Source organism: Amphiprion ocellaris, chromosome 23, assembly GCF_022539595.1.
Source record: "Amphiprion ocellaris isolate individual 3 ecotype Okinawa chromosome 23, ASM2253959v1, whole genome shotgun sequence".
Classification (NCBI taxonomy): Eukaryota; Metazoa; Chordata; class Actinopteri; family Pomacentridae; genus Amphiprion; species Amphiprion ocellaris.
Window position 1 is genome coordinate 19802461 of NC_072788.1, and position 144179 is coordinate 19946639.

Sequence of the window (144179 nt, forward strand, 5' to 3'; positions counted from 1 at the left end):
TAATAGACTACATTCCTATCAGTACAACCAGGGTACACTGACAGGAATGTAGTGTAATTAGAGCAGATATTTATGAAAAAGTTGTGCATTTTAAAGTGTGATGTTTATGTGGTTTGATGTCACACTTGGTTATCTTATCCCCTTGTGCTCTCATAATCTTGCTATCTGTGACGTTTCCCTACACTTTGACACTGGGAGGACTCATTTAGACAGAGCAAGTCTACTGAGGTCAGTCAATTCACAGCCTACTTGGTGGACTTCAATAGACACGTATTTGGCATTTTCACTGTCGTCTGGTTATGGCATTTTCTTCATATTTCCCGATTATCTGTGCTTTACTCATCAGCTCATGTTCTGCTAATGGTAAGATTCATTCAAATTTTCCACTCACATAAACCTTACCAGTCATCTGTGTAGGCATGTGGCTGAAGTGACATTTTTATGTTAAGTCATGTCTTTGTTATTTATGTTTTCTGTAGATTATGCCACCGACAGCCTAAAATCTCTTTAATGTCTTTATTATGGATTATCCCAGGAGTAGCTGTTTCAGCCTAATATGTGTTATTAGGTAGACAAGCTTTGTTGGTTTTGCGTAAATTTAGTTGCTTTAAAGTAAGGGAACAGTAGGCTTTTGGGAGTCTAATGAGGGATGTAGAAGAGGTTAGACAATGTGTACCTCTGAAATTGTGATGAGTAGAAATGAAAGAAGCTGTTTCTAAGCGTTGGGGAGAACTCTGTACACACTTTATTCTCCAGCTGAACTGTTTATGGTTGAGTTGCATTGTAGATAATGAAGGCAGTCTAACAATGAAAAATGACAACATGTATGGTTCTAATGTATCTTTTTTTTTTTAAAACTGGCTGTCACAATTCCAGCAATGGTACGGAATGCAAGTAAGGTGCAGTGGCTTCATACATAATTTGTTATCATTTATGATCACAACAACCAGCTTATTGATTCTGCAGCTTCTTTTCAGACATGCATTCCTGTCCGTTAATCTGACAGTATCTGAATGTGCGCACTGGCCACTTTTCTGTGCAATCTGAACAGTGCACTTGGGAATTGTAAGTGGCTATAGAATCTCTGTTTTGGCTTGAAGCAGGTAACAAAAGCAACTAACAAGGAAACAGTGAAGGCTACATGACTAAAGGAGAAGGGGCAAAAGTAGTAAAAATGCAAAAGAGCAAAAAGTGAAATTAAGGGCAAAACACAATTGAAATCCATAGCGAAATAAAACATTAATTATCTGAGAGAATAAGTAATTTCTTGTCATCATAATACTTATCACAGGAAAAACATACATATCTTGAGATTATGTAATTCTACAGTGGAGCCCTGACCTCAGCAGTTCATTTGGTGTTCGCTAGATGGCATTGTGGGTCCATAATCAAACAGTCTCTGTATGATCAAGAAAGGCAGTTTTTGGTACATAGTAAGAAAACATTTTACTGTGTGTCGTGGACTCAATTGAAAAAAAATATGCAAAAAAAAAAAAAAAAATAGAGTTAATTTTTCCTGATTCATAAATAAAATTAATTATATGAATCCGGACTTCTAGAACGCTCTTAGTATGCAGCAGTAGTTCATAACTGCTACTTTTCAGAGGTGTCAAAAATAAGGCCCGCGGGCCAAAACCGGCCTGCCAGAGGGTTCAAGCCGGGACACCTTTGCAAAGTGTAAAAATTACAGAGAAGACAATGCCTGCAATTTTTCAGTAAATGTAACTGCTATTTTCAATTTGTCCACTGTACTGCCACAACTTTCATGTATTTTTTTTATGTATAAATTTTATATGGTTGCAAGGCAGGGAGACAATTTAACATTCTTCCTGTACAAGTGGTCAGGATTACTACACAGATGTGGAAATGAATGTAAATTTAAAATAATTTCTAGATCTTGACAAGTTGTTTTGATCATAAAGTAAAATGCAACAACCACAGGGGGATTTATTCAACATTATAAAAGTAACTTTGTGCAAAAAATTCAATTTAAAAAGAGCATTTCCTGTTTCATGGACAGAAATTTATCACAAATATTGACCAAACTGTCAAAAATGAGGTCATCCCTCACATTGGGATTTCACTGGCAGCACAGATTCTTCCTCGTCTGCGCCACATAAAACCTACTCAGAAAATTAGTCTAATTCCTAAACCCTGTGTGCGTTTACAACCCCATCTTCATTCCAGATGTGGACAATACACTGCTGCACTTAACCTTTGTGACTGAATGTTTTGTGCCTTTGAACATCCACTGTGATCTGTAAGTTGTAATGTGGCAAGTTACTGAGGCATTATATCATTGAAATAGCACTTATTTTTCTGAAGAAATTTCAGGCTGTTCACATTAAATGTGAACATTTTCAGAATGTGGTTTTTTTTGCACTAAAAGAAGGGGAAAAAATTAAGTTGTGGTTATTTATAGGTTATTATGCTCTGATTTTACTGGTTGGGCCCACTTGAGATTAAATTGGGCTGTATGTGGCCCCTGAACTAAAATGAGTTTGACACCCTGCTTTACATGGTCAGGACAGGGGGAAGTTGTGTATGTTGGCAAATGTGTGTGTGTGTGTCTGTGTGTGTGTGGGATTAAGGGATGAAGAGTGTCTATGGAAGGAGAGAAGGATGGAGACTTCACACTTTGATGATGATTACAGCACCTTTGTCATCACTGTCTTGGATGTGTTGCTTGGTCCGTATCAGTTCTCATTAGTGGTGGGACGCGATTAAAAAAATTTATCTAATTAATTACAAGCATTGTAATTAATTAATCGCAATTAATTGCAGTTTTCTCAAATAGCAATACTTGACACTATAAGTGAATTTTTTCAATTCAAATAAAATTGTGGTTGACAGTTGAATCAATGAATAGACATATGCGTGTTTATAATTTAAAATTTATTTTAAAAAAGGAAATGGGACATATAGAAAAAAGTGATTTTGATGATTTAAAGCCTGGACTTAGTTGCTTTTTCCATTGTATGGCACATAAAATCAGCATAAGTAGTTCAAGGAGCTTCAGAAAGTTGAAAATCCAGAGATTCATTCTGTTTTCATCTTTTCTGGGTCTGATAAATGGTGTAATTTTGATGGTTCTTTTTATAGGAATATAAATCTTTATGTAATTTCTTTATAAACAAAAAAATTATAATTAAGTTATTAAAAGAGATATTTTTGTTGTTTAGGTTATTCCTCCTCCAAGGAGGCAGAGCCTCGATGGAGTAAAAACTTAAACCACAAAAATATTTCATTTCTATTTATCTGCATTTTTCATCTGTCTGCTACATTCACAGATTATTGCAAATCTAAGTGCAATTATAGAGATTTTATTCAACATTTTAAGACTTTCTGTAAACTCAAGCACTGTCTAGAAAAGTGGTCTATTATGGGATGGCTACACCGTTAGCCGTTAGCATGACTCGTAGCTAACGTTAGCTCTGGTGCTAACAGCAACATGTTACATTGAGGTGATACCGTCGGCTTGAAGTGACGCAGTGATCACAAAACTCTTTGTTGTACAATTTGCACACAACCAGGCTTTTATCCAAGCTGCCATCGGGAAGATTTTTAAAAGAGAACTTTCTGCCCAAAAAGCTCAATCTCGTCTTCCGTCACTGTTTACCAGTGCTTCCTGTGCTTCTTCTTCATGGCTACAAACAGACTTCAGGTTCATTACCGCCACCTACTGGGCTGGAGTGTTCATCAGAGTTACCAGTGTGCCAGAAATGAGGGAACTGAGGAGGCTGCAATTAATTGAGTTATTATTTTTAACGCGTTATTTTCGCTGCAATTAATTACGCGAAATTAACGCATTAAAGTCACAGCCCTAGTTCTCATCATTCTGCAGAACTCGTTTTCATGCTACAGAAAGTTGTTTGTTGTCCCATTTGCTTTAATTGGTCTATTTGGAATTTTTAATCTCACTAGTCCATTGTTACAAATCTTTTTGTTGTACTAAAAGCTGTTTTTCCACAGAATGGATAGGCACACAATGGTAGAAATTTTCAGATATTTTTTCATAACTAAAAGCAGTAATGCCAAGCTGTTAATATTCTGTGAATCATGTAAAAGTGTCTCAAAATATAATATAATAATAGAACCTAAAATATATCAATATAATTACATTCAGTACATACAGTCATTTTATAACTTACATTCTTAAAATAGATGTATTGCTAATAAAGTCCATTGGCTTCTGAGTGGGGTCCTGAACCCCAGTGAATTATCCTGAACTATCTGTTTGTCGCTGAACAAGAGCCTCACCACAACATCACAGTTTTCATTTTAATACATTTAAGCAAATGCACTGTACCTGGAACGATTTAGCCTCAAAAAGCCTTACATTATTCATATCCTTTCTTAGTGGCACAGTGTTTTTTCCACCACAGCAATTAAATTGTTGTTATAATAGCTAAAAAAGCGTTTTGCCTATCTACACTACTAGTTTGGACTGGTCATCTTTTGTGATGATCTCCATATCTTTAAGGTTGGAAGGCTTTCTTTCCATCACTCTGGTCATCACTTCCATTCCCTCCACAGATTCTTGGTAAGATTAAGGTCTAAACTCTGACTGGGCCACTCCAACATCTTGGTGTTGTTTTTTCAGCTATTTCTAGACCAATGCATGTTTGATCATTGCATTGTTAGAGGGTGTAATTCTGCCCAAGGCCAAGTTGTTCCTTGGACGCATGTTGTTTTCCTCCAGAATCTTAAAGATGTCCTTTTTTCACATGATTCCCTTTCCTTTGACAAGATTGCCTGATCCATTGGCTGCAAAACCTCCCCAGAGCATTACATTCCCATCCCCACATGCCACTAAGGGAATGATGGTCTTGATGTTCAATTCTTCACCTTTCTTTTACTGTGCCTGTGTCCAAACGACTCAATATTTTTTGTCTTATCCAGCAACAAAATAGATGATTTCTTCTTTGTCCAAGTGAGCTTTAGCAAAGGCTAAGGACTTGGAGTCCTCTGTAGTGGGCATCTGTAGAAATGAGCCTTATGACATCCCTGCTGGAGTGCCTCTCTTGAGATATTTGTACCAAATTGCTCAGATTCATCAGGATGGTCTTGGCAGTTATTCTTACTGGCTTCTTGCACTATCATTCTTTCCAGAACTCTCACAGACATAGAAACTATCATACAAAAACAAAACTGAAAATCAAAGAGTTTATTCTTTGTTCATGTCAACTTCAGCAAAGGCAAGGTAAACTGTTCTGTGCCTGTATTGAAAAAAAGTGTTTTCCTTGGTAAGGATCCATGGAGATGGACCTTTATATCTGCTGGAGTACCTGCCATTAAACACTGGTACCAAAATTGATCAAATTCATCAGGGTGGTCTTGGTCCTTGGATATTTTTTTTTGGTCTCTTGCATTACCGTTCTTTTCAGATCAGGGGTCACTTTTGACTTCATACCAAACTCCTTGTACTTTCCTGATTATCCTTTGAAACTTTAAAACACTTGCATTTACATTACCAGTTAAAAGTTTGGACACACCTTCTCATTCAGTGGTTTTTATTTAATTATTTTATACATTGTAGATGTCACGGCGCCGATGAGAACCCAAGTAGAGAGCACACACCATGACAGAGAATGGTTACAGGGATAACAAGTTTTTAATTTACAAAAGAACAGGAAGAACTACGGTAAATTGGGTGTGGGAACTAAATGGAACTAAAAATAGAAATAGAAAATAGCCAGGGATAACGGTCTGCTCTTAGGAAGAGAGCGTGGCAGAGATGGGAACAGGTCACGACGAGATTCTATGGAGGTTCGACAGGGGTTTTCCAGAAGCTCGGCAGGGTCTTTCCAGAAGTTTGACAGGATGAGTGCAGCAGAATGCACAGGCAGTGCGACTAGCAGAACTGCAGGAAAAGAGACTCGTATTAGAACTAGGAACATGCAAAAAGTAAGAAATTGTGCAGTGGCCGATTACTAACAGCATGAGCAGAAGTTACAATCTGACAGGGAGTGGAGTGTGAAGCCAGCTTTTATTGCAGAGGTGATTAGACCAGAGCGCAGTGTTGCAGTTGCCTGGTGTTACTGCTGATGAGGGAATTGGTTACAGCCACTGCAGGGAGTTGCACAGGAGAGCGAGAGTGAAGAGGTAGAACAGAGGAAAACAGAAAAAGGAGGGACAGGGAGAAAAAGGGAGGTCAGGCGGGGGCTGATGCAGGGACGGGGGAGAGGGCCCTGACAGTAGATTAATACTGAAGACATCAAAACTTTAAAATAATACTGATAGAATTATGTTGTAAACAAATAAAATGTTAATCTTCAGTATTAATCTACAATGTTGAAAATAATACAAATAAATAAAAAGCATTGAATGAGAAGGTGTGTCCAAATTTTTTACCGGTAGTATAGCTCCATATACACCCTTTTCAGTCTCATGAGTAGCCACAATGTGCAGCTCTCTCAGTGATGGACCCTCATAGCAAGCTCATTCAACTCTTTAGTTTGAATCTTGACTTGTAAGTGACTGTTAACTGTCTAGAAAACTACTGCATCAGTTGTGTAAAAGTTATAATTTATTACAATGTTCTCTAACATGGAAAAAAATCCATTGTTTTAGATATTACTTGACAAAATTATTTTAACAAAAAGGTTAGAAAGGTTTGACCCCTTAATTTAATAATTATATTTTACTTTCTTGTCTTTTTGACCTTTGATCTTTCAGACACCACATCACCTGTAACCTCTGAGCCTACTGAGACAACCATAATAGACCAAACATTTACTCAGACTGAAATATTAACTGCAACACTCAAACAGACAACTTCGTCACCTGGATATACAAGCTCCACAAACACAGTAACTGCTGAGTCTGCTGAGACCATTGTGCCTGATCAAACCAGTCCAAGTCATTCAGTCACGTCTGAGCCCATTGAAACATCAGCAGCAAGTGACTCAACCAACCCCACTGACAAAGTAACCCCTGAGCCTGCTGAGACAACCACAATACAGGAAACAACTGCTCAGGCTGATACATTGACATCAACACCCAAACAGACAACTTCAACACCTGAATATACAAGCTCCACAAACACAGTAACTGCTGAGCCTGCTGAGACCACCTCAGTGCCTGATCAAACCAGTCCAACTCATTCAGTAACGTCTGAGCCCATTGAGACATCAGCAGCAACTGACCCAACCAACCCCACTGACAAAGTAACCTCTGAGTCTGCTGAAACCACCTTTGTGCCTGATCAAACCAGTCCAACTCATTCAGTAACGTCTGAGCCCATTGAAACATCAGTAGCAACTGACTCAACCAACCCCACTGACAAAGCAACCCCTGAGCCTGCTGAGACAACCACAATACAGGAAACAACTGCTCAGACTGATACATTGACATCAACACCCAAACAGACAACTTCATCACCTGAATATACAAGCTCCACAAACACAGTAACCTCTGAGTCTGCTGAAACCACCTTTGTGCCTGATCAAACCACTCCAACTCATTCAGTAACGTCTGTGCCCACTGAAACATCAGCAGCAACTGACCCAACCAACCCCACTGACAAAGTAACCTCTGAGTCTGCTGAAACCACCTTTGTGCCTGATCAAACCACTCCAACTCATTCAGTAACGTCTGAGCCCATTGAAACATCAGTAGCAACTGACCCAACCAACCCCACTGACAAAGTAACGTCTGAGTCTGCTGAGACCACCTTTGTGCCTGATCAAACCAGTCCAACTCATTCAGTAACGTCTGAGCCCATTGAGACATCAGCAGCAACTGACCCAACCAACCCCACTGACAAAGTAACCTCTGAGTCTGCTGAAACCACCTTTGTGCCTGATCAAACCACTCCAACTCATTCAGTAACGTCTGAGCCCATTGAAACATCAGTAGCAACTGACCCAACCAACCCCACTGACAAAGTAACCTCTGAGTCTGCTGAGACCACCTTTGTGCCTGATCAAACCAGTCCAACTCATTCAGTAACGTCTGAGCCCATTGAAACATCAGTAGCAACTGACTCAACCAACCCCACTGACAAAGTAACCCCTGAGCCTGCTGAGACAACCACAATACAGGAAACAACTGCTCAGACTGATACATTGCCATCAACACCTGAACAGACAACTTCATCACCTGAATATACAAGCTCCACAAACACAGTAACTGCTGAGTCTGCTGAGACCACCTCAGTGCCTGATCAAACCAGTCCAACTCATTCAGTAACGTCTGAGCCCACTGAAACATCAGTAGCAACTGACTCAACCAACCCCACTGACAAAGTAACCCCTGAGCCTGCTGAGACAACCACAATACAGGAAACAACTGCTCAGACTGATACATTGACATCAACACCCAAACAGACAACTTCATCACCTGAATATACAAGCTCCACAAACACAGTAACTGCTGAGTCTGCTGAGACCACCTCAGTGCCTGATCAAACCAGTCCAACTCATTCAGTAACCTCTGAGCCCATTGAGACATCAGGTACACCAAAACAAACTACTCAGACTGGCACATTACCGACACAGCTTACAGAAACAACTTCACCATTTCAGTCTACAACTGACACCACCGATACTGAATCAACTAGTGCGAAAGCAACAACTGAGCCTCATGAGACCACAGTGGCCCTGAAACCAACCAGTCCAGCTGTTTCAGTAACATCTGAACCTATACAGACCACATTATCCACTGAAGCAACCTCTACAGCAACCAAACTACCAACTAATCCAGCAACCACTCCTCCAGTGCAACCTTCAACAACTATAACAGCCACACCAGTTATCTGCCAAAATGGTGGTTCTCCCAATGGATCTTCCTGCTTATGTCCTCCTACATTCAATGGAGACTTCTGTCAGTATGTTGATAATGTTATTCAGCCAGGTACTGTCAATTTCTTACTAGCTTGCCTTCATTAAGTTTAAAAAGTTACCCAGCACAATTTGTATGCAGATGTTGCCCTAAATTTTTCGATATGTTTGATTTTCTTTGCAGATGAACTCGACCAAGCAGTGGTAGTTAATGTGGTGATCGATCAGGAATACAATGAAGACTATGAAGACGATACAACACCCAAATACAAAGAATTGGTTGGAAACTTCACTATGCGGGTAAATCAACATTCAGCCACTAATTCAATGACACAGCCATAGATGTGTGCCATTTTTCTTGAATTGTTTTGTTATTTTATCACATTTTCATGATTATTTGTGTTGTGACCAAAGAAAAAGCAAAAAGAAAATAAAATGATGCTGTACAGTGGAAAGCATGTGTTGATCAGCTCTACATTAATAATTATTATAAATTAATACACAATGTATTTGGAAGGTTTCTCACATAATTAGTCAACAATAACAACAATAAAACAAGTCCAAAGATTTGAATTGCCTCCTGAAAAACCATTGAAACTCAGGTCCATAGGGAGAATTTTCAAATACAGTCTCCCTGTCCCCATCACCAAACTAGAACGAAAATTTCAAAACTTTAACTAAAAGTGTACATTTTTACATCTCCTTAAATGAAATAGTTGAAGTGAATAATACCGTTATGACAAGTCAGTAGACAGTTCTTAGCTGCAACTCTACCAAATTTAATGATGCTGAAATGAAGCACAGCAATAGAGGAGGTTAGAAGCAGAGTGATCAAACCGACAAAAAAATCCGAACTGAGTTTTGTATAATTTCTGTAGATTTTAGTGGAAAAGCGGTCTAACCTAAAACCTATATATAGTGTTACAGTGGCGCTTTGAATGCTAGACCATTCTTGAAAATACAAAACTTTGAACCCATTTTTCTCAAAAGCTACAGAAAGTGGGTCAGACCACACTTCAAACCCTTCAATACTAAGACCATTGTAATTATAGTAGAACTAGTTTGTTTTTTCCCTGAGTGTGCCAGGTCTGAGAGTCTTCTTAAAATAGCAGGTTGCATTTTAAAAATGGACATGAGCTCATCCTTACGCAGCCTCCAACAGGATGGAAAGGGTTAAAAAGCTAAATGTTGATTATGACTGATATGGACAGCCACATGGGTAAGTTAGTTAATAGTACCAATGCTCATCCACTACTCATGTAGAGTATTATACATAATCAAGATTGTATCTGGCCAGTGATGTCTCTCTATGCTATCTGACTTTTTAAAAACATCTTTATGTTGCTATTTCAGATGAAGGCATATTACCTGGGAATTGGCGTACCGTGTAAAGAAGTTGTAGTAACTGATGTCAGGTAAACCATTACTGTATCATTTATATTGTAAATAAAGAAATGGTCATAGATATAAAGTGATTTTGTTTAAACAAAATGTTAGAGTTTTAATTTAACAGTGTTGTGAAGCTGTGCTTATTTTTTATCCAATTTTTTGTCTTGTTCTTTTAGCCCTGGAGGGAATAAGGTAAGGAATTCAAATTTTGCCCTGCAGAATATTGAATCAGAAATAAATATTAGAGACAGTCATTAATTGTTCTATATATCATTTATTTATCTAGTATTTGGCACCAATGTGAGTGGCAGCCTCTTCAGTAGCTCTGTCTATGTCAGAGTTTGTTAACTGTTTTTAGCTTTTTTTTTTAGTCACTTTAAATCACTCAAATTCACTTTAAATCACCATGCTGTCAAATATGTAAATACTGTATATAACTGTTTTTATAGTATAGTTTGTACAGCAAGATTTTCAGAGTATATACTAACCTTTAAAGTTAATGTATCTAACCTGCCTTTTTGTTACTTTTTGTTATTTTATGTTGTTGTATGTAAGCTGCTGAACACTTGAATTTCCCTCGGGATATATAAAGTATCTATCTATCTATCTATCTATCTATCTATCTATCTATCTATCTATCTATCTATCTATCTATCTATCTATCTATCTATCTATCTATCTATCTATCTATCTATCTATCTATCTATCTATCTATCTATTGCAGATGAGATTATCAGCTGAAGCCATGGCTATCTATACTACACCAAGAGAAAATGGGTAATTACAATACAGACATATTTACAGAGTTTCCACGTAATGCAACAGTTTTTCCAATTATCATTTTAAAATGTAGTATAGTAAGCAAATGGAATCCTTTAATGCTGGAAGCCTCAGATGGAAACAATAATGAAAAAAATACTTTCTAGTGAAACTTTGTGGAGCCCTGTTACTTAATATTACCTTTGAGTGTGACTCTATTACTAAAAATTACATTTCATTTCATTTTCAACAATTGCATTTTATTTGAGCTGTGCCCTCTTCATTATGTAATATCTCTTCAGCCTGTTTTTTTTTTTTTTTTTTTTTTTTTTTTAATAGACTTTGAGGAACTCTAGTTAGGAAACAGAGCCACACTTTAAAGAAGGGGATTCTAACAAGAAGTTATGTTGTTTTTATTTTTAGTTAGAAAAATGTTTGAACTCACTGTAGTCAGTGACACTGAAAAGTTACTGGTTTGACAAAGCTAAATAGAAATGAAACTGTAAAGAAACACAGCAGGTTGTTCAACAGGCATAGAATGTTGCCTGTTGTTTTTAGAATGTGCTAATTCAGTTCTGATCTTCTAGTACAAGTAAACACTAGCAACACCTCTAAAGTATGTTGTGAAATGGCTCTATATAAATAAATTGCATTAAAGTAGGATGCCTTGCCTCATCATTTGCAACTATTTCTTTTCTATTTATGTACTCTATAAATTACAGTTTTTCTCAGTCACTTTGGTACATTTCTCGAATCATCCTCAACATTTGCAAAACAGTAAGTGTATTTCTCAAAACAATTTGTACAAATAGCAAAACACCATGGATTACCTGCAAAGGCCAGTCTCTTGCTCAAAATCCTTAGTTCATCTCTCAAAAGTAAATATCTGTGTCAATGAACATGTCAGTGCCACCAGAATGACGAGTCCTTGTGTCATTGTGTGTGGATCAGACAGTCAGATTGCTTAGTCTTGTTGTCATTATATCTGTACTCTGGAGGGATGTTCTGATGTAAACTATGACTAAAGTTTTTATGACAATTCTTCTAAATTGTAATTTACACCTTAGTGTATGTGGGAGATTGATTGCAAGAGACTGGGCAAGATTCACATTTACGCTTTTACTGTTTGTATTGTAAGTTGTTGACAGACCACATTATTGTGATACAGGAATGAAAACAACACTGCATAGCACAAAGAAAAAAACAAAAAAACAAAAGTAGAAATGTGAACATAGGACAATCTCCTTAGAGAAAACTGTACATGCAGTGCTGTAGGAATTCCAGTACAGTCTTCCTACACCTCCTGATGTTCCTGTCTGTTGGACCACAAATTCTCATCCACATCATGAATATCTTTCTTGCGTCTCTGAGCGATTTCAGAAAATCCTATCCGTTCACACATTGCCCTTCATTAGAGAAATTCAAGATTCACCTGGGAGCAATTTACCACTTCAGGACAATTTTTTAAAAAAAAGTCTAATGGAAATGTATAGAAACATCCTTGACATATTATGACAACTTGTTCAACCATTTTGCACATAAAGACTTATGCAATGAACTAATGCCTAAATGTTGTGGGGGGTGAGACTGTTCAACAGAGACCCATTAGAATACATTTTGATCAACATGACATAAGCAACTGACAATGTAGGATACAGCAGAGAATTGTACAAAATCATCGGCATGGATGTACCAAAGCATTTACAACTTGTTCAAAGAAATGAAAAACTGCTTTTTTGATGTGCACAAGTGACACAATGATGTGAGGATTGAACAAGTAGTTTTGAGAATTTCAATTCTGATGTGAGAAATGGACCAAAGCGACTGAAAAAACTGTAATAACTGTATTTGATATTTTAAGTGTATAATTTTTTACACCACCTAAATGGTGTTTTGCAGGTGAAGACTTATCTGAATATATTAAATAAAAAGGCCTACCTAGAAAATAAGTGGAATTAAATACACAAGTAATGAAATGGGTGGGAGCTGCACAGTGGTGTAGTGGTTAGCACTTTCACCTTGCAGCGAGAAGGTCCCTGGTTCACGTCCCGGCTTTCCCGGGATCTTTCTGCATGGAGTTTGCATGTTCTCCCTGTGCATGCATGGGTTCTCTCCGGGTACTCCGGCTTCCTCCCACAGTCCAAAAATATGCTGAGGTTAATTGATTATTCTAAATTGCCCGTAGGTGTGAATGTGAGAGTGATTGTTTGTCTTTGTATGTGGCCCTGCGACAGACTGGCGACCTGTCCAGGGTGTCCCCTGCCTTCGCCCGAGTCAGCTGGGATAGGCTCCAGCACCCCCCGCGACCCTAGTGAGGATTAAGCGGTGTATAGATAATGGATGGATGGATGGATGAAATGGGTGGATTTACATATATAATAACATATAACATATAATATAAAAACAATGATAGCAATATTTAGGAAATAACATCCACAAAATTGCCTGTTTGAATTGCAAAATTTTCTCAAACCCTGCACTGACATGCTGTGTGACATTTTTTGTCTCAGTATTAGTATCACACATGAGGTGATTTTGGAAATTCCAAATAATGCCAGCTCTGAACAAATATATGCAGCAGACCTCGACACAATCAGAGACGCTCTTAATGACCTTCAAAACTGCACCGTAGGTAAGACAGACTATCTTTAGCAATCTATGAGAATGATACTGACTCAAAATACAAGTGTTTAAACATTAAGTTACAGAATTAATGTTATAAATTTGACTTAAAATATTTTTTTCTTTTATCCAAAGGGTCTTCTGAATCTTCAGCAGATTGCCCTTACAATATCATAGGTGATCCGACAGTAGATGGAACAGAGGTAGATTTGAAAGGTAAACATTCCTACTACACGCACACACATAAATCACACATTTTAAACCTGATTTGATGTGATCTTTGTTCAGTTTAAAATATCATCAGTGTGCTGATCATGCCTTATCCTTGAAACTGGTATACCTGCTAGCCTGCACAGACAGCCAGCTTTTCTCCTCACAGAATATTATTAAGGAATTCATTTCATTTTTTAGCACATAGTTCAATGTGTGCCTATAAAATGTCAGGATTTTCTGTAGACATGAAGAGCCTAGTAGTAGAGAGGTGTACTAATGAGTGCATGTTTAGTAAACCAAGAGATGACACTGACCTTACTGAACTCTTCATGTCTTCATGTTTTTCTTACCAGGTTTTTGTAAAAAATTATGGGGTGATTCAGATCTTGCACAGTACTTTACAGTTTACAATAATAGTGGAATTATCAAATGTGTGAGTCAATGTGAGAAAGAGCATGAGCAGTTTAAAGGATGCAACGGTCATGGAACATGCAGACTGTACAGCGGCACTGGACCTCTTTGCGAGTAAGTTGACTGTTTTGTTATTTTGATGCTTCAAAAACACATTTTTTTTTGTATATACCAGAAACAATAATCACTGTATCTTATGCATCTAATGCTGCAAAGAAAAGAACAAACTAATCTTTTATATTTCCAAAGTTCAGTATGGACCAGATCTTTTCTGGTTTCTACTGCTGAAACAAAATTGTACAGCATTGCACTCACACTTTGACAAAATCACTGCTCAGGTTTGCATGCTGTCAGGTATTTGTACAGATTTCCTGAGGGATACAGAGGACACATCCCCCCTAATAACAATATGAAAAAACACTATAGCATTACTTACAGATGCAACAATGCCTCTGACATGGGCAGATCTGTATCTTCAGTACTTTTTAAAATTCTTATTTTTTTTTTTCCCAAAATATGAATAAGAATTCTGAGCTCATAAAACCATTAACCTGCCATGGCGAATGTAATTGTCTCCATCATATACGCGCACACACACACACACACACACACACACACACACACACACACACACACACACACACACACACACACACACACACACACACACACACACACACACACACATACTCACACTCACATACCCATTTGTTGTGATCTCAATACCTATTTTTTCAGGGTCCATACCAAACTCAACTCTTAGCAATAAAGGGGAGCGATAATCAATCTATGGAGCCAATATGCATTTGTTGTGAAAATGGAAGTCTTGTTGTCAGTTATTTACTGTGGTTTCACTTTGTTCTTCTTCTCAGGTGTAATGAGATGGATTCAACCTGGTACTTGGGAGAAGAGTGTGCGTTACCTATAGAGAAAATTGCTTTTTTTGCAGGGTTAAGTGTGACCCTTGCTTGCCTGTTAGTGACTGTGGCAGGTCTGACTGCGTATGTGCTCATAAACAAACGCAACCAAACAAAGTAAGTTGTACACTGACTTGTTTGATTGGTCAAAAACTGTGATGTTGATGTGTCCAGTGGGAAAACACTGAAAGCTGTTGCCTAGTTTTTCAAGCCTGAGAAGATAAATTAGACATTTCATGGTTTCAGTGTTTGTAATTTGAATGCTTTGTTTCAAAGCGGCCACGCATTAGTACTAAAGATCTGTCTGCAGAGTGTTCAAAGTGCTTTAGGTTGCAAAATGTTCTTAAAGAACAACAAAAAAATACAATAATGTGGCCTTTCTTTCAAAGAAATTATAAACAAGTCAGACTATATATGCACAGTATATATTGTTAAATGCAGAAAATCCACTTTTACTTTTAGGTGACTATAGTGTGTCACTTAGAAATTAGATTAGCTGTGAAAAGCAGTGCACAATATAGGTTCCATACATAAGTATATAAGTTTATTGCACTTCTTGGTTAAAGTTACCTATAATGTTGTAATTGATTACCAATTAGTTACCTTCTCCATTGTCCCTGTCATCTATTATTTAGAGCTAAATTCACATGCTATGTGAAAAAGCTTGGTTTGCTGTTTCTCAATTACACAACTTTAAGGACATGGTTAAGACTAATATGATGTCTGTACGCCTTTTGTAATAAAAGCTGCGATTTTAAAAAACTTCCCTCTGACATCAGGAAGAAAGACATTAAAGAAAAGCTGGTGAACGAGTGGCTGAATGAAGACATGGAGTGGTCCAGAGCCAACAGTCCACAGAACACATTTAATGCTGGTAAGCTTATAATGTACATTTAATTATACATTGGTAGTGCATACATGGATGGATTATTGTAGAAGTTGCTATGTTTTTTCTAGAGCTTTCCAATGAATGACATTGCACTCCAAAACACTGAAAGTTTTTGGTGCCAACTAATGACAGACCATGAAAACGCACACTTTTATTCATGTGCTAATATGATTGCACAAGGGGTTTCTAGTCATCAATTAGTCTTTCAACGTGATTAGCTAACACAATGTACCATTAAAGCACAGGAGTGATGGTTGCTGGAAATGGGCTTCTGTACCCCGTGTTGATATTCCATTAAAAATCAGTTGTTTCCAAGGTGGGGGCTGCACAGTGGCGTAGTGGTTAGCACTTTCGCCTTGCAGCAAGAAGGTCCCTGGTTCGCGTCCCGGCTTTCCCGGGATCTTTCTGCATGGAGTTTGCATGTTCTCCCTGTGCATGCGTGGGTTTTCTCCGGGTACTCCGGCTTCCTCCCACAGTCCAAAAATATGCTGAGGTTAATTGATTATTCTAAATTGCCCGCAGGTGTGAATGTGTGAGTGCTTGTTTGTCTTTGTATGTGGCCCTGCGACAGACTGGCGACCTGTCTAGGGTGTCCCCTGCCTTCGCCCGAGTCAGCTGGGATAGGCTCCAGCACCCCCCGCGACCCTAGTGAGGTTTAAGCGGTGTATAGATAATGGATGGATGGATGGATGTTTCCAAGGTGCCCTGGTGGCTCAACAGGTTGAGCGGGGGGCTCATTAACAGGGGTTATAGTCCCCGATGCATCACTGTTTCTTAAAAAGAAATCATAATAGCACAAAAGCTCCAGGTACATTTATACATAAATGATATTTTTTGTATAAATATATAAATTCTTAATGTCAGATTTTCCCTGCAGTGGTGAAGAGATTTTAAGGGATTTCTTAGATCAAAGAAATTCATATTAGGAAAATATCTGTTCTCAAAACTTTAAGCTGAACTCTTTTGATTTTTTAGGCCAACAGATCTCTTGGTTTGGTCTAAATTTACATTGGCATCACTTAACAAGTAGTTTGACTCACCAGATGTAAATCACAAGTCTATGTCTGCCACTGACACATTTCACACAGCTTTCTTCTTCCCTTCTATTATCTTACTGTTTTCAAAATCCCCCGTGACTATTGGAAACAACAGCAACAAAAAAATGGCATGTTTTTCCAAAGGTTTGGATTTTGCAATAAAGTAGGCCTGCTGTTTTTCCCCCAACAATTCCCCCATCACTAGTTTGACACTGCCACAGTATCCTGATTCTAGCCCCACCGACGACAGTTGAGACTATTTTAAAGAAATACAAACATGACAGTACTTTGTTTTCCCCTAGAGCCTAATAAGTCAACACTAGAGATAGTGTGAAAAAACTTGAATAGAGTGAACTTATATAAAATAAATACATTTTTTTCTGATTTAAGGTGTTGTAAATCTTCCATAACTCCTACTTATTGTGCTACTTTTAGGAGATTATAAAAACCCTTCATTCACACATGAAGAATCAGGCATCCGCCGAGACGATCTCAGGGATTACAAACGACCTATACCTCTTCACCAGCTGTCCCAACCATCTTCATATAACAGCACCAAACCGTTGAGGCTGCTAATGAGCACGCGACCCATGCCACAAACAGCACACAGGCAGGAGACTGCATTTTCTAATGCCAGATACTTGCAGTCTCCCACTCCAGCCCAACCCCACGATGACTTCTCACGCAACCAGCCGGTCAGTGAATATCTACAAACCCAGGCAAATTGGTGTTTACTGTTGTTTGAGCACAACCTTTTTTCATTTTGATCATTTCCCCCTTTTTCTTCTATTTCTTTTTTTCCATAGATGAGGATCAGCAGGCCTCAGATCAGGAAATCCTGGGATGCCTGAGAAGTGCATTGAGAGCTCAGGCTCCACTGTTCTTAAAATGATGACTTCATCCTTTTGTGTCTTGTATTTCTTTGTAAGCTATTTATACCTGGATCTGACAACAGTGAAAAGTGTGGACACATCCACACGACCCCCCCCCCCCCCCCCCCCCCCCCCCCATATTATACAATGAAGATCAAAACTAAGGACATCAAAACTATGAATTAAACATGGGGCATTTTGTGGTAAACAAAAAGGCGAACACAAACTATATTTTAAATGTTAGATTTTTTAAAGTGTCTGGCTTTTGCTTTGATAATTTCCCATTTTTATCTTCATGAGGTCATCTCTTAGAGGTTTTCCAACAGTCCAAAGGAGTGCCCATGCTGACTTCTTCTTGGCTACTTTTCTATAACCCTGACCTCGACCTCATTCCCAAACCATCTCAATCCGATTGTGGGAACCACATCACCTGCTTCTCTGCACTTCTTGGTCTTACAGAGCCTGGTGCCCGATGTCCTGCTTAAAAAAACACATGAAGATCCCACTAAGCTCAAACCAGATTGGATGGTGTGTTACAGCAGGATATTGTGGTTAAGTGTTGCCTTGCATTCTGATTGAATCTAGAGCAGTGTTACTTGTAAAACCACACATCACAGCTCATCACCCATGCTTGATGTGGGAACCAGACATGCAGAAGACATCTTTTCACCTTCTCTACATCTCACAAACACACTGAAACCAAAAAATCTCACATCTGTACTCATCCTACTCGTATTCAGATTGCCATTGGTCTAATGTCAATTAATGTTTTGGGGTGCAAGTAGTTCTCTCTTTCCTGGCAGCCCTTCAGTAGTGGTTTCTTTGCAGTAGACTCTTGAAGAAATGATGTTAAGATGTGTCTGCTGCTTGGACTCTGGGAAGCACTGATCTAGATTCTAATCTAAGATATTTTTAATTCTTGATTTTTGACAGAGGTAACTCTGAAGATCTTTTCTGCAGCAGAGGGAAACTTTGGTCTTCTTCTTCTGGGGTGGTTTTCATGAGAATCAGTTTCATTGCAGTGTTTGATCGTTTTTGCAACTGTACATTTTTTTCAACCTTCTGACTTCCATATCTTAAGGCAATGACAGAATGATGCGTCTCTTTACTTAGCTAAGCTCTTTACTTACAACCAACAATATGGATTACTAGACTAGGTGAATAGGTCTACTTGCCAGTTACTAATGTGACCTCGGCACATTACAGCTGATCGTTTCAGCCACATGAAGTTAGCAAAAAAATTTTAGATTGCAAGCAAATATGAACTATTAAACATTTTGATTTTACACTTGTTTGCTCACTATTTATGTGTTATTTCCTGTTTTAAATGTCTTCAGTATATTTCAACTGTGTCTAAAATGGTAAACATGAAGGCACACCCTTGAAGTTGTGTCCAAGCTTTCTGTAAGTGCTGTATTTATTTATGGTTTTATGTGACAGCCCTGTCAAAAATGTTACCTATTTACGCTTGTAATGTTTAATTTTCTTGATACTGTGTTGGTAAAGCGTTGATTCATGCCTGTGGTACATTGTAATGAATATAATAACAGATTTTTCTAATACATATAAATAAGAAACACCTCTCAGCTATCAACTTGGCTTTTGGTCAACAATTATCAAACTTTGAAAGTAGATCATTATTCAAGAGGGCTGAAGTATATTGACTTGCAGTTGATAATGATATCAAACTGACAATAACATATATAGTAAATGGCAAAGCTAAGGATCAGGGATCAATTTTGTTTGGAAAATATTTGTTTAGTGGGCAAACGAGACTTTATTTATAGTGTAGAATATCAAGGATATTGTCATTTTTACATCCCTGAAATTGTTTTGATCTTGATTCTTTGGACGCACTTTATATAAATAAAAACTTTCAGTGGTTATAAAAGTCTTTTCGATCACCTGGTGAATCATTTAAGTCAAATTCAAGAATTTTTTTTTTGCACTTTGTCTCTGTGTCTTGTGCATGGAGTATCTCTTGAAAGCCAGAGGGCTATTTCTGGGAAACCATTCAGAGATTCAGAAGGGCAAAGCAGGGCTTGACCCAGACTGTGTTCAGCATGAAAGGAAAACTACTGACCCGTCTTCAGTGTCACTTGGTGGTAGAGGACAGCACCAGTGGAGTGGCAGACTCGGGTGGTGGTTCCCATTTCCTAAAAGGAGAACCAGAGGGTGTGCTCTAATTACTGCAGCATCACACTGCTTAACCACCCTGGGAAAGTTTATTGCAAGGTGCTGGAAAGGAGGCTTATTTCCCTCATTAACGTGCTAACATTTGTTAATATCCTTTAAGCACGGCTCAGGTCGATGAAAACTTCATGAGAGTTGGAAGGTGAATCTCTATTTACCAGTTAATCTACAGTCCAATTCTCTTCATGGTCATTAGCACTGGGTACTGACTGAAAGAACAAGATAACATTCACAAGTGGCCAAAACAAGTTTCCTCCAGAGGGTGGCTGGGCTCAGCCTTAAAGATAGAGTCAGATGCTTGGACATCTGGAGGGAGCTTGGAGTAGAACCGTTGCTCCACTGATGAAAGGAGCCAGCTGAGGTGGTTTGGACTGATTCGGATGCCTACTGGGAGACTTCCTCTTGTGCTTTTGTGTTCTCAGTTTTTTTTCAATGATGACAGGTTCTCAAACTTGGGTATTTGGATGGATGGGTGAATTCACTTTTTAAAAAAATCTCCTCTAGGACATGTGTTGTCCATTGGTGTTTGTAAAGTGTTTGTTTTTGATTGATAATGACTGGAAATACATTACTGTTAACTTGGCAACAACGGAATAATAACAGTAATACATTTTTAAAGTCTCAAAACTTGAAATGTAATAAGAAGTCATAGCCTATAAGCTCAAGTTAGTGATGAGGACCATATTAGTAGTGCAGATTTAACCATTCAGACCCAAACAGTGAGGGAACAAAGGAGCCAAATTCAGATCTGGCAGAACATTTCTTGATATATTTCCATTAATTGCCACATTTCACAGGTGTCCACAAACATGTGAAAGTTTATATGAGCAAGCCTAGAAAGACCAAAAAAATACATGCTTTTATGGACATGAGCACTGATGAGCACTGGGATGTACTGATCGGATGTACTGTCAGTGTGAAGCCACTGAGGGTCACTGTAATCTAGTTTTAATAGTTTCCCATCACTACATTGAAGTGACGGAATGGTTCTTAAAAGGAGTTACAGATGGTCCAACCAATTAAAAATAATAACTTTACCAAACTGACTGACACCCCTATTCAATAGTTGATGCCTTCAGTGATTTACTGTTAACTATCTGTATCCTTTTACCAAGTATTCTCACAAACTGTGGTCAAATAACACATTAAACCACATACTTGACCTGATGTAAACAGACATAGGAATAAATAAGATAGGGGCTTTTGTTTGAATTTTGGATGTAGGGAATCCATAAAAGGCACATTATGGATGTTAGCTTCTGGACACATTGTAACTGTCATTTTTTCACTTGCAGCCATGTGCTGTACATAGTGCATATTATGTGAAGAAACATTTCCATTTTAAATTGCTGTGAAGACGCACTCATTGAGCGTTGCTGCCAGGCCAAAGACAGTCTGTCCAAAAAAATGAAAATCTACAATAAAAAGTTTTTTGAAACACTTTGAATGGGGGAGGAGGGGGAAATAGCACAATTTTCTCTAGTGGTTTGAATAGGTGCTAAAAATGTCTGTCTGACTGATGCAGAAATGTGAAGCTGATATATTTGGAGCTTTCAGTGGTTTTAATAATGTCATCAGGATTACTCTGAGTTATTCAAATATCTGACAGAAAACACGTTGAAAACCAGAGGCTCAGCGTTTTAAAGATGTGGTCACTGAACAGACGGAAATGATGGGATGATTTAATGTGATGTCTTTGCAAAACTGCAGTTGGTCTGTACATCTAAACTCAAATTTGGGGAGTATCATACCTGAATTTCATAGTTTTCGTTTGTTTTACACAGAATTTGTTCCTTGGTTTTGTGCATGCTAATAAAGAGAATTCTAAAATGCTGACGTTTAGCAGACCAAACAGTCACTGTCTTAGCTTAGTATGCTAGCATGCTAACATGTGCTAATTAACACTAACTACCATTTTTAGACCAAAACATCTTGACATCTTGATCTTGGTTGAATACTAGTCATATAAAAAAACTTCTAGAAGAAAGAGTTTGACTTTTATTTCAGGTACATCAGTTAACTGCAGGTAGGTTTATAAAAATCATGAGTGTTTATATTCTGATGGAGGATGGAATAACTTCCACTGAGACTTCCTCTGAAAACATTTAATCATTGAACAGGACTATAAACAGAGTATACAGGCGACAGTGTGGAACCTACATGTTTTATGGTTGTTTTATTCATAAACATTTGCTATTTTCTGATATAAACTCAAAAAAATGCAAAAATAAAAAATAAAAGAAAGGACTTTTCTGCCACATACAGACGATTTATAAAAAGTTTCAACCTGAACAAAAGTCGACTTCGGCTCCTTTTTCTCTCAGATTATCTTCAGATATCTTTTTAGCGTCTCACACCTGAAGAATAAAATCTAACGTTCTCTAAATATCAGATGTTTTTACAGATGAAATGTTGTTTTAACCATCATGAAGTGTTGATATGAGTCCTGCACACTGTGTATAGACATGTAGAATAAAGAGTCAGCAGCACAAGAAACTGATGATTAATATCTGTTATTATTCTGTGAGGTGATTAAAATGAATTCATTTTATCTGTAGTTTCTGATCTTCTGCTCCGAGTGTCTGAACTGTTGTTTCATCCACAGTGTTTCTATGTTAATCCTCATGTGTGTGTGTTTGCATGTTATATAACCAGAATACGCCATTTAAAGCCACACGGTGTATTTATAGATTTCATATTAACTCTTTAAATGAGCAGGAATCACTTTATTTTACACATACATTTTTCACATTGTGCAACTTTCGTCTCAAAAAACAAGGAACTAAACCAATAAATAAAGAACTAAATGACTTCAACATATTATGAATGTTCAAAAATCACATGTATCTGTGTTTGTTCATTTTCCAGATAAGTCGTTTTTTTACATGTTTCATGCATCCAGATGTTTAAAAATCTCTTTACTGAACTGACTGGATTTTCTCAACAAATATTTTACTCTGAACAAATGAAAACAATCAGGAGAAATGAGGTTTTCATTAGACGCCGGCAGCAAAAGGAAGCGTTGAGCAGAAATACCTGCAGATTGATGAAAACATTGATCTTCTATATTTCTTTAGTCTGCTGTTGAGAGACGTTCTCACTGTGATCCGTCCGTCAGTCCGTCTGCTTTAACGTGGACGAAGGATTGAAATGAGCAGTAACTTTAAACTGCAGCTGATTCAAACCAAACAGATCCATTAAATGTGCGTCTCTTCTCATCTTCATCCCCGAACAATCAGTGGAACAGAATCAGTCCAAATCTGACAGTCAAGAACTGGAATCAGAGCAGATCAGCTGTCAGTCTGTGGTTTCAACAGTCTGACAACAAAATTTGGTCTTTTTCTAACTGGAAAATTTCACAACATTTAGAGTTTTTCTTGATTTGTTTCTTCTGACTGCACTCACCTATAAATGTTCTGCTAATTTGACCATTTTTCATTTACCTGACTTCCTGCTGTTGGCTGTTCAAAGACAAAGTGTGTCCTCGGTGTCACCACCTCAGTTTTCCTGCTCGGTGCAGAAACAGCAGCGGTAACACCAGACTGCTGGGCAGACCGAACCAGACTCCCGACACCAGAACCTCACACCGGACACACTCAGTGGCTGCAGAGTACGAGTGGACCACCACAACCAGCACATGGCCTCCAAACCTCAACACCAGAGCTCCCAGTATGGCCGTGATGGTGTAGAACGCCCTCATCTTTGATCGGTGGACTCGCTCCCTGTCCCCGCCCCCTTCCCCTGGCCCTGGACCAATCAGAGAGCGAAGAACCGACAGGCTGCAGAAAGAGACGACGGCGGCCGTGAGAGTCAAGATGCAAAAACTGCGACGGCGCTGAAAGTTACAACGAGACTGAAGGAAGCAAAGAAAAGCAGCCAAATGCACAAAACACAAAAGTTTCTGACTCTGACCCTGCCCCTTTGCCTCAGACCCAGGTAGGTGATTGGATGAACCACGGCCAGGTGGCGCTCTGCACAGGTGAGGGTGTGAAAGAGAAGCTGTCCATACGAGGTGACGGAGAAAAGGTAGAGGCCCGTCACCATGGACCACAGCATGCCGAAGAAAACGCCAACACAGAACAAAGCACAGCCCAACACGCCCACCGTCTCCATGGCAACCAGGTGGTAGGTGAAGACGTCCGAGTGGCTCGTCGCCGCGGAAGCCGAGTGCCGGTTCTGCCGCCATTGTTGGAGACCGAGGTGGAGGACGAGGATGCAGAGAGGGAGGAGAAGGAGGATGTTGGTGGCCGAGAAGGAGATTAAGATGAAAACACTGGATCTGTAGCTAAAGCAGGTACTGGAGGCAGGAAAGATGGAGGAGGAGTTGGAGGAGGAGCTGGAGGAGGAGATGGAGGAGGAGATGGAGGACATCGCTGCTCATATGGAGCTGAGGAGACGACAACAAGACACAAGAACATGGAAATAAATCAATGAGTGGATCATCAATGAAAATCAATCAGAACTTCAACAGACTTTCTCTGAGTCATCTGGTTCTTCCTCTACAGTAACTTTATCTATAGACACATGACATTTCAGGAGGAAAAACACATTTAAGTTCTGGTAAAAACAGCAACCAAACCAGGATGGATGCAGGCATTTTTTTCTGAGTTTTCTCTCCAACTAATCAGTTAAGTCTCTGATGAAGCGTCATTTGTTGTGCTGTTTTGAAAGATTTCTCACAGGGCTCACAGCAGTAAGGTCTCCCCTCACTGTGCTGGTGTCGGTGTGTGATTGTAGGACTGTCTGATTGTTTTGTGTCTCTTTGTCTTCATTTTGTGTCACTGTTAATTTCTTAATCGTTGTGCTTGTTTTCTTCATCTTTGCGATTGTTTTGTGCCTCATTGTTCTTTGGTGTCTCTGTTGATGTTTAATGTCTCCTAGTGGCCATTTACTGTGTCGTTGAATTTCATTTCATTTGTTGTTATATCTCTCTGTGTTCATTTTGTGTTTGACCTTGTTTGAATTTGCAGTAATTCACTGTTCAACCAATGCACCACCTGATCAATTTCATTCCTTGCTGCCATTGTGCCTTGTCCTGCAATGATTGTCCCCGCAAAATGTGACAGGGACGCCACGCATTCAAGCCAAACCACTTTCAAGTCCTTCACGCAGTTCAAGCTGAGTTCAATCCAAATGCAGAGGGATTTTTTAAAGTTCCACGAAAATGAGAACCGCTTCACGAATTTGCGTGTCATCCTTTCGCCTATAAATTCCCAATCTTCTCTGTTCCAATTGTTCCAATTTCCTCTTGTACTCCCGGGCACCCTCTCCTCTGTCATGGTGCTGAGTGCGACCCGCTTACTACTGTTTCCGCTCGGCCAATCACATCGCTCGCTCGTTCCAATCTCTGCTGTCGAGTTTTTGGCGCCCAATCGGATAGCCCGGTTGTTCCAATTAGGTCACGTGCCCTCGGGACTTCCCAAGCACCATTGCGCCGCACTTGCGCAATAGTGTATTCTCGCCGAATCTACTGTAAGTACCGCAGCATCTTCTGTCATTTTAACGACGTAATTGTGCAAAACTTATTTAAAAATCACGAGTTTGATTGACTGTCATCCCACTGAGGTACCGTAGTATGTTTTTGAACTGGACATGTAAAAATAATGGTGGAAAAGTCGTGACTTCGTGTCACAAACTGATGTGATGTTTTCATCGTGTGGTATTAGCGTAGCATCATATCGTGTTCTCCGTGTGTTGTGGTAGCTGGCTAACATTCATGCTGGGATGTCCGTTCTCTAGATTAAACAGCTTAATGTGAGGTTTTATGACTGTAATAAATAAGCAGTAACATGTTTACATGTGTATATGTATGTGGTTACGTATATGTATATGTGTGAAATACACGTGTATATATGTGTACATGTGCGCACGTGTATATATGTGTATATGTATTGAATGTACATATAGAAAAACATTGAAGAACAGATATATGCGTGTGTGTGTGTGTGTGTGTGTGTGTGTGTGTGTATATAGATAGATGTGTGTATGTGTATATATATATATATGTGTGTATACATGTGTATATATATATATATATATATATATAAAATGAGAGACTGTTGATGTGTAAAGTTGTCAGTAATCTAAATAGATGTCTGATAAACTGGTTGAAGAGTTTTCTGTTCTTTACAGGAACTGAGCTCAGATTTATCTTTGTAAACAGTAAGTTGTCCTCACTGGTGTCCTTCATCGATTTTCTGTTCTCAGTAATCTTTCAGTGCTGCTGCATTTCTCTGCTAATTTTCATTTTCTTTGCTTAGATGGAACATCCAACTTTTAAAAGGGCCCCTAACGGGACCCTCCTGCTGAAGGCCTCGCCAGAGGCTCAGGCTCTGGGGCCCCGGCAGGCCGGCTACAGGGCCAGACCAGCGGCCAGAGGTGGAGGAGGAGGCCCGGGCCCACGTCGTCTCCGAGGGTGGCGACGTCACCAACGCCACCCTGGTGCTGAGCCGGTGGAGGGTCCAGTTCGGCCGGTACCAGGGCCAGACCTTCCACTGGCTCCTGGAGAACGACGTGGGCTATGCCGTTAATCTGGTTTCCTCTCACCAGAAGGAGCGAGAGAGGACAGGGTCTCAGTCCCCGCTGATGGCCAACAAGGTGAATGACTGGACCTGATTTATTGTGACATACATTCTGACTGCAGCTCTAATTCTGGTTTGTGGACCTGCAGGATGCCTTCACCCGGTACTCCTCAGACTACCAGGACTTTGTGGAAGCCGTTAGGTTCCACAATGCGTTTGAGGAGGCCCGGGTGAAGTCCCTCCAGCCTGGGCAGGTAAGAGCCAGTTTAACCACACTGTGTGCCTGCGTGTTGGACATGGATGAAACTGAGACTGAGACTGATGCTGCTGCTTGTTGCTGCAGGTTGTCCTGTGACCTGAGGGTGGTTGCACAGCTGAAGTCCCGCACTCTTGGCAACAGTGCCACTCAGCTGTGCAACACCCTGCGGGAGACCCACGCTGACTCCTGGATGCGGAGAGCGATCCACTACCTCGGCGTGTGCGAGCAGTTCCTGGCCTTGTGCTCCGTGAGGGGGCAGTTTCTTTTTTTTTTTTTTTTTTTTTTTTTCTCTTTTTTTGTCTGCATTTGTTCTCATTGTTTAACTCCACAAAAGGGGAGTCAACATTTTATGAGATTGATGCATATTTTAGTCTTGCAGCCAAATATTTTAAAATTTAGTGCATGTGTGTGACCATCACCGGCCCTCCCTGAAAGCTAAGCAGATATTCTTTATTAGAATTCCCTATTATGAGCCAGGGAGGGCAGTGCTACACCTCAGTGATGTGTGGGGGAAACAAAGACTGGACAGAACGAACAGGACGAACAGGATGAACAGGGATAGAAAATAACAGGCGTTGCTATTGCAATTAAAGATTGTAAGGTGGTGTGTTATGCCCAACTACTAATTGCCCATCAATAAAAAAAATAAATAAATAAATAAAAATTTGAAAAAAGAAAAGAAAACCAAACCAACACAAAAGAAAAAGAGATTCAATAATAAATGAACAAATGGTACTGAGCACCATAATTGTGGGTGTCTTGATAGTATAGAATAGAATAGAATAGGCCAGAAAAGGATACTAGTGCGAGAGAGAATGAGTTTAGGGTAGAGACTGGAGAAATTCTCAGCACATTCTGGCGGGACCCATCAATCGCTGAAATGGGACTCGGCAGTAGCTGGCAAGACCTGATCAAACATGCAAGTGTGAAGAACCCCGAAGCCCAGAACAGCAGTCACGGCAAGGCAGGGCCAAGTCAACAGGGCATCCCTCCCCCCCGGGCCGTAGGAGCCACAGGGCGGCACCCCCAGAGAGCCACCGGGGCCACCGTGAACGACGCGAACCCGGAGAACAAGAGGGGAGCAGCTACTGACACCCCCTGCGCGCCCAGACCGACCCAGGTGGCCCGGGGCACGAGGACCCCACCCGCCACCCAAACCCTAACCCCCGCCCACCCCAGTCCCCACCAAACCCCCCACCCCACCACCCGAACCCGCCCACCCCCACCCCCTCTCCCTCCCCCAAGGGGGCCAACGGCCCCACACAGCCAGGAAGCCAGACACAGGGGCCGAGCGGCCCACCGAAGGGATGGCAACCAGCCCATCACAAGGCAGGCCGCCACCCGGGAGCCGGCCAGAGGAAATCGGAAGCCGGGACCCGATGTGAGTCCAGAGGTAAAAATGGACAGTGTGGTGGGGCCCGGCGACGCCGACAGGGAGGGCACCCCGCATACCCCCCCGCACCAGGCCCCAGGTGAGCGCAGTACTCCCAGGGCCCCCACTCCCCCGCAATGAGCCCTGACAACCACCAGGGACAGAGCCACCACATGCCACCAGCCCGCAGACAGCCACAGCGCCCACCAGGACGGCCAATCCAGCCCCCGCAGCCCACCAAGAGCCATCGCACCTGCCCGGACCCGTCGGGCACGCAGGAGAACCCCCCCCGACCACAGCCCCCAGGTCCCGGGGACCCCCCCAGCACAGCAACACGGATGATGGTCCACCCCCCGCCACACCATAGCTATAAGGGGGCCGGTCCCACCAGTGAGGCCAAATTAGTGAGATCCCCCCATTACTCCCTGTTAATATGTCTCCCGATCCCAGACTGGAGACATTATCCCTGCACCGTGATAGTGTAACCCTGAGTGTCATGTGGTGCATTAAAAGTGGGGAGGCTGGGCGAGGCGTCCAGGGGGGCGGGCCAGAGGACCACAGAGGATGGCTACTCTGCAGCCTACCCTGGCCCCAAGTTCCCCGAGCCGTCCCAGACCTACCCCCAAGGTGTGAGTGTATGTGGTGCATTAAAAAGAAATTAGAGAGCAGGGGAGGCAAGCAAGAGGGTGATGGGGAAGAGACAAGGCCGTAGAGCCCTGCCATCCGCCCCCACCACAGAGCCCATCATTCCTGCCCCCACCTGCTCTCGGGGCCCTAGCTGTTGTGTCCCTATATGTGCCTAAGACTAACTATATACAGTGACGTGTGGAGTGTGTGAAGTGCACAGTAAGAGGCAGTCTGGTGTGGATCCGGCCCATGAGGAGAGAGCAGCGGGGGAGACAGGTAGTAAGACCACCGGTACTGATGCAGAGGGCCCCCAGAGCCCAGAGGCAAGAGGCCAAGGTGAGCCCACACGAACCCGACCGGCCCGGCCAGCACCGAAACCCCCAGAAGTCGCAGCGCTAGAGCAGCGCCCCGGTAGGCGCCACAGCCCCACCACGGGCCAGCCGCATGCAGCACCCTGCCCCGGAGGGAGGACCAGGCCGCACCACTAGGAAGCAAGGGCCATGAGCCCCCACGCCCACCCCGGAGCCGGCACGTCCAGGATGCAGGGCGCCCACTCCGCAGCACCACCGAGACCCCACCCACCCCACTACTCCCCAGGACAGCACCGGGCCCGGACAGAAGCCCCCAGCCAGCAGAAATTTATCTCCAGTGGCGGCACACAGGCAAGTACCAAGGCCTGTGCCCGGATGAGCCAGAGCCACCCCCCCAGAGAGACCACCCGGCCCCCATGCCAGACCCCCAGGCAGCGGAGGGCCCCCAGCCCCCCCAGGGGAGGGAGAGGGACGAGGACGAGCGGCCAGGCAGGAGAGGAGGGAGGAGGAGGGAAGCAGAGCAGGAAAGGACAGGGGAGCGACCGGAGGGCCGACCCACCCCAAACCCCAGGGCCAGCCAGGGCGCCCCAGAAGAGACCAGCCGCCGCCACCCCCAAGGCCCCAGGAGAGCGCACAGACCCAGCAGACCCAGGACTCAAAGGGAGAGACACCGGGGACACCCACCCCCAGGCAGAGGGGCCCGAGCCACGCAGGCCCCGCAGAGCCAGAGAGCAACCCCAAGAGCAATAGGGAAGGGACACCACCAGTGTATGCACACAGCCTTGAAGTCCATGGTGCCATCCTACTTAAAAAGGTAGAGGGTTAATAAGCTGAAATAAAGCAGAGAGAAGTCAGACCATACACACAGACAGAATAATAATTACAATTTTATGAGGGAAATGGCATACGCCCACATACAAGCGGAGGCTATAGATTAATATTTATTGATTTAATAAATGGAGACCATTTTTCTTTGAAGGAGTCCAAATGGTTTTTTCTGATAGCAGATATTCTCTCTAGTGAAATGTGTTCTGTGAGGAGGTTCAGCCAATGGGTGATGTTGAGGGCTTTCTTATCTTTCCAGTTAACTAAAATTGTCTTTTTGGCAATGGCGATAGCTGCAAGTGTGGGTTGGATATGAATGTCTGGAAGGGCTGTTTGCGTTAGATCACCAATTAGGCAAACGTTCGGGGAATGTGGAATCCCGCAGTCCAAAATATTGGAGAGTTTCTGCGTGATTGTTACCCAGAATTGATAGACGGGTGTACAAAGCCACAGAGCGTGAAAGTAAGTGTCAGTCATGTTTTGGGTGCATTGCGTACATGTGTCTGAGCGTGAGAAGCCCATTTTATACAGTTTATATTGCGTTATATGCGTTCTGTGAAGCACCTTAAATTGGATCAATTGTAAGTTGGTGTTTTTAGTCATTTTAAATGTGTTTTCACAGATTTGGGTCCAAAAATCAGAGTCAAAAGATTTGGATACGTCTTTTTCCCATTTTTGAGTTGGTAGGTGTATAGAGTGTGTCTTTGAGAGTAAACCATAAATTTTTGAGAGATTCTTCTTATTTCTTGGAGAGAGTTTCACAATGTAGTCGACAAATTCAGGTGGCTGTAAATCCGTTGGCTGTAAAGTAGTCTGAAGCGATGGAATTCTACTTGTAATAGTCTTCTTTACCTGTAGGTACTGAAGAAAATTTCCATTTCTTATTTCAAATGTTTGGAATAAGTTTATATATGTCCTAAATGTGTTATCATCCAGAAGGTGATGGAGGTGAGTGACTCCTCTCTCTGCCCATGTGCTGAAATAAAGAGCTATTTTGTTGTTTGCAAAATCAGGGTTGTGCCAGATTGGGGAGAGTATACTGGGTTTTAATTGGGAGCCTGTGGTTTCCAGTGCTTTCCACCAAGCAGACAAGGTGGAAGCGATCATAGGGTTCTTGAAGCAGGAGTGATGTTTAAGGGCAGAAGTGATAAAGGGAAGGTCAGAGATTTTGATCTGGTTACAATCTAACTGTTCTAGTTCCAGCCAGGAGTTATATTCTTCATGAGGATGTATCCATTTGGTGAGATATTGTATTTGGTTGGATAAATAATAATACATGAAGTTGGGAGCCTCCAGTCCCCCTTCGGATTTATTCTTCTGGAGGGTAGTCAGACTGATTTTAGCCTTTTTATTCTTTGAGTAGAATTTACCAATAGCGGAGTCTAATGATTGGAACCACTTTGATGTGGGTTTAAATGGAATCATGGAGAAAAGATAGTTGATTTTAGGTAATATTTTCATTTTGACTGTAGCTATTCGTCCCAAAAGGGAGATGGGGAGGTTGTTCCAACGCCTCAGATCATCACAGACTTTGTCCAAAAGTGGAGTGAAGTTCAGGTGAACTAATTCTGAGAGTTTGGAGGAAATATTTATGCCCAGATATCTGATGTTGCCAGTAGGAAAAGAATAATGCGAGTTTTGGGCTGCGGGCTTCCACGAGTTTTCTGTTAAAGGTAATATAATTGATTTTGACCAGTTGACGGAGTAGTCTGAAAGACGCGAGAAGGTTGTGATGAGGTTAAATACTTCCTTTACTGAAGTTTTGGGTTCTTGTAGATAAAGTAAAATGTCATCTGCGTATAGGTTAATTTTATGTTCAGACTCCAGAGCACAGATACCTTTGATATCGGTGTTCTGACGTACAGCTGTTGCTAATGGTTCGATAAAGATCGCAAACAATAAGGGAGAGAGTGGGCATCCCTGTCTCGTTCCCCTTTGCAGACTGAAGCTTTGTGAAGTGATCCCATTAGTGGTGACTGTAGCCTTGGGTGAGTTGTACAGAGCTGATACCCACTGGATAAATGATTCTCCAAAGCCAAATTTGTGGAGCACAGCAAAGAGAAAGGACCAATTAACTTTGTCAAAGGCTTTTTCTGCGTCTAGTGACATAACAATAGCTTCTTTGTTGTGGCGTTGCGTCAAAGAGATTAGATTTAGAAGTCTTCTGATGTTGTTGGTGGAGTGTCGGCCATTTATAAATCCTGTTTGATCGCTGTGAATTATTGATGGGATGATTTTCTCCAGCCTAGAGGCGAGAGCTTTTGAGATAATTTTGATGTCGGTGTTGATTAGTGACAGAGGTCGATAGCTAGAGGGAAGCGTAGGATCTTTGTCTGGTTTCAATAATAATTTAATTGCAGCTGTATTCATGTGCGGACTGATATAACCATTATTTTTAATCTCTGTCACTGTCCTGAAGAAAAGGGGTGCTAACATTGACCAAAAATGTTTAAGAAATTCAGCAGGGAAACCATCAGGACCAGGTGCCTTGCCTGCTGGCATACTGTCTAATGCACATTGTAATTCTTTCATAGTCAGTGGAGCATCTAATATGTCTCTGTAATTTGACGTTAGTTCGGGCATGTTTAGATTGTTGAGAAAATTATGTATATCTTCTATGTTTGGGTTAACTGCTGCTGAGTATAAACTCTGGTAATAATTATAGAAGGTCTGGTTGATTTCCTGAGGTGACTGAGTATACTTTCCTGAGGGATCCTGAATTGCTGTTATGAAGGATTTTTCTTTATTGCGCTGGAGTTGGTTCGCCAGAAATTTTCCAGATTTATTATTGTGTTCAAAATCATTATATCTTAGTTGTTGTAATAAAAACTCTGTTTTCTTGGATAGGATATTATCGAGGTTTAGTTTTGCATTTTGTAGTTCGGACCATAATTGATCACTTGGGTTTATTGCATAATTCTCTGTAAGTTGTTTAATTTTTTCTTCAATTTCTTTCTCTGTTTGTAGATCTTTTTTTTTCTTGTATGAGGAGTATGATATTATTTTACCTCTGATTACGGCCTTTCCAGTTTCCCAAAGCAAAGATGGAGATAAGTCATTAGAGTCATTGTTTTTTAGAAAGTCTGCCCACTCACTCCTTATTACTCGATCAAATTCTGGATCTTTGAGTAGAGAGATGTTGAGGCGCCAAGTCTGAGGAGGTTTAGGGATGGAATCTGTTTGCAGGCTGAGTGATATTGGTGCATGGTCGCTGATAATGATTGGGTGGATTTTAGTAGTAACTTTATGTGCGATAGAGTTATTTAAGAGGAAAAAGTCAATTCTTGAAAATGTTTTGTGCACCGGAGAGAAAAACGTATAGTCCCTCTTTGTAGGGTTTTTGAGTCTCCAGACGTCGTCTAGTCCGAAATCTTTCATATAGTCATGTATGACTTTAACTGATTGTGACTGTTTAACGTGTATTGGACTATTAGATCGATCTACTGAAGGGTTTAAAACTATGTTGAAGTCACCACCGATAATAGTTACTGAGTTAGCAGATAAGTCTGCTAAGTGAGAGAAAACAGTGTGAAAGAATGCTGGATCTTCATTATTCGGAGCATAGAGGTTTACAATAGAATATAATTTATTAAAGATTGTTGCCTGGATAATAATATATCTGCCCTCTGAGTCCGTTACTGTACTGTTTAAAGTGAATGGAATTCTCTTATGGACTAGAATGGAGACCCCTCTTTGTCTGCTGTTATAACAAGATGAAAAGATAATACTATAATTCGAGTCTGATAAACATTTTTCTTCCGACTGTAGTAAATGTGTTTCTTGAAGGAGCAAAATATCTGCTTTTAATTTAGAGACATAGTCCATGATTTTAACTCTTTTTGTTTGTGAGCGTATGCCATGAACATTCCAGGTTACGATATTAAACTTGAACATACAGAGAGAAGATGTTCTGTCACTGAGTATGTAGTAATGTAATATAACATCTGTGTGTGTCCTTGTGAGCTGTCTGTTGCTGTCTGTGAGCTGTGAGTGTTGGAGAGAGATGTATACAGCAGGTCAGGATCTATATATACATTATATAATAGCACATCATTGCCTGAAAAACTATCAACAAACACATTATAAAACATACAAGCACAATAAACATGGGGGGTACATAGAGTGTGAGTGAGAGTGTGGAGGGTGAGTGTGTGAGAGGGGGAGAGAGCTAAAGGGAGACATATAGAGAGGGAGAGAGAGAAAAGTAGAAGGAGGAGGGGGTTCTCCAGTGGGGAGTGTAGGTTAGGAGAGTGAGACATTTACACCTGTGAGTTTTTTTTTTTTTTTTTTTATAACATTTTCTAACATAAATGACTAAGTGATATATTAAACCTTTAAGCCATTTTTTTTTTTTTTTTTTTTTTTAGAAGAGCCAGGGGGTAATGGAGGGTTCCCGAAATAGCTGCCCATCTATGTATAGTTTGTCCACAACCAGTGCAGTCCGTTTACCTTTCTGTCTGTGTTCTTTCATGATGGGATATAATACTTTGCGCCTCTCGTTGATTTCCCTGGGAAACTGGTCGTTCATTCCGAACGACGTGCCTTTCAGCTCCCGTCCTTTGCTTCTTACGAGCACTTTCTGCTGGAAGTGCTCGAACTTTGCAATGATGGGGCGGTGTCGGTTTCCTCCTCGGGGTCCGAGCCGGTGGACGCGGTGGAAAGTGATGTTTTTCACCGTTTCCGCAGGGATTTTAAGCGCCGACACCATGAAGTTTTTAACAAGGGTCTCTGGGTTATCCGGTGTGGACTCAGGGATACCAGAAAAGATCAGGTTGTCCCGCATGCTCCTCGACTGGATGTCCAGGACGGTCTCCCTCAGGGTTTTGTTTTCTTTTTTAAGTGTACACACCTCTGAAGTGACCGCTGTCAGCGTGGACCGGAGTTCGGTGTTGTCCCTCTGCAGATCCTCGATCTGCTGGTGGGTGAACTCCAGGCTTGCTTTCAGGTCTTTTATCTCCTGGTGAAGCAAGCTAAGGATATCGAGCTTCTTATTAATTGACTCGAGAACACTTACCTGGATATCCGTGACCTCCAAGTCTTGTGTGTCCGTCGAGGAGTCTGCCTTCTTCCTCTTGCTCGGGTTGGCGTCTTCCATCGTGCACCGGACGAAGTAGTCGTCAATAAAGTTCTCAAGGTCCTCCACTGTGAGCACTACCGTTTCCGATCTTGAGCAGGCTATTTAGTTAGGTTGTTGTTTTATTTATTTATTTATTTTTCATACAAATACGTCGAGATAGCGGCGATTTGTTTACTTCTCATCTAGCAGCTGGGAGCCGCCATGTTGAATTACATCACTCTCACTGAATCTCGCGATCTCACAGCATCTCGCGATCACTCTCCTCCCAATTCTCCTACTACCAGGACTTTGTGGAAGCCGTTAGGTTCCACAATGCGTTTGAGGAGGCCCGGGTGAAGTCCCTCCAGCCTGGGCAGGAGGGACAGGCCCTTGTTGGCTTCGGTGACTTCAAATTTGAGACCCTGCAGAGCCTGTACGAGGCTGAGGACCCCAAGAAGATCCGGTATGTTTTCACCGTAAAACATTTAAAGATTCTGTCATGATAGAACATCTGCTGGATGATCAGTGAAGATCTCAGTCACCTGAGGACCTTTATCATCTGCAGATTCGTCAACTACCTGAGGAGGAAGGCGCCAGCTCCAGGCACGCAGATGGAGAACGCCGTCCGCTACGTCAGAAGCCGAGACAGACAGAGGAGGAACCCTGCTGCTGCTGCTGCTGCTGCTGCTGCTGCCACCACCACCGCTACCAGGACCTCCACCTCCTCCACCGTCAGCAGCAGCTCTGCCTCTGTCTCGGCTTCGACGCAGGGTCCCAGAGCTGCATCCCAGTATGTGTTTCATTTGCTGATGTTTGACTTTGGTGATCTTTGAGGGTTTTTTTGAAGGAATATTTATATTTCTTGTGTGGTTCGGTTTCAGATTTGCAGCCTTTGTCTCTGGCCGGCGTTCTCTCTCTGCGGTGGAAATGCGGGCAAAGATAAAGAAGCTGGTGGTGTCTAAGCCTGCATTTCCAGGTGAGCTCTGGTTCAGCCTCAATGAAATACAGAGTTAAACTTTACTTGTTTTTCTCACTGTTTACCTCATGTTTCTGTATTTCCACTGCAGCCTCCTCCAGACGAGCTCTTTCCTCAAAACCACCCGAGGACCCCACGGATGAAGAGCTGGTCCAGGCAGTAGTTGACGTAGAGGAGTGTAAGTACTCATTAAAGACAGACTGACACCTGGAACATGTTGGTGATAACAGAAACTTTGAATACATGCTGACTTGTCTTTTCCTTCTACTTTGTAAATGTTTTTGAATTACAGAAGAACTGGAAACCAAACAGTAAGTCAGTGTCACATTAGAACTTTCTGGTGTCTTTGTGGGTTAATCACAGTTCACTAACTGCCATGCTGCTCATAACCTGAATCATCCTTACTAATGAGATCACCTGTAGACACACCTCTCCTCCGTCCCGCTTTTCTTTACCTGCATAACCCCCCCCCCTCCTCCAGCTGCTGCCTGCATCCAGCCGTCGGTGTAATTAGCTTTCATCACGTCTCTCTGATTCTGTAAACCGTCCTGCTGTGGTCCTTAACCTCAACTCATCTTAACTCCATTCATGGAACTAAAACTGTACATTTCTGTTGCAGCCTCAGCAGTACAGGCCCCTCTCTCACTCCTCCCTCCTCCTCCACCTCCTGTTACCTCCTCCCTGCCACGGGGGCAACATGGAGAAACAGCAGGGCCAGAGGAGCCCACTGATGAGGAGATGCTGGAGGCCTCACAGGAGCCTCATGCTCCTCTGGCCCAGGCTCCACCTCTGGCCCAGGCTCCACCTCTGGCCCAGGCTCCACCACCAGTCCAGGCTCCACCTCTGGCCCAGGCTCCACCACCAGCCCAGGCTACACCAGTGGTCCAGGCTCCACCACCAGCGGTCCAGGCTGCCCCACGGGTCCAGGCTCCACCACCACCACCACCTGCACTGACGGGGCAGATGGCTGCCCCACCACCCCCTCCACCTGCTGGCAGTGCTGAGGTGAGTTGTCAGACAGTAGGTGTGGCCTGTCAGGTGTTGTGTTGCTCCCCAGGTGCTGAAGTTGTTTGATTTTTCTCTCTCTAGTTGCTCCCTGACTCCTGGAGAGCAGCTCTCACTGCAGAGCAGCAGCAGTGGATCGGCCGGGTGCTGTTTTCCAGGGACAGCTCGGGGAGGCCACGGCTCATCGGAGACCTGAACCTCTGGTGGTACCCTCCCCAGACCCGGCCGGTCTACAGTCAGCCTCCCGCGTCCCCCGACCCCTTCTTCGCATGTCGGCTGTTCCTGTGGATGCCACACAGGATCTGGCGTCTGCAGCTGACATGCCCCCAGCCTTCATGCACAGGGTCCATGATGAAGGCTGGGCTGTACAGGACCATCCGGAGGGTCCTGGACATCGACGGCTGGTATCTCATGGCCACTGAGTACCTAGAGTGCCGTCGATGTAAGAAGAAGGTCGGAGGCTGGTCACAGGGCATCATCAGGCAGCTGCCACACACCTACAGCTGCCAATTTCCTGCTGTACTCACGTACAGGTAAGAGCCAGTTTAACCACACTGTGTGCCTGCGTGTTGGACATGGATGAAACTGAGACTGAGACTGATGCTGCTGCTTGTTGCTGCAGGTTGTCCTGTGACCTGAGGGTGGTTGCACAGCTGAAGTCCCGCACTCTTGGCAACAGTGCCACTCAGCTGTGCAACACCCTGCGGGAGACCCACGCTGACTCCTGGATGCGGAGAGCGATCCACTACCTCGGCGTGTGCGAGCAGTTCCTGGCCTTGTGCTCCGTGAGGGGGCAGTTTCTACCACCGCCCCAGATGCCCCCTCTGCCGTCAGCCGAGTGGCTGCTGACGGTCTACGGCTATGACGTCCTGATGCGGCTGGAGGAGTACAAGGCCAGGATCACATCCACCTTTGGATCCATCCTGAAGACGGATTCAACCAAGAAGGTAAAGGAAGTTTATCTGTTTGACGTGTCTCTCACTGAAACCTGTGTGTCACTCACTGAAACCTGTGCGTCTCTGTGTCCGTCCAGGTGACGAAGAAGCTCGCAGGTATCGCCTCGGACACGGCCGCGTGGGTTACCAACGTCGGTAACGAGCATGGGCAGGTCCTCATCAGTGTCCTCACCTCCTCAGAGGGCTCTGAGGGCCTGTCCTGCATGGCGGCCGGATTGATGAGGCGATACCAGCACGCCGGGGTAGCTCCCCCCCAGCTCATCTACGTAGACCGGGACTGCTGCAGCCGAGACGGCGTGTCCAAGACAGCTGCCTTATTTCCAGTATGTACCTGAGATTAATGTGACTCCTGACAGTCAGACATCATTCATGTTCCTTACCCACGTGACCATAGACCAGAGTCAGGACAGGTTTTGTTCTGAGCATTTAGAACATATTGGACATAAAAACTCTTTAAATTCTAACCACCTCACAGATAATTACAACTCTGATGTTGTCTTATTAAATATGGTTTTATTAATATTATTATTATCATTATATAAATACATACATACATACATACATTTGATTTTCTAATTTAATGTTGATATTTTAATACTTACTGCTTGCTGTTATGCACCGTCCAGTGGAAGCTTTTTCTATTTTCGGCATGCCATGTATTTGACAATAAAGCTATTGTAATTCTAATTCTGTTTTTTTTTTTTTTTTTTTTTTCTGTTTCACAGGAGTGGGGACAGCTGCTGGTGAGGCTGGACATCTGGCTGGACACCTGATGCGAAGCGCCGCATCAGGTGTCACCACTGAGTCTCACCAGCTCTACCCCACTTTCATGAGGCAGCTGTCTCATTGCATCTTCGAGGTGGACTCTGGAGATGCCCGCCGTCTCGCTGAGGCCAAGCGGTCCGAGCTGGAGGGGAAGCACGGGATGGTCGGCCTGACGGATGCCGAAGTGATCCGGAGGATCTCCAAGGAGAAGTGGAGGCTCCACTGTCGTCGGCGGACGCGTGGGGCCGAGGAGACCGCACTCCTCATCAACGACCTCCTGGACACCTTCGGCGGTCCGGCCGGACGCGACACCCTGGACATCCCGCTGCTAGACGCTCTCCGCATCCAGGACATCTGGAAGACGCAGAGACGCCATCTCAGCTGCATTCAGGACCCACCGGGGGTGCAGCTGTACACCCAGACCGGCAGGCTGACAAAGGGCAGGGTCAGCCTGCCGGTTTATCGCTGCGCCAGGGGCTCCACGTCCCTGGAGTCCTTCCACCTCCACCTCCACCGGTTCATCCCAGGTAACTCCTGTCTCTCAGCCTGCAATACAGAAACATTATGTAGTGAGTGTATGACGTGTGCTAATACCGTACACTTAATGTCTGAATTAAAATCTGTTTTGTCAGGTACGAGTGCCAGCGCCAAATACTTCCAGGCGTTCCTGGTTGATGGACTGGTGAGGTGGAATGAGGACAGAGCAGCAGCAGCTGCACCTCCGGTTGCAGCTGAGGAGCAAGTGGCGTCTCTGCGCTCCTACTGTGGCCACCTCAAGCACATCCTGAACCAGAAGAGCCAACGGGTGCTTGGCCTTCACATGGTTCAGGACTTCACCAGGTCTGCTGCGTACACAGGTAGATGATATGAAAACACTCCGTCATTATGTCAGCTGTTGGAGCGGTGAGTCTGACCCTCCTTATGCTTTGTCTCAGGTGAGCTCATCGGGGTGGAGTACCTGTACCAGCAGACCGGACGTGTGCTTGAGGATGTCAGTCTGGACCCTGACGCTCCGGACGAGGCTGCTGCCATCCGGGCGCTGGAGGAGGCGGATGAGGGGTTCGAGGATGATGTCGGGGACCCCACGGTCTTCGAGCCAGAGTCCCCCCTCCGCCATCACAGCGGCAGCAGCCCGGTCAGGTGATCCAGCTGACGCACCCAGGTCTGAGCCATCCTGTCCGGCCGCCCCTGACCAGGACGCCCCTCCTGAGGCCCCTGAAGGACCAACTCCGGCTGCCTCACACTCCTCTGACTCTGAGGTAACTTCTGCAGCTACTAACCACCAGTAATGTAACAGCAGAGGATTCGGTTTCTTCATCTAAATAAAAAGCACCTTGGAGAAACTATTTAACAGCACTTTATGCTTTCTGCTTCTCAATTTCTACATTTGTCCCCCTGTGGTTCTTCAGGAGGAGATCCAGGGTCCTGATGGTCAGCCAGGATACCAACATGTCCTGAAGCTGGCCCAGGCCCTGGTGAAGATCCGGAACCTTCAGGGGCTCTCTGACAGCAGGGTAGACAGGCTCATTGCACTCTGGCAACGCCTGCCAGAGTGCGACAAGCGCCGAGTCGTCTACCCTGCCAGACACCAGGAGAGGCAGCCCACGGGGCGGTTCAAGGCAGTGAAGGGGAGGACGCCTCCTGTCCTGGAAAGGAGAGTCTCCAATGGTAGGTCTCTTTAAAACAGCCATTCCTCCACCACCGTCCGCTCCAGTCCTGTACAGTAACAACCATCTCATCCTTCACTACCTTCTAGCTGCCTGCTCGGACAGAACGCGGGCCCTGCAAACTGGCCCAGCGCCAGTCGCCTGGTCGAGGCCGTTTGCAGCCAGCTCTGCCGTCTCCACCCCGCCACAGCCCGTGTCGGTGGGGTCCCAAAGACCCGGTGGTCCCTGGTCCTCACCGACTACGTGGCCATCAGAGAGGCAGTGCTGGTGTGCCCGCGTCTGATGGCTCAGACCACCATCCAGCTCTTTGAGCTGAATCAGAGGACCCTGTCTCAGTGGTAAGAGCAGATATGAAGCTCTTGTTATCTATGATTTGTTTTATTTTAATGAAAACCCAGCAGCCTAAAGTCTTTTTGTGTGTTTCAGGTTCTCACGTCGTCAGAAGGCCTGGGAGAGGACTGTGCTGGAGCAGGGAACTGGCATCGTCTCTGCTCCAGCAGTAGCAGATGAGCCTCTCCCTGCTGCCAAAGGGCTGTCCCTGGTGCAGGTGGGACAGGGACAGCCCTTCCTGTTCCCTGGACCTGAGGAGCAGCCTGGACCATCAGCTGGAGGTCAGCCAGCCCCTCCTCCTCCTCCTCCTCCTCTACCACCTCATCAGCATCCTCCACCGCCTCATCAGCATCCTCCAGCCATCGGCTCTGCTCCTGCAGCCGCTCCTCTTGCTGGACTGACTCAGCTGCCGAGGACGACGGCTTATAGGAAGAGGAAGGCAGCCGAGGCGGCTGCTGCGGCTGCTGCTGCGGGAGAGGGCCCTCCACCAAGGACTAAAGCCCGCCGGCAGACTGCACAGTACACCTGCAGCGTGCGTGGCCAGCTCAAACGGCTGGACACTGGCCACACACGCATTGCGGGTGTGTCGTACTGTGCAGCTGTCAGCGGGATGACTGTAGAGGAGTGGAGGGAGAATATGAGGAGGCCTCCAGAGGAGAAAGGGGACTAAAATTATTTTTTTTTCATTAAAATTATTTTGGGTGAAATACAGGTTAAGATATATATATATATAAATAAATATATATAAATGGAATTTATTAAATAAAAACAATGTCATCTGCATCTTGATTCTTCCTGTTGTTTATTTCCATCACACTGAGGACATCTGAACTTCAGCGGCTCAGTAAAACACATTAACACAGAGGTCAAAGGTCAATCTGAGCATCAGGATCTATCAGCTAGAACATGAGGTCTCCTAGAGGGAAACAGTCTGTTAGTAGAGTTATGGAGTTATAGAAATAAATCTGAGTACATGTATCCTAGTACACACACACACACACACACACACACACACACACACACACACACACACACACACAGTGCCCATTACTACACACAGAGTGCACAAGTATATTACTACACACAGAGTGTACATTACTATACACAGAGTGCACAAAGAGTACATGTATATCAGTAAATACAGAATACATGTATAATTTATGTGTAATTTTAACTGTGTGTGTGTGTGTGTTTATACTGCAGTATAATGGTGCAGTATTTTTCAGACTTATACTGTGCGTGTACCGGTACCGCCACGCGCACGCGATGGCACCGTACCCGTTACCGTTCGTTTTGGCCGTTTCGTTCCGGACCGGCCGTTTCGAACCGGCGCCGCGGCCAGGGATCGATCCGGCGAGTTTGACATTGCGTCATGCCCACACGTGCCCTGGGGGCGTTCTTGAAAATCTTACTTTTGGTATATCTTCTGCCATCTTCTGTCAAACTTTCAAGCCCAAGCACTTTCAAGTCCTTCACGCAGTTCAAGCTGAGTTCAATCCAAATGCAGAGGGATTTTTTAAAGTTCCACGAAAATGAGAACCGCTTCACGAATTTGCGTGTCATCCTTTCGCAGGGGCCATGCTAATCTTCTCTGTATCGATTCCAATTTATTATATGTGCTGCCTGAGCAAGCACATTTGCCCAGAGGAAGGGCCTTCCCTCATATACCCTGCTGGGGGAAAGACTAGCTGGAGGTGGTGGCAGCTAAAGGCGCTACCATCCATGATAGACAGCTCCAGTAATTAGCACTTGAAAGAGGGCTGATTTTTGTGGGTGGGCAGTCGGGGTAAGATGAGAGAAAGGGGGAGGGGAGGCGAGGCCCATTTGGCCTCAGTCTAAAGGACAAACTTTCGGGCAAAGCTTTACTTCACCACCGACCACATTTCCAAAGGGAACTGTGTGGATGTCTGACCTGACAATGGGTTTGCTTGATCATCTGCTCCAGTGTCAGACACACTGTGGAAAATTGTTCACACTGAATCCAAAATAGGGAGCGCCTGGGAAATGCCCAGAGATGTTGAGTCATGCATGTGCAAGATCCAGCAGGGGAAACTAACACAGGCTGATGCCCAGGATGACAGATTCACTACGCTTTCTGGATGAAGAAAGGGCAAGTTTGACATTGCGTCATGCCCACACGTGCCCTGGGGGCGTTCTTGAAAATCTTACTTTTGGTATATGTTCTGCCATCTTCTGTCAAACTTTCAAGCCCAAGCACTTTCAAGTCCTTCACGCAGTTCAAGCTGAGTTCAATCCAAATGCAGAGGGATTTTTTAAAGTTCCACAAAAATGAGAACCGCTTCACGAATTTGCGTGTCATCCTTTCGCAGGGGCCATGCTAATCTTCTCTGTATCGATTCCAATTTATTATATGTGCTGCCTGAGCAAGCACATTTGCCCAGAGGAAGGGCCTTCCCTCATATACCCTGCTGGGGGAAAGACTAGCTGGAGGTGGTGGCAGCTAAAGGCGCTACCATCCATGATAGACAGCTCCAGTAATTAGCACTTGAAAGAGGGCTGATTTTTGTGGGTGGGCAGTCGGGGTAAGATGAGAGAAAGGGGGAGGGGAGGCGAGGCCCATTTGGCCTCAGTCTAAAGGACAAACTTTCGGGCAAAGCTTTACTTCACCACCGACCACATTTCCAAAGGGAACTGTGTGGATGTCTGACCTGACAATGGGTTTGCTTGATCATCTGCTCCAGTGTCAGACACACTGTGGAAAATTGTTCACACTGAATCCAAAATAGGGAGCGCCTGGGAAATGCCCAGAGATGTTGAGTCATGCATGTGCAAGATCCAGCAGGGGAAACTAACACAGGCTGATGCCCAGGATGACAGATTCACTACGCTTTCTGGATGAAGAAAGGGCAAGTTTGACATTGCGTCATGCCCACACGTGCCCTGGGGGCGTTCTTGAAAATCTTACTTTTGGTATATCTTCTGCCATCTTCTGTCAAACTTTCAAGCCCAAGCACTTTCAAGTCCTTCACGCAGTTCAAGCTGAGTTCAATCCAAATGCAGAGGGATTTTTTAAAGTTCCACGAAAATGAGAACCGCTTCACGAATTTGCGTGTCATCCTTTCGCAGGGGCCATGCTAATCTTCTCTGTATCGATTCCAATTTATTATATGTGCTGCCTGAGCAAGCACATTTGCCCAGAGGAAGGGCCTTCCCTCATATACCCTGCGGGGGGAAAGACTAGCTGGAGGTGGTGGCAGCTAAAGGCGCTACCATCCATGATAGACAGCTCCAGTAATTAGCACTTGAAAGAGGGCTGATTTTTGTGGGTGGGCAGTCGGGGTAAGATGAGAGAAAGGGGGAGGGGAGGCGAGGCCCATTTGGCCTCAGTCTAAAGGACAAACTTTCGGGCAAAGCTTTACTTCACCACCGACCACATTTCCAAAGGGAACTGTGTGGATGTCTGACCTGACAATGGGTTTGCTTGATCATCTGCTCCAGTGTCAGACACACTGTGGAAAATTGTTCACACTGAATCCAAAATAGGGAGCGCCTGGGAAATGCCCAGAGATGTTGAGTCATGCATGTGCAAGATCCAGCAGGGGAAACTAACACAGGCTGATGCCCAGGATGACAGATTCACTACGCTTTCTGGATGAAGAAAGGGCAAGTTTGACATTGCGTCATGCCCACACGTGCCCTGGGGGCGTTCTTGAAAATCTTACTTTTGGTATATGTTCTGCCATCTTCTGTCAAACTTTCAAGCCCAAGCACTTTCAAGTCCTTCACGCAGTTCAAGCTGAGTTCAATCCAAATGCAGAGGGATTTTTTAAAGTTCCACAAAAATGAGAACCGCTTCACGAATTTGCGTGTCATCCTTTCGCAGGGGCCATGCTAATCTTCTCTGTATCGATTCCAATTTATTATATGTGCTGCCTGAGCAAGCACATTTGCCCAGAGGAAGGGCCTTCCCTCATATACCCTGCTGGGGGAAAGACTAGCTGGAGGTGGTGGCAGCTAAAGGCGCTACCATCCATGATAGACAGCTCCAGTAATTAGCACTTGAAAGAGGGCTGATTTTTGTGGGTGGGCAGTCGGGGTAAGATGAGAGAAAGGGGGAGGGGAGGCGAGGCCCATTTGGCCTCAGTCTAAAGGACAAACTTTCGGGCAAAGCTTTACTTCACCACCGACCACATTTCCAAAGGGAACTGTGTGGATGTCTGACCTGACAATGGGTTTGCTTGATCATCTGCTCCAGTGTCAGACACACTGTGGAAAATTGTTCACACTGAATCCAAAATAGGGAGCGCCTGGGAAATGCCCAGAGATGGTGAGTCATGCATGTGCAAGATCCAGCAGGGGAAACTAACACAGGCTGATGCCCAGGATGACAGATTCACTACGCTTTCTGGATGAAGAAAGGGCAAGTTTGACATTGCGTCATGCCCACACGTGCCCTGGGGGCGTTCTTGAAAATCTTACTTTTGGTATATCTTCTGCCATCTTCTGTCAAACTTTCAAGCCCAAGCACTTTCAAGTCCTTCACGCAGTTCAAGCTGAGTTCAATCCAAATGCAGAGGGATTTTTTAAAGTTCCACGAAAATGAGAACCGCTTCACGAATTTGCGTGTCATCCTTTCGCAGGGGCCATGCTAATCTTCTCTGTATCGATTCCAATTTATTATATGTGCTGCCTGAGCAAGCACATTTGCCCAGAGGAAGGGCCTTCCCTCATATACCCTGCTGGGGGAAAGACTAGCTGGAGGTGGTGGCAGCTAAAGGCGCTACCATCCATGATAGACAGCTCCAGTAATTAGCACTTGAAAGAGGGCTGATTTTTGTGGGTGGGCAGTCGGGGTAAGATGAGAGAAAGGGGGAGGGGAGGCGAGGCCCATTTGGCCTCAGTCTAAAGGACAAACTTTCGGGCAAAGCTTTACTTCACCACCGACCACATTTCCAAAGGGAACTGTGTGGATGTCTGACCTGACAATGGGTTTGCTTGATCATCTGCTCCAGCGTCAGACACACTGTGGAAAATTGTTCACACTGAATCCAAAATAGGGAGCACCTGGGAAATGCCCAGAGATGGTGAGTCATGCATGTGCAAGATCCAGCAGGGGAAACTAACACAGGCTGATGCCCAGGATGACAGATTCACTACGCTTTCTGGATGAAGAAAGGGCAAGTTTGACATTGCGTCATGCCCACAAGTGCCCTGGGGGCGTTCTTGAAAATCTTACTTTTGGTATATCTTCTGCCATCTTCTGTCAAACTTTCAAGCCCAAGCACTTTCAAGTCCTTCACGCAGTTCAAGCTGAGTTCAATCCAAATGCAGAGGGATTTTTTAAAGTTCCACGAAAATGAGAACCGCTTCACGAATTTGCGTGTCATCCTTTCGCAGGGGCCATGCTAATCTTCTCTGTATCGATTCCAATTTATTATATGTGCTGCCTGAGCAAGCACATTTGCCCAGAGGAAGGGCCTTCCCTCATATACCCTGCTGGGGGAAAGACTAGCTGGAGGTGGTGGCAGCTAAAGGCGCTACCATCCATGATAGACAGCTCCAGTAATTAGCACTTGAAAGAGGGCTGATTTTTGTGGGTGGGCAGTCGGGATAAGATGAGAGAAAGGGGGAGGGGAGGCGAGGCCCATTTGGCCTCAGTCTAAATGACAAACTTTCGGGCAAAGCTTTACTTCACCACCGACCACATTTCCAAAGGGAACTGTGTGGATGTCTGACCTGACAATGGGTTTGCTTGATCATCTGCTCCAGTGTCAGACACACTGTGGAAAATTGTTCACACTGAATCCAAAATAGGGAGCGCCTGGGAAATGCCCAGAGATGGTGAGTCATGCATGTGCAAGATCCAGCAGGGGAAACTAACACAGGCTGATGCCCAGGATGACAGATTCACTACGCTTTCTGGATGAAGAAAGGGCAAGTTTGACATTGCGTCATGCCCACAAGTGCCCTGGGGGCGTTCTTGAAAATCTTACTTTTGGTATATCTTCTGCCATCTTCTGTCAAACTTTCAAGCCCAAGCACTTTCAAGTCCTTCACGCAGTTCAAGCTGAGTTCAATCCAAATGCAGAGGGATTTTTTAAAGTTCCACGAAAATGAGAACCGCTTCACGAATTTGCGTGTCATCCTTTCGCAGGGGCCATGCTAATCTTCTCTGTATCGATTCCAATTTATTATATGTGCTGCCTGAGCAAGCACATTTGCCCAGAGGAAGGGCCTTCCCTCATATACCCTGCTGGGGGAAAGACTAGCTGGAGGTGGTGGCAGCTAAAGGCGCTACCATCCATGATAGACAGCTCCAGTAATTAGCACTTGAAAGAGGGCTGATTTTTGTGGGTGGGCAGTCGGGGTAAGATGAGACAAAGGGGGAGGGGAGGCGAGGCCCATTTGGCCTCAGTCTAAAGGACAAACTTTCGGGCAAAGCTTTACTTCACCACCGACCACATTTCCAAAGGGAACTGTGTGGATGTCTGACCTGACAATGGGTTTGCTTGATCATCTGCTCCAGTGTCAGACACACTGTGGAAAATTGTTCACACTGAATCCAAAATAGGGAGCGCCTGGGAAATGCCCAGAGATGGTGAGTCATGCATGTGCAAGATCCAGCAGGGGAAACTAACACAGGCTGATGCCCAGGATGACAGATTCACTACGCTTTCTGGATGAAGAAAGGGCAAGTTTGACATTGCGTCATGCCCACACGTGCCCTGGGGGCGTTCTTGAAAATCTTACTTTTGGTATATGTTCTGCCATCTTCTGTCAAACGTTCAAGCCCAAGCACTTTCAAGTCCTTCACGCAGTTCAAGCTGAGTTCAATCCAAATGCAGAGGGATTTTTTAAAGTTCCACGAAAATGAGAACCGCTTCACGAATTTGCGTGTCATCCTTTCGCAGGGGCCATGCTAATCTTCTCTGTATCGATTCCAATTTATTATATGTGCTGCCTGAGCAAGCACATTTGCCCAGAGGAAGGGCCTTCCCTCATATACCCTGCTGGGGGAAAGACTAGCTGGAGGTGGTGGCAGCTGAAGGCGCTACCATCCATGATAGACAGCTCCAGTAATTAGCACTTGAAAAAGGGCTGATTTTTGTGGGTGGGCAGTCGGGGTAAGATGAGAGAAAGGGGGAGGGGAGGCGAGGCCCATTTGGCCTCAGTCTAAAGGACAAACTTTCGGGCAAAGCTTTACTTCACCACCGACCACATTTCCAAAGGGAACTGTGTGGATGTCTGACCTGACAATGGGTTTGCTTGATCATCTGCTCCAGTGTCAGACACACTGTGGAAAATTGTTCACACTGAATCCAAAATAGGGAGCGCCTGGGAAATGCCCAGAGATGGTGAGTCATGCATGTGCAAGATCCAGCAGGGGAAACTAACACAGGCTGATGCCCAGGATGACAGATTCACTACGCTTTCTGGATGAAGAAAGGGCAAGTTTGACATTGCGTCATGCCCACACGTGCCCTGGGGGCGTTCTTGAAAATCTTACTTTATGTATATCTTCTGCCATCTTCTGTCAAACTTTCAAGCCCAAGCACTTTCAAGTCCTTCACGCAGTTCAAGCTGAGTTCAATCCAAATGCAGAGGGATTTTTTAAAGTTCCACGAAAATGAGAACCGCTTCACGAATTTGCGTGTCATCCTTTCGCCTATAAATTCCCAATCTTCTCTGTTCCAATTGTTCCAATTTCCTCTTGTACTCCCGGGCACCCTCTCCTCTGTCATGGTGCTGAGTGCGACCCGCTTACTACTGTTTCCGCTCGGCCAATCACATCGCTCGCTCGTTCCAATCTCTGCTGTTGAGTTTTTGGCACCCAATCGGATAGCCCGGTTGTTCCAATTAGGTCACGTGCCCTCGGGACTTCCCAAGCACCATTGCGCCGCACTTGCGCAATAGTGTATTCTCGCCGAATCTACTGTAAGTACCGCAGCATCTTCTGTCATTTTAACGACGTAATTGTGCAAAACTTATTTAAAAATCACGAGTTTGATTGACTGTCATCCCACTGAGGTACCGTAGTATGTTTTTGAACTGGACATGTAAAAATAATGGTGGAAAAGTCGTGACTTCGTGTCACAAACTGATGTGATGTTTTCATCGTGTGGTATTAGCGTAGCATCATATCGTGTTCTCCGTGTGTTGTGGTAGCTGGCTAACATTCATGCTGGGATGTCCGTTCTCTAGATTAAACAGCTTAATGTGAGGTTTTATGACTGTAATAAATAAGCAGTAACATGTTTACATGTGTATATGTATGTGGTTACGTATATGTATATGTGTGAAATACACGTGTATATATGTGTACATGTGCGCACGTGTATATATGTGTATATGTATTGAATGTACATATAGAAAAACATTGAAGAACAGATATATGCGTGTGTGTGTGTGTGTGTGTGTGTGTGTGTGTATATAGATAGATGTGTGTATGTGTATATATATATATATGTGTGTGTATACATGTGTATATATATATATATATATATATAAAATGAGAGACTGTTGATGTGTAAAGTTGTCAGTAATCTAAATAGATGTCTGATAAACTGGTTGAAGAGTTTTCTGTTCTTTACAGGAACTGAGCTCAGATTTATCTTTGTAAACAGTAAGTTGTCCTCACTGGTGTCCTTCATCGATTTTCTGTTCTCAGTAATCTTTCAGTGCTGCTGCATTTCTCTGCTAATTTTCATTTTCTTTGCTTAGATGGAACATCCAACTTTTAAAAGGGCCCCTAACGGGACCCTCCTGCTGAAGGCCTCGCCAGAGGCTCAGGCTCTGGGGCCCCGGCAGGCCGGCTACAGGGCCAGACCAGCGGCCAGAGGTGGAGGAGGAGGCCCGGGCCCACGTCGTCTCCGAGGGTGGCGACGTCACCAACGCCACCCTGGTGCTGAGCCGGTGGAGGGTCCAGTTCGGCCGGTACCAGGGCCAGACCTTCCACTGGCTCCTGGAGAACGACGTGGGCTATGCCGTTAATCTGGTTTCCTCTCACCAGAAGGAGCGAGAGAGGACAGGGTCTCAGTCCCCGCTGATGGCCAACAAGGTGAATGACTGGACCTGATTTATTGTGACATACATTCTGACTGCAGCTCTAATTCTGGTTTGTGGACCTGCAGGATGCCTTCACCCGGTACTCCTCAGACTACCAGGACTTTGTGGAAGCCGTTAGGTTCCACAATGCGTTTGAGGAGGCCCGGGTGAAGTCCCTCCAGCCTGGGCAGGAGGGACAGGCCCTTGTTGGCTTCGGTGACTTCAAATTTGAGACCCTGCAGAGCCTGTACGAGACTGAGGACCCCAAGAAGATCCGGTATGTTTTCACCGTAAAACATTTAAAGATTCTGTCATGATAGAACATCTGCTGGATGATCAGTGAAGATCTCAGTCACCTGAGGACCTTTATCATCTGCAGATTCGTCAACTACCTGAGGAGGAAGGCGCCAGCTCCAGGCACGCAGATGGAGAACGCCGTCCGCTACGTCAGAAGCCGAGACAGACAGAGGAGGAACCCTGCTGCTGCTGCTGCTGCTGCTGCCACCACCACCGCTACCAGGACCTCCACCTCCTCCACCGTCAGCAGCAGCTCTGCCTCTGTCTCGGCTTCGACGCAGGGTCCCAGAGCTGCATCCCAGTATGTGTTTCATTTGCTGATGTTTGACTTTGGTGATCTTTGAGGGTTTTTTTGAAGGAATATTTATATTTCTTGTGTGGTTCGGTTTCAGATTTGCAGCCTTTGTCTCTGGCCGGCGTTCTCTCTCTGCGGTGGAAATGCGGGCAAAGATAAAGAAGCTGGTGGTGTCTAAGCCTGCATTTCCAGGTGAGCTCTGGTTCAGCCTCAGTGAAATACAGAGTTAAACTTTACTTGTTTTTCTCACTGTTTACCTCATGTTTCTGTATTTCCACTGCAGCCTCCTCCAGACGAGCTCTTTCCTCAAAACCACCCGAGGACCCCACAGATGAAGAGCTGGTCCAGGCAGTAGTTGACGTAGAGGAGTGTAAGTACTCATTAAAGACAGACTGACACCTGGAACATGTTGGTGATAACAGAAACTTTGAATACATGCTGACTTGTCTTTTCCTTCTACTTTGTAAATGTTTTTGAATTACAGAAGAACTGGAAACCAAACAGTAAGTCAGTGTCACATTAGAACTTTCTGGTGTCTTTGTGGGTTAATCACAGATCACTAACTGCCATGCTGCTCATAACCTGAATCATCCTTACTAATGAGATCACCTGTAGACACACCTCTCCTCCGTCCCGCTTTTCTTTACCTGCATAACCCCCCCCCCCTCCTCCAGCTGCTGCCTGCATCCAGCCGTCGGTGTAATTAGCTTTCATCACGTCTCTCTGATTCTGTAAACCGTCCTGCTGTGGTCCTTAACCTCAACTCATCTTAACTCCATTCATGGAACTAAAACTGTACATTTCTGTTGCAGCCTCAGCAGTACAGGCCCCTCTCTCACTCCTCCCTCCTCCTCCACCTCCTGTTACCTCCTCCCTGCCACGGGGGCAACATGGAGAAACAGCAGGGCCAGAGGAGCCCACTGATGAGGAGATGCTGGAGGCCTCACAGGAGCCTCATGCTCCTCTGGCCCAGGCTCCACCTCTGGCCCAGGCTCCACCTCTGGCCCAGGCTCCACCACCAGTCCAGGCTCCACCTCTGGCCCAGGCTCCACCACCAGCCCAGGCTACACCAGTGGTCCAGGCTCCACCACCAGCGGTCCAGGCTGCCCCACGGGTCCAGGCTCCACCACCACCACCACCACCACCTGCACTGACGGGGCAGATGGCTGCCCCACCACCCCCTCCACCTGCTGGCAGTGCTGAGGTGAGTTGTCAGACAGTAGGTGTGGCCTGTCAGGTGTTGTGTTGCTCCCCAGGTGCTGAAGTTGTTTGATTTTTCTCTCTCTAGCTGCTCCCTGACTCCTGGAGAGCAGCTCTCACTGCAGAGCAGCAGCAGTGGATCGGCCGGGTGCTGTTTTCCAGGGACAGCTCGGGGAGGCCACGGCTCATCGGAGACCTGAACCTCTGGTGGTACCCTCCCCAGACCCGGCCGGTCTACAGTCAGCCTCCCGCGTCCCCCGACCCCTTCTTCGCATGTCGGCTGTTCCTGTGGATGCCACACAGGATCTGGCGTCTGCAGCTGACATGCCCCCAGCCTTCATGCACAGGGTCCATGATGAAGGCTGGGCTGTACAGGACCATCCGGAGGGTCCTGGACATCGACGGCTGGTATCTCATGGCCACTGAGTACCTAGAGTGCCGTCGATGTAAGAAGAAGGTCGGAGGCTGGTCACAGGGCATCATCAGGCAGCTGCCACACACCTACAGCTGCCAATTTCCTGCTGTACTCACGTACAGGTAAGAGCCAGTTTAACCACACTGTGTGCCTGCATGTTGGACATGGATGAAACTGAGACTGAGACTGATGCTGCTGCTTGTTGCTGCAGGTTGTCCTGTGACCTGAGGGTGGTTGCACAGCTGAAGTCCCGCACTCTTGGCAACAGTGCCACTCAGCTGTGCAACACCCTGCGGGAGACCCACGCTGACTCCTGGATGCGGAGAGCGATCCACTACCTCGGCGTGTGCGAGCAGTTCCTGGCCTTGTGCTCCGTGAGGGGGCAGTTTCCACCACCGCCCCAGATGCCCCCTCTGCCGTCAGCCGAGTGGCTGCTGACGGTCTACGGCTATGACGTCCTGATGCGGCTGGAGGAGTACAAGGCCAGGATCACATCCACCTTTGGATCCATCCTGAAGACGGATTCAACCAAGAAGGTAAAGGAAGTTTATCTGTTTGACGTGTCTCTCACTGAAACCTGTGTGTCACTCACTGAAACCTGTGCGTCTCTGTGTCCGTCCAGGTGACGAAGAAGCTCGCAGGTATCGCCTCGGACACGGCCGCGTGGGTTACCAACGTCGGTAACGAGCATGGGCAGGTCCTCATCAGTGTCCTCACCTCCTCAGAGGGCTCTGAGGGCCTGTCCTGCATGGCGGCCGGATAGATGAGGCGATACCAGCACGCCGGGGTAGCTCCCCCCCAGCTCATCTACGTAGACCGGGACTGCTGCAGCCGAGACGGCGTGTCCAAGACAGCTGCCTTATTTCCAGTATGTACCTGAGATTAATGTGACTCCTGACAGTCAGACATCATTCATGTTCCTTACCCACGTGACCATAGACCAGAGTCAGGACAGGTTTTGTTCTGAGCATTTAGAACATATTGGACATAAAAACTCTTTAAATTCTAACCACCTCACAGATAATTACAACTCTGATGTTGTCTTATTAAATATGGTTTTATTAATATTATTATTATCATTATATAAATACATACATACATACATACATTTGATTTTCTAATTTAATGTTGATATTTTAATACTTACTGCTTGCTGTTATGCACCGTCCAGTGGAAGCTTTTTCTATTTTCGGCATGCCATGTATTTGACAATAAAGCTATTGTAATTCTAATTCTGTTTTTTTTTTTTTTTTTTTTTTTCTGTTTCACAGGAGTGGGGACAGCTGCTGGTGAGGCTGGACATCTGGCTGGACACCTGATGCGAAGCGCCGCATCAGGTGTCACCACTGAGTCTCACCAGCTCTACCCCACTTTCATGAGGCAGCTGTCTCATTGCATCTTCGAGGTGGACTCTGGAGATGCCCGCCGTCTCGCTGAGGCCAAGCGGTCTGAGCTGGAGGGGAAGCACGGGATGGTCGGCCTGACGGATGCCGAAGTGATCCGGAGGATCTCCAAGGAGAAGTGGAGGCTCCACTGTCGTCGGCGGACGCGTGGGGCCGAGGAGACCGCACTCCTCATCAACGACCTCCTGGACACCTTCGGCGGTCCGGCCGGACGCGACACCCTGGACATCCCGCTGCTAGACGCTCTCCGCATCCAGGACATCTGGAAGACGCAGAGACGCCATCTCAGCTGCATTCAGGACCCACCGGGGGTGCAGCTGTACACCCAGACCGGCAGGCTGACAAAGGGCAGGGTCAGCCTGCCGGTTTATCGCTGCGCCAGGGGCTCCACGTCCCTGGAGTCCTTCCACCTCCACCTCCACCGGTTCATCCCAGGTAACTCCTGTCTCTCAGCCTGCAATACAGAAACATTATGTAGTGAGTGTATGACGTGTGCTAATACCGTACACTTAATGTCTGAATTAAAATCTGTTTTGTCAGGTACGAGTGCCAGCGCCAAATACTTCCAGGCGTTCCTGGTTGATGGACTGGTGAGGTGGAATGAGGACAGAGCAGCAGCAGCTGCACCTCCGGTTGCAGCTGAGGAGCAAGTGGCGTCTCTGCGCTCCTACTGTGGCCACCTCAAGCACATCCTGAACCAGAACAGCCAACGGGTGCTTGGCCTTCACATGGTTCAGGACTTCACCAGGCCTGCTGCGTACACAGGTAGATGATATGAAAACACTCCGTCATTATGTCAGCTGTTGGAGCGGTGAGTCTGACCCTCCTTATGCTTTGTCTCAGGTGAGCTCATCGGGGTGGAGTACCTGTACCAGCAGACCGGACGTGTGCTTGAGGATGTCAGTCTGGACCCTGACGCTCCGGACGAGGCTGCTGCCATCCGGGCGCTGGAGGAGGCGGATGAGGGGTTCGAGGACGATGTCGGGGACCCCACGGTCTTCGAGCCAGAGCCCCCCTCCGCCATCACAGCGGCAGCAGCCCGGTCAGGTGATCCAGCTGACGCACCCAGGTCTGAGCCATCCTGTCCGGCCGCCCCTGACCAGGACGCCCCTCCTGAGGCCCCTGAAGGACCAACTCCGGCTGCCCCACACTCCTCTGACTCTGAGGTAACTTCTGCAGCTACTAACCACCAGTAATGTAACAGCAGAGGATTCGGTTTCTTCATCTAAATAAAAAGCACCTTGGAGAAACTATTTAACAGCACTTTATGCTTTCTGCTTCTCAATTTCTACATTTGTCCCCCTGTGGTTCTTCAGGAGGAGATCCAGGGTCCTGATGGTCAGCCAGGATACCAACATGTCCTGAAGCTGGCCCAGGCCCTGGTGAAGATCCGGAACCTTCAGGGGCTCTCTGACAGCAGGGTAGACAGGCTCATTGCACTCTGGCAACGCCTGCCAGAGTGCGACAAGCGCCGAGTCGTCTACCCTGCCAGACACCAGGAGAGGCAGCCCACGGGGCGGTTCAAGGCAGTGAAGGGGAGGACGCCTCCTGTCCTGGAAAGGAGAGTCTCCAATGGTAGGTCTCTTTAAAACAGCCATTCCTCCACCACCGTCCGCTCCAGTCCTGTACAGTAACAACCATCTCATCCTTCACTACCTTCTAGCTGCCTGCTCGGACAGAACGCGGGCCCTGCAAACTGGTCCAGCGCCAGTCGCCTGGTCGAGGCCGTTTGCAGCCAGCTCTGCCGTCTCCACCCCGCCACAGCCCGTGTCGGTGGGGTCCCAAAGACCCGGTGGTCCCTGGTCCTCACCAACTACGTGGCCATCAGAGAGGCAGTGCTGGTGTGCCCGCGTCTGATGGCTCAGACCACCATCCAGAGGACCCTGTCTCAGTGGTAAGAGCAGATATGAAGCTCTTGTTATCTATGATTTGTTTTATTTTAATGAAAACCCAGCAGCCTAAAGTCTCTTTGTGTGTTTCAGGTTCTCACGTCGTCAGAAGGCCTGGGAGAGGACTGTGCTGGAGCAGGGAACTGGCATCGTCTCTGCTCCAGCAGTAGCAGATGAGCCTCTCCCTGCTGCCAAAGGGCTGTCCCTGGTGCAGGTGGGACAGGGACAGCCCTTCCTGTTCCCTGGACCTGAGGAGCAGCCTGGACCATCAGCTGGAGGTCAGCCAGCCCCTCCTCCTCCTCCTCCTCCTCTACCACCTCATCAGCATCCTCCACCGCCTCATCAGCATCCTCCAGCCATCGGCTCTGCTCCTGCAGCCGCTCCTCTTGCTGGACTGACTCAGCTGCCGAGGACGACGGCTTATAGGAAGAGGAAGGCAGCCGAGGCGGCTGCTGCGGCTGCTGCTGCGGGAAAGGGCCCTCCACCAAGGACTAAAGCCCGCCGGCAGACTGCACAGTACACCTGCAGTAAGCGTGGCCAGCTCAAACGGCTGGACACTGGCCACACACGCATTGCGGGTGTGTCGTACTGTGCAGCTGTCGGCGGGATGACTGTAGAGGAGTGGAGGGAGAATATGAGGAGGCCTCCAGTGGAGAAAGGGGACTAAAATTATTTTTTTTTCATTAAAATTATTTTGGGTTAAATACAGGTTAAGATATATATATATATATATATAAATAAATATATATATATAAATGGAATTTATTAAATAAAAACAATGTCATCTGCATCTTGATTCTTCCTGTTGTTTATTTCCATCACACTGAGGACATCTGAACTTCAGCGGCTCAGTAAAACACATTAACACAGAGGTCAAAGGTCAACCTGATCATCAGGATCTATCAGCTGGAACATGAGGTCTCCTAGAGGGAAACAGTCTGTTAGTAGAGTTATGGAGTTATAGAAATAAATCTGAGTACATGTATCCTAGTACACACACACACACACACACACACACACACACACACACACACCCACACCCACACCCACACCCACACCCACACACACACACACACACACACACACACAGTGCCCATTACTACACACAGAGTGCACAAGTATATTACTACACACAGAGTGTACATTACTATACACAGAGTGCACAAAGAGTACATGTATATCAGTAAATACAGAATACATGTATAATTTATGTGTAATTTTAACTGTGTGTGTGTGTGTGTGTGTGTGTGTGTGTGTGTGTGTGTTTATACTGCAGTATAATGGTGCAGTATTTTTCAGGCTTATACTGTGCGCGTACCGGTACCGCCACGCGCATGCGACGGCACCGTACCCGTTACCATGCTTCGTTTTGGCCGTTTCGTTCCGGACCGGCCGTTTCGAACCGGCGCCGCGGCCGGGGATCGATCCGGCGACCTCCCGCTCCGCGGGCAGTCGCCGATCGCCGATCGCCCCCCCCCCCGCCGCTTTTTCCCTCCTCCCCCCCACCGAGAAGATTGACGACCTGCCTGGCGACCTGGTGACAGTGTGATGCCTTCATGTACCTGACAGTGTGATGCCTTCAGGTACCTGACAGTGTGATGCCTTCATGTACCTGACAGTGTGATGCCTTCATGTACCTGACAGTGTGATGCCTTCAGGTACCTGACAGCGTGATGCCTTCATGCACCTGACAGTGTGATGCCTTCACTGTACCTGACAGCGTGATGCCTTCACTGTACCTGACAGCGTGATGCCTTCATGTACCTGACAGTGTGATGCCTTCATGTACCTGACAGTGTGATGCCTTCAGGTACCTGACAGCGTGATGCCTTCATGCACCTGACAGTGTGATGCCTTCACTGTACCTGACAGTGTGATGCCTTCACTGTACCTGACAGTGTGATGCCTTCAGGTACCTGACAGTGTGATGCCTTCACTGTCCCTCACACTGTGGTCTTGCAGAGTAAATACAGAGCGTGTTCCTGCACCAGTCATGTGGAAAGTTTCCATTTTGTCGTTGGTTTGGTTGGTGGACAGAGTCAAACTTCCTGTTCTTCCTCTGTGCTGTGACTCCAACAGAAACCAACGGTCGAACATCAAACACAAAAATAAAACTTCACTGTGAGGATGATTCATTTCTGTTTAATACACCAGTAGCTCTGTGTGGAATCATGTGATTTGTTTTAGATGAAACATTAATTAAATTAAGTGAAAAGTGTCTCAATGTGGCAGTTTTAAAGCTGATGTTTCATCCTAACGTTTCCCCCAAACTATGTTTATTTAGTTTATTGTGGTTATTTTATGGTCCTGTGGTTACTGATGTTGATCCAGGCTCTGTTGAAGCTTCGACTCTTTCTTCCCAACATGGTTCATTCCTGGAGATCTCAGTGACACACGGTGCTCCAGTAGGACATCTAGTGGTCGATATAATGAAGTGCAATCGATTCATGTTACTGACTGGTTCATGGATTGTTTTGGATTTGATTTGATTCACCGTGAACATTCCTGTTGGACTACACTAGATGATTGTCTGTCACCCTATATACTCTTCACTATATATATATATATATATATATATATATATATATATATATATATATATATATATATATATATATATATATATATATGTATATTCAATTCAATTCAATTTTATTTATATAGCGCCAATTACAGTCAAATTGTCTCGAGACGCTTTACAGAACCCATATGCCTGAACTCCAGAGCAAGCCAAAAGGTGACAGTGGCAAGGAAAACACCCTTTTAACAGGGAAAAAAACCTCGAGCAGAACCCGGCTCTAACGTGGGGGGACCCATCTGCTGCTGGCCAGGCGGGTTGAGGCGGACAGAAGAGGTAGAAAGGTAGAGATAGAGGGATGGAGGTAGAGGGGAAGAGGTAGAGGGGAAGAGGTAGAGGGGTAGAGATAGAGGTGTAGAGGTAGAGATAGAGAGGTGGGGGGTGGGACACAAGGACCATAAAACACAGCCACACATCTGAAGCATCCAGCATCCAGCTCTGGGACCAGGGACACTCGGAGAAAGGACACAGAAAGAAACAGAGTGAATGTAATGCAATAATGGTATATATAGTAAATACATAGGTAGTTAGAGAAGGGCTCAGTGCATCAAGAGAGGTTCCCCAGCAGCCTAGGCCTATAGCAGTATAACTAGGGGCAGACTAAAGGGACGTCAAGAGGGGAAGTCAGTTTTGCAAATGAAAACACCAGCTCACCCCGTCAGGGTCCCCCAGTCAGCCCTAACTATAAGCTTTGTCAAAAAGGAAGGTTTTAAGCCTGGTCTTAAAAATAGAGAGGGTGTCCACCTCCCGAACCCAAACTGGGAGCTGGTTCCACAGGAGAGGAGCTGATAACTGAAGGCTCTGCCTTCCATTCTACTTTTAGAGATTCTAGGAACAACAAGTAAGCCTGCAGTCTGAGAGCGAAGAGTTCTGCTAGGATAATATGGTACTATCAGGTTTTAAGATATGATGGAGATTGGTTGTTAAGAGCTTTATATGTCAGAAGAAGGGTTTTGAATTCTATTCTAGATTTAACAGGAAGCCAATGAAGAGAAACCAGCATAGGAGAAATATGATCTCTCTTGCTAACTCCCGTCAGTACTCTGGCTGCAGCATTTTGGATCAGCTGTAGATGTTTCAGAGAGCTATTGGGACAACTTGATAATAAGGAATTACAGTAGTCAAGCCTAGAAGTAACAAATGCATGGACTAGTTTTTCTGCATCACTCTGAGACAGGATGTTCCTGATTTTCACAATATTTCTCAGGTGGAAAAAGGAAGTCCTACAGATTTGTTTTATGTGCGAGTTAAAGGACATGTCCTGGTAAAAGATAACACCGTTTATATATATATGTATATATATATAAACTGCTTCTCTATTAAAACGTGAACATGCAGGGCTGTTTTATTACATTTGGTTCTATTTGGTTGTTTTTCACGGTGAAGATAGCCAGAGCAGGTGAGCCGAGGAGATGACGCCATCACGTACACTGGAGTTCCACCTGCACATTAACGCCGATTCTCCGGAAAGGTCGAGCAGGCTTGGCTGGGCCGGAGAGCAAGGTGGGAGCCGGTTGGAGTTCTCGTGAGAGTTGGGCAGAGTTGGCGGGTAGAAATTATTTCCTAATATTTACGAGTTTTGGATAGCGGACTATTGGACTCGACTGCCAGGCTTCCTCGAAAGGGGACTGCTATGGCTCCGAGAGGGAGTCAGATGGAAGGGGGGTAGAGTAGCCAATAAAGTACGAACAAACGAGACAGGCCAGAGAATGGGAGTGAAAGTGAGGAGGCTGAGGACATGAGGAAAATGGTGAAGGTTGGAGAGGAGAGTGGGTTTAAGATTGTTGTCAAGTTTAAGGATAAAAGCGACAAGACCTTAAACTCTCTCAGCCTGTCGTAAGAGCTAAAAAATAAAATGGGGAGTGTGCTGAATGTGAAAAGGTTGTTGAATGGAAATATACTTGTGTTCTGTAATTCTGAAGCCCAGCGATTGAATGCCATGAAAGTTCGCCATCTGCTTAACAGGCCTGTTGAGTGCTTCATTCCTGGCAAGGCTCAAAACGCAAAGGGAGTGATATACATAAGCCCTGAGATAACAGAAAGTGCGATTGTAAAAAACCTGAAAGGAGCTGAAATAGAGGCTGCACGTAGGTTCAAAGAGACTGGCGTAGCGGTGTTGCTTATATTTAAACAGGAAACAAATGCTGATGCGAGTCCACTTGGGCTATATGAGCTTCCAGGTGAAGCTCATATAGCCCCAGTTTTGAAGCCAGGGAAAGATGCTTCAAAGGCAGGGTCATATAGACCCATTGCTCTGACAGCAGTTCTATGTAAAGTTACGGAAAGGATGGTCATTGATAGATTAGTATATAGGTTGGAGAAGAAGGGTTGGTTCACTCCAAGGCAAAGTGGGTTCTGCAGAGGGAGGAGCACCTTGGACTCAGTGATTTCCCTAGAGTCGGATATTAAGAAAGCCATGGCTAATAAAGAGGGACTTGTTGCTGTATTTCTTGATATTGAGAAGGCCTAAGACATGCTATGGAAGGCAGGGCTTATTATAAAGTTACATGAGGCTGGAATATGGGGGCGTATGCTTAATTGGATTCAGGAGTTCTTGCAGAACAGGATGATTCAAGCTAGGGTTGGAAATGCTTATTCAAATGGCACAGCAATTGATCACGGAACACCCCAAGGGAGTGTTATCAGCCCAGTACTATTTAATGTGATGATTAACGACATCTTTCAAGACCTTGGATCTGGTTTTGGACTATCCCTGTTCGCAGATGACGGGGCAGTTTGGAAAAGAGGGAGAAATATTAAACACATAATTGAGCGAATGCAGGATGCTCTAAACAAGATTGTTACGTGGGGTGGAAAATGGGGATTTAAAGTATCAGTGGAAAAAACTAAGTATGTGATTTTTGGTAACAAAAAACTAAACCTCAAGCATTATATATGCACGGACAAGCAATTGAGAGGGTAAGAGAATTCAAATTTTTGAGTGTTTATTTTGATGAAAAGTTGACATGGAAAAAACATATCGATAATGTTGTGAATAAATGTGAGAAAGTGGTGAATGTAATGCGCTCTCTGTCAGGAAGCTCTTGGGGTGCTGGAAGGGGCACTCAATTAATGATTTACATGGCAATGATAAGGTCAAGACTAGACTATGGTTGTGTGTGCTTTGGAACAGCGGCAGAGTCAAATCTAAAACAGTTGGATTTAATTCAGGCAAAGGCACTCAGAATATGTTGTGGGGCCCTACGAACTACACCAATCCCAGCTTTGCTTGTTGAAATGGTTGAAACTCCTCTGGCAATTCGGCGGGCTAAACTGGCAATGCAGTATGTTGTTAAGCTGCAGGCACATCAAGGAGAGCACCCAGCAAAGTCTGTACTTGATGATGTCTGGGAGTGGGGAGTGGGAGAAAAGTCTAAAAAAAAGTCTAATTTTTAATATGGGTAAACGAGTGGAGAAGCTGGAGTTGGAAAAGGTACTGGTGGCCCCTCAAGTTCTCTGGCCAGCTGTGCCTCCATGGCTCCTACCAACACCAGAAATAGATTTTAGCATACTGGAAACCATTAAAAAAACAGGGAGGTGCTGTTGGCTCAGACTTGGTAATGGAAACACTAAAAAGCAACTGGAAGCTTTAGCTACAGATCTATACAGATCCCAAGATCCCAAAACAAGAATATCAGGGTCTGCCTGATTTTAAAATTGTTAAGCTCAAGCGACTGGCTGAGGGGGTGTCGGTGTATACAACAGAGTTAGTTGCCATAATATGGGCTCTACAGTGGGTGGAGGAGGTCAAGCTGAGGAGGGTAGTCATATGCTCAGACTCAGCTTCAGTCCTAATGACTTTGAGAGATAACAATCCAGGGGCCCGACCAGACTTGGTGGTGGAGCTCCTCACTCTGTTGTATAGAATTGAGGAGGCTGGAGGCATGATAGGGTTTCTGTGGGTGCCCACCCATATTGGGGTAGAGGGTAATGAGATGGCAGATATGGCGGCTAAAAGGGCATTAGGGAGGGATGTTGAATTGACTGTGGGCATCGGGATATCTGAATGTCGCTCCATCATCAGGGATGTCATTACAACTCGGTGGCAGAAGCAGTGGGAGAATGGTGAAAAAGGACAGCATTACTTCTCAATACAAAATAGTGTAAAGGAAGACCAGTGCTACCTTGGACATGAGCGAAAACACTCTGTGTTAATGACAAGACTAAGACTTGGACACTGTGGACTGGCATGGGATTTAGCTAAAATCAGCAAACATAAGGACGGCTTATGTGGAGTCTGCGGGAAACAGCAAACTGTGAAACATCTGCTTATGGAGTGCAGCCTGTTTGAGGAACAAAGAACACAGTTATATGCCAAGTTGTCACATGAGGGAATGGAATCGATCCCAATGAGGAGTCTCCTTAATCCCAGAGAGAACCAGGCAAGGACGGTGAACGCAGTCCTTCACTTTATCAACTCCACAGGATTACATCTTTGGAAGTAGGAATGATCTGAATTCTGCATTCTCTCCCTGACGGAATTGTCTTCTGCGGGATTCACTTGTGCCGAACTTTTCCTCTATTAACATGGAGCTCACCTGGACAGGTAACACTGTTGGACCGAGTTCACTACAATGGAAACCGGGTTCCTGCTGCTCACGGCTCTTCTGGGACTTTCTACTGATGGTGAGATATTCTTATTGTTATTCATTTTAAACTTTAAAAAAAAAAAAAAAAAAAAAAAGTTATGTCATTATTATTTTTAGTTTTCTTATTTTTTAAACGTTGCTTTTTGTCTGCCGGCAGCTAACTGACAGCTTTCTTTCCTTTTTATTGTCCTCGTCAAAAGTAATGTTTTAGAATCAACGCTTATTTAAATTTATTTAAGCATTTTCTCCGCTAATGGGCTAGCATTAGCGAGCTCACCGGCTACACGGCTAACGGGCTAGCATTAGCGAGCTCACCGGCTACATGGCTAACGGGCTAGCATTAGCGAGCTCACCGGCTACATGGCTAACGGGCTAGCATTAGCGAGCTCACCGGCTACATGGCCAACGGGCTAGCATCAGCGAGCTCACCGGCTACATGGCTAACGGGCTAGCATTAGCGAGCACACCGGCTACATCGCTAACGGGCTAGCATTAAACAGTCCGCTAGCCAAAACTCCTGTACTCCCGGTTTCTGTGTTTGTCACAGAATTAACGAACTTTCTCGGGGTTGTTGATCCATGTTGTTGATTATGCGTGTTGATATCGTGTTCTAAACTCAAAGCGAATTTATTTTTTCTCGAATATTCGTGGCTAACAAGATAACTTTGACGGCTACACTGTTAGCTAGCTAACTTTAAAGCTCGCTGACTGTTAGCTAAAACTCCAGTACTCCCGGTTACTGTGTTTGTCACCAAATTAATGACATTTCGTGGGACTGTTCTCCGTGTTTTAAATGACCACATGTTATAGAGTTTATTTATATCCAAATAAATGTTAAAAAAACGATTTATCTGGTGTTGGAGTTGATCTGGTGGCAGGTAAACTGGTGATTCTCCTGCTAGTTGAATTGTGCAGAAGGTATAAATGGAGTGCTAATAAAATATGTCTATAGCTTAATTTTCCTTTGGGGATTAATAAAGTCTAAGTCTAAAATCTAAAAACATTAAACATGTAAAAGCTAAACAGCAGTAAGACACTGATGAGAGCACAGAAGAGGATTTAACATCACATCACTACTTTACACCATTCAGCAAACTCAGCCTTTTGTCTGGTTTCATCTAAATAACCTTCATTATAAATGATCGTAACATATTTAGACACAACCTTTACACCGCCTGGTAAATCACAGCACCGTGTTTATATTTCAGCTGTTTTTTAAATCATTTATGGGACACGAGGGCCCTGAACTGGAATCAACTTCCTGGTTGTTTTTTGGAGAAAAACAACAACAATTAAATTTCTAAAGTCATATATTCTAGTCAAACACTTCATTTCTGTAGCACACTTAAATACTGGAGTTAAAGGGTGATTCAGGAAAAGAGCAGCAGCAGAACCTTTAAAAGGAGAATCAACTAAAAGACATTAAAGTGGATCCAGGAGGACTGTTGGACGATGCTGCTGCTGCTGCTTTGTGAACTGAGAGATGATTCACTCTGATCAGAGTCCTGATGGCGTTTCCAACCACTTTAATGTTTCTGTTCTGTTTCCATCCTTCAGGAGACCAGACCAGACCAGTCCACCCTGGGGAGGATGTCACTCTGACGGGTCCAGACTGCAGCGCCAACGCATCAGTAACAGTAAGAAAACCTGGTAATTGTAGATATATCTACTATTACATAGATGGACATGCCATAGTTCAACACCACCAAGATCCATCGTTCATGGGCCGAGTGAAGAGGACGAAGGACGCTAACGTCTCTGTAACTCTGATGAATGTGACCAGAGAAGACGCTGGAGAAATCAAGTTGTCCTGCAGAAACAGTGATGGAACCAAGTTTGACTACAGATACAACCTGAAGGTTACTGACCCAGGTGAGAACGTTTCCATGACAACATCACAAACTGTGTTTACTGTTTGTAGAAGCAGAGTTCAGATAAGAAGAGCTCCTGATTGGCTGAATGTGACAGAAGTCTGTTTTCTACTCTTCAGGTTCTGCAGATGGAGGCAACACATCTGGAAACAACACATCTGGAAACCCCCCAGATGTAGGAGCCATCGTTGGAGGAATCGTTGCTGTTTTGGGGATTATCATGATAATAATTCTTTATTTGTGTCGCAGCAGATTTAGATGTAGAATCCCCTGTAGACTCAGTGATCAGCAGAACTCAGATCTGTCTGGAGCTTACAGAGAAGTTAAACAACAGCAGGTCTGAAGTCTCAGAAATATCTGCTGCTCTGAGATCTGGGGGTGGGTTCGGATTGGAGACGTTTTCATCAACATATTATGAGTTGATCTGAACTATTTCTGAGGCCTTGTGGGGATCTTTGGAGTGATCTTGGAATAAATGAGTTTTAGTGTGACTTCCAGGGTTTGTCCATGTATAATCTATAAAGTGTTTACAGTGATATATCATTTCTACAGGAGACAGGGTGTAAATAATTCAGCCTCGCCGCTGTTTGAGTCACTGTGGACAGATTTTAGTAACTTAAGTTAATTTAGACATTTTTTTTTAATCTTGAACAATTTTTTGTAATATTTCTGTCACTGAAATATTTTTGCCTATTTTTTAAATACATTTCCAGTCGTTGTGAACTGTTTTTAGTAATTCTGGACCTTTTTCCTGTGATCCGAACACTGTTCGGACATTTCTAGCTGCTCTGATTAAACCTGTTTTGGACATCAGGAGGTTTTTTTCTCAATGTGCTGCTATGAACATGGATTTTATGGGTGAAAAAATAATCTGATGTTTACTTGATTAATAAATGACTTGGTTGAATAAAGTTTCCTTGTTTCAACATGTGCCATGGTGTGGTCTCCCTTTGCTTGGGACTTCTTGATGTTTGTTAACATAATAGATAAAAAATCTTATATATAATAATGTACAACACAATCTGATAATAGCCTGGGAGTATAAGATTGTATAAATGCGTATAAAGTGTGTGTGTGTGTGCGTGTGTGCGTGTGTGTGCGTGTGTGCGTGCGTGCGTGCGTGCGTGCGTGCATGCGTGTGTACACACACTAGCAGTCTTTAGTTTGGACACACCTCATTTACTGATTCTTTATTTTCGTGACTATTTCAATTGTAGATTCTCACTGAAGGCATCAAAACAATGAATGAACACATATGGAATTATGTAGTAAACAAAAAAGTGAAATAAGTCAAAACGTTTTATATTTTAGATTCTTCAAATGATTCTGTTAGAATTAAAAATTGCCAATGACTCAAAATATGTCCAAAATAACTTGTAAAACACGTTGGAATTAGTTCAAAATGGCTGAAAATTTCTCAAAATGTGTCACTGAACACAAATTTGAATTAATTATTGAAAACTTTCAAGTCATTTACTACAATTGAAGTAGTTTTGGACAAATTTCAACTGATTTTACAAGTTATTTTAGGCAGATTTTGAGTCATTATTGGTAATTTTTAATTTGTTTGGACAAATTCAATCATTTTGAACAAATACGGAGTTTTTTTGGGACTTGTTCAGGGTTATTGGGGACTTCTGGGGTCATATACCACAAGATTTAACAAATGTTGGACATATTTTGAGTCATTTTGTACCATTTCTAAAACTTGTGAAATTTTGAGTAGTTTTGAGTCATTTTGAACTAATTTCAACTTGTTTTACAAGTTATTTTGGACACATTTTGAGTAATTATTAGCAATTTTTGATGTGTTTGGCCAAATTCAATCATTTTGAACAAATTTTGAGTTTTTTAGGGACTTGTTCAGAGGACTTATTTTGGGTCATTTACGACAAGATTTAACAAACGGACATATTTTGAGTCACTTTGTATCATTTTTAACGGTTTGGGAAATTTTGAGTAGTTTTGAACATGTTTTGAGTCATTTTTAGCTAATTCCAACATGTTTTTTTGAGCAGATTTTCAGTCATTATTGGCAGTTTTTAATTCAAATTTATTAATTAATCTAAAATCTAAAAAATATTTTCACTTATTTCACACTTTTGTGTTTCCTACATAATTCTATATGTGTTCATTCATAGTTTTGATGCCTTCATTGAGAATCTACGATGTAAATAGTCATGAAAATAAAAAAGCATTAAATGAGAAGGTGTGTCCAAACTTTGGACTGCTAGTGTAGATATATGTATACATAGATATGTGTTGAAGAGTAGAAACTGCATTTAAACTCCAGCAGAGGGCAGTGCTGACTCTCCAACCACCACTGGCTCTTAAAGCTTCAAAAAGATGAATGAAATCCGCCACAACAGACGTCAGAGGAGGAGGGATTCCTGAGACATCTGCAGTTTTAACATCCTGATGGAAACATGATGGAAACATGTTGAATCTGTGACCTTTATGTCTTCCAGTGTTGAGAACTTTTGGCCTGAGCTGCTCATGAACTCTGTACAGATACTTTTTATGGTGTATTTTCACACTTTCACCTCCGTGCTTCACTGTCAGGACTATGGTCGTCCTGTTTTAGAGAAAACTTCCTGGAAAGAACTTCAATCAAATTGAGATCTTTGAAGCACAGTTAAGAGGTTTTAGATTGTAATCTGATATATTTAGATTTAATGATGCAATGGTGCGTTACCAACGGCGACGGGCAGAGAGAGTGTGGAGGTGATTGTAGTAATTACAGGGTTAACGAGGAGGGCCTCTCCTCTCAGTAGAAACCACACACATTTTTACACCAACAGAAAGCTAAATCACACGTTTCAACATCCACGTTCGTGGATGTTGAAACTCAGGAATTTGTCAAGCTCGCAGCAAAAGTACCAATCACGTTTCCGGCAGTTCCGCCCATCTTTGTGTGTCCTCTGAACCCTCTTTTCGACCGGGGTGGAGCCCGTTCGGAGTTGGAGCCGGCGCCCGACTTGGCGCCGGTTTTTTGTCTTTCGACCAGCGGAGCTTCGGCTCCCGGCTCCAAAAACTGGGGCCGTTTCGGGCACCAACTCGTTGCTGGGCCAGAGGTGGCCAGAGTTGAGAGCCGAGCACGTCACGGGCAGAGGGCGGGGTGACATCTAAAAACATCTAAAAAGATAAACATAGATATGATCATCAACTTATTGCGTGTGTTTAACCGCTAAGTAATCAATGCAAGCGTAGTCGAAGCTAAGTAGCTAAGCTAACGCTAGCACGTTTACTGTTAAGTATCCAAACGTCTTTGATAATTACCTTTCTTCTCAAACGTGATCGCCGGGCATTGGAACGGCGACGCCGATGGGTAACCCCTAACAGAAGGTTCAGCGATGGCGAGACACACTAGGAAAGCCATGAACACCACTCCAATGAAGTCCTCCATTGTTGTTGTGTGGGTTTCCGTACGGCGTGAACGCTGTTGAACGGCTACGTACGCAGTATGTACACACGTTTTGTGGTGGCAATGACGCAGCTCCAACTTTGCTCCTTCTGAATGGAAACACAAACCCGTTCTGGGGCGGCATGAGATTTGAACCAAAAAAGCACTGGCTCTCAACTTTGAACCAACCTAGCACCTGGTGCTCTTTGGTCGAAAGCCCCTATGAAGCAGATGTTCCAAACACAAATCACCCGACAGACCCCATTTTCCTCCTTTTTCCTTTTATCCGATTCAAAGGTTAGCATCTACATGTTGAATGCATTTATTACAGTTAAAGTCCTCCTCCTCCTCCCTCTCTCCACCTTCATCCTGGGTCACCATCGATGGCGGCAGCAGCGTTCCTCTAAAACATCGACTCACTCTGATGATTTTACTCATTTACAGTTTGCCTTTATCTATAATCATTTTCAAGTCACAACCTTTTGAAAAAGTGATATCAAAACTGAATATTTTATTGAAAAAACTGTGGCGCCTAAAGGGTTAAAACCACTGTACCTTTAATGTTTTGGGTTTGTTAAGTTCATCAGATGTGAAATGATGAACTGTGTTTACAATTTAAATGAAAATTAGAAAGTAAAAATCCATTCGCCACAAAGAGAAATTACCCTCATACCCCTTCAGACTAAAATGGCGATAGGTTATTAGCTTTTAAACTAGTTGTTTAAATATTAGTGTCTTTAGTCCTGCTTGTATATCATCTCTATTTGTGAGGTAAATATACTGAGTGTTAAAGATGTTGGTCTATAGTATATTGTATGTGTTTTTATGTTAAAAAAAAATAATGTGAATTCATTTGAGAAGTCAAGTTTTCTGACACAGGCAAAGAATATGTGTCAGCAGCTTTCAGCAGAGTTATATATGGCCATGAAAAAAAGTTGACATAAACTTGCAATGACCATGTGTATATCATGGTAGTTTTGAGTTTCCACTGACTCTTATATCTTTGTGTGATGACTAGTGTAATATAAAGATAAGTTTCCTTTGTGTGGGCTCGCAGTGCCCACTTGTGGCGAGTTTTATGTTCACTCCAGGAAGCTCAGTACAGGAAGTTCAGTGTAACTGTCATGGTCGAAGAGCAGTCGTTCCCGCATCGTCTTGGCCCACATAAGGCTGTAAGTTTAAGTTTAAATTGAATACAATCTTACATAGGAACCTATAAGTAAGTTAAAAGTCAGAAATTTCAGTTTTAAGAAGTTATTTTGAGTAAATGCAAGTTTTATGGCGACAGTTTGGAAGTGTTAGCATTTTTTAGCATTTAAGCTAGCGGACTTTTCTGATGCTAGTCAGGCTAATTCCAATAGTTAAATTGGTCAACAAATTCAGAGTTGGGGAAGCCCTGATGATGGTTTGTTGTGGGGTGTGGCGTGTGGATGTCTTTTTGTTCAAGTCATGTATTTGTAATTCACACTCTGACTGCTGTGTTTTTGTGTGTTGCAGTTTTACAGTTTAAAATAAAGAGATTTTGGAGCAACTGAAATCTCATGTGCACTGTCTGTCGTAGCTAGATATCGTTACATCTGGTGAGGACAGAACAGTAAAAAGCCTTATAATCAGCAGACGGCGCCAGAAGCTGTTACTTCAGCCACCCAGTCATCATGCTGCAGCCATCAGATGCTCGTCTCCAAAGTCCCCAGAGAAGCCGCCAGTCTGACAGTCAAGGAGAGCTATGGGAAACAAGGTCTCGTTGTTCCGGTTCCTCCAAGCGGTCCACGAGGTCATCAGCAAGCGTTGCAGCACTCAAAGCGCGAGCCAAAGCTGGGGCTGCACAAGCGCAGTTGGCCTATGCGGAAGAGGAAGCTGAAGCCATAAAGCAACAAGCTCATATACAAGCTCAACTGCACATATAAAAGGTAAGGAAAGAAGCAGCAGCTGCAGCGGCGGAAGCAAACATCCTAGAGACAGCGGTTCAATATGAAGATTTGCAACCACTCTGCCAAGAGCCTTCTTCCAACAGCTCAGTGGACTCCAGGCAAAAGGTTCAAAACTACATTGATAGTCAAATCTTCCAGCTAGACAACCAAGCATCAACACAGCCTCCAATATCAAGCACAAACCCTTTCTACCAAGCAGAAACTACAAATCTTCAACCCCAGCAAACACTGGAGCAACAAAATCCCCTCTCTTACAACCTTGTATCAACCCCCAATCCTCGCACTACGTACCCAACTGCAAACTACCAGCATCAGCCATCTAGTTCATGTCCTCCCAGCGCTCAGCTGACATCAAACGTGAGTGATGTAGCCAAGTATCTAATGAGACGTGAACTTATTACAGGCACTATGCAGAAATTTGATGACAATGCACAAAATTATCGTGGCTGGAAAGCATCCTTTCTAAACGTCACTGCAGAGTTAGCCCTGTCATCCAAAGAACAGCTAGACCTCCTGATGAAGTGGCTTGGGCCAAAGTCAACTGAACAAGCAAAGAGAATCAGTGCGGCTCTAATCAGCAACACACCTGCTGCTCTCGACATGGTGTGGCAGCGCCTGGAAGAAACGTACGGTGCACCTGAGGTAATCGAACACGCCCTCTTTAAGAAGATTGAGGACTTTCCTAGAATTACCTCCAGAGACAATACTAAATTGATAGAGTTAGGGGACCTCTTACTAGAACTTGAACTAGCAAAGTCAGAGGGCTATTCTCCAGGGCTAGCCTTCCTAGATACAGCTCGGGGAGTTAATTCTATAATAGAGAAGTTGCCATATTCCTTACAAGAGAAGTGGATCTCACATGCATATAAATACAAGGTAGATCATAGTGCGACATTCCCACCCTTTTCTATCTTCTCAAGATTTGTGCAAGAGCAGGCACGCATAAGAAATGACCCTAGCTTCCTTTTTCTATCAGCAACTCAGCCCAAGTATGACAAACCAGTTAAAAGCAGTACTCGCCCAATGATATCAGTGAAAAAGACTAAAATAGCACAAGGTACTGACTTAACAGAAGCAAGTGAAGAACCGGACAAGGAATGTCCTCTGCATAAGAAGCCACATCCTCTCAGAAAATGTCGCAGCTTTCGCAGCAAGCCTCTTGAAGAGAGAAAATCATATTTGAAGGAAAAAAAGATATGCTTCAAGTGCTGTGCATCAAGTAAACACCAAGCTAAAAACTGTCCTATCAAAGTCACATGCAAAGAATGTCAGAGTGAAAGGCACAATACAGCTCTGCATCCAGGACCTCCTTCATCCGACTTCAAACCACCGGCAGATGTGGAACAGCACGGCGGGGAGCCTGAATCAAGTCTACCACCCGTCTCTGCTACTACAATGTGCACTGAGGTATGTGGGAAACAGCGTAGTCCTAGGTCCTGTGCGAAGATATGTCTCGCTAAAGTTTATCCAACAGGACAAAGAGAGAAGGCGATAAACTTGTATGCGGTCATGGATGAACAGAGTAATCAGTCACTTGCTCGCTCAGACTTTTTTGAAATCTTCAGAGTAAATGAAGGCACCGAGATGTATACTTTGAAGACATGTTCAGGCGTCATGGAAGTAAATGGGAGAAAAGCTAAAAACTTTACTATTGAGTCCATTGATGGTCAAGTTAAAGTCCCGCTGCCTTCTATGCTAGAATGTGACATGATCCCAGATGATCGCTCAGAAATACCTTCACCTGAAGTTGCCCAACACCACCCACATTTGAAGGCGCTCTCACACAAGATTCATCCTGTGGATCCAAATGCACAGATCCTTCTGCTGCTAGGAAGAGACATCCTGAGGCTGCACAAGGTTAGAGAGCAATCCAATGGTCCCAGTAATGCGCCATTCGCCCAACGTCTTGACCTTGGCTGGGTCATTGTGGGTGACGTATGCGTAAGCGGCGCTCACAAACCAGTTACTGTCACAGCTTACAAAACTAACACCTTGCAAAACGGACGTCCATCGTATCTAAGTCCCTGCTCTAACGTCCTTCAAGTAAAAGAGAAAAGGATAAAGAGAACAGATGAAACTCAAAATTTCGCAGATATGTACCGAACAAAACACACAGGCAATCTTGGGGATACAGTCTTCTTCAGAAGAGAAGATGATGAAATGTTAGCACCTTCACAACAAGATGCACAGTTTCTCACAATAATGCAAAATGAAATGTACCAGGATGAAACAAACAGCTGGGTTGCGCCCCTTCCATTTGTGACACCCAGACGAGCTCTACCAAACAACAGAGAACAAGCTTTAAAGAGACTCTTCACACTCAAACGCAGTCTTGACAAAAAACCTGAAATGAGAGAGCACTTCCTACAGTTCATGCAGAAAATCCTAGACAATCAGCAAGCAGAAATTGCACCTCCCTTGCAGCCTGATGAAGAGTGTTGGTACCTCCCTATGTTTGGGGTGTACCATCCGCGGAAACCCAATCAAATTCGTGTGGTTTTTGACTCAAGCGCCAAACATGAGGGTTTAGCACTCAACGACGTCCTCTTGAGTGGCCCAGATCTTAACAATGCCTTGCTAGGAGTGCTCATCAGATTCCGCAGAGAGCCTATTGCAGTAACAGCAGATGTGGAGCAAATGTTCTACTGTTTCAAAGTAAGAGAAGACCATCGCAATTATCTGCGATTCCTGTGGCACAAAGACAATGACATCACAGCGGAGATTATCGAGTACCGCATGAAAGTTCATGTGTTTGGGAATCGGCCCTCTCCTTCTGTCGCCATCTACGGGCTATGCAAAGCAGCTGAGGTAGGAGAGACGGAACATGGCAAGGATGTATCACAGTTTGTCACCAGGAACTTTTATGTGGACGACGGTCTTATCTCACTACCAACAGAACTGGAAGCTGTCACTCTCCTACAAAATACACAGAAAATGTTGGCCGAGTCAAATCTGCGCCTACACAAAATCGCTTCAAACAGCAGCAAAGTTATGGAGGCGTTCCCCACAAGTGACTTGGCAAAAGACATTAAAAGTCTCAACCTCGACAGTGACCCGTTGCCTGTTCAGAGAAGTTTAGGCATCAGCTGGAGTCTTGATTCGGATACTTTCACTTTCCGAGTGTGCAAAGAGGAAAAACCCTTCACCAAAAGGGGTGTACTATCTACTGTTAATAGTTTGTACGACCCTTTGGGTTTTGTTGCACCTATAACTGTACAGGGAAAAGCACTCATTAGAGAACTCATCACCGAACAATGCGACTGGGATGATCCCTTGTCCCCTGACAAAGAAAGGCTATGGACTGCATGGAAAGATTCACTTCTGGAGCTAGAGCACATAAACATCCCCAGATCGTATGTGCCATTGTCTCTCTCCTCAATGCAACACAGAGAACTTTGTGTCTTCAGCGACGCTTCATCAACAGCTATAGCAGCTGTCGCCTACATACAAGTTCTGTCACGGTGGGTTATGAGAGCTCAGGCGCAGGAAATGGACAGCCGGGAATAGGGTGTAACTCAGGTTTATTAATAGTGTCCTCAGGGACAACAACAGAAGATTAAATAAACACTAAACAAAAGTAGAGCGCACAAGCTCTGAATCCTGAACGGCACCTAAGGGCCGGGCGGAACTATCCCCGGAACAAACGGTATCTCTACTCGCGGTAGGTAACACCCAGGCGAGAAAAAGACAAATCTAACAAATACTCTCAACTAAACCTAAGCCTAGCAGGCTAGCGAGAGGTAACTACAAACGAAGTCTTTTTACAAACAGAGTTTTCTCCAAACTAGAGCAAAAACTAAGGCAAAACAACTAACTCACGAAATACATGGGGAATCTTCAAACTGGCTCACAGCTGAGGCAGCCAGGGTCATAAGCAGCACAGGTGAGTGTCTCCTCAGCTCGGAGAGTCCAAGGTCCAGGGTCCAGTGCCTTCAGCACACACGGCAGGAACGGGTGGGTCCAGCAGCAATACCTCGTTCCTTCTTTTTCCGTCTTTCATTTTCGTTTTCCATTTTCCATTTTTGTTTTACGCTCCCACGATGAGAGCTGGGTTGTGTCCGGTTTTATAGTGAGCTGGAGGAGGCTGATCCGTTTCACCCCCTGAGCTGCTGATTGTGGCTGATGGGGAACACCTGTTGCTTCCTCTCTGCTGCTGGGCTGCCCTAACAGGCAGGAGGAAGGAGAGGGGAGGGCACTAACTCGGCCTGGCAGCAGCCAGCCTGACAAGTTCAAGATGAGCATGGACAGTACTTCACTGGATTTGTCATGGGGAAATCGAAACTAGCACCAAGGCCAGCGCACACTATCCCACGTCTTGAGCTGTGTGCAGCCGTCCTTGGTGTGGAAATGGCAGAACTCATATCTCAAGAAATAGACATTAACCTGCACGCTGTCAAGTTCTACACAGACTGTAAGATCGTGCTGGGTTACATCTACAACACCTCAAGAAGGTTTTATGTCTGTGTATCAAACAGAGTCTCGAGAATCAGAAAGTCGTCTGTGCCATCACAGTGGCATCATGTCTCATCAGAAACCAACCCGGCAGACATTGCTACACGTCCAATAACAGCACTTCTATTGCCCCAAACCTACTGGTTCACTGGACCACCTTTCCTGACAAGAGAACTGTCAGATTTGCCTCGTACACCGGATGCAAACAACTTCAAACTTGTCGATCCAGAACAAGATGCAGAGATTCGCCAAGACGTCACCGTCTGCGCTACTCAAGTTAGCAACAAACCTCTCAGCTCGCACCGCTTCGAAAGATTCTCGTCGTGGGAACATCTCATAAGGGGTATGAAAAAACTCATCACAGTAGCCAGAATCAAAACAAAAGCTACAGACCCAAACACCACAAATCTGCAAACTCAGGCTAAACTGACAGTCATTGCAAGTGTTCAACAATGTGCATTCAGAGAGGATATAAAGAAGTTGCATAAAGGGGAGCAAATCTCGAAACCAAGCCCATTGTGGACTCTAAATCCATTCACAGACTCAAGTGGGCTGTTAAGAGTAGGAGGTCGCACATCCCTAGCTGATCTTCCATATGACGAAAAGTACCCACTGATACTTCCAAAAAAGCATCATGTGTCAACTCTGCTTGTGAGACATTATCACCAAGCTGTCGCTCACCAAGGTCGCCACCTCACAGAGGGAGCTCTACGATCTGCAGGTGTTTGGATAATTGGTGCCAGAAAACTAGTCTCGAGTGTAATCCATCAGTGTGTCACATGTCGCAAGCTTAAAGGTAGACCTGCTGATCAGAAAATGGCTGACCTACCTGAGGACCGTCTTGTTATGGAGCCTCCATTCACTAGGGTGGGCTTAGACGTCTTTGGGCCATGGACTGTTGTCACCCGCAGGACAAGGGGTGGTAGTGCAGAAAGCAAGCGCTGGGCAGTTTTATTCAGTTGCCTAGGCACACGCGCTGTTCACATTGAGGTAATCGAGTCTATGTCCACCTCAAGCTTCATTAATGCCCTGCGAAGGTTTTTTGCTGTCAGAGGCCCTTCCAAAGTTCTCAGATCAGACCGTGGAACTAACTTTATTGGGGCTTGTAAAGAGTTGAAAATCAGATCTGACGACTCAGAAATCCAAGACTACTTGAGTAAAGAAGGCTGCACGTGGACCTTTAACACCCCCCACTCATCACATATGGGTGGTTCGTGGGAAAGGATGATAGGCATTGCTCGCCGCATTCTTGACGCCATGTTACTGCAGTCAAGTCCTACTCGCCTCACACATGAAGTCCTCGCATCGTTAATGGCGGAAGTTATGGCTATCATTAATGCCCGCCCATTAGTTCCCATCACCACAGATTCAGACACTCCAACCGTTTTGACCCCTTCCATGCTCCTAACTCAAAAGGCAGGAGCTGCTCCTGCTCCAGAAGGGTCATATGACATTAAGGATATGTACAGGAAGCAATGGCAACATGTTCAAAGTCTCGCAGATGCTTTTTGGAAACGCTGGAGACAAGAATATTTGTCAACTCTACAAGTCAGAAATAAATGGACTCATGACAAGGACAAAATCCAAGAAGGAGATGTTGTCTTAGTAAAGGATGATCTGGTGAAGCGCAACGAATGGCCCATTGGACTCATTACTAAGTGCATCCCAAGTGAAGACAAAAGGATCAGAAAGGTGAAGGTAAAAGTGGTAAAACAAGGGTCTCCACGTGTCTATCTTCGACCTGTAACTCAACTCATTCTGTTGCTCTCTCCAAACAGTGGAAGAAAGACTGATTAGTTTAAATGGTATAAAGTGTTTATACCAGGCGGGGAGTGTGATGACTAGTGTAATATAAAGATAAGTTTCCTTTGTGTGGGCTCGCAGTGCCCACTTGTGGCGAGTTTTATGTTCACTCCAGGAAGCTCAGTACAGGAAGTTCAGTGTAACTGTCATGGTCGAAGAGCAGTCGTTCCCGCATCGTCTTGGCCCACATAAGGCTGTAAGTTTAAGTTTAAATTGAATACAATCTTACATAGGAACCTATAAGTAAGTTAAAAGTCAGAAATTTCAGTTTTAAGAAGTTATTTTGAGTAAATGCAAGTTTTATGGCGACAGTTTGGAAGTGTTAGCATTTTTTAGCATTTAAGCTAGCGGACTTTTCTGATGCTAGTCAGGCTAATTCCAATAGTTAAATTGGTCAACAAATTCAGAGTTGGGGAAGCCCTGATGATGGTTTGTTGTGGGGTGTGGCGTGTGGATGTCTTTTTGTTCAAGTCATGTATTTGTAATTCACACTCTGACTGCTGTGTTTTTGTGTGTTGCAGTTTTACAGTTTAAAATAAAGAGATTTTGGAGCAACTGAAATCTCATGTGCACTGTCTGTCGTAGCTAGATATCGTTACATCTGGTGAGGACAGAACACTTTGAATTTTCTATGATGGAATCATTGAAACACACGTCTTTGTCACAAAGACAACAACAACAACTACTACAAAATATGCATTTTGTTTCTTTTATACCTTTATTATATGTCTTCTGAAATATGACAAAATCTGCTGGGTGATAAATACACATGAAACAATGTTAATATTTGGTTAAACCAATATTTTGATTAAACATCTCTTTTAACTCTTTTTTTTTTTACTTTAACCAGGTTCTTTTGGTAGCCGTGCATAAGCTTCTGGTTGTATCTTTGACCACTCCTCTTGACAGAATTGGTACAGTTAAACTAATTTGTTTGGTTTTTTGACAGACTTGCTTCTTCATCATAGTTCACAGATTTTTGATGGGGTTTACGTCTGGACTTTGGGCAGGCCAGTTTAAAATCAAAATTCTAGCCTGATTTAGCCATTTCTTTACCACTTTTGATGTGTATTTGGAGTCACTGACTTGTTGAAGCACCCAACTGTATCCGGCACCCAATTTTCTAGCCGATGAGTTAAAGTTTTTCTGAAGAATGTGGAGGCAATTCTCCTTCTTTATTATTTATATTGTGTAAAGCACCAGTTCTACTGGCACCTAGAGGGAATACTACCATGCTTCATGGTAGATTTAGTGTTCTTAGAGTTAAGGGCCTCATCTTTTCTCCTTCAAACACATTTCTGGTCACTGGGACCAAATAACAAACTTCTTTTGTATCATCTGACTTCAAAATGTTCCTTCAGAAGGCCTTAAGATGTCACTTCGAAAGAAAGGGCTTCCTTCTTGCACAGCAATTTCTTTGCCCATGACGATGTAAAACACACTTGACTGTGGACATTGACACCTGTGTTCTAGTAGCTTCTAATTTATTGCAGATCCACTTTTTCGTGAATCTATGTTGGCTCTTGGCCATCCTGACCAGCTGTCTCTCAGCAGCAAATAATAGCTAGGGTTTTCTTCCTGGTCATGGCAGTGACACAACTCTACAATGCATATTACACCTTCAAACAATTGTCTGCACAGATGGCTTTGGGATCTGTAGCTGCTCTAAGTGACTTTCCTGACTTGTTCAAGTCAGTGATTTGCTTTTTCAGATCTTTGCCGAGCTTCACAGGACCTTCCCACTGTCGTGTTTGTGGATGAGTCTAATGAGTGGGTCAAATGGGCCCTATTTAAATGCACTTTAGAGAAATCAGCAGCTGTAATCAATCATAATCACTCACAAGAATTTAAGAGGTCATATTGGCACACAGCGCTCTGTAGTGCCCAAATGAAGGAAAAAAATGAGTAGCAGGTTATATGGGATCTGCAGTGATTTTCCCTTACTGTTTCCAGTCTTGTGAAGTTTACCAGTCATCGAAGGTGGGCAGCATGCTGGAAGCATCATGAAAATATTAACATGTAAAATCTTAAACAAATACAAAAATGATGATAGGAAGAAAATGTGATGTACAGAGAGAGGGTCTTAGTAAGCATTGAGTTATGGACAGAGAAAAAACGAAATACACAGCAGGTATGAGAGGGAGAGACAGAGGGGAGGGGAAAAGGGAGAGATTGATGTGTTATGCCCAGTCAGTGTTGCTGCAGTTGCAATTAGATAATAGGTCTGGATCAGCAGCACACTGCCTGCTCGACACCATTAGAGATTAGCCTGAGAAAGCTGTTTCACTGCCTGCTGGATGCAGGCCCAGGCTAGTTCATGGGCACTTGGCTTTAAATATTGCATCTGTACACCTGTCTAGCCCTGTAGACCTTAAAGAAATGCCAACGAGACGTTCTAGAAATGAATTTCACTGGCATACTGGATGAAACCCCTTTATGGATCTGTTGATTCCTTATCTATTCTGCAAACTTGTTTATTTCTATGAGAAAAACACTTCTACATTCAGTCTCTGTTGATATGTAGGAAATTCTTCATCTCTCCCTCCAGTACTGCTCGACCAAAGCCTCAATATCATCAAATTGATCTTCTCAAGCCGTATGCATGAATTCATGATTGAAGCTTTTAAAGGGGGGGCTACATCAGGCTTCAAGGTTGTGTATTGGTGAAGTCTCAACCTTGCCATTGTATGTTTTCAAAGTCATTAAACTGCCAAATAAGAAGTCTACTTTGGTGTTCCAAAGATATTGTGCATTGCCAAGATAAGTGACTTTCTTATCTGATTACCGGCATCACTTTTTGTGCAGATGGATGAAGGAGTGAATGATCCTGTCATTACAATATGGTACTGCTTTCGTTGGCCAAGCACAATGCAGGTAGCTATAGTGGACTGCTTGTCGTTCTGTGTCATTCATTCCAAAACATCAGGCAGTGCAGCAGTGCTTAGCGAAAAAGCTGTATTGAAGGCAAACCGTTTCTAGCAACCTTCAAATTGTACTGCAAGATATAGAAACACTCGCATCCTTTTGGATCTAATTTCAATTTATGACATGTTATCAGACACATATAACAATATGTATTCAGTTTCCAGTAGTTTTAATTTTGAAAGCACAGTCTAATAAAATGCTTTATAAAGGCACCATTTTACATGAACGCTCATGGAAATCATTATCATACCAGTTTGTGCATAAATCAGTTGACCAGACTGGCTGCGCTTACAGGTACCCAGGATTCACTGTGAGCTTGCAGAGCAGCTTTCTCCCATAATGCACCTTGGTCATGGAACAACCTCCAAAACACTTTAAAGCTCAGTGATTTTGTCTCCCTGAATAAATTCAAAAACTTGATAAAGGAAAATGTAATCCATGTGTGTAACTGCATTTCCTGATCTGTTTTTTCTTTTCCCTTCTTTTGTTTTTGTTTGAACCTGTTTCAATATTTTTATTTATATATCTGAATTGTCTTAATTGTTTTTATATACTTATACTATATGTGCTGTCTTGGCCAGGTCTCCCTCGGAAAAGAGATTTTTAATCTCAAGGGACTTCCTGGTAAAATAAAGGTTAAATAAAAATAAAATAAAAATCCTTTTACATAGGTAAATTGAATATATACATAAAACGTCAAAAACAGCAGAAACAAATAAGACACAAAAGCTTCCATGACTAATCTCTTAGAGATTTAGACTGTCAGTGCTGACACATCTACAGATGTTTTTTAAGAATCTTCACATCCCACTCATACGAAGTTTTTGTGTTGTTAAATACTTAAAGATCCAATTCAGTGAAAACCATGTTCTCTAAATTTGTCACCATGCACATGTGGAGCTCTCTGCATGCTGGAAGCGATAAGTGATGGGATAATGGTACTTTACAGTTTGACTGCCTTTATTGTGAAACTAATACATTTTTGCACTGTGGATGGTGATATAATGCACCATTATATAAATGCTGTTCATTGCAGCATTTAACCAGAGACTCAGTTTTTACTGCTCGAGAAATAATTTAGAACATCTGGATTGGGAGGGCAGGATTCAGAACTTGATATTTATTATGAAGAAAAATAACTTATATACAACAGAGAAATGATCATCTCTTACCTCTGCACAGGCAACTGCACTGTAATAAATAAATGAATCAATGGATTGAACAGTGCCAACATTAATAGTTATTTATGTATATATTATATACAAATCCTCAGCTCACATGCCAAATTAAGATTGCCCTTAAGGAATGTCCTTCAGTGAGGCTGTCATCAGATCTTCACAAATATCTAACTTCACTGTCTTATATCACAGACACACATGCATTACCTGAAAAACATTTTATATTACTGATACAAATAGCTTCTGTCCTATGTATATGGATAGTGAATTACGCTATGATGTCCTGCAGTAAGATAATCTGTCTCTCTGTCCTCATCTGTATCTTCATCAATCCATGTGTCTGTCTTTTCTCTTTCTGATTCTATTTTATGCTCATCATCCTACCTCACATTCATTTCTTGATCTCATTCTTCTCCTTCTCTATTGTCCTCCTCTCTTTTCCCTTTGTGCTTTTTTCTTCTCTGTCTCTCCTGTCTACTCTCTTCCCATTTTACATTGCTCTCCATGTCTTCTCTTTTCTTATTTAATGATTTTGCTGAAAAAGATGAAAATACCACAAGTCTTGAGGGTTCTTTTCATTTGTAGGCCGGTCAAACTACTGTAGCCTACAGCAGTTAAGTAGCAGTCAGTGTGAAAGGATCTGGTTAATATCCATGTTATGTTATATTGTGGGATTTATGTTGCACTGAGAAAAAAAATTAACACATATTTACTTTCTTTATTTAGCTACCCTGCAACATATTTGGTGTCTGTAGCTATCTGTGTGTGTCTGCATGGGAATATAATTATATTGAAGAACATTGTCCATAACTAGGCGGGGCATTCATGGTTGCCAGTCAGATTGTCGGTGTGGCACTGGCCTAGTAAAAACATGTGTGCTTTAAATGTTTTGAAGAAATAAAAGCTATTTTATTATTTGTTGCATAGGTTGCTGAACTACTAAAAAAGAACCCGTAAATCAGTATATTCTTTCAGTTGTCATGAACAACATTAAGTCAGCCACTCCTAGCAACTGCTATCTCAGTAACTGTTTTCCTATTAATGATTTGGGCAAACGCAAGAAAATAACCCGTTACACAAAAACCATGGCTGTATTGGTTAATGTATTGCATATTTCAGACTCCCAGATTCGAGGTTTATAGATAACAGGTGGATGGATTGTTTTGTACAACAGTGTGGATGGCAATGAACGGTGTCTGCACTTTGAGAGCAGACCGTATTGATTATGTAATATACAGCCAGTGGTGCTGCAGAGATTCCTTAATTTTCTGAGAGCTGTTTGCCATTATGCTGAGACAGACGCTGTAATGTAGCGAGAGAGAGAGAAAGAAAGAGAGAGAGAGAGTATAAGTGGGTGGAGGAATAAATAGAGGACGACAGAATTAGATTAATTTGACAGGGGAAGAGGAACCAGCTGCATTTTTTGTGTGTGTGCTTGTCCTCTGCTTGAGCACAGCCGGTTTTTTGGTTTTTTTTTTTAACCAGACAGAGAAACTGTTCAGTGAAAACACTGGGTGAAATCACTCATGTCCAGTGGGTAGAAGCCAAAAAATGATCATATGGTGGTTTCTGATGCATTTCAGCATGCTTGTTGTGGGCAACAATAAAACAGTTAGTAGGGAATATTATAGAGAAGACATTAGGTTAATGGTATAAACCAAGTCCGATTCACTGGACTGCAGGTGGTCACAAAGTGTTTGTGTAGGATGAAAAACTGGCCTTCATGCAAACCATATTATGAATCTTTACAGGGTTCCAATATGGTCCTTTGCATCGTATTGCTTTCTTTTTCCATTTCAATATCTAAAAACTAAAATTATTATTAATGTAAATATTGCCCCATTTTTTAATGATGTGAGACATCATAGCACCGCTGGGAATTTCTAAAGAAACCTCCAGGTGACATGACACCCAGTTTGGGAACCAGACTGGCAGATTACCATTGCTTTTGCTGAACAATTTGATGCTCAGAATATTTACATTTAATTTAGCTTTGTGATGGTGATAGCAAAATGGTGAAACTGCTCTCATCTGTAGGGGACTGGGAAGCCTTGTAGTCTCTTGGGGCCACTACTGGCCCCAAGAGACTACAAGGGCATTCAATATTTGAGTCTTTTTAGATGATATGTGGCAGGTGAATCTGTAAGAAACATGAGAAAGAGAAAGTGCAACCAGAAAAGCACTCAGAGAGCACAGTACTCCGTTAAGGCTGCTCAGTCATAGTATGTTTTCCGACGGATAAGTCTTGATAAGTTCGCAGCTGATGTAGTGTTCACTTGTAGTCATATGGAGCTTTTTCCATTAGCACCTACTTGGCTCGACTCGTCTCGACTCTACTTGGTTTGTGAGGTATTCCATTAGGATGTAGTAGCTGGTACCAGGTACTATTTTAGTACCTACTCATCCAGGGTTCCAAATGAGATGACAGAGCCAATAATGTGACGTCTACAGAGTGCAGACCACCGATTGGACAGGGAGAGACGACACACGAGAGCGACTCCTTCACAAAAACCAGTGAGTGTTTTGTGACATCAAGAAACTTTTACATTACTTATCCCATTGGTGGCAAGCTCACTTTAAACAAATAAATATATTTTGAAAGTAGCGTTGTTGTCTCCTATATGCAGACAATAAACTAGCTGGTTAGCCATCAACGCTAACTTTGTGGCTGGGTTGCTGTGCTATGACGCCACCCACGATAAGGTGGTACTCAATTGTAATGGAAAACGACCTGAACTGAGTAGAGTCGAGCCGAGTAGATGCTAATGGAAAAGCACCAATAGTTACAGTGACGCCGTGATGCTCCCTCGCAGTAATACAGAAATCTTTAACAAATCCGTGGATCAGACTATAAGCCGCATCACTGCCAAAATCTAAGCATCAAGTATTAATGTCAGCTTGGTCCTTGTGTCATTTCTGACCTTCCCTGGAAATTTCATCCAAATCTGTTAGTCCGTTTTTGAGCAACTTTGCGCACAGAAAGACAAACAGTCAAACTTACGCTGATCGTTACATAACTCTGTCGTGTTCCTTGGCGGAGTAATAAAATAATTTTTATGGGACTAATTGTCATATAAAGTCAAACCATTTTTCATGTCATGTAAGAGATGTCCTGTATGACTGCCTTTTACAGTCACCTTCATGTCGTGTGCGTGTGTGTGCATGTGTGTGTGTGTGTGAGAGACAGAGAGAGAGACTGTGTGTATGTGTGTGTTTAAATGTACCCTGAAGAAAGGCAAGAGGTAGGACAGGTCAGATTCAAGGCACTTAAGTTGATTAGAATCTCTCTGCTGCAGTACCTCTTCTCTTCCATGCCATCTCACTACTCTTTTCCTCATCTACCCTTTCCTTTCCTCATCTCCTTCCCGCTCACATCTTCAGAACATGCAGCAATACACCAACCTTGTGAACCAATGGCATTTTGACAAAAAACAGCCTCTTTCGAGCTCTGATGAAAGGCTACATACAGTATAAATCATTACTGTGAACTTTTGCTGGAGTCAGATATTCTTCTGATCATCACAGAGGGCCTCTCTCTCTTAATTACAACAAAAAATAACTATATTCTATTTTGCAATTTTGCGAATGGGACAATGTGAATATGTAAATTTATTTTGCAATTTAAATCATTTTTAAATAAACAATGTTGGTCTATTGTATGAAATGTGAAATGCAGTTTTTTAGCAGTATTTTTCTTCAGGAGCATCCATTTCCACAAATAATGCTGTGCCAAGTCAGAAGCACTTGTCATCTATTTTTTAATGTATGGTTGCACAAATAGTGAATGGTATGTGCCGTCATTTTTCTAGGATGTCCACTTCTCTCACTGTTATTAGGAGTATGGCTACTTTAATTTTTATTTTTACAGCACATTTTAGAAGTGTAATAGCAATCTCTTTACTGTCACTGCAGCATATAGTATGTTGCTTGTCTGCCACTCAACAGCTCCATTGTCAGTGGGCCTAGTTGTTCATAGGGGGCATCAATGGAATAGCTGCTGTATTTTGGGATTTTGGAGTCTTTAAACCCTACAAAACTGACCTCAACATATTTGACTCCGATCACAATCCAGTTTACATTTGGGTGTGTTTCCATTTCCTGTGACTTTAGCTCTTATCTGTGCACTACTTATTCTGAGGTTTATGGTTCTGCTGATGACCTTCAACCTTCATCTTCAACCCTTTTGGCCATTTTATACCGAGCACATGGTAAATATTGATGTCAGCATTTAAAATGAGTGCTATAGCTCTGTGGCTATGGCCGTACAATGCTTTGGGCATTTGGAGGACAGAACGAAGATACCAAATCTAAACCAAATTTCAGGTAAGTATGCTTACAATTGTGCACAAAGCATTTCAAGTATTCCAGTTTGATTCAGAGCACAGCTTAAAACACTACTGAGTCTAAGTAAAATGACATTGCTTCAATATGACAAAATGTTAAAGAATATGTGTTGCTATGGAATATGATCATTTTTCCCAATCTCAGATTACTCAAAAATTAAATTTATAGAAACTGTGCAAATAAATAAATCAGTATCTGTGCAAATAAATAAAGCATGACAGAAATCTTTGTTGCAACAAACAATCTTTAATTTGGGTCTTTCATAAAATTTTTATAGGTCCTCTAGAAATATGACCACATCTGCTGGGTCAAAAATATACATACAGCAATGTCAATATTCAATTAAATGTCCCTTGACCATTTTCACCTCAAAATGGTGCAGTTTAACTACATTTGTTGAATTTCTGGCACCAACTAATTTATTCAGCACAGTCCACCGATTCTCAAAGTGATTTAAGTCAGGACATTATGAAGGCCAGTCTAAAACTTTAATTCTAGCCTGATTTATCCCTTTCTCTACCATTTTTAAAAAATGTGTGCATTGGATTATTGTATTGCTTGGACATTTTCATGTTCCATGACCCAACTTTCTGGCTGATGATTTTAGGTTTTCCGGAAGAATGTATAGGTGATACTCCGTCATTATTCCATTTGCTTTGTGCAAAGCACCAGTTCCACTGACAGGACAACAGCCCCAGGGCGTAATACTAGCATTGTCATCTAATTTCTTGATACAATGTTTGCTGGCCCATTTCCACATTTACACTATCATGTGTTTCTACTTCCCTCCCTAAAAATTTCTTCTGATAACATGCAAGAAATCATTGACTTTGACTATTTAAATAAATGAATCAATCAAGTGAGTTAGCTGAACACTTTTCCATGAGCACTTAACTTCTTGGGGTTGGATAAAAGCTTCATGTTGTTCTTTTATAATGCCACTGTCAAAATGAATTTCAAGAACTTAATGACTAAACACTGAAACATTCACACAGACAACCTTTATCTATACACAGTGTAGAACTAAATGTTTTTGCTTTTACAGTCACTGGACATATTTTCAACCACACTTAGCTACTACAGTAATACTTAAAAATATAAATGAACCACCAGAAAACTATTGGTTAAAGAACGACCAATTGTGGTAGTGCCCGTGCAATGGGGTTTGTATGGGACTGAAAATTTTCACAGACATCTTTTCACTGATGCTATTTTTCCAAAGCATCATACTGTGTCTGGTGCAGTGAATCAAAACTGTTTCAAACGGGAGTTGATTTAAACTACAGAAAAGCTCATATTTTTGGAGTGCTCTAAGTGTTTCATTATTTTACCAGTATTGTCATTTCAAGAAAGTCTTTATTTTTTCAGGGTGAATGTAAATACTCATTTCTTGATGTGATTTAATTTTATTTTTGATGGAACTATTTGCTCTCTGGAAATGCCAGGAACTGTTTTGTGCTTATTTGCCAACTCCTACAGAACATGAAGACACAAACACAACATTCTTACAGTTCTGTGCATGACTTTTGCTGTATAAGCCTGTGGGGTTGATTGCAGAACAGTGGTTGTCTCTCATGCCAATAAAACCCAACTGTTGCTCCTTGACAATATGTTGCATGTGTGTGTGTGTGTGTGTGTGTGTGTGTGTGTGTGTGTGTGTGTGTGTGTGTGTGTGTGTGTGTGTGTGTGTGTGAGTGTGTGAGGGGAAAAGAGAAAAAGAGAGATCAAAGAGTTTTTCCCTGTACCAAAAAAATGAAATAAAATAAGTAAATGAAAAACATTAAAATTTTTAAAGAAAAACTCACCAACATCATTACTGGCCATTCAAGTGTGAGACAAAGACGCAAATCGAATCTGTTTTAATCATATATGTAAAAAGAGAAAGGATGGAGCTGTCTTTGGTGAGCTCTTAGTCAGGTTGATCTGGACAAATGCACACCAACACAATGGTGCATAGGTGCATCTATTCCTGGGTATCTTACAGCTAATGCCTATACAGGTAATTTAGGAGAACTAAGCAGTCCTACAGTTGTATTGTTGAAAATGGCATTAGAAGAATTTTGCCTGGCTTTCTGTTTGAACACAAATTGACAAAGTAACCTTAGCAATGTCACCAAGGATGCTGCAGTTTAAAAATGGATTCCTCAAATTTATTACAGAAACAAACAGGGGGTCTGGAGTTTAGGCAACAGAGCTGTGTATGAGAAAAGGATGGACAAGAAACATTATCAATTTATGTGCATTTGAAATGTTGGATAGTGTGCTTTTGGAGCTTTGCCCATATGCTACTGATAAAGTTAATAATTTTTTCTGCAGTTGTTTTTTTTTGCATTGTACCTTATAACATCATGGAAAAATACTACATTGCAATATGCCATGCAAGAGTCAATTAATTACATTTCCATTCCAGTTATCTCACTTGTGTTGTAGAGAGAAGGATTGCGTACCTCATTTGAATCTTATCTGCCTGATTTTGAACCTTAGCTCTAAAGAGCCAATCTGTGTAAAATAACTAAATCACAAGCGATGCTGAATGTACAACACAGTCAGTGGTCTATGAAATGCAGTCAGACTCCGGATGCACCAAGTATAGTATATCTATATCTATATCTATCTACCTCTCTCTCTCTCTCTCTCTCTCTCTCTGTATATATATATATATATATATATATATATATATATATATATATATATATATATATATATATATATATATATATATATATATATATATATATGTATATATATATGTTGTGTTGTTAATTAATCTGCTTACAAGTGATAATTTGCTATTATTTAACTGTTATGAAGCTGGCTATGCTTCTTGAAACTGAATATTAGTAATATTAATACTGTTTGTCTATTTATTGATTAAAGCCATAACATTCATGCACAACAACTGAACTGGTGCAGTTACTGTCTTGTCTTTTCTTCCATCGGATAATTACTGATTGTCAAACCTCAGGCGTGACAGAATTTTGGTATCAAAGCTTTTCCATTTCTGTTTTGACAGGAGAATCACAAGTGCTCTCGCGAGAGGAGCTGTCGGTACCATGTTTACAAGGAATATTTATTTAGCAGCAGTCTCCCCCTACTGTCGCACAGCTTCACGGTCTGGCCGAGCGAATATATAGTGAACTGGCTGCAGCTGGTAGGAGGCATTTGTTGACGTTTCGTCTTTGACAGCCGACCGGAGACAGCTCTCCTCCGTGAAACATCTTCAGTTGCCCACAAACTGCGTGCCTTGTTGGCTGTCCGGGCGGAGGGAAGAGAGGAAGAAATAAGCTAGCAGAGACGTCGTTTGGGGTTTTCTTCAAAGAACGAGGTAAGACAAACACTGCTGCATTATTTTCAGCCAATATTACGTAGTTGGTAATATTGTTAATATCTGGCATGTATACAGTGGCATTTCTTATTCTAAAATCTTGACACAATGAATTTCAGCAATATTATATTATCTTGCATCCTCTCTTGAAGCCGCACGAGCCGCAAAATCACGCAGCTCGTGCACTCATATGCGATATTTATGTGGTGCACTATCCGTGAGATTTTCTTTCATCTCTGCTACATGGACGCTATTTTGCCACGGTTACGAGCCATTTTATGGTCTCCACAGAGCCAATGCCAGGTTACATTATGCTACTGTGCGTGCGGTTCTCTAACATTGGCAGGGCGTAAGGCCAAACTCCATTTAATACGCTTCCAGTTTAAGGCTGGCTTGTGGGTAAATTGCCAGGAGTAGTGCGGCATTTCGGTATACATATATCCGCAGTGAAATGGCTAGTTTTAGCGAAATTGTACCCTAAGTTTAATTATGCTGCTCTTTATACTTCCCACACGCTTGTAAGAATGACAGTAAAATTGCACTGAACAGGTGCATTGACTGAAGTGTCGCAAATAATGAATTTAATTGTGCGACATGGTGAAATGAACTGGCTGGGTGGTTGAACACAGCAGGTCAGCTTATATAGTAAGTGTAAAGTTATAGCTGGAGGAGACAGTTTGGGGAAAGCGATGTGTTACTTGCCTTAATGGCGAGACGCGTGTCACTGTGTTATTAGTGTTTCGTTACATACATTCAAACACATGCTAACAGTGTCAGATTTGTAAAGGCTGTTGATGGTGTTTATTAGGCCTTGCTGACATGTTCCTTGGAATATTTCTGAATGGCTGTCAAGGTGTGACTTAGCTCACTAGAAGTTGGTTAGTGATATGTTTGTGTGTATGTGTGTGTGTGTGTGTGCGCGCGCACGCGTTGTGAAAAACAAAGGGATAATTTTCTCCTCCCACTCTGCAGCTGCAGCCTGAACACTGTAGCCTGAATGTGTTGCTCCTGTAAATTATTACAGTAAATGCAGTTTTGGCAGCTTAATGTGCACATTGCTTATCTGCATTCTAGGTGGAAATACTGCCAAAGTCAAATCATTGCTCTAGGTTATACTGGATTTTCTCAGTATCAAACAGTAGCAGTTGCTGAACATTTTTGCACACGTGATAATATCACACTGTGGTTTGTCTGTTGCACCACTTTGCATTTTGACAAGCTTTGAAAATGAAAGAATATGGCCAGTGTGGTTATTTATTCCTGGGTATTGTCAACAAATCCAACAAGGAGACCAAAACCATCAATGTGTCACTAAATCGGTCAATACTTTCTGACTTCTCTACTCTGTCTGTGGTGATCACGCCCAAAGTCATTGCTTCCCACTAAAGATGCAAATCTTCATGAATTGCTCTACAGAGTATATTGTTGGAACGGGATGAGACGCTACTATCATGTAGCTAAAGGGTTATTCCATCCCCAATCTTCAGGGGCCTTCTGCTCGACTACCTCTGATCCATTTGAAATTTATTTATCATAAACTACTGCTATTTAAAGTGGTATTTGCCCTCCATCTCCTTCTGTTGCTGTATCAAAGCATCATCCAGTCCATCCTCCTGTACAGCTCCACCTGCTTCTATAACATGCTCACTGTGACAAACAAAACCAAACTCATACACATAACCACCACAGCCTCCAAAATAATCGGTCTTCCCACACCAAATCTCACAGAATTAAACAACAGGGCCATTACACGAATTGCAAACATAATAGAACTGGACATAACACACCCGCTGAACACATACCTCATTCCCTCCCCTCAGGACATAGATACAGAACCCTGAGATGCAGACAAGCATGACTAGCCTGATGCCATCTGTTATAGCAACCCTTAACAAAAGGCCAAGGTGATCTGACCAGAATAAAAACTACATTTTTATGCAATTTACGCATTACCAGGTGAATAGATACTGGGTTACCATAGTAATGTGATGCTTACAATGTGTGATACTGTAACTGCACAGCAAATTAGAGCTAGCTGAGCAGAAGTTGTTCTACAAAACTGATGATTTATGATGGATTGAGTCTTTGCTGGTTATATATTTAGCTTATTTAAATCTGCTACGGTCCTATCAGAACACATCCACTCACTTGGTGTGTCATTGGCCCAGGATGATTTTTTTATGCTTTGCTGTGTATGTATTAGCCCAGTGTTTCTCCTCTATTTCAGTTGCTTCGATCAACTGTGTAATTGTTAGGACAATTCAGTGTCAATTTTGTTTTTCATCTAATCAGGTAAAAAAACAAAACAAAGACAAACATTTTCTGACATATCCTGGCCATATCTGGAACAGTTGTGCCCTACTCCATCCCCTACTGAACCCACCATCACTTTTCTTACCACTACCTAACCCCTCAGATACACACATTTATTTATTTATTACACTGTATATCACCACTTACTTGATATAAACAGTTTGAGAGTGCCTGGGATACAACAAGACAACAAAGGTAAGTGTGGCTGTCATTTATTTAGCTCGCTATTTAGTCAGTAAATAATCTTTATATAAATGTGATCACAGCTGTCATCACATTATTGAGCAGGAAAATTGTATTCTAATTATAGCAATAGATATGGGTTTTGCATTTGATCATTTCCACAGCACATTAGACTCCTGCAGGGGCAGTGCTTCATATGCATCTTGACTTTTAACCTGTACAGCCTGTGGGTGGCTTAAGTGTTAGGACAGCAAATAGTGAAGAGTTTCATGTAGGAGTGGACAGAAAAAAAAGACTATGTGCTGTATTGGCCGATTCTCCACACTGACATTCTGCCATCATCTGGAGCCAAAAAGCCTTTGAATCATAAAAATATTTTAGATTTCTGCTTCTGTTACAGAAACGCCATTCTCTGTGTAAAAATATTGACGTCATTCACATCAAATTATTACTGAAGGATATTTAATAGAATTGAGTGATGGCGGAAATTCGATTAAAGACACGTTTAGGTTGCTGCCTCTGAAATCACTAGTCCATGCCAAACATTTGTTAACTCATTATAGCAATTTCTTAATCTAAGTGAACTTAATTTTTTTTTGAATGTACAATTACTAAGCAAGAGCAATTTTCCATTTTCATAAGTTGCCTCAAATAGAAAACTCACAGGATATAAAGCATACAGTATCTATCTAGTGTTTCTGGCAGACCCTAGAACTCTAAGGCTGGAAAATTTTCTACACTGATTAGAGACAATCTCATGATTTTTTTATCACCAAGTTTAATGTCTGCGCTTTGAGCACACTAATAGGTCAAACTTTGAGGTGCGTTTATGCACATACCCTTTGACTTTGATTATTGTCAATTTTCTTAAATAAGGTACCGTGATAGATCAGCCACAACTTTAAAAGCTAATGCTGTGTAGGCTTTCCGTCTGCCACCAAAATAGCTCTTAACTGTCGAGCATGGACACATGACCTCTGAGGTTACCTTGTGGTATCTTTCGCTGGGGGTTGGTAATACTACCTTTAGGTCCTCTGGGTGGTGTTGTGGGCTTATTCCATCATATTCCGTGGATGCTCACATCATTGTGATCTGGAGTGTTTGGAGACCAAGCTAACACCTTGGGCTCTTTGTTGTGTTCCTCCGGTGTCTGCAGTGTGGCAAGGCGCAGTGTCCTACTAGGGGAGGTCGCTGCCATCAGGGAGTTCTGTTGCCATGAGGAGGTGTGCTTGGTCTGGAACAGTGTTTAAGTGGATGGTACATGTCAAAGTAATGTCAATATAACTGTCAGGACCTAAGTTTTCCCAGAAGTACATTGCATTTTAAGAGGATGATCAATGTCATTCACTTACCCTGTCCTTGTTTTTAATGTTGTGGTTGACCAGAGTGTATCACATTAAGATAACAATACATCTTAACATAAGTTCAAAAGTATAAACAGTGTTACATGAGGGGAGAGTAGAATGGGGCGAACAGTGTTTTTCTGTCTGATGGTGATGACATAATGGCAAGTTAATGGTAGCAGGTCAATCTGTCATGTTATTTAGAGGAGTTGCAAGCCATTAGTTACCATAGAAACAGACAGAGAGTTGCAGTAAATTGACTTGATACTTGACTTTGAACAGAAAATGCAGGATATCCCTAAATTTTTACTTAAATGCATAATTTAGGAACCATTGTTAAAGATGTTTTGATGCAACAGAAAGAGCATGTACTGCCAGGCACTTTGAGAATCTTTCCCCTATGTAACCTGACACTAATAGAGGCAGGATTAATCCTTTGGGGTTTCCTGAAAACAAGGTCCAGGACCATTTATGGACAAAAGGTTTCAGTTCAGTTCATGACACAAGTTAGTGAAACATTGAGAGCTTGCCAGCCTTGATGGTGGGTTATTACAGACTTTATTTGTAGCCTTTTTTTTTGTTAGCTGTAAGCTTTTTATCAATTCTCTGCCATTCTAAGCCCTGCTTAGAACCTTATATTATGTAATGATGTTTTTCTATGTCAGACATATTCAGAGTGCTTCTGTATAAGTCCCGTGCTGCTTGTGTGTGCATTTCTTAGGGAAGAAATTAAATATTTTTGTCAGGGTGGATCGGTACCTTTTGTTAGTAGCCAAGGAAACATCCATCCATCCATTATCTATACACCGCTTAATCCTCACTAGGGTCATGGGGGGGGCTGGAGCCTATCCCAGCTGACTCGGGCGAAGGCAGGGGACACCCTAGACAGGTCGCCAGTCTGTCGCAGGGCCACATACAAAGACAAACAAGCACTCTCACATTCACACCTACGGGCAATTTAGAATAATCAATTAACCTCAGCATATTTTTGGACTGTGGGAGGAAGCCGGAGTACCCGGAGAGAACCCACGCATGCACAGGGAGAACATGCAAACTCCATGCAGAAAGATCCCGGGAAAGCCGGGACGCGAACCAGGGACCTTCTTGCTGCAAGGCGAAAGTGCTAACCACTACGCCACTGTGCAGCCCGCCAAGGAAACAGATAACACATATTTGGAATTGATATACATTACATATTATGTGATATATTATTATGTTATATATTAACAGCATATGATTGCAAGAATCCTGCCATCCCCAACCATGCTACTTCGTTAATAAGGATTATGTAACTAATAGTAAGAGAAGTGATGACATCAAGGCATTATGGTTGTCTCTCTGCTAGAGAAACATGTCTGTCATGTTTTTTTTTAAATTTATTTATTTATTTATTTATTTATATATTTATTTTTATATATATATATATATATATATATATATATATATATATATATATATATATATATATATATATATATATATATATATGTGTGTGTAAAACAGATACCTCAAATTAATTTTACTTTCGAAGAATGTTACAGGTACTCATGATAGTTTTTGCCACAGGTCTGGACAGTAAGCATCTTAAGCCCTTTTAAGACATGGGACGTGGAACATTGCTGGCTTTATCAATCCATATCCATGTTTTCGAATTTTTTACATTTATATACCAAATGCAAAATATTAATTTATTATCGTTGCTCAGTATTTGGGTTGCTGTGGCCCAGGTCTTCCAGATCTAACCGGGAGTTGCTGACTAATTGCAAGGTTCGGTCACTGTCCCATTCTGTCCTGTAACATGAAAAAAGGTGCTTTTTAACTGCAGATCATTTACCATTACCATTTAGTAATTGCAGATGACTTTGAAGATGATTTATTGATGGTGAGATTGCTGCACAAGTGCAGTCACACCACATGACTAAATTTCTTTATTATTCTTTGTTTGGCACCCAAATAGTCCCACAGAGTTTGTCACAGAAATGCTCTTCAAATCTCAAAACAACCACCATGAAGTGAGCATTTATTTTTATTTTTTGTTTTGTTTTAGATAATTTTTTAAATTTCTGAACTATTTGTAGATAGAGGAATGTAATAGAATAGAATAGAATAGAATTCCTTTATTGTCATCACACAGTGTGCAACATGTGAGAAAGACCTTTTCACAGCAATGCATGCGAATAGCAGTACAGTAGAAGATCCCTGCATTCCGGCCTTCCCGGACCGTGAACCAGGGATCTTCTAGCTACCAGACAAAAGTGCTAATCACCAAGCCACTGTGCAGCCAGACGTGACATTGTAAACTTAATGTAATTGCTCTGGGCTTCACCCCATAAGAACAGTCAAGAATTACTGACAAGCTTACCAACAAACAGCACCCAGCAATGAAGGCTGAGTGAAAATGCATTGATGGATGAGTGATACCTCAAGGTATATGCTCTTTGCTCCCCTTAAGGTTAACTGGAAGGTGCCACCCAGAGAATTTAAGAGTTGGAGCAGCAAGTTTTGTGAACAGAAACAGAAATCCAGCAGCGGACATTAAGAGGGATTGTATGCTGATTATCAAGTTTTTTAATGCGGATAAGTACTTTCATTACAACACAAGATTCAGCTCAGACGGGGTCTTAACAGTTAATAGAATGAGTTCATCCCTTTGTTTCAAGACTTGTGTACTGGTCCAAGGCACAGTGAATGGCACAAGAAGCACCTGGCACTTTGCAAAAATCTCCACTCTTTGATAAATTTTCCCTGTTTCTTTGTGTGGGATTGTCAGATTTGTATTCAAACTGTACACAGCGTACATCTCAGATACAGAGATAACTCAGAAACCACAGATCTCTCTCAGTTACTTTAACTCAGAGAAAAAGTGACTGACAAGGGATTCTAGATTGAGAAGATGCTGTCAGAGGCAGGGCAACACTCATTATTCCTTCACTGAAGAAATCTACTCAGCTTAGAATGGAGGACACCTAGGGCTGGGCAATTTTGCCAAAAAAAAAAAATCTTCGATTTTTTGGAAAAAAATTCGATTCGATTTCGATTTTTTTCTATGCATTTATAAGTGATTGAGAAAAACAGATATTCTGTCAAAAGTTTGTTTTATTGCAAACAATTCAAGGCCTTGCCATTCAAAATTCAAGTTATAACCCAGTTTTTAAAAAAGTGCAAGAGAACTTAATAGCTTAAATTTTACAATGATTAAGAAATTAAATAATGTTATGATTTATAACACTACTACTACACTTACCAAAAAAAGTGCAAGACAAAAAAATGCTTAAAGCCACCTCTTCCAACTCTTTGTGGATCTTTTGACGAGTACTACTATACAATTGAGGCAGCGCCACATCAGCGAAATATCTTCAACTGGGTATGGTGTATCTCGCATCCAAAACATTCAGCAAGTGATTGAAGCCTCGCTTTTCCACGGAATAAATGGGAAGCATGTCTGTGGCAATATACAAAGTGATGGCCTCTGTAATTGCCTTAAAGCGGGCTCCACTCTTGTCATACGGTACACGGCGAATCTCTCAACAAGTGTTGTCTGTTTTGGCGGAGCTGTGCTCGGGGTGCCGTCTTCATGTCGAAGCCGCTTGCTCTTCTCCCACTCATCTGGGTGCTTGTTTTTCAAGTGCTGAAACAAGTTTGTCGTGCTGCTACTTCCAGTTGCTACAGTCTTAAAACAAGTTTTGCAGCACGGCTTGGTCTGTTGATCGTCGCTTGGATCAAATCCGAACCAGTTCCAAATGACAGAATTCCAATTTCCTTTCTTTGAACAGAGTTGTTTTCTACTCGCGGGGGCAGCCATGTTGTCTCTTACTGTGCAATGCGCGGGGCGCGCTACGGAAGCCCACGAGTGAAGTGAAGCCTGAAACGCGAAAAAAGAAACTAACGGGGAAAATATATATCAGATCAATGGGAAAACACTCGAGTTAGTAAAATAAGAATCGATTTTAGTTATAAAATCGATAAATCGATAAAATTGATTTTATTCCCAGCCCTAAGGACACCCCAATGGCCCAGGCTATTAGCCCTGTAAGAATTTATGTAGAGATTGGTGAAGGTGTGCCATACATGGGATGGGCATGCTCATCCAGTTAAGTAACATATTTTTTAGGTGAGCTTTATTTATTACTGCAGTTAGTTGTGTTTGGCACTGTGCACATGAACTGTAAATAGAAGTGCTATGTTAACAATATGTTTGCTGGTTTTATTAAAAATTATATATTGAATTACCCTGTACTTTTCTTAAACCTTGGCTTTTGCATGAAGGCAAGGGTAATTACATTTTCATGGATAATATTGAACTTAATGTTTGTAAAACATTCTTTAAAAACTTGTAGCTTAGTTTGCCATGAGTAAAATGCCTTTGGATTAGTTTTTTCTTTAACATTAAAGGTACAAGGACAATTGTTAACATGACCTTTTTTATTGACACATTTGATAAAAAAAAATATATAGAAGGAAGGAAAAAAGGAAAAAAATGAATAAATGTCTTTGCTCTAATCACAATCCAAAAGCTGTACATGCCAATGTGAAGAACATTTTAAGTTGTGCAGACTTCCTCTGGCAGCATTGAATAGCTGCATGTATGTATAGTTATATATTATAATGATAATAATGAGCAATTAACAAAAGTCAATACTCCTATACATCATAAAAATATGAAATGATCAAACATTAATGTTTTCTCTGGGTGCTAGACTGGTACTTTCCTAGAAGAGAAGGAACATGACATGCACTTCAGTACTGCAGGTACCGCTGGAATATTGTTGCTGCACTTTTGTACATTTAATTATATCTATAAGGTGTAGTGAAATATAAAATTCAAGATTACAGTTTACACTTGTTTTATTTTTTTGTCTTTATTTTCCTTAAACAAGTCAATTCTTTCAGTGTTTAAAAACATCCACAAAGTTGCCTGTTGGATTTTAACAACTTAAAGTTAATGGAGTCACAATGAGAAACACACAGAACCACAATGGAACTTTGTGGGACATATCAAAGCCTCTGCAGTTGCAACAAAACACTTAAAAAAGAAAACTTGATGCTAATTACAATATTAGAGAACTATTCAACTGACAAACATGAAAGCGATGAGCCCCCTCATTTTTCCTTATGGGCCTGTAGCAATGCCCTCTCACTCTCACCTCATTGTCACCCACACCGATCAGCCACAACATTCTGACCACTGACAGGTGAAGTGAATAACATCCATCATCTTGTTATAATACAATGCTCTGCTGGGAAACCTTGAGCCATTCATGTGGTTGTTTGACATGTACCACCCACCTGAACATTGCAGGTCAAGCAACCCCCACCCCCCATGGCAACATCAGTCCTTGATGCCAGTTTCCACCCTCAGCAGGGCAATGCACCCCAATACAACACAAAAACTGCTCAGGAGTGGCCCAGGGAACACGACAGAGCTAAGGTGTTCACCCGGGTTCGATTCAAATCAAATTTATTGATATAGCGCCAATTACAACTGAGATTTTCTCAATTCACTTTAAAGAACCCATATAGCCTGAGCCCCCAGAGCAAGTCCTAAGGCGACAGTGGCAAGAAAGAACTCCCTTTTATCAGGAAGAAACCTTGAGGTTCTACATTCCTCAGATCTAAATCTTATTGAGCATCTGTGGGATGTGTCAGGATAAGCCTGATCTTGGTAGGTCCCATCTTGCAACCCACAGGACCCTCAGAATTCACTGCCACCATTCCGGTGCCACAGGACATCCCCAGAGGTCCTGTGTCCATGCCCCACTGGGTCAGAGAAGTTTTGGCAGTTTAAAGGTGACCAACAAAATATTAGGCAGGTGGTCATAATGTTGCCTGATTGGTGTACATTCAAAACAGTGTTTCAATGTGTTATGGAAAAAAGGGGGCATGCAATATTGGAATTCTATAAACCAAGTGTATCAAATCATAATAATGCAAAAACACACTACAACAAAATTAATAACAGCCCAGTTTATTTCTGATTCGTTAAACAGTGAAACTTAAAGCTCAGGTCTCAACATGAGGACCTCTGCAATGTGACAAAATATTTAAATGCAGCTGATAAACTGTGACTGTGTGAGAGTTCACCTGTCTGAAGTGAAGAAATGTTCACAGGTACTGTTGGATCCTGATCAGTCCCTTTTCCATGTTGGGATAATTTGCAGTTACACCTATTTAAAACAGTTATTACACTTGCCTTGTGCTTAAATGCAGGTATACGCAGTGTGACCTGCTGCCGCATGATCCGTTCTCCATACTCACACCATAATTAATGGTCATAAGATTTTTATTAGTTACCTGTGCTGTCGTTATTCAGTGTTCAAATGTGTGCACATGCGATTTTTTTGGCAGGTTTGCAGATTATGATTTGGTTTGTGATTATATTTTTTTAAAGTCAAGCCTAAGTTTATTATTCATTGTGTAATGGATTAAAACATGTTAAAGCATTGTCACCTGAGACTCCACTAAAGTCTGACAGATGTGCCCAGAAATGCATAGCATGCTATTAAACGGTGAACTTTCCCCACTGTGGGATCAATAAAATTTATCCTTATCCTTATCCTTATCCTTATCCTTAAAGAGCAAGACTGGACTTATGTCACTGGAGCCACAGCATGCATGCTGAAACTGCATAGTATAAATTGATCAATGCATAAACCATTAAAGTTTCAATGTGCTTATATAAGCTTAAATTGAAGTATAGCATTTTTCTCATTATCAATAGCCTCACCTCTTATATCCTAAATTGCAGCCTTTACTATTTGCTAAATGCGCTGCTTTAAATTGCAATTTTGATGTGAAATCAATTTTTGTTACTACTACATGCCCTACTGCCGAAACAAACAAAAATTCCTTAATCTCCCAATGTAGCTCTCTAAGCCAGTAGATTTACATTTTATGTGCTAGGAGCCTTAGAATGACAAGAGTACCATCCATACACTGCAATACAAATGTGATCAGTATTTTCAGGAACAAACAGAGGCTATTCTCTTTTTAACTTGAAGTTTTCCAAAGTTTTGACACCATATTTTTGAAATGTAAATTGTGTACAATCAAGTTTTGTTGTACTTACAGTGGCAAAATCTTGGTGATTGCAGTTCTGATTTTTTGACAGACTCATCTGAGTCTGAGAGGTGCAGTGAGCCAAATTTCAATAGATTCCCAGTCTGAATCAGGGAGACTGCTGTATGTAATGTCACCATGGCAACTTCAGGTGGAGATTGCTACACACACTGTGTTGTTTTCGCATACTTGGCTAGCATTTCTGTCACACTGCTACCTACTGTTTACACAGTACATTCAACAGGTTTGGATTTGCATACATTTAAATGATTTTCACTTGAAAAATGTTTTATTATGTTTATATCACTTCAGAGGACTCACAATATTTTAGGTGATACACAAACACTTTGTTGTATTCATCACTTCAGATCACTTCAGAGGACATTGCATTGACTTACCCTTATTTCTTGGAGACATAGCCTAATCCAAACATGAATACTACATGTCTAACCCTTAGTGCAGTGTTTCTCAAAGTGTGGGGCATGCCCTGGGAGGGGCGCAGAGGCATGACAGAAGGGGCGTGATTGACTTGGAGGAAAAGGTCCATCTACATGGAACTAATTAGCTAAACTATTGTCCAACGTGTTTTTTTGTGGTGCATGACAATGCTCGAACTGCGCTGTCATGGTAACCATCCCTAATTCATTCTGCTCCACCACGGTGATTATCTGTCCATAGTTGCAGAGAATGGAGAAATATTTGACCAGGATGAAAAGGAAATTAGAGCAGGAGACAAACAAGATACAACCTCCTGAAAAAAAGTCAAGAAAGTATGACAAGGCTTATCTTGCTCTTGGCTTCACAGTGAATGTGGTAGGAGGTGAGGACAGACCCATGTGCATTATGTCAGAAAACTCTCGCAGCAGACAGTATGAGACCAAACAAGTTAAGAAGATACATGGAGACATTACATCCCAGTCATGCCAGGAAGCCACTTCGCTTTTTTCAGAGAAATCTTGATGAATACTGTAAGCAGGAACTTTGCATGGTAAAAGCTGCATCAGTGAACGGCGAAGGCACCAAATAACGTCATACAAAGTCGCATACAGAATTGCCAAGTGGAAGAATCCACATACAATTACTGAGGATCTCATACTTCCTGCTGCTCTTGATGTGGTGTCAACAATGATTGATGAGACAACGGCTGCAAAATTGTTCTTTGGCCAAATATCTATATTTTTAGGAAACCATTTCCGGATAGATCAATAATTGATCTTCCTTCCACCAATGCAGACTTCCTTCTCCAGTATTTTAATCTGAGAGACACATGACTTGTACCCACCCCCAGCGAAATCAATCCTCCTGTGAACTTCATACACAAATTCCTCAGTCTAATTTGAGAAGTGACACACTTTCTCCCCACCCAGGTCCAGGCCTTTCCACTCAGTGTCTCCCTATGCCCTCCTCTCTTATTTTCTCACCCAATGGAAGTCCACCTCTTCTGTGTAGTCTTTCTCTCCTCTTTTCTCAAGGATTAGCTTAAGAAGTTATCAGAAGATAAAGTAGCGCTGACATGTGTGCATTTAAAAAAATGAATTTTTGGGGGGGGTAACTTTATTTGTCAAAAAATATGATCACAGAATTATGATCCTTTTCAGTCCAAAATCACTCCTTATTTCCTATATAATCTGACAGCATCTGAAATTGTCAACTTGATGTCTGAATGAGCACCCTAGTTACTTTTCCGTAAAATGTACAATGGCAATGTCAGTCGACTGAACCTAGTAAGATTTACATAATACTAGCCCTTTTCAAACAGGATGTGTAGCATTACTGGTATCCTCAGTCTGTTAAAGTGATGGCGTAGTGTCATTTTGAAATAGGTCACTTTGACTTCAACGTTCTACACAACTTCATACAGACATACCCAAAATAGTAACAGATAGCCATGTTCGTGTTTGTTATACACACAAGACTGGGCAACACATCAGGTAATGCATATTGCATAATGTAATACACTAATACACAAAAGACTAAAGCCAAACTAATAACAAGCTTCTAAAATGTCCAAACAACTGAGAAATTTATGATTTCCTAAGCCTTTGTCCAAAGCTTGCAACAATGTTAAGTTACAGCAGCTTAAAATTGTTTTCGTTGTTGCTCTGTTTGTTAATGTGCCCAACTTTTGCCTTGGAGTCACTTGTGGATTTTGCTGCTGCATGATGCTGCAGGTATGTAATATATTCTGAGGAACCTACAAACAGCTGAAAGCCAGAAACTAAACTTTAAGTCCTGTTAAGATTTTGTAAAAACCAAGATTATATTCATTATTCCTATCTCTCATTATTCTGACCTGTTACAGACTCTGTCTTTACTGTAGTAAAGTTTTATAGTCATGGATATTTAAGTTTGTAATAGATGCAAACTTGTACAGCCATGACTCACTTTTGTATGCGAATGCAAAATTCAGCACAGATGAAAGGTGTTTTGTGAAAAAACTGTCTTTTACATTCCCTGTGATGATTTTTGATATTGGTGCTTAAATGTGGGAAAAATTATCAGTGTGACTCTGCAGCTGTTTGTCATGACATAAAATGATGATTAGTAGAAAGTGTCTGACGTCTATTATTGTTTTCAGTATTGAGGAAACTGTGTCTTTTATAGGGAGTAGTGAGCAAGTGAATAAGGAAGACTGTATGTTAAATACGGAAGTAGAGTCAGGATATAAACTTTATAAACCTAAGCAAACAGACTTAAAGCACAGGGAAACATGCTTACCACTGAAGCTTATTAGCATTTATTTTTAACAGGAGTTAAGTATAAAACTATCTGTTGTAGAACAGCAGTCATGGAGTGTGTGCAGCCTCCAGAAGGCTTTTCAGCAATGTTGCCAGTTTTTGAGATCAGCATCTGTGCTCATCAGCTGCTTTAGGTCTCCTGCATTTTGGCCTGGCAGTTAAATATAAGGTTATTTATCAAGAAAAAATGCCCCATATAACTCCTCCAAAAACCATAAATGAGACTAGGCACTTTTGGTAGCTGTCTACAAGCTTATGGTTGTATCTTTGACCTTCCTCTTGACATACTTGGTGTAGTTTAACTAAATTTGTTGGCTTTCTGACACAGACTTTCTAAAGGACAGTCCACAGGTTTTTGGTAGTATTTAAGTCATATCTTTGGGCAGCACAGTTTCAATTTTAGCAACATTTTTGTTTCATCTGACCACAGAACTCTTCTCCAGAAGGTGTTTTCTTTGTCCATGTGATCAGCAACAAACTTCAATAAAGCCTTAAGATGGCACTTCTGGAGAAAGGGTTTCCTTTTCACTGAATGAAAAGCCTGTGAATGGCTGAAAACCTACCAAGTTCCCAGCAGTTACCAACAGTCCACAGACTGCAAACTCCAAGTCTGCCTTAGATTGTCGGAAATGGACCTTGTGCTGTGGGGTGGGGTTGGGGTAGGTGTGTGGGGTAAGAGGAATGAGACTTCAAATCTTGACACCCTGGCAGAGGTGTGAATAACTTGTTAGCATCTGGCCTGTCATCACTCAGGACATCAATTGGATGAAACGAGACATGAAAAAAAAAACCTGTGTCATGATTAATTGATAGACCTGTTGCTATTGGTCAACCCCTGGTCCATTATAATACCACTCCCCAATCACACATAATAATAATAATAATAATAATAATAATAGTAGTAGTAGTAGTAGTAGTAGTAGTAGTAGTAGTAGTAGTAATAATAATAATAATAATAATAATAATAATAATAATAATAATTATTATTATTATTATTATTATTATTATTATTATTATTATTATTTGATGAATGTGTATTCTGTAAAATATGTATAGTTAACCTACATACTTGTTATTGTTTACCAATAGGCTATCTTATAATCAATTACATTAATTTATTGGGTGGGAAAAAATATTTGCAAAGACATGTTGAAAAGTAAGAGCTTTTTGTAAAAAGACTAAATAAAAACTGAATTTTATGTTTAAAAAAATAAATCTGGCAATAGTCTGGTGGCTGTCAGATTAGATTCTAGGTGAATGAAGACATTAGGCACCTAATGTTCACACCAACTAACACATTAATACAGCAACTGCAGCATCAGATGTCAACAGTCTGCCAACATCTGCTTCTTCACATCCTCAAACTTCAGCATAAATGACCTTCTCTCTCCCAACAAACCACCCTGTAGTTCTCGGGGAATAGGGCTGAGGATCTATGGCCAATTATTTGATATCATTTGAGTTCTGCTTTTAGAATCTTATTCTGGGCCATAACATCAAGATGCTCTAAACAAAATCTTTTAAAAAATATACTATGCATACAGAGAATGAACAAACTCTCAGACCTCACTATTCCCTGAACCCACTGACTTCTCACTAGTTTCATCCTATCCTCTCATTTGCTCTTCCAATGTCCTTATCCTCTGTTTCCCTGCAGCCTTACCAGCCCTCCTCTCTTCTACCTCCTCCCTGTTTTTCCTGCCATGCAGCTGTCACTGCTATTAATAATTGCAACTCCCCCATACAAAACCTCCTTCCGTCTTCCATCCTTGCATTTGCTTCCCCTTCCTTCTGTCTTACCATGAGGCGCTCCCCTGTTTTTCAGTTCTCGTCTTTTATTGTAGCATTTGTATGTGTGGTCCCAGTGTCAGAGTTGCCCCCTGAGAATTTATGCAACTTTAACTACATTATCGATATTACATTACGTTGGTTGTCTGTTCCAGAAAATGAAAATAGTCAGGAGAATATTGCTGTCTGGGTCGAGCACGCAACAACCACCTAGGCAGAGTACTGAATGGCATGCGAACTATCACAGCTGTTTTGTAAGACTCGAAAGTAAATATAGGGACCAGCTTGGAAAATAATTCTGTTTGAGGCACCAGTGTAATTAAAAGGCATATTTTGTTGTTTTTAAATTGCCAAAATGACACCATTCAAGAAAATGTAAAAGTGGGAAGGGGTGTCAGATTTTTGACAATCCTTAAACTAATCAGATGTTACTTTCTTTTCAAAAAAACAACCAGATCTAAACTGAACATTGTGACATTTAATCAATTTAATTTTATATCTTATTTACAGATTTGCCCAAATGTCTGTAGTAACTATATTCTGTAACAAACAAAAACTGTACAACTGAGAAGCCATTTTTGATTCAGAAACAACCAGTCAAGTGACTAAACTTCAAAGCTTCATCTGAACTGTGCTGAACTGCAGGCTGTGTTTACACAGACCAGATGAAAGACATGGGTGTAGATAACTTAGAAATGTAAGTCGTAAAACCCTTTTTGCATGTATGGCCTCCATTTTTCCAGCGGTGGTAACATCTGTGGGCACTTTAAAAAGTGTTGAACATGTTGATTTTAGGTTCATTCAATTTTTAAAAATAAAGAAATTCAATTTTTTTTTTCTTTTTTATGATTGATGGCATTTGAAAATAGTTACACTGCACAAAAGAGATTGAGTTCTCTCTTCTCTCTCTACTTGAGTTCTCTCTACTCTTCGCCATGGTTGTGCTTTTTCCATAGAGGCGCATGAATTTATTTTTCAGTGGAAAATGTACCCACAGCTTTTTTGTTTTTAATTTTTTAATGTTTATTTAATTTCCCAGGAGCTTCAGTAGACAGCAACTGGACTTCTCTTTAAGGTTCTTGAAGACATTTCACCTCTCATCCAAGAGGCTTCTTCAGCCTGAACTGACTGACAGGCAGTTTCAAATGTTTATAGTCACTCCAGCTAAGGGACGTGGTTGTTTATGATAGCATGGCAGTATTTCTGCCTTGAGGTGTATATAGGTAACAGGCACAGGTCATAAGCAAGCCCAAAAATCTGTGGAAGAAGTACATCAGTATCAAGGACTACAACAAATGAAGTGGAAATAGAAGTTTCCACCTCTGTGAAGCCATTTTTGGGAAGCAGACATTCAGCAGCTCTGGTGGCTTTACTAAGCAGCTTGAAGCAAGAGAAGGACTCAACAGCTCCTGTGATCCATTAGGATGGTGACATTTCTGAATCTGAAATGTTGACCACTTAGTCACAGATGCACATTAAGAACGTTGGCAAGGTGAGTTTAGAGTCTTCTGTGCGTTGTCATTGTTACCATTGCGTTGAAAGTTACAGAATGGTTGTCAAGTACTTTTAATAGCTTCAGCTCATTATTCGGGCAGATGTAATAAGCTTCTATTAGTGTCTATTTAGACTTTGTTCATACATAGCTTTGTAATGGCAGCAAGCATGAACAAAGAAGTGATGTGTTGCTTCCTATCATGAGTACAAACTCAGGATAATATTGGACTGTTGGGGTGGCTGATTAGTCATTGTCTTTTGTTTTCAGGTCCCCTCATGTCCCACCCCCTAAAGAAATGAAGAAGACAAGGCATCAGCAGACCTATGAGGAACTGCACAAGCTGTTCTCTCCGAAGAGCTAAAACTTTATTGAGCTATTTTTTGGGATGGGGTTGGGGGTGACAGCTTTATGGTTGTGTTGAACTATTTTCTTAGTTTTTTGTTTTTTTCTGGAAACATGGAAAGCAAGTGCACTATTTTATTTTTCTTACCAGCGTCCAGAATATTTTGGTATGTATTCTGTGAATACTATGACTTTTTGGGAGTAACTGTTTCAATTTCAAATAAACATTCTACACAGCTCCCTGTTATCAGTGTTTTTTGTTGTTGTTGTTTTTTGGGTTTGTTTTTTTATAGATTGATTTAAGCTACACTACAGTTTCAGAAAGACACTGATGGCGTTCTATTACCAGTCCTACACATATAAGCAGAACAGCAGTTTAACATTAACAACTACTAAAACGTTTTACAGTATGGACATCATGTCACAAATAGTGTGTGTGCTATGCGATGTTTCTCCAGTTATGCACTTATTTTAAAAAATCATGATTCTAGGTATGCTTTATTAACAAGTGAACAGCATGAATTGTCTGCCTATTTCCTAACAATGACCTCAATGTAGCAAATGTGATGCCCCAGAATGCTTTACAAAGACAGGACTGGACCTTGCTATCTTTATCAGCCTCCTACCACCTTCCACGGGATGAAAGGATATAGCAAATGGATGAATGGCTTAAATGTTAGCACAATTTGAAGGCCCTGCATTGAAAATGTTAAACTGATTTAAGCATGTTACTATAGTCAGGGAAATACACTACGGTATTTAAAGTAAAAGTACTCAGTGCTGAAAAATGTTACACCACAGTACAGTATATTCTACCTTTAGATTATTGTCAGTCACGGTTTTAATGTGAAAGCAGGATTTTACTCTTGTAGTAACCGTAACAGCCTAAACTCAAAGAACCAAAATCAAGAAATGTTAAGAACTGGAATTGAAAAGCAGAATCAGAATCAAAGATAAATTTGTTAAATACAAACAATTGGCGACCCTACCAAGGACTTTCTTGCTCTGCTATTATTGACTTTAAGAAAACTGCCATCTTCAGGAGCAATCGCAATGATTCCAGAGTTCTTCCATTTGACAACAGTTGAAGCCACAATACTCTAGGAAACACTGAAAGCTTTAGAGATGGTTTTATGATCTTATTCTCATCTAGACCCCACCGCAGTTTTATTGTAAAGGTGTTCAGAGTTAACTTCTTGAATTTTATGGCTTACTTTGTGTGACATACAGTGTGAATTGTGGGACCTTATGGACACTGATGGGTGTCTTTCTAAGCCATGTCTAATTCATTACAAGTGCCACTGGTGGATTCACATTATAGATGCATCTTACAGATAATTAAAGAAAACAGGAGACGGCTGACCACAGTTTGGTTTGCCAGTGTTTGATTTTTAAAATTTTTTTTTTAATTGCATACAAAAGCCTGCTTTTATTTTGTAATTAGGTTTTACTGAGGGAGGGTTTAGGGAAACATTGCTCTTCTTATGATATTGTTATTATTCATTTAAAATAAAATATACAACAAGCTGTGCAAAAAGTCAATGGACTAGTATACTGATGCGACTATATATTGTGTACTATATGGCAGCTCTGTTGAGCCAGAAGTAAAATTCCTTGTTTTTGTCTGCTGCAGTGTGCCGGCCACAGCTTCATACCTTATTTGTGTTTGCTTATAAATATGCATCGATGCCTGGAGACAGTTGTCTTCCGCCTGTTGGTTTGGAAACTACTGTTTACGTTTTGCAATGTATGGTTGTCAGAGTGACAGGAGTGGCTTAGATGTGCTGTAAGGGGTAGGAGACAGCTGTGTGTGTGTATGTGTGTGTGTGTGTGTGTGTGTGTGTGTGTGTGTGTGTGTGTGTGTGTGTGTGTGTGTGTGTGTGTTTGTATGTGTGAGAGAGAGAGAGATCCGTGTTGAGATTTACCAGATATCACAGTCACGGCCATATTTGAAGCTAGGATATGTGGCCAATAGACAGACATGGGCGATGGATATGTAAAGGTGGGGGTAGGGGGTTTCACTGCTCATTCTGAACACTCTCTCACTTCTAATAATGAATCTATTTTGGTGATGTCACCTTCTCTATCCCTCACACACACACAGACACACACACATACAATATATATTCACATATGACAGTATGAGTGAACTGTAAAAAAAAAAAAAAAACTCAGGCCTTGTCATTCTGTCATATTTACTTACCTAAACAGATGGATTTTAATAGCATTACATTTTCCAGCTGATGTATACACTCCAACATCATACTTTGTGTGTGATTGTACAATACGTGGCCCACCAAAATGGCCCATCTTTTGCTGTTTTTCTACGATTTGCATCCTAGTTGAAAGCATAGATGTCAGTCCATGGTTGAGCCCATGAGGTAACAGGAGGCCACAGCTATGTCTTTAAAGGTGCTATGTGTGACATTTAATATTGCTAGATATTGCTAGAGACAAAAACAAATGGGCATGTCTGCCACATCTCACCCTCCCATCAAGTTTCATTTATAACCTCAAAAGTTACGTACGAGAGAGCCATCAAGAAATAGTAGCCACAACCATTCACTCCCACTAGTTTTGTAATATACATTGTACAAGTTGTTGTCAGCATGAGAAACAGCATCTTCGCCTCACCAGTGTCTTCTTCGCTCCACTCATGTCTTTTGTTCATGTGGCACAGATACATACAGACCGGGGGTCCGTTTCACGAAGCAGGTTCAACAAACTCTGAGTTTAACCCTGAACTCTGAGTTGATCTACTCTGAGATAGAAAACTCTGAGTTTTCGGTTTCACAACGGCTGATTCGAGTTGGTTCAATCAACTCGGAGTAGTTTCACCCAGAGTTAAGCGCGTGCACCACAACTATAAAAAGACAGCATCAATGGAACCCTGATTCGACGAGTCACCATGGCAACGAGGAAGCGGAGGACTACACCGTTTGAATTGGAAATCTTAATGCGCTTATATAGCGAGTTTGAACAAGTTTTTAGAAAGAAGTGCAACACCTGCAGCTGCAAAAGAGAGGTAGACGCCGTGGGAGAACATTGCTGCCCGGGTCAATTCGTAAGTTTAAATCACGATAATATTACAGGGGAAGACTATTAAGTTCATTCATTTAGGTGCAATCCCGCGGGGGTGAAGCGCACGTGGCAGCAGCTGAAGATGAAATATAAGAACATTGTTCAAACAGGTAAGAAGTCGGCATAATCTCATGGAGCTACCTCATTTTGATCATGTTTTACATTGTAAAGTAGCCTAAATATTAGGTGGCTATTTGTCTGTGTAGTGGTTTTACCCCGCACATAGCCTAAATGTCTGTATCCATATCGTGTTCTGTTAAACAATTAAGCCTATTTAAACTAACACATACTTCTACTCAGCCAACAGAAAGAAAGGAGATGCCTGTAAAAAGGGAGGTGGCCCAGCACCACCACCTCTAACGGAAGCAGAGGAGCTGGTCCTAAGCCAGAATTTGGGAAGGCCAGTGGCTGAGGGAATCCCTGGAGGGAGCTCATCCTCTGAGACCACATCCCAAGACACAAGTGCTTTTATAAAATGTAATGTCTCTGTGTGTGTAGCCCATGTATATGTATATATGGAATGTTTTCAAGCATATTCATACAAATATTCATTTCTCTTTTGGGTCTTTTTTTCTTTTGGCCCAACAGATTGTGATGGTACTATCTGCCTGGTGGAGCCCCTTCACACCACAACAGACCTTGTAACTGTAAGTAGGCAATACTCCAAAGATTTAGCCAAATGGTAGTTTAAGTCCACTGAAACATATCAGTCATCTAGGATGAAGAGGATGAAACTGTGTCTGCTGCCTTTACAGAGAGGGATCCAGAAAGGCATACAGAGGTATGTTACTGATAGTTCTCTTCCAATTCACATTTCTGAACATTCTGGTGGAATATAGAATGGCATTTAGCCTACACTGAAGTATTGCACATTCTCATCCTTTTTAACAGAACATGGCTGGACAGCAGCAGGATGCTTCCTCAACTTCCACTGCACAGATTGACACAGTGAGATGGATGTTCAGTAAACACCAGAGGTTCAGTCCATGGAATTCATGTGCAACTGTATAATTTAACGTCCTTTATGTATTCCCAGTTACCAGTAAAACAAATATACAAAATCCACTTGCTGAGAAAAATACAAAAAACAGATAAAGAAATGCAGTACTTGGACCGCCAGATTAAGAAGGCAGATCTGGAAATTGAAATACTGGAGCACAAGTTAGAGGTGGGTGCAGGTCACAGGTGAATTATGTTAACTACTGGAACATGAACTAAACTAGCTCTTTTATTTGTAGGAAATAAAGAAGACCAAATGAAATGTGTATCATGTCTTTATTTGGTGTGGTGGTGATGATGGTGACTTAAACTCTAAAGTGATTATGGCATATGGTGTCTCTGACTGCTCTGCTGTCCTGGATAGCTGGCAGGTGGATGAGGTCATCATCTGGGTCTTCAGTTTGTAGGGCAGGGTGTTGCTCTACTCTAATAGTGGTAATATTATGAAGAACAACACATGCCACAATAATATCACAGGCCTCTCAGGAGTCACCCAGAGGTGATGTAGACACTGGAAACAGGCTTTCAGCAGGTCTATGGTCATCTCCACCCGGGCTCTCGTCTTGCAGTGAGCCTGGTTGAAGTTCTGTTGGGGGTCTGATTCAGGGTCAGGGTATGAGGTCATCAGCCTGGGTTGGCATGGTAACCCCTGTCACCCAGCAGAAGGCCATCAAACTCTCCTGTAATGTATAGTGGATACATTAGAGTATATTTAAGGAGGGAGACAAGTGAATTATATTGTTAAAATCTTTAGGCTGCTTACCACGTTGCAGTCTGTTGCTCAGGTTAGACTCATGATAAATCCTCCAGTCATGAACAGATCCAGACCACTTGGCCTCCACATTAGAAATGATGTATGCAGCATCACATATGATCTTGACAGTGCAGAGAATGACTGATGTTGAACTATGATGCAGTCTTTAACATTTTGAAACCATAGTCAATCTACCTCTAACCTACCTGCACATTTATACTGTGAATGGACTTCCTATTCACATAATCAGCTTCATTATGTGAGGGAGCTGTGATGGGGATGTGTGTGCCATCTATGCAGCCAATCACACTGGGAAATCCTAAAAGAAATTAAATTTACTAATCACAGTCTGAGGTTGCAGCACAATGTCATTAACTGGATATGATTTAAAATTAACAGATCTCTACATCATTCACCTGCAATCCTGTGGAACTCCTCCTTGATGGCTCTGACAGGTTCATGTCCAGGGAAAACCACAAAGATGGTAAAAGTCGTTTCAGGGCCAGACACACTTTTCTGACCGCTCTGCATACAGTTGTCTTACTGAGGTGCTCTGCATCTCCGACGTTGTATAAAAAACTCCCATTTGCAAAGAACCGCAGCGCAACACACAATATCTGCTGGGACGTTAGAGCATGACTGTGGTTGGTGATGTTGTAAATGTAAGGACGGAGTAGGTTGTGGATGTAGGTTATGGATTGTGATGTGAAACGGTACCGTTCAAAAAGATAACTGTCCGGAAATGCGAGAACATCTATGCGCAGTCTGATAACAATCTCCCGACGAATATTTAATTCTCTGTGCAGTAATTCTGCTCCTTCATCCACTGGATCGTTAATAAAAGGACGTCATTTTGACACACGGCAGAACTAGACTTCGCCAAAACTCGCCAGTTGACTGAATGAATGAGGAAATGAAATGGCGTGTGTGGCTGAAAGAGGGCGGAGACTGAGAGAAACTCGAGGTTTACTGAGAAAAACCTGGTCCCGAACAGGTTAGTTTCATAGAGTCTGTTACTACGGTAACTGACCGAGAGTTTAAGTTACCCCTCTTTGTGAAACAGGGTAGAGTTACCCCTCTGTCTCTGGTTTGAGTTACCTCCCTTTGTGAAACGGAAAACTCTGAGTTTCCCTCATTTCAGGGTTAACAAACTCAGAGTTTTCACTAAACCTGCTTCGTGAAACGGACCCCAGATTGGATCCATGTGTAGAGACAAACACACACAGACCAGAATGAACAGGCACAGGACAAGGAGAGGCAGCAGAGAGCAGCAAAAGCAAAACAGCAGGAGAAACTCCCAAACTGAGCTGAAAAAAATATATGACCACAAATTTGGTAAATAAGGTAAATAAAATACTTTTTTTTTTTTTTTTAAATTGTGCGGTTTCAGGTCAAAGAGGAACGCTGCATTTATTGTTTTTGTAATTTGGTGCTAGAGGTCACTTTCAACCTGCTTATGAACACAGTGCAGTAACATGCACACATGGGCAAAACATAGAACAGAAGCTCAGACTTCATTCTCTGCTAAAGACAGTATTACTCATCTATATCTTTACATAGCAGATACATTTCTGCTGCCATATAACTGTTATATTTATGTTCAAAATGTTGCATATTATACCTTGAAATATTTTTAAGTAAGTAAATGGACAGCCCAGTGCTGCATCAGTACAATAGAAAAATTGTTTAGTATAATGCTCGGTAGTCTGTGGCTGCCGGTGCCTCTTGTCACCCCTGTTCGGCTGCAGTCTGGATTTGCCCTTGTGAATTGGGCTTTCTTGTTCAAAACACATATTTCCTTAAGTCCCTCACTACCTTCACCTAAACAAGACACTTCCGGTGGCCTGTCCAAAAAGTCCTCCGTTTAACATTTGTAAGGTCTTTACTATACGAAGTGCTATAAGATGACATATATTGTGAATTGGTGCTACATAAATAAAATTGAATTGGAATGAAAGGGTTGATGGACTTTATGTCAGGATGGGCATGGGGTCTGATGCAGGGAAATTCAATGATAGCTATTCCAAGTCAGCCATCCTTAACCTCCAATGCAATGACTTTACCATGGTGTCTAAGTTATAGTTGCTTTATTTCTTTCTTTATTAATTTTTTGTATGAAGAATTTCTTTATGATTGATTTTTGTGGGGTGCTGGAGTCTATCCCAGCTGACTGAGGGCAAAGGCAGGGTTCTCCTGGACAGGTCACTAGTCTATCACAGGGCCACATAGAGAGACACACAACCAAGCACACTCACATTCACACCTATGGACAATTTAGAATCACCAATTAACCCCAGCATTTTTTGGACTATAGGAGGAAACTGGAGAACCTGGAGAAAAACCCACACAGGCACAAGGAGAACATGCAAAGTCTACACAGAAAAACCCAAGGCCCAGATTCCAGCTGTGAAGCAACAGTGCTAACCACTGCTCCACCGCGCTGCTCTAAAAGAGACCACTGGGCTGTTTTTGTTTGTTTTTTGTCTAAATTTAGTCACCAGTTTGGAAAAATAATACTTAAAAGTCAACTTCTCACCAATTCAAATTCCAAGATCTTTGCATATACTTAAGCAGAATGCAGCTAAAACATGACAGCAACTTTTTACAGTACAGAAAGGGAGGCTGGAGCGCACTGCTTAATTCACATCCTTATATTGTGCAAACAAATTCCAAGATAGTTATGCCCTATGTCTTTCCAGATTTGTAGGAGAAATGGCAAGATTCTCATAATCGTATCATATTCATTCTTAGTTTTTTAGCCAATAAGAAAAAAAATGTGTTTATTAAGTACAACACTGAAGGAATTCTTTTATAGGATAAACAGTGTCCACACTACAATACAAACTTATATCATGAGAATTCAGATACTCTTTATACAGTTAAGTCTGGTAGGGTACATACAAAAAGATTGAAGATTACTTTGAAATGGTCAGAGGAAGGACTCAACCTATTTGAATTAAAATGACCTAAAACAATAAAATTGCTGAAAGTAATCAACTGCTTTTGAGATGAAAGATCAACTAAAATGCCAGTGGCTGAGGAAAGGAGTAGTTGGGAGCCTGTACCCTCCAGCCACAGTAATAAAGTGTTTATGAGCAATGTGGACCTTTAATGTTGTCTTTCAAATGTACATGCATTAAGAACCAGACAGACTAATATTCCACCTCTTCATTTTCTGTCCATCCTGAAGAGGTTGTAATGATACAGCACACTTTCTGAATCATTCACAGTACATCTTAGCCAAGTATCAGATCAAACAATGATGTCAGGATCTGTTTGTGCTGCTAACATTTTGGCTGATCTAACTTATTCTCTTAAATAATTCTACACACATTTATGACTTTGCCTATTTTAAACACACAGATTTATGAAAATTACCATTAAAATTATATTCAGGAGGAGATAACCTCAAATTAAATCCCATATAAATATGGGATTTACTGAGTTAATCAAATTTTTTACAATTTTAACGCAGAAGAAAAGTAAATGAACAAAAACTAAACTAGTATGAAAAACTCACACAGGCCTATTTCTATGATTTGTCACAGAGAACCAAAAAACAGCAGAGCAGAAATAGAATCAGATCATTAAAAAGCTGTCGAGATTGGTTTATGAAGTCACATTCAGTTACATTAATTAGAACTGTAGGCAAAACCAATGGGATAATGTCAGTTTCTATACAAAACAATAGATAGCCTTAACTGCAAAACATGAGAGGACGTGCATATTTTCCCTTGACTCCTTATTGAGCATAAGAACAGGTGGACCTGAATGTGAAGTTTCACCATTGAATTAGGCATTTGGGGAACATTAATTAGGACCAGTTTTCACTGAGCATTTTTATTTATTTTCGGACATTGTATTGACTAAAAGAATGACCAATTCATTTGAAGGAATAATCTGCAGACTAATTAATTTTAGAGCAGGTCACAGGCCAAATCAGAAGACGTAATGCTGAATGATCCTTCTGCCATCAGTACCACAGTCTGCAACTCTCACCACCAGCTGCATATTTTATGCTACAACCAAATGTGGACACCTTATCAAGAGGAGGTATTATTGGAATATGTTCAAAGCCATCAGAAGACAACCGTGCCCACTTATGTGCAACTGGAAAAAAATGAACAGTCATCTTTTTTTTTTTTTGGTTTACGTTCTTGTTTAACTTTTTCTACAAAATATAATATCCCACATTCTATTCAAGACACAGTTTGTCACTGTTATACAATGTATTTCTTGTTCCCACATTAAGGAAATAAATATACCTTGTCCTATTCTTCCCCCAACATAACCAAATTTATTTTTATGAAGAGATATTAAGTTTCTGACTGTTTGGACGTACATATCTGGTATGTGCCAAATGCCACATTAATCCATCAAACAGTGTGGCATTTACTAGGGTTGTACTCTCATGCCTTTTTATAGCGCCCCTCGTGACCACACACCTGTCTCAGCCTTTGTAGCTCAGTAGTGAAGGGCTTTAAATGCCTACATAGAAAAATAAAATAACCTTTTTTTAAACACTGTGGAAACTTGGGAATAGATACTTCAGCAGTCACAGTACTGTTTCATTAGTACACATGAGAATTTTTGCAAGAGTGACACCCAAGTAGTATTTCTTAATGTGTGATCATACTCAGGATGCTCATTTCACTACAGATAACTTCTTTTCCTAATAAGCAGGCATTTGCATTAGCTGATCAAATTAGAATAATTCGATATAACATACCCAGAGCTTTTTCACACAAAATCTTCTGGAAGACAAAATCCTTTTGATCCACCCTTTCTAATTCCTTCTGTTATGTAATTATTTACACATAGTGTCAAGTGGGATTAGACATGGACCCAAGTGCCGACACACGACAGGCAAGTTGTGAAGCCAACAGAGTCTAATAAATAAAGGTCGGGGAGCAAACGAGGTATCAGGTGATCCAGGAAAGCTCATAGCTAAAGAAAGAGACACATAATCCAAAACACAAAGACACAGGGCTGAACAGGACCAATGGGCAAGTGAACACGGTAGATGAGCAGATAAACTGGTAAATGACATGCAAAGATGTAGGACCATGTATACCCAGAGAACGAATGAGAAAGCAAGACTTGGCGGCTGTGGCTCAGGTTGTCCACTGATTGCAAGGTTGGTGGTTCAGTCCTCTACATGCTGAACCCCAAGTTGCTCCCGATGGCACCTGGCAGACACCTTGCATGGAAGCTCTGTGAATGTTTATGTGTGATTGGGTTCACCATTAAGGTAGACAGGCACTATATAAGTACAGACTTTTTACAAAGGTGAAACTATTGATGGTGGGGCAGATATAAAAAAAAAAAAAAGCAGCAAAACATGCAAAGGGAAGTACAAGCACAATACACAAAAAGTAAAAAAACTTTTAACATACCACAGGGAGTAACTGAACAAGGGCATGGAAGTATACAGACAAAGAAGACACAAACAAGGAACCATGGTAGACATGCAGAACAGGAACATGAAATTAACAAAACCAACCAGAACCCAAAACCTAAAGCCATGCCCTTTAGGTTTTGGTTTACAAATGACTCAGAGGTTTTCTCTGAGTCATTTGTAAGCCAGTGGCCTCAATAAGGATCATATCACTTATATATCAAATCTCTGTGTCTACATTGATGATACTTCCAGACTTCTTACTTCCCTTTTCTTCTCATTCCTTTCCTCATCTGATTTCTCCCTCCCTCTTTCAGTCTGTTTTCTATCACTCTCCTTTATCGTAATTACATTACTCTCTTTCTCCCTGCAGAAGCAGAGCAGACCCTGATTGGAGAGGGAATTACAACCACAGTTCCAGCCACGCAGACTGTCTTCGCCTAGATCATGCAGCCCTCAGTTCTTCATCTACTCTCCTCAATCTTCCTTCTGTCTCTCCTCATCCCCACTTGCCTTTCCCAGACTGAGGCTGACTTCATTGTTCAGACTCGTACTGGTCGAGTTCGAGGCATTCGCCTGCCAGTCCCAGACCGGAGCTATGTCACTGCTTTCATGGGCATCCCCTTTGCTGAGCCACCGGTAGGGAGGCGGCGTTTTCGTCCTGCTGAACCCAAGCACCCATGGACTGGGGTGTATGATGCTAACGCCTACCCCAATGCCTGCTACCAGTTTGTGGACACATCATTTCCTGGCTTCCAAGGCAGTGAAATGTGGAATCCTAACAGAGAAATGAGTGAGGACTGTTTGTACCTCAATGTTTGGGTGCCTTCCTCGCCCCGACCCCACAATCTTACCGTCATGGTGTGGATCTACGGTGGAGGTACTTAGTCACAACTTAAATTAAAATGTAAATAGGTTAGACATGATTTATTCTTCTAGTAGGGACATTTATGTAGGAGTGGATTCTTCCTTGTATGATAAATTAGAATGTTCATCATCTTGGTAAACGATTTAGCAACTCCAAATTTTAGGTCATGAAGTAAATGTACAGAAAATTGAGATAATGCCACTCAGTACAGTATCACTGGTACTAGCAGTGTTTGATACCTTTTCAACAGTTTCTTAAAATTTAAATATACTGCAATATAAATAGCTCATTAAAATTGCAAACTACATCAGTCAAATCTGTATTCTTGAATTATACTATGAAATAAAACATTGTTAAAAAAAAAGCGATAACGTACATTCTTTTTATCCTGATATTCTATACCTTCAGGGTTCTACAGTGGTTCTTCTTCTCTGGACGTATATGATGGTCGTTATCTAGCTCACAGTGAGACAGTCATTGTGGTTTCAATGAACTACCGGATTGGTGCCTTTGGCTTTCTTGCTCTGCATGGCTCCTCTGAAGCTCCTGGCAATGTGGGTCTGCTGGACCAGAGGATGGCACTACAGTGGGTCCAAGACAACATCCATTTCTTTGGTGGAAACCCCAAACAGGTTTGTTTCTTGTGGTTATTTACCATTGCTTTTCCGCACAGAGATTTACATGAACCAGTTTTGATCCTGATGTCTATTTGAACTCTTTTATCTTTGTAACAGGTGACTATATTTGGTGAGAGTGCTGGTGGTGCTTCGGTAGGATTTCATCTATTGTCTCCAGACAGTCGGCCTACTTTCACAAGAGCCATCCTCCAGAGTGGGGTCCCCAACTGTCCCTGGGCCTCAGTCAGCCCTGCTGAGGCCCGTAGACGTGCGACGCTGCTGGGAAAGCTGGTTGGGTGTAATGGAGGCAACGACACTGAGCTTGTAGACTGTTTGCGCAACAAAACTCCACAGGAGTTAATTGACCAGGAATGGCAGGTAATGCAGATTCCGTCTGAAGCACACTTCATTCTTGACTATGCACCCAGGGAATTTCAGAAGCAAAGGATTCCTAAATTTTCAAGAAGCTTTATCACATTGATGCAAAGATCATATAAACATCATGCACTGATGAGTCTAATTCACCCATTGGCATCATTTTCCAAAATAGTCTAATATAGAAACATAGTATGTCAGATGTAGTATGCCAGAAATATTATAACCAAATATTTCCCAATTGTATGCTGACTGCATACAACAATATTTACTTTGTATGGGCATCTGTCGGAATAAAGAAGAAAAAAGTAAGCCATTTGGATTTAGTTTAAATTAATTCTGGAAATCTGATTTTACAGAACTAGAATCCAGTTTTGTTTGCTTATAAATCATGTTTGTTACATTGCAGAAATTCCAAAACAATGCCCGTATTAATTTATTGCTTGCTTTCAGTTATGTTAGCATTGAATTTCCCATTTACATTCATATAGTTTTTGGTCTGGGTGTGTGTATGTCATTTCATGGTCACTCAGAATAACTCAGTACATATGGATTTGTGATTGTGTTCTGAGCAGGTTCTGCCATGGTCAGCTCTCTTCCGATTTTCATTTGTGCCTGTTGTGGATGGCGAGGTTCTGCCCGACACACCAGAGGCAATGCTCAACTCAGGCAACTTTAAAGATACTCAGATCCTCCTTGGGGTCAACCAGGATGAGGGCTCCTATTTTTTGCTGTATGGAGCCCCAGGCTTCAGCAAGGACAATGAGAGTCTAATCTCCAGAGAGGACTTCCTGGAAGGTGAAGTTCACATAGCTTTAAAGAAATGACATGGACAGAAAGAACACTGCAAAATTCTGTTCAAGAAAAGGCTCTATACTAAACAAAACAAGAATAGAATCTGTGTGCTTCTCTGCAAAAGAAAATCTAAATGACATACAGCTTATGTAAAGTGGACCACACATTGCACCTTAGGTCATTACCACCACAGCTGAAAGCTCAGTCCCATTGCTTTACATGTGTAGTGATGCATGGTTTAGGATGAATGCTCAGTATATTGAGTGCAGTTCTGACTTGTTCAACAAAAAACAGAAAGAAATGCAATAATCTCTAAGCTGTTATCAGTTATCTGTAATGCTCTGTTAATGTGACACATTAGCTGCAGTTTTACCTCTAAAACAATAAAAACATCAAACTTCACTCTGCCAGGTGTTAAGCTGAGCGTACCACACGCTAATGATATTGGCCTGGAGGCAGTGGTTCTGCAGTATACTGACTGGATGGATGAGAATAACGGGCTGAAAAACCGTGATGCCATGGATGACATTGTAGGCGACCACAACGTTATCTGTCCACTGGCCCACTTTGCTCGCTCCTATGCCCAACACAACATCCTCAAGGCTAACATGGGAGGACCTGGCTTCGGGATGATAAATAGTGGAGGAAACTCACAAGGTATGATATGTGAGTGGTGTGATTGTGGCACAGAAACTGTGTATTAAGTATCTCTGTAATGTTTTCAGATGAATATTGATGCTGAAATGTGAAAAAATCCTTCACACAACTGAAAGTACCACTGCTTATGGGTCTCTATCTAAGACAGTTCAGTTCAGACTTGTGCTGTGTTGAAAATGACATGGACATCGACCTAGTAAGGTGGCTTGTGTAGCTTTTACAGTAGAATGACCAAGGTGTGCATTTAGACATAAATCTGACGTGTGATTTCCCATCAGATTAATGGAATGGAGTGCATGTTTGAAAAAGCTGATACAGTAGTGGAAACAAGTTTTCAGACACCCCATGCATTTGTGAAATATTGCATGAAGAATCACTCTTAGGTCTTCAAGTGCAATTTCTTTCAGTACAGTCATAGCCAAACTACTGAAACACCCTAAAAATCCATTAAAAGCTTAAAATTGATTGGTTCCATGAAAGTACATAAGAAATTTTGAGTATTGGGTCTTTTTGGTACCAGTGATCGACTAATGAAAGTTGTGCTTTTTATGAAAAGACACAATTTTGGTAGCCGTGCTTCATGTCTACATAAAGCCAACACATTTGAAAGTTCTTCAGAGACAAACATGGCTAAAACAAGGAACCTAATGCAGAAAACATGCCTGAAGATACAGATTCTCAGCCAGGAAGTGTAGATGCAGTCCTTCAGCAGTTGGATACACTCTGCAGAAATACAAACGAACCAACAGCTTGGAACACAAACCAAGATCTGGGCATCCAAGGGTTTCTTCAGCAAGAAATGACTGATCTGCATGTGCAGGGAAAACCGCCAAATGACATCAGAGGAGCTTCAGCAGCAGTGGTCAAACCAAACTGGTGTCCAGTGTTCCACCTGCACTGTACGTGGCCAACTTTTAGATCATGGCCTAAGATCCTACAAGGCTGTCAAGAAGCCCCTGATCAATGAGAGACAGAGGTGAGCCCGGCGCCATTGGGCTCAAGCACACAAGAACTGAACAGCAGGAATTGGAAGAAAATTCTGTGGTCATATGAGTCCAGTTTCCAGCTTTATCTTCCTCCTGCTAATGTGAAGGTAAGCAGAAGGGCAGGCGAAGCATCATCTCCAGCATGTACAGTACCTACTGTCAAGCATGGTGGAGGCAGTATCATGGTTTGGGGATGCATGAGTGCTGCTGGTGTTGGTCATCTCACTGTCTGTGATGGCACATTGAACTCTGCCAAGTATTGTCCCATTCTCCAAACCCACATGCTCCCTTCTGTATGTGCACTGTTCAGTCGAGGTCACTACTGGATGTTTCAACAAGATAATGCCTCTTGCCACACATCTAGGGCCAGTAGTGAAAATCTGTGGTGGATTATCAAAAGGTCTGTTTCAAAGCGTAAACCAAAGAATTTAGAACAATTAAAAGCAGTAATTCAAGAAGAATGGGACAAGATTACCCCTCAACAGTGTGAAAGGCTCATGGGGAACATGCCAGCCAGGATAAGAGCTCTACTGTGTGCTAATGGCAGGACTACTAAATATCACTTTGATGATGTGATGGTTTATTTATTTTTTGTTCAGGTTTGAGCACATTCTCTGTTATTTGTTGAGTTTGATACCAACAATGTTGAGAACTGACATGCTGAAACTGTCAAGAATTTAGTTTTGTTAGTTTTCAAGATGGCGCCGTGCCAGCGGCAGCTTGTTACAGCAGCTCCGGTTAACTTTAGGTCTGTTTAGTTATTTTTGTAGTTTTCTTCTCTTTTTAAGTTTTTCTTTTCAGCAAGTAGGGTGACGCTTTTGTACGGGACAGACATGGATGTGCAAATAGCGTTTTCCCTACTTTGTTTACTACTGTTTTCGGAACTTTTTAAATCCGCATCTGGTGACCCGTTCAGCCATGGCTCCATTGTTTACAGTCGGGAACAGCTGTTGGCGCTGAGCCAGGCCAGGCCGCCGTCGTGGGAGAGACCAGACATCCCAGCTGAGCTCCGCAGAAGGAGGAGAGGATGCCGGGCAGGACTGAAGCGTCGGGAGAAGAGGAGACGCTACAAGCCGTCCGTTCCATCTGTGATTATGGGGAATGTGAGGTCTCTCCCGAATAAGATGGAAGAACTGACGGCGCTGACCAGGCTGCAGTGGGAGTATAGGGAGAGCAGCCTCATGATGTTCACGGAGTCATGGCTGAACGAACTCACTCCGGACTCACTTTTAACTCTGGACGGATTCCATCTGGTCAGAGCGGACCGGAACGCGAGGGAGAGTGGTAAGAGAAAGGGTGGGGGCCTCGCGATGTATGTGAATGAGAGATGGTGTAATGCTGGACACATTAGCGTTAAAGAGCAGCTCTGCACTAAGGATGTAGAATTACTGGCGGTCAGTCTGCGTCCGTTCTATCTGCCCCGGGAGTATTCACATGTAATAGCCATTACTGTGTACATCCCTCCCTCGGCTGAGGCGGCTGCAGCCTGTGAACTCATCCACAGTGTAGTGTCCCAGCTGCAAACATCTCACCCTCAGTCTCTTACCATCATCTCAGGAGACTTTAATCATGCATCGCTCTCTGCCACTCTCCCCACGTTCACCCAGTACGTGACCTGCCATACCAGAGACAATAAAACCCTGGACCTGCTGTATGCAAACATCAAGGATGCATACAGCTCCTCACCCCTCCCCCCGCTGGGCCACTCAGATCACAACCTGGTGAGACTGCAGCCCATTTACATACCTATGGTGAAGAAACAACCCCCCACCACCAGGTAGGTGAAGAAGTGGTCTGACGAGGCCACTGAGGCGCTGCAGGACTGCTTTGAGACCACAGACTGGGATGTGCTGTGTGGTCCACACGGGGAGGACATTGATGCACTGACAGACACTGTTACGGACTATATCAACTTCTGTGCAGAGAACATCGTACCGACCAGGAAAGTACGGTGTTTCTCTAACAGCAAACCCTGGGTGTCCCTGGAACTGAAGGCCCTGCTGAAGGAGAAGAGGAGGGTCTTTGGATCTGGGGACAAAGAGGAGCTGAGGAGGGTGCAGAAGGAGATAAAGAAGAAGATCAAGGCGGACAAGGCCAGCTACAGGACCAAGATGGAATCTCACCTGCAGGACAATAACACAAGGGAGGTCTGGAGAGACCTGAGATCCATCTCTGGTTACAGCAGAGGCCATGAGAGGGGAGCTGCAGCAGGAGACCAGGAGTGGGCCAATGAGCTGAATCTGTTCTTTAACAGATTCGACTCTGCTCCCACTCCTCCCCCCTCTCATCAAAGCACCGACCAGCCAGCTCCTTCTTCACACCTCAGCTCTCTACCACCAACACCACCAACAGCACCCCTCCTCCCATCCCCGTCTTCTACCACCTCCGGACTCCGCATACAGCCCCATCACCCCTCCTCGTCTCACCCCCCACCATCACCATCACCCCTCCCCCTGCCACCCTCCCCCTGCCTCTCCATAACAGCTGATCAGGTGAGAAGTGAACTTAAAAAGATCAAGACCAGGAAAGCTGCAGGTCCTGATGGAATCAGCTCCAGACTCCTTAGAGACTGTGCAGACCAGCTCTGTCAGGTGCTGCTGCACATCTTTAAGCTGAGCCTGAGTCTGGAGAGGGTTCCTCTGTTATGGAAGACTTCCTGCCTGGTTCCTGTCTCTAAGACCAGGAACCCCAGGGAGCCTAACCACTTCAGACCTGTGGCCCTCACTTCTCACCTGATGAAGACCATGGAGAGGATCGTCCTCAAGAACCTCCGTCCCCAGGTGAGCCAGTATCTGGATCCACTGCAGTTCGCCTACCAACCGAACATTGGAGTGGATGATGCAGTGGTCTACCTGCTGCACAGATCACTGACTCACCTGGAGAAACCCAGCAGCACTGTGAGGGTCATGTTCTTTGACTTCTCCAGTGCTTTCAACACCATCCAGCCTTCTCTGCTTAGGGTGAAGCTTGAAGGAGCGGGAGTAGACTGTCACCTGGCTGCTTGGACCATCGACTACCTCACCAACAGACCACAGTACGTGAGGCTTCAGGACTGTGTGTCTGATGTGGTAGTCAGCAGCATGGGGGCCCCACAGGGGACAGTGCTCTCCCCCTTTCTCTTCACCCTGTACACATCGGACTTCCACTACAACTCTGGGAGCTGTCACCTCCAGAAGTTCTCTGATGATACAGCCATTGTTGGGTGCGTATCTGAAGGGGACGAGCGGGAGTACAGGATGGTCATCTCTGACTTTGTGGACTGGTGTGAGCGAAACCATCTGCAGCTCAACGCCAGTAAGACGAAGGAGATGATCGTGGACTTCCGCAGGAGGAGGACACCCCGGACTGCACCGGTGAACATCCAGGGTTTGGACATTGACATGGTGGACACATACAAATACCTGGGTGTTCACCTCAACAACAAACTGGACTGGACACACAATACAGAGGTCCTGTACAAGAAGGGCCAAAGTCGTCTCCACCTGCTGAGGAGACTGAGGTCCTTTGGAGTGTGCAGGACTCTGCTCAGGACATTTTATGACTCTGTGGTAGCGTCTGCTATTTTCTATGCAGTGGTCTGCTGGGGAGCAGGGAGCACTGAAAGGGACAGAAAGAGACTAAACAGACTGGTCAGGAGGGCCGGTTCTGTCCTGGACTGTTCCCTGGACTCCATAGAGGAGGTGGGTGAGAGGAGGATGTTGTCAAAGCTCACATCCATCATGGACAATCCCTCTCACCCACTGCATGACACTGTGGGGTCTTTAAGCAGCTCCTTCAGCAGCAGACTGAGACATCCACCCTGCAAGAAAGAGTGCTATCGCAGGTCCTTCATCCCATCTGCTATAAGACTTTACAACATCAGCATCACTGGCTGATGTTAACATAAACTGGACTATATCATTACCACCCCAAACCATAAAATTTGCACTGACATTCTTGCACTGCACATCTCTGCACTTTTAAACTTTATTTTTATTTTTATTTTTTCTGTTAAAAAATTTTGCCACCCTTGTATATATTGTAAATAAAGCTGCTGTAACAATGTAAATTTCCCCTGGAGTGGGGAGAAATAAAGAACTTTATCTTTATCTTATCTTTTCTTGTAAACAATAAACAAAAAAAATAATTATCATTTGTTTGTGTCTGTCTAATGTAGTCACACCCTTTGAAGCACAAAAAAGATTTTCTACAAATATTTCATGATATTATTTGAAATAATAATTTTAAGGGTGTCCGAAAACTTTTTTCCACCACTGTAGCTTACCTTTCTTTATGCTTCCTTTCTTATCCATCCATCCATCCATCCATCCATCTTCTACCGCTGGTCCGGGTCGGGTCGTGGGGGCAGCAGCTTTAGGAGGGAAGCCCAGACCTCCCTCTCCCCGGCCACATCATCTAGCTCCTCCCGGGGGACCCCAAGGCGTTCCCAGGCCAGCTGGGAGACATAGTCTCTCCAGCGTGTCCTGGGTCTTCCCCGGGGCCTCCTCCCAGTGGGACGTGCCCTAAACACCTCACCGGGGAGGCGTCCGGGGGGCATCCTAATTAGATGCCCGAGCCACCTCATCTGGCTCCTCTCTACGTGGAGGAGCAGCGGCTCTACTCTGAGATCCTCCCGGATGGCCGAGCTTCTCACCCTATCTCTAAGGGAGACCCCAGCCACCCTGCGGAGGAAACTCATTTCAGCCGCTTGTACCCGCGATCTTGTTCTTTCGGTCACTACCCAAAGCTCGTGATCATAGGTGAGGGTAGGAACGTAGATCGACCGGTAAATTGAGAGCTTCGCCTTTCGGCTCAGCTCCCTCTTTACCACGACGGACCTGTACAGCGCCCGCATTACTGCGGAGGCCGTAGCAATCCGCCGGTCGATCTCTCGCTCCATCCTTCCCTCACTCGTGAACAAGACCCTGAGGTACTTAAACTCCTCCACTTGGGGCAGGACCTCATCCCTGACCCAGAGAGTGCACTCCACCCTTTTCCGGCTGAGGACCATGGACTCGGATTTGGAGGTGCTGATCCTCATCCCAACCGCTTCACACTCGGCTGCGAACCGATCCAGTGAGAGTTGGAGGTCCTGGCATGATGAAGCCAACAGGACCACATCATCCGCGAAAAGCAGTGACGGAATCCTGAGGTCACCAAACCGGACCCCCTCAACACCCTGGCTGCGCCTAGATATTCTGTCCATAAAAATTATGAACAGAATCGGTGACAAAGGGCAGCCCTGGCGGAGTCCAACTCTCACTGGAAACGAGTTCGACTTATTGCCAGAGATGCGGACCAAGCTCTGGCACCGGTCATACTGGGAACGGACAGCCTGTATTAGGTGGTCCGTTACCCCGTACTCCCGGAGCACTCCCCAGAGGGTTCCCCGAGGGACACGGTCAAAAGCCTTCTCCAGATCCACAAAACACATGTGGACTGGTTGGGCAAACTCCCATGCACCCTCAAGGACCCTGCTGACGGTGTAGAGCTGGTCCACAGTTCCACGGCCGGGACGAAAACCACATTGCTCCTCCTGAATCCGAGGTTCGACTATCCGGCGGACCCTCTTCTCCAGTACCCCTGAATAGACCTTCCCGGGGAGGCTGAGGAGTGTGATCCCCCTATAGTTGGAACACACCCTCCGGTCCCCCTTTTTGAAAAGAGGGACCACCACCCCAGTCTGCCAATCCAGAGGCACTGCCCCCGATGTCCACGCGATGTTGCAGAGGCGTGTCAGCCAGGACAGCCCCACAACTTCCAGGGCCTTGAGGAACTCCGGGCGGATCTCATCCACCCCCGGGGCCCTGCCACCGAGGAGCTTTTTAACTACCTCGGCGACTTCGACCCCAGAGATGGGAGAATCCACCCCCGAGACCCCAGGCCCCGCTTCTGAATCAGAAGGCGTGTCGGTGGGATTGAGGAGGTCTTCGAAGTACTCCCCCCACCGATTCACAACGTCCCAAGTTGAGGTCAGCAGTGCACCATCCCCACTATACACAGTGTTGACAGTGCACCGCTTTCCCCCCCTGAGACGCCGGATGGTGGACCAGAATCTCTTCGAAGCCGTCCGGAAGTCGTTTTCCATGGCCTCGCCAAACTCCTCCCATACTCCGCCCCTCTCTTCACCCGAGTGTCCAGGACATGCGGCCGCAAGTCCGACGATATGACAACAAAGTCGATCATCGAACTGCGGCCTAGGGTGTCCTGGTGCCAAGTGCACATATGGACACCCTTATGCCTGAACATGGTGTTCGTTATGGACAATCTGTGACGAGCACAGAAGTCCAATAACAGAACACCGCTCGGGTTCAGATCGGGGGGGCCGTTCCTCCCAATCACGCCTCTCCAGGTCTCACTGTCATTGCCAACGTGAGCGTTGAAGTCCCCCAGCAGAACTATGGAATCCCCAGAAGGGGCGCTCTCCAGCACCCCCTCCAAGGATTCCAGAAAGGGCGGATACTCCGAACTGCTGTTTGGCCCGTAGGCGCAAACAACAGTAAGGAACCGTCCCCCCACCCGAAGGCGAAGGGAGGCCACCCTCTCGTCCACCGGGGTAAACCTCAACACACAGTCACCGAGCCGAGGCGCAATGAGTATTGACACCCCTGCTCGGCGCCTCTCACCATTGGCAACTCCAGAGTGGAAGAGAGTCCAACCCCTCTCGAGAGGGCTGGTTCCAGAGCCCCTGCTGTGTGTCGAGGTCAGGCCGACTATATCAAGTCGGAACTTCTCAGCCTCGCACACCAGCTCAGGCTCCTTCCCCGCCAGAGAGGTGACGTTCCACGTCCCTAGAGCCAGCTTGTGTAGCCGGGGGTCGGTACGCCAGGCTCCCCGCCCCTGGCCACCGCCCAACACACATGGCACCGGACCCCTATGGCCCCTCCTGTGGGTGGTGGGCCTGCTGGAGGGGGGTCCCACGTCTCTTCTTCGGGCTGTGCCTGGCCGGGCCCCGTGGGAAGAAGCCCGGCCACCAGACGCGCTCCATCGAGCCCCACCCCCGGGCCTGGCTCCAGGGGGGGACCCCGGTGACCCGCATCCGGGCAAGGGACTCGTGGTTCCAAAGTTTTTAGTCTTCATTGGGGTCTTCTGGGCTGCTGTTTGTCTGGTCCTTCACCCAGGACCTGTTTGTCATGGGTGACCCTACCAGGGGCATAAAGCCCCGGACAACATAGCTCCTGGGATCATTGGGACACGCAAACCCCTCCACCACGATAAGGTCGCAGCCCAGGGAGAGGTCGCAGCCCAGGGAGAGAGCTTCCTTTCTTAGTACAAATTAATTTTGATGTGGTCCTAGCCGTTTCAGTAAGACCTATATTGCAGAATTTACATGCTGCTGTGTGTCAGTTTTGTAGTTGTTTTGAAGATGAACTCTACTGGTTTAAAGTAAAAAAGGTTGCTCAGAAAGAATTAGCTGACATTTAACCCAAACAGCCAAAGCTTTGTTTCTTGTGTACTGCATGGTAGATGCAGGGATGGCATGTGAACGGGGCGGGGAGCAGTGAAAGTGCTCAACGTTTCAAATCAGAAAGAGTATTGCTTTAATTTAAGCCAGGAACATCTCTCATTTCTCAACAATGATGTCAATACATAAATCAGACAATTAACAGGGAACTTAATGATATCCCTGAAACTGTGGGCTTGACCAACTTAAAAAAAAAATCCCAAATCCTCTTTGTCTAAGACTGAGACAAGCCCAAGTAGCAAGTGTTGTCTTCTCCAATCTGAAAAAGTGTAAAGTGAGCATTACTGACTAAATAGTAAACATATTGCTCTGTTATAAGATTGGAGAATATTTTTTTCTTCTGCAAATGCAAAAAGACTAAAATGACAAACAGTCATGAACAAATGTTTCCAAACACTTGTAAAGAACATGTATATCATGACAGTCTTGAGTTTGCCATGAGTCCTACAACTCTTAGTTTTTTAACGATGAATGTTTGAAATACATGCACCTTAGTCACAAAAACTATAGTGTATTTTAGTTCTTTTCACAGATTTATCACAGGTCTTCTGAAAAAAATTATAAAAATCTTCTGGGTCAAAAATATACCTACAGCAAATTTAACTGTCCATTTTGGTGATGTAGAAATTGTTAATCTAATTTGCTTAAAGGTGTGACCTCTTCTTGTGAGTGACTATAATTGACTATAGCTACTGACTTCTAAGAGCCAAATTAATTCGGGTTCATTTGATACATTCATTACACTCTACCACAAGAACTACAATGGGAATGTATAAGGAGCTGAATGCAGATCTGAAGAAGCAAATCATTAACTGGAACAAGTCAGGAAAGTCACTTGGAGCCTTTTTAAATATCCTACAGATACCAAAATAATCTGTGCAAACAATTGTTTATAGATATAAAGTGCATGACACGGTTGAATCACTGCCATAATCACAAAGAAAATGCAAGCTATCACCTGCTACTGGGAAGCAAGTGGTCAAGAGTCATCCAAGAATCACCAAAAAGCCTGCAATGAATTAGAAGCTGCTGGAAAACAGGTGTCAGTTTCCACAGTCAAGCATGTTCGTCATGGACTAAAAGGGTGTTGCGCAAGAGGGAAGCCTTTTCTCCAGAAATGGCACCTTAAAGCACGACTGAAGTTTTCTGCTGATCACATGAACAAAGAAAAGGCCTTCTGGAGGGAAACTCTGTGGTCAGAAAAAACAAAAATTTACGTATTTGACCATCAACATGTTTGGAGAGATGAAAGTGAATCCTTGTAAGCCCAAGAACACCAAACCTACCATCTACCATGGGGGTAGTAGTATGATGCTCTGGGTCTGTTTTGCTGTCAGTGGAACTGGTGCTTTACACAAAGCAATGAAATAATGAAAAAAGAGCGTTACTTCCATATTCTTCAGGAAAAACTAAAATCATCAGCCAGAGGGTTGGATCCTAGACACAGCTGGGCGTTCCAACAAGACAGTGATCCCAAACACACATCAAAAGGGGTAAAGAAATGACTAAATTAAGGGTTTAGATTAGCCTCCCAAAGCACACTTAAATGCAATCAAGAATCCATGGACTGTGATGAATAAACAAGATTGTATCAGAAAGCCAACAAATTTAGGTGAACTGCACCATCAGAGGAGTGGTCAAAGATACAACCAGAAGCTTGCAGACGGCTACCAAAAGCACCTGATCAAGGAAAAATAACAAAAAAACAAAGGGTATTTAACCAAATATTGGAATTGCTTTATGGATTTTTTATTTTTAATCTATGAAATAACAAAAATATATGCTTGTTTTTGTCACAAAAATGCATGTGTTTCATACATTACATCAGAAAAAATTTAAAGATGTAGAAGTCACTGGAAACTTGAGACTGCCATGATAGCCATGGTCTTTACAAGTCTATGTAAACTTTTGTTCATGACTGTATTTACATTTTGTAAGCCTACATGCACAAAACAATTTGGCCAAATAATAAAACCTGTACCACTCACCATTCACCATTTTGACAAAGCAACCATTTCCCCTGATGTTGCGCTCAGCATAGGAGGCTCAAATGCTGTTATCAAAAGTGCTACTGTGCACCAGCTTGCAAGTCACATAAATGTAAGAGAACCGACATATAGTCATTATTACACAGCTGCCCAGTTGATCAGACACTGAAAAGACAATGGATGGTGTTTAGGGCCCAAATATGCAGCACTGAAACAGTAGCAACAGTTAAAAATTGTTTATTGCAACGGATGTTTGAAAGTGAAGAGTGGAGCTGGAGAGCACGTCTAATAAGGTGAGTGGCTTGTTGCAGTGTCGTAGCAGTAGGCTAGGTAAGCTGGTAGATGTAGGAATCTGTAAGGAGTGAGTGGTTGTCTGATGAACCACTGGGGAAATGGAGGAACTCAGTGCGGGGTGTCATGTGAAAGGTGGCTGGCACCTCATCTCATTCACAGATGAGCTGAATGGGTGGCTGAATCTTGGCAGTTTGATTTGGCTTCTAAACAGATGACAGGAGAAGATTCGTAACATGAGGCACAAGGAAGGAAAAGATTAGACTGTTAACAAAAACACTATGAAGCACTAACTAAGAACAGAGATTGGCCAAGACCTTACTACCACAGAGTCAGGCAGAAGAGTCTGGCAAGGAGTGGAGTGAGCCAGGGTCTAAATACTGCAGTAGGTTGAGGGAGGAATTAGTTGTATCCTGACAGGATTATGACATCAGAAGTCCCATATTTCCAAGTAAACCAACATTTTTGCTAAACCATTAGCTACTGTTAGACAACAGCAAACATAACCATTTGGTAGTTTTACATGATTAGAAAGGTAAAAATGTATTCTGAAATATCAAACATAAATCTTAAACGTGTCATGAAGAGACATGATGATACGAGTGAAAATGTGTTATTTTAGTAGGATTTCTAAGTGACTTAATAGACAAGATTTTGTTACTTAACTAGACCATTTCTGAGACTGTATGAAAGATATTTCATACATGCAAGATATTTAACATTATATTGCAAGCCTGATTATATCCAGTGCTTTTTACTTCCAGGCTTCAATAAATGTGTTCAAAATTCCTTTCATGCATACAGATGACCACCTGGAACGTAGCAGTGTGACACTATCCATTTGATTAGAGCATTTGATCCATGTGTGTGAATTATATGTATTTTCTCCTCTCACTCCTTAAGGTGGAATCTACCTCTACCTTTTTGATCATCGAGCATCCAACTTGGCCTGGCCAGAGTGGATGGGTGTGATCCATGGCTACGAGATTGAGTTTGTCTTTGGTCTGCCACTGGAGAAGAGACTCAACTACACCCTAGAGGAGGAGAAACTGAGCCGGCGAATGATGAGATATTGGGCCAACTTTGCACGGACTGGGTGAGGCATTACAGTCTGGAAAGAAGTACTTGCTATGTGGTTAAAATTATATTGAACTGCAGAGACAGATTAGAACACCGAAGAAGACAAATAAGTCTATCTTCAGTGGTTTGCTTTTCTCTATAGTAGTAGTAGTACTAGTTTGACCGATGAAGCGTACTGTAAATCCCACCATTAAATATGTCATCTGCTGAACTGAGTCAGACATCTTCTGACAAAATTTCATCTTCATGAAACAAGATTTTCCAGGTAGTTTTTCAAATGCACACATTTTAGAACTCTGTAACTGTGTCCCTAAAACTTGGATAAAACATTTCTTTCATTGCTTTCAATCTATTATATATGGACAATGGTAGTGTCTTTTTCCTCTGTCTTAGCAAGTAATTAATGGCCATGCTGATTTGATAAAATTCTTGTACTGAACTGCTTCTTTTGGTGTCGGCTCAGGACCTCTGGATTGGATATTATTTGTCAGTGCAAGTGATGCAAGGCTGCTTGAAAAAATAAAGCAGATACATCTGTCAAAATCTAATTGTAACTGCATGTCAGACCACCTCAAAATGTGGTTTGATCTCATGTGGGTTTTTTTTTTTTTTTTTTTTTGCTGTCTAAACTTTCTAAAATCTATGTGGATATGACAAAAAAATTTATTTGGCCTGGCAGTGCCAACAACACTTGTGTAAACATGTACTAGACTAGGTTGGAACTAGGTTAGAAACGTGTGAAAAGCTGATACAGCTGGCTCCCGGTGTTATGCTGTTTGAACGTGATGTAAATATCACAACCACATTTCCTATTGAACAGTATACATTTTCCCTGTGTCGGACTTGTACTGCAGTGACCCAATATAAAAATTACACATCAAGCAGACAAGTATTTGCTAGTGCTGACATTGTTTAGCAATGACGTTGTTGTGGATGTAAGAAAATGGCAACTAAGCAAAGAGATAATGTTATTAATCCTTTTTTGGTTCATTTTTAATTTTAATATCCTTCCTTGTTGTATATTCCTTCTTCTTGTGCGTCTTCTACCCTGTCCTTCTGCCTATTAGAAATCCAAATGAAGGGCTGGCGGACAGAGGGAAACGCTGGCCTGTGTTCACTGTCAGCGAACAGAAACATGTGGGACTCAACACAGAACCATTGAAGATCCACAAAGGTTTGCGGAACCAGATGTGTGCTTTCTGGAACCGTTTCCTGCCACGCCTCCTCAACATCACTGGTAAATACTATTTGTGAACACTCCTTCTGCCCAACTTATGACATCTGTTCTGCAGGTCTCCACTATTTCCCTTTTGGAGAAGGTGTCAGTAAAAGGCATTTATGCATAAATTCTCAGATGATACATTATCCTCATAGAGTCTCAAATAATGCTGTGATGGTTGGCACAAACAAATGAAGACCACATAAAAGAACAAAATTCTGAGCAATCAAAGTACCATTGACTGATGCTGGACTTTTAATGCTAATATTTAATATAGTTAATATTTTACAGAATAGCAGTCAAATGTTTGCGCATATGTTCTCATTCAGTGGTTTTTATTTATTATTTTCTACATTCTAAATTATTATTGAAAGCATCAAAACTATGAAGAACACATATAGAATTATGTTGTAAACAAAAAAGAGTTCAATCAGAATATGTTTTATATTTTAGATTCTTCAAAGTCTTTTGCTTTAATGACATCTATGCACACTCTTGGCATTCTCTCAGTCAGCTTCATGAGGTAGTCACCTGAAATGGTTTTCCAACAGTCTTGAAGGAGTTCCCAGAGATGCTGAGCACTTGTTGGCTGCTTTTCCTTCACTCTGCAGTCCATCTCATCCCAAACCATCTTGATTAGGTTCAGGTCTACTTTCCCCACTGTGGGATCAATAAAGTTTATCTTTGGTCAGGTGACTGTGGAGGCCAGGTCATCTCACAGCACTCCATCACTCTCCTTCTTGGTCAGATAGCCCTTCCACAGCCTGGAGATGTGTTTGGGGTCATTGTCCTGTTGAAAAATAAATGATGGTCCCAGTAAGCGCAAACCAGATGAGATGGCTGTTGCTGCAGAATGCTGTGGTACCCATGCTGGTTCAGTGTGCCATGAAATTTGAATAAATCGCCAACAGTGTCACCAGCAAAACACCATCACACCTCCTCCTCCATGCTTCATGGTGGGAACCATGCATGTAGACCATCCCCTCACCTTCTCTGGTCTCACAGGGGTTGTAAGCAAAAATCACAAATTTTGACTCATCAGACCAAGATGCAGATTTCCACTGGTCTAATGTCCATATGTGTCCTTTCATAGTTTGGATGTCTTCAGTGTTAATCTACAATGTAAAATATAATTTAAATAAATAAATAAAATCCTTTCAATGAGAAGGTGGGTCCAGACTTTATATACTTTATACTTATATATATGTAAATGAACAACTATGCTGTGTATACAGCTGCTAAAGATCTGTGGCATATTGTTGGAAAGCTAAGATTTTTAGGATTGAATTGATGCAAATCATTTGAAGATGCATGTTCAGCATCGAGTACGATCAATCAGTCCCTGCCTGGCCGCAGTGTAGTCACATGGAACCCAAGAGAGGCAGGAGGAAGAGGAGGCAAGAGAGCGGTCGTAGAAAACAGTAGACAAAGCAAACACAAGCTATAACTAAGCACAAACTGGCAGATAATTGTTAGATGGCCCGAGCTGAGTCAACGGTCTAGCTTAGAATACAGGTCTGAGCCAGGTTTCATGGAAGAACGAGATGATTGGAGTCCGGTGGACGGGCCTCCTGTGCAGCTGTCCTCACGGCTGCAATTAATACTCAGACACACACACACACACACACACACACACACACACACACACACACACACACACACACACACACACACACACACACACACACACACACACACACACACACACACACACACACACACACTGCAAAACCAGGAGGATGGAAGGAAGCTGCCAGCTAAGCAGAGGTGGAGGAAGAGACAGAGGACCTGACAGAAGGTTGCAGACGATTGAATGCAGGAAGATATTTAGTCCAAAACACTTTTAATATGTCAGTGAATACCCACTGACTGCTATTGACATCCTATCAAATTTGCTGGCGTATGTGTTCAAACTTCCAAATGTTCTCCATCATAACTCCAGTTTACATCTTCATGTTTCTGACATCTGGATTTGGAAAAAATGGTGCCTGCAGTCAGTCTCCCCTTTTGATTGACATCTTAATTGACCAGACATGAACTTCAATGCGAGTCCTCAGCTCATTCAGATTGCCAGGAAAATGGATGGCAGGAGCAGCATGGGACAGAGTTTAAAGTTGATGGTCAAGACAGAATTTGCAGCACCCTTCAGTCTGTTTGCAAATTACAGAAACAGAACTGATTCATTAAAATGTTCTCCAACAAATTTATAAGTTTGTAGGCATTTTCCAATAGTTTTAATTTGGACAAGGCAGCCTTTAAAAATGCTATGCCGGCTATTTGTGATCCCTGTTCATTTTTCATTCCTTTTCTCATACTGTCTCATGTAAATCAGCATCAGATCAGCTTAGCACTGTACAATAATCAGAAAGAAAAAACACTGATAAAATAGCAAATACAATCGAAATAAATACAATAGCTTTTATTGGTTATCCGCCGGATATTTAGACTGTCAGGGTTGAATGTTTTGTAAAAATTTTATTTTTACAATCCCTTATCAGATCTGTTGGTGCTGCTAAATACTTACTGAATTAAATCAGGGCAAATTTAATATACTAGAACTATGTTGTATGCAGTTTATGATGTGTAATCTGAGAGTATTCATTTTTGATTCATGGAATTACGTATTTTTTTAAATGTAAAATTAAAATCTTTGTAAATCAACTGTAATGAAAAGTTGAATCAGCTGTTAGAGCCAGACATTTCCGATCATGGCCAAAGGTCACGTGTTTGCGGAGAGCCACTGCAGTGCCTATCTCCAAAAACTGCAGCTATCCTAATCCCACAATCTCACTGTTGGGTCACCAGCCATTCACTGAACTGGTTGGTTTCTCTTCATTTATTTAAACAGACAGACAGAAACTGGATCCGAATACGTAAACAATTGTGTGCTGTCTTTCCCTGCCTATCATGTCACCTGCGCTCACATCAGTTCATATTACCTAAAAAAGTTGGCAGCACAAATGACTACCTGTGACTGTGACATCAGCAGCAAGACAGCTTTGATGTGAAGCTCCACAGCAGGTATGGCAGTCAAGCTCAACTGCTGGCTATTCTTATCGCTGTGTCTCTGTGTTTTCTCTTTCAGACAACATAGATGAGGCAGAGCGTCAGTGGAAGGTGGAGTTTCACCGCTGGTCTTCCTACATGATGCACTGGAAGAGTCAGTTTGACCACTACAGCAAGCAGGAGCGCTGCACTGACCTCTGAGAGCCTGAGCAGAGAGATGAGAAAATGACAGGGATGGGGAACACTGAAAGAACAAGCTGTGGCCATTTTCCTCCATAGTCCCTCAGTGAAGTCTGACTTCTTTTTGTTATGTTTTCTGTTTAACAACACACGTAAACACAGGCACTGTCGATCTTTATTTATCTAATTTATACTATTTATTGTTTTTGGAATTTGTGTCTGTGTGGAAGTTCAGGGCTATGGAGGGAACTTGTCATCAGCGTGGGGGAATATTAGAAATGTCAAAGATGTGTCATTACCTCGGGTGTGTGTGTATGTGTGTGTGTGTGCGTGTGTGTGTGTGTGTATGTGGCTTGGAAGCCCCGTAGTGTAACTCAGACCTTATTCAGCCCATGGCACTGCAGGTTGATTGTAAAATCACTTGTCTTTGTGGTCATCTCATCATACTCAGCTTTTGTTTTTTGAGGATTCCTTCTTTCTGACATATCAGGTTTTTGTTTTTTGGACTCAAGACCACTGTTTATGTGTCAAGTTTCTGTTGAAGCCTTGCAGTCTTGTTCTTATTTATTGGTACTCTTGTAACCACTATTCCCATTACCTGTCATGCATTTTCTGTGTATTTTCCATTAGTTAAAGCCATATATTGCATTGAATCCAAGTCTTTCCTTGTGTTAAAAGGCTCCATAAAACTATACACTCCTTCAATTTTCGTTAGTGTTAAGAAAACTACTTTGTGTTAGCTCGGTGTGGCATCTAGGGTTGTAAGTTGGATTGTTCCATTTCTACTGTAGATAACGTAAGACGTTCAGACCAACTAACTGGTGCCTAATTCACATTACATTTCAGAAGTTCACTTTAACTCAGCCTGACAGTTGAATAGAAACAGAAACAAGTAAGTCACGCTAACGTTTATGGTCCTCCTCTGCTTTGAGTGGGCTTACAGCTCAGTCCTTCTAAAATCTCAGCTGTGGTCTGTGTGGGTCATTACTACTAACAACTGTACTGAATTATGTGTGTATGCACACGTGATTGTGCGTGTGCTATCTTAGATGTGTGTGTGTGTGTGTGTGTGTGTGTGTGTGTGTGTGTGTGTCATTCACTCATTGTCATGTACAGCTGTCATGTATTTCATTAACATTTCTGTGTGTAAGGCAGTCATCCCTCTGTTCATTCCAATCCTCACTGCTTCAATTCTGTCCTGTTATTTATCTTTCCATGTCTTTTCCTTCTCTCATTCGTCCTCCTTATTTATTCCTCTTCACATGTGACCTTTCCCTATTTACTTCCTGTCCATTCTTTTTCCACCCATTTCTAACCCATCTTCTATTCATACTGTGTCTCTTGTGTTCTCCTCTTCGCCTCCTGCTGTTCTTCTCCCTCTGTCATCCCCCTGTTGTGCAGCCCCTCGCCTTGCTTTCCACCTCTCCATCTTTCTTTCCTTTAATCTTCCTGTCCCTACTCTGGCTGTCATCTCCATCTCTAATCAACCTCCACCCACCCTCCTGTCTTTCCTACTCTATTCCTTTCATCCTTCAGTCCCTCATCACCCTTCTTTTTTTCCACTCTACCATTACACCTTTATATACTCCTCTTAGCCTCTTTCCATCTCTTTTAATTCCGACCCATTAACTTTTCTCTTCATTTTTCTTCAGTTCCTTCCCCATCCTACTCAGCTGCATCACTCTTTGCCTTCCTCCCTCTGTGCTCTCCATCCCTGCCCCCTCTCCTATCTCCCTCCGTCCTCTTGCTTTCTTGTTAGTCTAATGGAGGCAGAGTAATTCACTCAGCAGCAAGATAATGTGACAGAGCGCTGGCTCAGCCTCTGGCCTGCCAGCCAACAGGAATGATAGATAGATGGATGGAAAATGGAGGTAAAAAGGCAGAGAGAGGAAAAGACGAGAGCAGAGACATGGGCATGGCAGAAGGAGAGGTGGAGATATGATGGAAAGATGAAAAGACAGAGAAATACACTTACATAACGATAGAAATACTGTATGCATGGTTTGCAGCTTGCACATATTACACATAAGACACTAATAATGTGACAAAGCATTCAAATTGAATCAATTCATCTGGCAATGACAGAAAATAATAGTCTTTCCCAGCTGAATTGATGAATCTTGCCAGGCCTTTACAGGGTCCCGCCCAGGAACTGATTGTTTCCTCTTCAAAATACACCTTTTTATTTTTTAATACAGTTGTAACTCATTTTGAAACATCAGTGACTTCAGTGGTAAGATGTACCAACATAACAAAACAAAACAAAACAAATGACTAAAGGTTTAATCTTCTGAACTCAAAGACTGGACTGTTTTATATGTTTTATTTGTGGACTTTTGGTCAGAAATAAAACAGAATTTCAGTAATGTCGAAAGTCTAACAAAACAGTTGACTCAAAAACTTCCTTATTTGGCCCACAGTTGGCCATACCCTCCTACTGTGCTGATGTTTTGGTCTTATTTTGATGTCGTCAGAACCCTGAAAGTCCTGAAAGATGATTTTGTACATATCATATGTAGGATTGTACATAAGATATGGGCATAAAAGTAGTTAGTGCATGCAAGTTCCATATGCTAGAAGTATGTTATTATGTTGTTGGAGCAAGATAGTTTACTTCACAAGTTGTTGTCTTGTGTGCATAAGACCCATGTTGCTCCTTCAGTAAGCTCATGGAACAAGAGCATTTACATAACAGCTTATGTCTTTCGTGAACACGACTCATATTCTGGACACATTTGGATGACAACTTGTCTTTTTGCTGTGTCACAAGTTACTATGTGGCGGTAACATGAAAATTCTCTTCACAAGTATTTTTCTTGTAAGAACAAAACCTCTATGTTGTGCACAGAAAATGATAATAATAATTTTGCACTTTAGTTATCTAATCCTTCTTGGTGTAAAATCTAGAATAATCTTACAGGATTTTGGGGCCTCTATTCTGAACAGAATGCTGCCTTCACAATCAAACCTGAGTGTTTGAATCATTTGTCTGTCTGTCTACCACCCTCATCATCTGTGTGTGTGTGTGTGTGTGTGTGTGTGTGTGTGTGTGTGTGTGTGTGTGTGTGTGTGTGTGTGTGTGTGTGTGTGTGTGGTGGCACTGTACTTTCAGTTAACCTCTTTGCCAGTTTTATTTAAGTACTGGGAGGTAACTGAATTTGCGCTCCGATTGGCTGATGGCTGTCCCAGCAAAATGTCTCTGTTGGCATGTGAAGCTCCTATTTATGGCTCAGCGTTGTTTAGTTTAGCTTTAAAAAGAACTAAATATGATAAAAAGGATTGTACCTGATGTCCAAAATACTTGTGAAGAATGCATGTGTGAAAGGCTGTGTGAATGACAGCCCCTTCAGCTCCTCTCATCCAATGGGAGACCCTGTTTAAGCCCCACCTTTTTCCCTTGCCTTCCTATCAAGTCCTTGTGCATGTCCTTAAATCCACCATCTCTAGTATATCCTAAAAAACCTGGACTGTTATTTTCTGTAAAATTTGTACTTTTCAACAAAACTATTATCAAAGCAAGTAATATATCTCTAATGTTAGGTATGTTTGATGTTAGCAATAACATAAATACTTCAGTAAAGGAATATATTTGATATTTAAATGCAGTGAAAATATAACGTGATTATACAGCAATGATGATGGATAGAGGTTGTGTTTTAAAAGCAATATTATTCTAAGTATAAACTACAAATGAGTGCCATAAAAATTTTCTTGTATCTTTCTGTTTGTTTGACTTTGTTTCAGTCCTCTGCCTCATCATTGTTTGTTCCAGTCACTAGTATTATAAGTGTTGAAGGCTTCTGTAGCTTCCTAGTATGTCTCTGTGTATTATGAATGCTGACTTGGTTAAGCTATAGCAACAGAAATAAAGACACCCTGCTGCTTCTGTCCACCTTGACCTTTTACTGAGTCTTAGCCTGCACCACCAGATGTTTGATCCAAAACAAAGGTTTGTATTTTGGTCTGAATAGAAGAAGGTTTATTATCTAAGATTTTTAGCCTACAGTATGAATGAAGGCTAAATGTAATCTGTCAAAGTGTGCAATAATACACAACAGAGCTTACATACATTTCTTACATTTGTTCATGCCAATAAAACCCATGGAAGCACAGGGGGAACATGCATCTATTACAATCACTGTTGTAAAAGAACAACAACCAGCAACAACATCAAATGCAACTTACACAGTAGTCCATTTTGGAGATGGCCGAAGATTATTTTTTAAATACACTTTGTTCCTGTATTAATGGTATTAGTCTTTGCTCCTTCTTTTCATAGCCGACAGACTGATGATGGTGACTGTAGATTCGTTCATTATATTAGTGGATGTCTTTGGAAACTCCCAACAAACAGAAAAAAAGCATTTACAGTACCAGTCAAAGGTTTTTGACACAGTTCATTCAAGGGTTTTCTTTTGATTTGCAAAACAAAACTGAAGATTTAGATGGTGACAAAAAAAGTGTAAATAAAGCAAATAATGTCTTAGATTCCTTTGCACACTGTTGTCAGTATATTGACTAGCTTCATGAAGTCAACACTTGGAATGGTTTCCAGTCAACAGGTGAGCCTTGTCAAAAGCTAACTTTTGTCAAAAACTAAATTTCTTGCTATCTTTATGTTTTCAAACCATCAACTGCCATGGTCAGGCTAGTACTCAGAAAACACACATGTAGACCAACTACTGTAGTAATCAATATTGTGGTTAGAACCACTAAGCTGAGTAAAGAAGGAACAACAGTACATCATTAACTAAATCTTAAAACAGGAAACAGTAACATATATTTCTTTTGTATAAAGAATCCACTTCTTGTATTTACTTCTCTCTTATTCTTCCCAGCAATCTTCTCATTAATCTTCTGACATGAGCATAAGTTGAGTGATGATGAATAAAGTCAAGTAAAATTGATGAGAAATGCAGAGTGAATATTTCAGCTGAAAGGCAGCGCTCCTACATCAGGCTGGTGTTCAGAGGTCTGATCAAGATTCAAAGAAGACAACGTAGATTTATAGTAGCATCGGTCCTGCAAACACAACAGATTTACCCTGTCAAGCAGATAACAGGCACTCATCATCCGAGAAGTCACATGATCTCAGTATTATTGACCTCAGTACTTGATACTGGTTACAACATAATTATAGTCAGACCTCTGTTGGAGATGCACTTAAAGAAATTTACGTAAGATTAAATATCATCGGAGGAGTCTATTGATCTCAAGTCAACTTGAGACCAATATTATCACTATATTATCACTATTAACACTCGCTATTATCATAGCATTTGATAATACTGAGGCCAAGGTTTCTGGTTGTTACATGATAAATTTACTTAATTCAGGTCAAATGAAAATTTTGCTACATCACTAAGTTATCAGGCCATAAAAAAGAAAGCCGCAAGGAGTGTAATAAAGAAAACAGAAGGCGCCAGGAACATTAGAAACAGCTCTGGTTTCACATAAAAAATGAAACATTTTCACAAGACTGAGGTCATTATTAATTAACTTGTCTCTGTGTGCCCAATATAAAATATCAGAGGGCATTGAATTGCCAGTGTAAGACTACAAACAGGCTGGTTGATAAATTGACTGAATGTAGTAATTATGGTAATAATATTACAATTTTTTACAGTACTTTTCAAAACAACCGTTCATAAGGCGAGAAATGATAAGATAATAATTGCATATACTGAATAATATAGTATAAAAATGTACAGCACAGTAGAAAAAAAACAAGTTTAGATAAAACAGGAGAAAACCACAAAGTGGATGACGATGATAGGCTTGCAGTTGTAACCATAAAAATACATTATTTGCCACGTTTCCACTACAAGATCACTTTCCAGCACTCTTGCAGGGTATTTAGTGATGTTCCTCTTTGGTTCTGCTGCCACCTCCTGGTAATTCAGATATCCATCCATCCATCCACCATTTTCTATACACACTTACACTGTATATATTTCCACCTGCAGTGTTCCGATAAGATCATCTTTATTGGCATCCCCCAGAGATAGGGGTGTTTGGAACCACTTTTTCCCCCACCTGTGATCCTGCTACACTGTAACTTCGACAAGGCACCTTTCATTGTTTTGGTCAGAACTTTACTCACTGAGTATACAAAGTACTCCACCAAGTGCTGTCATCCATATATGAAGTGGTTTTGTGATTTTTCATGTTGACCATGTCTAATGTAATTTATACTCATAGTTACGAATAATGCAACACTGGAGATTTAGCTCCCTCTTTTTATTATGCATCCTGCATTGTTCAGTTGTTGCAATGTACAATGACAACTGCAGTTTATTCATCACTTAATTACTGATAAATATTTTTAAATGTTCCTGCAGGCACCTAACAACAGCAGAAATTAAGGAAATAAAGGAAAGACGTGGAACCTCTGAAAGAACCGCAACAGAGAATAAAGTAACTGCTAAATAAATTGGTCTGTCCTTTAATCAGAGAAAGCTGTGGTTTTCTGGCACCATCACCACAACTCATTTGAGACCTAAACATGTTCATACGATCTCCCTTCTCCAGAACCAGATAAATGACCCCAAATAAGGTCTTCCTTATATTAGCATGGCTCATTCCATTTTTAAGGTGTGGATGCTTCATGAATTACAATAAAAGGCAAACACTTTCATTAGGACACGGTGGATCAGAATAAGCAGGATACCAGCTTGACAAGATAGATACATGAATGCCATCTACAAATGGGGACTTCAGTTGAATTCTCAGTACTAAGTATAAAAACAAATATTCTTCTATAAAATGTATATTGTACATAATACATTTCAACCTTGTAATGTGTTCATTTTATGAATGAACAACTTTTGTAAATAAAGATTCTAATGTGTGTATGACTCATCTTAAAACTATTTTTCTGGAAGAAGGTCCTGATATTGAACAGCAGATACGCTTTAGTGAAAGTAAGACATCTTTGTAAAAGGAATCAACAAAAGTCTTCACAGGAAAATAGCATTACTCAGCAACAGTGCTACTTATGAAGCCCTGAGAAGATTTCTCACCACAACTACAAAAAGATGGTCATAGACTGCTTTCAATGGCTGGGAAAAGAAAAAGTCATTGACCACCCATCTTATTACAAACTTTATCCTGGAGAGGACATACTGTGCATGTATGACCTTCCAAAAATACAACAAAGAGGGATTACCACTCAGACCCATCATCAACTCTGTCACCTAAAACACGGCAAAATACCTAGCAATGAGGCATGCGAGTCCTGGGTCAGTAATGGGCCATTATCCCTGTGAGCTGGAGTGATTGTACAGGTCAAACTGACCATCAGTCAGTTAAAACTTAACAAGCCTCTTGGATGAAGGAGAAACCTACAAGAGAAGTCAAATTGATTTATAGAACGTTTAACTTAAATTTATGCAGTGCATTACATAAACACAATACACTTCATTATGTCACCAGATCTGCCTGAAACACAAAACAAATGCATCATAATGTTACATTATTTTTCAGGCGTTGACTGATTAGCTAGCTTGGTTACATCTGTAACTGCATTCACGTTTTCCATCAAAATAATGCAATTAATATAGTTTCACACCAATGATCCCTTTTCTACAATCACAAGTCGCCGATCAGGCATAACATCATGACCACTGACAGGTGAAGTGAATAACACTGATTACTACTCCCTCTCTTCTATGATTCGGTTCCTGGAATGGTGAACCAATGCAAGCAGAGAAGAGCCTCTGTTCAACACAGACTATGGAAAGGCCCTGTCCAGGCCTTGGATTGCTGCCTCCACGTTCCATGCCAACACTGTGGTCTCTCACCTAAGCTACTCATCCTCAACAGCGTATGACCATTTCCAACTCATGAATGCCATCAAATATTGCTAAGAGGCCATAAATAGTTCATATTATATATAATAGGTGCTAAGTACATACAAATGGGGCACTATTCATGTCAGTTCATGAATGCTGTGCATGCTTGTACAAATGTAAAGGATTTGCATCATGCTTGATGCCACTTAGTCTCATATCTTAAAAAGTGTATTTCTTTTGTAACAAGTCACCATTATAGTGCCTTGCCAGATGTTCATCTATATGCATTTAGCATGCCACTGATCCCCTGCATCCAGACGTGACGCTTGTGCATGCTTTCACAAATTCAAAGGAAATGCATCATCCTTGACCTTATACATAGTCTCATATCTCACATAGTGTATTTTTTGTGTGTCAAGTCACTATAATAGTGCCTTGCCAGACATTCATCTGTTTACATTCAGCATGCTGCTGATTCTATGCATTCAGATGAAAAGGTCATGCTTCTTGCATGAATTTGAAGAAAATGCAACACACTTGTCGCTACACATAGACTAATTTCAATAAATTCCATTTCATTTCAAGGTGATTCTGCGATGTGCTCCCTTTGGGAGCGCAGCTTTGGGGATTTGTGATCTCAGGGACAGTTCCAAATGTCACTTGAGCAGAGTCACTGCCAGGTCTCAGGGACTGTCTGTATCATGTTTGCTCAGATTGTTCCAGATCATCACCAACCAAACTCAAATGCATGCCATTCTGAAATAAACGTGTGTGTCAATAAGATTGTCAAAATGTGTAGTTTTGTCAGGTCCAAGTTTGAATTAAAGGGTCATCTTTGATTGAGAATCACTGAAAAATTTCTGTTCAGCACTGAGTACAAAAGATGACACTAGTCACTACTCTGTCCATGCTTTAGTATAGCATCCACTCAGTGGATTTGATGGGATTCCAACAACCTCTAATGATGTTACACTGATATAAAATTAGTTACATGGTCACAATACTTCATTGTATTTTGCTACAGTACAGTGTATCTGAGAAAGAAAGCTGTGAAAAACTCTTTCATGCTTTTCCTCTGTAAAACCAAAGGCTCTGTCTTTGTCACATGGGGCTCAGCTTGTTACATACACTACCGTACAAAAGTTTGGGGTCACTTAGAAATGCCCTTATTTTTGAAGGAAAAGCAGTTTTTTCCAATAAGGATAACATTAAATTAATGAAAAATACAGCCTAGACATTGTTAATGCGGTAAATAACTATTTCAGCTGGAAACGGCTGTTTTTTAATGTAATATCTATATAGGCGTACAGAGGCTCATTTCAGCAACCATCACTCCTGTTTTCTAATGCTACATTGTGTTAGCTAATCGTGTTAGCACATGAATAAAAGTGTGAGTTTTCATGGAAAACATGAAATGTCTGTGTGACCCCAAAATTTTGAACGGTAGTGTACATTTCGCGTTCTACAAGACCTCTCTAACTAACCAATGAACTACTGCTTAAGCTCGGGATGAGTCAGTCATAAAGTAGGCGTTTATTTTGAAGGCAGCGGGCAGGAAGTTGGAGCAGTGAATTTACAGTCCGTCATTAGTTCTTCTGTGTGAAAAATTCCTGAAGTATCTTTTGTTTGTGTCCTTGGACAGTCAGTTAGTCGCTGTCTGGCGCGATAAGAAGAAAATAAAGCCTTCGACACAGGTAAAATAAAGAATGAGACTAATAAGACTTTGACGGC

General features: G+C 42.6%; 7 protein-coding genes, 8 non-coding genes and 1 pseudogene across 15 annotated transcripts in view; 7 read left to right on the plus strand and 9 right to left on the minus strand.

Moving 5' to 3' along the window:
- Positions 1-203: 203 nt before the first annotated feature.
- On the plus strand, positions 204-19786 carry muc3a (mucin 3A, cell surface associated). Its single transcript, XM_023263631.3, has 13 exons — positions 204-363; positions 6679-8856; positions 8968-9083; positions 10137-10198; positions 10349-10364; positions 10897-10949; positions 13442-13563; positions 13689-13769; positions 14120-14291; positions 15050-15211; positions 15874-15968; positions 17456-17715; positions 17827-19786. Exons 1-13 carry the CDS (start codon positions 300-302, stop codon positions 17869-17871), a joined length of 3426 nt encoding a protein of 1141 aa, XP_023119399.2. The 5' UTR covers positions 204-299; the 3' UTR covers positions 17872-19786.
- Positions 19787-24033: 4247 nt separating this feature from the next.
- Positions 24034-38859, plus strand: LOC118469200 (uncharacterized). The gene is made up of 15 exons (XM_055007966.1): positions 24034-24324; positions 25484-25557; positions 26397-26682; positions 26756-27112; positions 35362-35519; positions 35622-35688; positions 35827-35846; positions 35938-36032; positions 36124-36200; positions 36325-36343; positions 36652-37037; positions 37122-37570; positions 37660-37984; positions 38071-38316; positions 38719-38859. Exons 1-15 carry the CDS (start codon positions 24034-24036, stop codon positions 38764-38766), a joined length of 2898 nt encoding a protein of 965 aa, XP_054863941.1. The 3' UTR covers positions 38767-38859.
- A 3424-nt stretch (positions 38860-42283) lies between these two features.
- LOC111586128 (U6 spliceosomal RNA) lies at positions 42284-42390 on the minus strand. The gene has a single exon (XR_002747946.1). It is a non-coding gene; the product is annotated as a U6 spliceosomal RNA (small nuclear RNA).
- A 650-nt stretch (positions 42391-43040) lies between these two features.
- Positions 43041-43147, minus strand: LOC111586111 (U6 spliceosomal RNA). The gene has a single exon (XR_002747932.2). It is a non-coding gene; the product is annotated as a U6 spliceosomal RNA (small nuclear RNA).
- Positions 43148-43797: 650 nt separating this feature from the next.
- LOC111586112 (U6 spliceosomal RNA) lies at positions 43798-43904 on the minus strand. Its single transcript, XR_002747933.1, has one exon. It is a non-coding gene; the product is annotated as a U6 spliceosomal RNA (small nuclear RNA).
- Positions 43905-44554: 650 nt separating this feature from the next.
- LOC111586120 (U6 spliceosomal RNA) lies at positions 44555-44661 on the minus strand. Its single transcript, XR_002747940.2, has one exon. It is a non-coding gene; the product is annotated as a U6 spliceosomal RNA (small nuclear RNA).
- A 650-nt stretch (positions 44662-45311) lies between these two features.
- Positions 45312-45418, minus strand: LOC111586127 (U6 spliceosomal RNA). The gene has a single exon (XR_002747945.1). It is a non-coding gene; the product is annotated as a U6 spliceosomal RNA (small nuclear RNA).
- Positions 45419-46068: 650 nt separating this feature from the next.
- LOC111586116 (U6 spliceosomal RNA) lies at positions 46069-46175 on the minus strand. Its single transcript, XR_002747937.2, has one exon. It is a non-coding gene; the product is annotated as a U6 spliceosomal RNA (small nuclear RNA).
- Positions 46176-46825: 650 nt separating this feature from the next.
- On the minus strand, positions 46826-46932 carry LOC111586114 (U6 spliceosomal RNA). The gene has a single exon (XR_002747935.1). It is a non-coding gene; the product is annotated as a U6 spliceosomal RNA (small nuclear RNA).
- Positions 46933-47582: 650 nt separating this feature from the next.
- LOC129348215 (U6 spliceosomal RNA) lies at positions 47583-47689 on the minus strand. Its single transcript, XR_008600689.1, has one exon. It is a non-coding gene; the product is annotated as a U6 spliceosomal RNA (small nuclear RNA).
- Positions 47690-49245: 1556 nt separating this feature from the next.
- LOC129348078 (uncharacterized) lies at positions 49246-51287 on the plus strand. The gene is made up of 7 exons (XM_055007463.1): positions 49246-49774; positions 49848-50038; positions 50141-50359; positions 50451-50545; positions 50637-50723; positions 50838-50856; positions 51166-51287. Coding segments are annotated over exons 1-6 (606 nt in total). The 5' UTR covers positions 49246-49762; the 3' UTR covers positions 50840-50856; positions 51166-51287.
- LOC111567277 (uncharacterized) lies at positions 51135-55493 on the plus strand. The gene is made up of 11 exons (XM_055007967.1): positions 51135-51557; positions 51642-52090; positions 52180-52504; positions 52591-52648; positions 52705-52836; positions 53240-53806; positions 53912-54136; positions 54215-54537; positions 54688-54946; positions 55035-55265; positions 55354-55493. The coding sequence occupies exons 1-10, from the start codon at positions 51135-51137 to the stop codon at positions 55226-55228; spliced, it is 2955 nt and encodes a 984-aa protein (XP_054863942.1). The 3' UTR covers positions 55229-55265; positions 55354-55493.
- An 18405-nt stretch (positions 55494-73898) lies between these two features.
- On the plus strand, positions 73899-76430 carry LOC129348185 (uncharacterized). Its single transcript, XM_055007968.1, has one exon. The coding sequence runs from the start codon at positions 73899-73901 to the stop codon at positions 75879-75881; it is 1983 nt and encodes a 660-aa protein (XP_054863943.1). The 3' UTR covers positions 75882-76430.
- Positions 76431-87424: 10994 nt separating this feature from the next.
- ache (acetylcholinesterase) lies at positions 87425-138545 on the plus strand. Its single transcript, XM_023263600.3, has 9 exons — positions 87425-87659; positions 115523-116029; positions 116426-116649; positions 116752-117012; positions 117585-117807; positions 118216-118461; positions 130074-130266; positions 131318-131487; positions 134555-138545. Exons 2-9 carry the CDS (start codon positions 115597-115599, stop codon positions 134674-134676), a joined length of 1872 nt encoding a protein of 623 aa, XP_023119368.1. The 5' UTR covers positions 87425-87659; positions 115523-115596; the 3' UTR covers positions 134677-138545.
- Positions 109255-110590, minus strand: LOC111576453 (putative nuclease HARBI1; annotated as a pseudogene).
- A 5458-nt stretch (positions 138546-144003) lies between the features above and the next one.
- The window catches only part of si:dkey-6n21.12 (schwannomin-interacting protein 1), a 14046-nt gene continuing 13870 nt past the window's right edge, over positions 144004-144179 (plus strand). The window contains exon 1 of the mRNA XM_023263601.3: positions 144004-144179. This exon is cut by the window's right edge and continues 189 nt beyond it. The gene's annotated coding sequence lies outside the window, so the exon portion shown is untranslated.

What these genes read in the sequence shown, in the direction of transcription:
- LOC129348078 (XM_055007463.1), top strand. An exon ending in GAGGACCCCAAGAAGATCCG is followed by an intron (nt 50,039 to 50,140) that starts GTATGTTTTCAC and finishes TATCATCTGCAG; the next exon opens with ATTCGTCAACTACCTGAGGA. An exon ending in GTCTAAGCCTGCATTTCCAG is followed by an intron (nt 50,546 to 50,636) that starts GTGAGCTCTGGT and finishes TTTCCACTGCAG; the next exon opens with CCTCCTCCAGACGAGCTCTT.
- LOC111567277 (XM_055007967.1), top strand. Translation starts at nt 51,135, where the DNA reads ATGGAACTAAAACTGTACATTTCTGTTGCAGCCTCAGCAGTACAGGCC. An exon ending in CGCGTGGGTTACCAACGTCG is followed by an intron (nt 52,649 to 52,704) that starts GTAACGAGCATG and finishes GAGGGCTCTGAG; the next exon opens with GGCCTGTCCTGCATGGCGGC. An exon ending in CCTCCACCGGTTCATCCCAG is followed by an intron (nt 53,807 to 53,911) that starts GTAACTCCTGTC and finishes CTGTTTTGTCAG; the next exon opens with GTACGAGTGCCAGCGCCAAA.
- LOC118469200 (XM_055007966.1), top strand. Translation starts at nt 24,034, where the DNA reads ATGAACCACGGCCAGGTGGCGCTCTGCACAGGTGAGGGTGTGAAAGAG. An exon ending in GGTCCCAGAGCTGCATCCCA is followed by an intron (nt 35,847 to 35,937) that starts GTATGTGTTTCA and finishes GTTCGGTTTCAG; the next exon opens with ATTTGCAGCCTTTGTCTCTG. An exon ending in CACCTGCTGGCAGTGCTGAG is followed by an intron (nt 37,038 to 37,121) that starts GTGAGTTGTCAG and finishes TTCTCTCTCTAG; the next exon opens with TTGCTCCCTGACTCCTGGAG.
- muc3a (XM_023263631.3), top strand. Translation starts at nt 300, where the DNA reads ATGGCATTTTCTTCATATTTCCCGATTATCTGTGCTTTACTCATCAGC. An exon ending in CAGCTCATGTTCTGCTAATG is followed by an intron (nt 364 to 6,678) that starts GTAAGATTCATT and finishes TTGATCTTTCAG; the next exon opens with ACACCACATCACCTGTAACC. An exon ending in ACTACACCAAGAGAAAATGG is followed by an intron (nt 10,950 to 13,441) that starts GTAATTACAATA and finishes TTTTTGTCTCAG; the next exon opens with TATTAGTATCACACATGAGG.
- ache (XM_023263600.3), top strand. Translation starts at nt 115,597, where the DNA reads ATGCAGCCCTCAGTTCTTCATCTACTCTCCTCAATCTTCCTTCTGTCT. An exon ending in CAGAGAGGACTTCCTGGAAG is followed by an intron (nt 117,808 to 118,215) that starts GTGAAGTTCACA and finishes TCACTCTGCCAG; the next exon opens with GTGTTAAGCTGAGCGTACCA. An exon ending in GCCAACTTTGCACGGACTGG is followed by an intron (nt 130,267 to 131,317) that starts GTGAGGCATTAC and finishes TCTGCCTATTAG; the next exon opens with AAATCCAAATGAAGGGCTGG.
- LOC129348185 (XM_055007968.1), top strand. Translation starts at nt 73,899, where the DNA reads ATGGGGAAATCGAAACTAGCACCAAGGCCAGCGCACACTATCCCACGT.